The sequence below is a fragment of the Hyperolius riggenbachi genome, chromosome 4 (assembly GCF_040937935.1).
Source record: "Hyperolius riggenbachi isolate aHypRig1 chromosome 4, aHypRig1.pri, whole genome shotgun sequence".
NCBI lineage: Eukaryota > Metazoa > Chordata > Amphibia > Anura > Hyperoliidae > Hyperolius > Hyperolius riggenbachi.
Window position 1 is genome coordinate 421,903,549 of NC_090649.1, and position 144,179 is coordinate 422,047,727.

The following is a 144,179-nucleotide window of genomic DNA, read 5'->3' on the forward strand; positions in this document are numbered from 1 at the left end:
CTAGGGAAGCTATTAGAGCCTCTGTCTTAGCTTGGTTAATCATGTATGTGTTTCTTTGTTTCACCTTTGCATCTCGCAACCAGCTGTATCAGAACCCCACGGAGGAAAGCTTTAAAGGTATTCCAGACCAACACGTGATCATCGTCATTTCTATGTGAAAAAAGATCACACAACAACGCTCTGGCCAGGTATAACATCGGCCTTAAGGTTACATTAAGTTTGACACCAGTTCATGTCTGAAAATCACAAGTAAATGGGAAATTAGACTTGGATTTTTAAAACAAAAGTCATTGAGCTGCAGCTGATCTGATGTCAAATTCATGTTAAATCGATGCCAAACTGACGTCAAACTGACCCAGTGCTTGAAATGTTGATAATATCTGAACCTATGTTTTAATCAAAGCAAGACGTTACGGATTCCTGATGACTGGCTTCAGTTAGCGCTATCATACTGTATAGAGGCAATCAAACCAATGAGCTTGGTAGCTTTCTGTGTGGACATCCAGACAACACAATTTCTGAGCTATAAACTTCATTAAAGTATCCAAAGTCTGATTGAGCAATTACTTTACAGTATATTGCAAAGTGCAATATATTGCCGAAGCAAATTGTCTCCAGTAGGACTGAAAATACAGCCTACTGTGATAATTTTACTTTTGATTAAGATGCAGTAATGTGATTTCTTACAGAGTGAAGGGCTGGCTTAGCAGGCATGAAAGCCTGGTCCTTATCTTTCATACTTTAGAAATGAATTTAATTGAATTTTTGCACGATGTTGGAATAATGGGGGGGGGAAAAACGCCAAAATGTACAAAAATCATGTACCTGTTATTTACATCTTTCTAGCTATTCTCAAATTTGTGCAAAAATAAAATTGGTAGAGGTCTTCAGGAATTGAAAAAAATATTACCCATTTTTCATTGCCTTTAGAGGTGCAAAAGTCGATTCAAACAGATTCAACTAAGTAAAGGCATATTCTGTGGTGACAAGATGGTTAATGAGATGCAAATGTATTCCTTGCTAATTTAAAGGACCACCACAGTGAAAAAACTAAGCAGTTAAAGTCTGGCAGAACGAATCCATCTTCTCCACATGGGGATTCTCAGGGTTTTTTTTTTTTTTTCCTGAATGGCAGTTTAACTGCCAAAATAATAAGATGCCAGCCTGCCTACTTACTTATACACTATTTTGGCAGTTGGGCTTAGCAACTGCTGTTTAGGAAATGCTTTTGAAAACAAAGAAAACCCTGAGAATCCCCCATGAGGAAATGAACAAATTCAAAACCTGTCTTTTCTTTCAGAATTTAACTGCTTACTTTTTCGCTGTGATGGATTTTAAATCAAACCTTTAAAGTGACCGAGCACCATTTTTAGCACCCAGGGCATCTCAATAGCACATTTTGGGCTTGATTCACTATGCGGTGCTAACCTACTTAGCACGTCTAAAGTCTTTAGACGTGCTAACCAGGGTGCTAAGTAGGTTAGCATCGGATTTCTCAATCCGATCGCGCGCTACGTACCGCGCGCAAAGTATTGTGCGCGCAAAGTCCTATGCGCGCGCTAAGTCCCATAGGCTATAATGGGCACTTCGCGCGGAGCGCCCTGCGCTCTGTGCAGTGCGCGCGCAAAGTTTTGCGCGCCAAAAGCTCGTTTAGACGTGCTAAGGGGGTTTTCACAGGCGTGCTAACAGTTAGCACTGCTTTGTGAATCAAGCCCTAAAAATGCACACTAACAATGTGGATGATTACTATAAAAGTTTCACTACAGATTTATTGCAGGATTTGTATCAGCTGTAACAAAGAATTTTTTTTAAAGTTATTATTCAATTGTGTATCTTATACAGCTGAGAGGAAGTTCTGAGTTCAGGTCCGCTTTAAGAAACCGTAACCGGTCCTTTTCCTCTGCTTACAACTCTTTCACACAGTGGCTGTCCTTAGAAAGCTAGTTCTGGTTGTCTGTATCATGCATTTATTATATACACAGTATACAAATGCAAAGATCATATGGCAACTTTTTCCACCACATCATCTGTGTATGGATTTCTCCATTCAGCAATAATCCAGTTTGTAAGATTATAAAGCAATAAGTGCGCCTAAATGCAGAGGAGTAGCTAGGCTTTTCAGTGCCCGGGGACAAAGACAGCTTTTGCACTACCCCCCCCCCCCCCCCCCCCCCTCTGGACAAATTGGGCATTGCCATGCATCAGAGTGTGGGAGTGGTCATGGGTGGAGCCAAATGTACAAATGCTATTTAGATAGCCAGATGTACCCCCTACAGTTAGCCAGATGTGCCTCCCTTATTCTGCTACTGTTAACACTTCTGCACTCCTCTGCAGAGGGAGGGGAGAAGCAGGGGCACTTTGGGCAACCAGCGAGCTGCCTCTCACTCACTTGGAGGTGCGGTGGTCATGCTCTGCACCCCCTTACAGTGCTGAGCCTGGGGACATGTGCCCCCCTTGCCCAGCCATAGCATTTGCCTAAATGTAGACTGTAAAATGTTTTTTCACTCAATCCCACACACAAAGAGTTAAAAATTGGAAATTTTACTCACCCAGTTCTAAAAAGTAGGTAACAAAGCAGCCTGGGGGTGGCTACGGCACTCCTGAGCAATGCGCATGCTTGAGAGGTGTCAGCACTGCTCCCCATTTCTTGGGGGTACAAGGAGGCCTACATGTGGTGGCCCTGTTGAGATGCAATGGATTTTGCGTGGGCCAACTCCTGCAGGGAATGCGGTGAGCTGGTTTTTGACCCTGCATATTCTGGCAACCAGATGCTACTACCATTTTAAATGAATCAGTAGACAATTAGACAGCCAGTATATATTCAGGTGAACTTGGTCAGAGCACACACATCTTTTTTTTTTTTTGTTTCTCTCGAATGCAGTTAACATCAAACTTATGTTGAGTATTTTCTGTCTTGCTGGGGGCTTTGCGGGTATTTTTTTGATAAAGTGTAAAAAATATCTCCTGGGAAAAAGTTAACTGAATGTAGCCCGATGTCTGATATTGCTATTCATGCAGTTTAGCTTGAAACTGGGCCAAACAAATTTCCTGTCATTTTGTGATTGGCCCAGTTTAAAGCCGCAGAAAAGTTTATTATCAGCATCTCATGGACCATCTCTTTTCTAGTTACCATCATAAAGGGCTGGTGTCTACGATAAATTATGAAATGGGCACAGTGCTTGCTGATAAAAAAAAAAGAGAGACGCAGAACTGAAATGAGAACATATGTCAAAAAGCGATGTTTTCATTGAAAAATAGATATATTGTACATCAGTGCCACATACTGTATTTTTTGGACTATACGACTCACTTTTTCTCCCCGCAAAGTTGTGGTGGGGAGTGGGCAGGGCCGGATTTGTACTCATTACCGCCCAAGGCCACTTCCTTCAGTATAGGTAGCGAGATGACCCCTTCCCTCTGGTATAGGTAGGCTAATGACCCCCCCACAGTATATGTAGTCAAATGACCCCTCCCCTTTCCCTCGAGTATAGGTAGCCAGATGACTCCCTTAATCCCTCCTCCCCGCCCCCTTCAGTATAGGTAGCCAGCTTGCCTTCACACTGCAGCAGCCATCAGTGTCTCTCATTTCTCAGTTCGTCTCCAGTGCAGAAGCTTCCTCTTCCTTTCCATCTCCATTACTGTCCATGTCCAAGTCCATTGCCACCGGCCACAATGCAAATGTACACAGAGAGCAAGGTGGCTACTGCACAGGCGGCTAGCAGCAGAGTACCGCAGTCAGGCACTCGCCTGATCTCCCTGCGTTGCAAGCTTGCAAATGCTGCATCAGTTTAGCCTGCTGCTTTGGTGCCCTTGCTACTGTGGTGCCCTAGGCCTTGGCCTAGGTTGCCTTGGCCTAAATCCGGCCCTGGGCGGAGTCACTGTGTCTAATAGTCCAAATGCAGGAAGTTCCTGACTTGCGAATGCCTGCCAATACGAACCTCCAACCCGCTGCGATGTCAAGGACTCCCTGTACTCTGCCCATGCACACACAGGGGGACAAATGGAGGACACAAAGGGGCATAAATGAGGAAACAAGGGGGACACAAAGGGGCATAAAGAAGGACACCAGGGGGAAACAGGGTGTCAGGACACAAGGGGGGCAGAGGAGGACACAGGTAGGCACAAGAGGTACAAGGGGGCATAATCCACAAGATGCCCCTTCACCATGGATGTCTCAGGTTTAGTATATATATATATATATATATATATATATATATATATATATATATATATATATATATATATATATTTCCCCTGGTTTTTGTCCTCTAAACTTAGGTGCGTCTTATGGTCAGGAGAATCTTATAGTCCGAAAAATACAGTAAGCCATCTTGAAATTTTATTTTATTAACGTTCGCATAGCCCTTCATTTTTAGCGCATGAGTGAAACATTTGCATCAATTTTAAAGGAGTTGTCAGGGGAAATAAAGTAAAATGAATGGTACTTATCGGGGGCTTCCTCCAGCCCCAAGCTCCCAGGACCTCCCTCGCTGCAGCTCTGCCCGCAGCCATTTGCCGGAGCTCCGACCCAGTCCCCGGCGATGACGTCAGAGTGACCTGGAGGTCGCTCTGTACTGCGCTTGCGCGAACGGCACTGTCAATCACCGCCACGTGGGCTGGAGCGGACTGCGCAGGTGCAGAACTACTGCGCCTGCGCAGTCCGCTCCGGCCCACGTGGTGGTGATTGACAGCGCCGATCGTGCAGGCGAAGTACAGAGCGACCTCCAGGTTGCTCTGACATCATCGCCGGGGACCGGGTCAGAGCTCCAGCAAAAGGCTGCGGGCGCAGAACTACTACTGCGTCTGCGCAGTCCACTCCGGCCCACGTGGCGGTGATTGACAGCTCCGATCGCGCAGGCGCAGTACACAGCGACCTCCAGGTCGCTCTAACATCATCGCCGGGGACCGGGTCGGAGCTCCGGCAAACGGCTGCGGGCAGAGCTGCGGCGAGGGAGGTCCTGGGAGCTTGGGGCTGGAGGAAGCCCCCGGTAAGTACCATTCATTTTACTTTATTTCCCCTGACAAGTGTAAAGCGCTGTTTGTATTGCACATCTGAACTTTTTTTTGCAACTAATATATTTAAAATACCAGGCTGGCTGGCCAAGTCCTGTAACTTCATTTTAGTTGAGATGACAGAGCAATCCCTTTGGAGAGACACTGTTCAACCACCCCCCAACTCATTATCATCCACATGAGATAAGAAGCACTTGAAAGTGGGCAGAAGTCAGCATTTCCATATGTGCTGGGATCACCTGGCCACCACAACCTCCTCCCACTTCTGAGAGTTTAACTCTTTGTGACCAGAACTGCACCACTACAGCTCAGCAGAGTCTTATCTCCCTACCTGTGTTCAGTGTTTAAAAAAGCATTTAAACCCTTCCACACCATCGACAGTGTTTTCATAAAAGGGTTAAATAAAAGCAGTGAGGTATGGTATATTACTGTTGGCAGGGCAAGATGATGGGAGGCAAACACAGAGTTTATAAACTCACTGATGAGCTCACGGAAAGGGTTACATGCTTATCACGCAGTGAGCCAGAAGAACAATAGCTGCACTGCTGGCCACAAAGATGTAATTTTCTTTAGCACAGGCGGTGCTAACAGGAGGTGGGCAGGGTCAGGTGATCTGTTCTTTGCTGGAAAGTGACTCCCACTCTGCTGGCAAGAAGGAACTGCAGGAGCCAGCCACCAGGTATTAATTATATTTCAAAAAAGATAAAGAGCAATACAGCTGGTTGGGTGCTTGGCCACTGTGTAGGTTAAATGCCACACTTTGGGGTCAATTCACAAAGCATTACTGCATGCAGTAAAGCAGAAAACAACAGATTTTACCAAACATTTTGTGAAATGTAAATTTATAAATGTTGTTCTTGCATGGAAAACTAAAATTACTGACTAGTGAGGAAAATTACTGCGTTGTGAGGTAAATACCTCATAAATTATTATTATTATTTAGTATTTATATAGCGCCGACATGTTACGCAGCGCTGTACAGTGTGTATATATATATCTTGGCACTAACTGTCCCTCAAAGGAGCTCACAATCTAATCCCTACCATTGCCATATGTCTATATTATGTAGTGTAAGTACTGTAGTCTAGGGCCAATTTTAGGGGGAGCCAATTAACTTATCCGTATGTTTTTGGAGTGTGGGAGGAAACCGGAGTGCCCGGAGGAAACCCACGCAGACACAGAGAGAACATACAAACTCTTTGCAGATAGTGCCCTGGCTGGGATTCGAACCAGGGACCCAGCGCTGCAAGGCGAGAGAGCTAACCACTACGCCACCGTGCTGCCCACTACGCCACCGTGCTGCCCAATGTTGATTCAAAAGGAAAACATGGTAAAACAAGTGAGATTTTTTGTTATTTCAAGTTACAGAAGGGTGTTGAGGAAAAGATAGAAGCAGAAAAAAAGGGTAGAAAAAAACAGAGGAAAGCTTATTAAAACTAGTTAGGAAAGTAAGGAAGTTAAGGAAAAACTTTTTTTTCTCATTTCAGGTGTTGTAAAACACAAATCCACATTATTATTGTGTAGTAATTAAAAATCCTATATAATTATCTCCCTGTCCTGCATTCCCGTGTCCCTATATCATTGCATCATGCCTGGTGCGCATGCGCGGTACGTGGAAAGACTTTGAAAGGGGGACAGACGTGCGCAATCGTGTGAGCACATGCAAGTCTGCACACGCGGGGGTTGTGACTGTGCATGAGCGGGCCGCGAACGCTCATAGGTCATGTACGTGCGCACGCAGCATATGCGTCCTTTCTTTAATAAGATGTTGTTTTGAGCAGGTAAACATTTTACGTTAGTTTTACACAGCTTAGTCTTGCTCTTTACTTGTTACTATAAAAAAATTATTTCTGTATCACATATTTCTCCCATTTTTTTCTGTAATATTGCTGCAATAACCATTCAAATACTAAAGTCAATAAATGATTCTTAGAATACTTAATGAAATACCGCATGAGGTAAAAATCTTATTACCGCATGTCTGAAAGTCTTTATACTTTCACCACTTCATCAAGAGACTGCATCACAATGTCCCTACATAATGCATTGTTTTGTTCCCACTGCATTACCTCTATTATGGTGTCCTTACAATGGGTTTCTCTTTTAGGGTCCCTAATAAAGTGCCCCCCATTATAGTGCCTTCATAATCAGTGGTTTTCCATTTCCATCGATAGCAACAGCTATACTGCCCTTTCTAGTGGGGAGTGAATTTGGGCATTTTCATTTTGCCACAATTTTTATGGAAAATATTAATACTTTTGGTCAAATTAAAATATTTGTAAAAATATAACTATGCTATTACATTGTTATTGCTCATTACATTGTTATTATTTTATACTTTTTGGATGCCTCCACTCAGTAGTTTATCTCTTTTACAACTCTGTTGGGAGGTTATTTGTTATTTTATCGCTTTTGTTGTTTTACTGCAAAAGCATAATTGGAAGAGCAACCATTTGAGTTCTACTCCGAGTTTTTCTCCGAAGGCTTGAGTTAATGGTTGCATCCTTTAAAACCCAACTTGTGAGTGCATTCTTATTACTTACACACAATTTGATGTACAGATATAATAATAATATTTTATAACGCTTTTCTCCTTCACTCAAGGGACTCAAGGCGCTATGACCCTGCACTATGCAGTCTCAAAGGCTCGGGAAGAGAGGTGGGTTTTTAGCCTTTTCTTAAAGCAGTCCAGAGAAGGGGCCTCTCGCACTGACTATAGAAGTGAGTTCCATAGAGTAGGGGCTGCATAGGAAAAGGCCAAAGCACCAAATGTTTTAGGTGGATCCTGGGAATTACCAGATTAATCTGATTGGCAGAGCAGGGCCGGTTTAAGCAACAATGGGGCCCCAGGGCAAAATAAACCTGGGGGCCCCCCCCAACATATACCCCGGAACAAAAATCGGCATTAGGGGACCTTTTTTGCAGCTGGTATAGTCAGGGTGTGAAGTCCCAATCGGTCGGAGCTCCACATTCTGGCTATCTCAGCCTGCATGGGGGACAAGGGGTTAAAAAGTTTCAGGAGGGGGAAACCCCACATAATTTTTTTTTTTAAATTCCCACGCTCTAAACATAAAAAAAAATTGGAAAAATAGAAAAAAAAGCCAGGATTCTTCATGCAGCCAAAGCGCTGCGGCTGCGTATGGACCCCCTGGAAACCCTGTCAGGAAATTTATTGCGCTTTCGTTTGATGCATGTAAAATTACACTACCGTTAGGTTTGCTACTAAAAGTGACATTTACCGCATTTAAAAGTATACTTTTTTCCTTCGAAACTTTAAAATCGATTTTCTCAAAAACTATAAGGTCTTTTTGAAAAATTGTTTTTTCCTCCTATTCCTAATGATCTCCTTAACATATCCTGCAAATCAAGGGTTTCTAGCATTTAAGGTGGATTTGCTATCAACCATTAAAGTCGGCAGGTTTTTAAATGTGTATTTTTTTTCCTTTGAAACTTTAAAATCGATTTTCTCAAAAACTATAAGCCCGATTTGAAAAAAATGTTTTTCCTCTTGTAGCCACTGGGGGCCCCTACAAGCTCTGGGGCCCTGGGGCAGCTGCCTCCTCTGCCTCTATGGTAGCGCCGGCCCTGTGGCAGAGTGGAGGGTGCGTGGAGGGGCATATAGCTACAACAGATCTGCTATGTACTTGGGTCCCATGTGGTTTAGAACCTTGAATGTCAGCAGGAAGATCTTAAAATGGGTTCTCAATTTTACTGGCAACCAGTAAAGAGTTTGCAGTACTGGGGAGATGTGTGAGCTGCAGGGGGTATTAGCTAGGAGTTTGGCTGCTGCATTCTGTACTAGTTGTAAGGAATGCAGAATCTTATCCAGGGATCCGACGAACAAAGCATTGCAGTAGTCCAGGGGGGAGGATATAAATGCATGAACTAGCACAGGTAGGTCTCCAGCTGGGATAAGGTTTCTCATATGGAAAAATTAGGATTTGACAACAGCTGATACCTGCTGCTTGAGTGTTAGCTTTCCATCCAGAATCACCACAATGTTTTATACTGTACGGTATCTCCCTTAATTAATTAAATCCCTTAATTGTTTAAAGTGGGAAGAGTTTTGGACTTTAGTCATAATGTGTGGACCACCTACCACCAACTCTACCAAATAGAGTTTAGCCTCAACCAGCTGGTGTTCATCCAGTTTTGCAATTCCACTAGACAGGCATTTATGGATGTTGATGGGTCTTGTGTGCCAGGTGTGAATAGGGTTGCCAGGTCAGCTGATGGAGAAAACCGGACAGGGGGTGGAGTTAGGGGTGGAGTTAGGGGCGGAGTCAGAAGCACACTTTTATGTAGAGTGGGGCTAAGCAATGGGCTTTTTCAAAAAAAATTTATAGTATTTATATCGCACTGACATCTTCTGCAGCACATTACAGAGTACATAGCCATGTCACTAACTGTCCTCACCAGTAGTACTGGTCCAGTGCACATAAGAGACAGTTTTTCACCAGTAACTGCACATAAGAGACAGCTTTTCACCAGTAAATGCACATAATAAGAGACAGCTTTTCCCCAGTAAATGCACAAGAGACAGCTTTTCACCAGTAAATGCACATAATAAGACACAGCTTTTCACCAGTAAATGCACATAATAAGAGACAGCTTTTCACCAGTAAATGCACAAAAGAGACAGCTTTTCACCACTAAATGCACATAATGACAAACAGCCAGTGTTCCCAGTATATGTAGCCAGGGATATATGTGCCCAGTATATGTAGCCAGGGGGTATATATGTCCCAGTATATGTAGGCAGGGGTGTAAATGTCCCAGTATACGTAGGCAGGGGTATATATGTCCCAGTATATGTAGCCAGGGGGTATATGTGCCCAGAATAGGTAGCCAGGGGGTATATATGCCCAGAATAGGTAGCCAGGAGCTATATGTGCCCAGAATAGGTAGCCAGGGGCTATATGTGCCCAGAATAGGTAGCCAGGGGCTATATGTGCCCAGAATAGGTAGCCAGGGGCTATATGTGCCCAGAATAGGTAGCCAGGGGCTATATGTGCCCAGAATAGGTAGCCAGGGGCTATATGTGCCCGGAATAGGTAGCCAGGGGCTATATGTGCCCAGAATAGGTAGCCAGGGGCTATATGTGCCCGGAATAGGTAGCCAGGGGCTATATGTGCCCAGAATAGGTAGCCAGGGGGTATATGTGCCCGGAATAGGTAGCCAGGGGCTATATGTGCCCAGAATAGGTTAGGTAGCCAGGTGCCCCCCCCCCGCAGGAGGAGAACAGTGCAGCAGAGAGAGAGCTGGGAGAAGCGGTGGAGAAGGGGGGCAATCTCCCCCCCCCCTTCCCTCACCTTAGGGTGCTCTCTCTCCCCCGCTGTCTCCTCCAATATGATGTGCAGGCTGGCGGGTGGCTGCGGGCGGAACTTACCTCTGTGTCGCAGGCGCCGGAAGTTCGGGTCCCGCAGCCGCTGAGATTCGACTCAAAAAAGATCCGGATCAAAGATTCGAATCATTCATGAGCCGGACAACACTATTCAGACTGATTAGTGTTGTCCGGCTCATGAATGATTCGGATCTTTGATCCGGATCTTTTTTGAGTCGAATCTCAGCGGCTGCGGGACCCGAACTTCCGGCGCTGGAGCGACACAGAGGTAAGTTCCGCCTGCAGCCACTCGCCAGCCTGCACATCATCCTGGAGGAGACAGCGGGGGAGAGAGAGCACCCTAAGGTGAGAGAAGGGGGGGGGGAGATTGCCCCCCTTCTCCACCGCTGCTCCCAGCTCTCTCTCTGCTGCGCTGTTCTCCTCCTGCGCTGCGGGGGGGGGGGTCTCTAAACCGGACAACTTAATTGTCCGGTTTAGCATGCCTTTTTGCACCGGACACAGCGCACAAAAACCGGACTGTCCGGTGTAAAACCGGACACCTGGCAACCCTAGGTGTGAAGGACAGATACAGCTGTGTAATAATGGTATCCGAGGCTATGGTTCTGGACTATTTTCCCCACTGGGAGCATGTAGACTGCAAAGAGTAATGGTGCCAGCACAGAACCCTGTGGCACTCCATAAGCAAGTGGCACTGGATTAGAGTAGTGGGTGCCCAGACACACTTGCTATATCCTGCAAAGACTACTGGCCCCTGCTCTTAGTTTTTTTCTCAGATCTCGATGTTCTGTGAAAATCATCTGGTTCCTATCTCTCAAATAAAAAAACATGTCCAGGTCATTTCAGAATATCTATATAGAATGTGCAATATTTTATCCCGTATAACACTTCCATCGCTTTACTCACACATAGGTGCATTCATTTATAACTGGGATAATTGCATTTCATGAAATCACTTTTCAGAAGGCATAAAGCATTTATCTGTGTCTATATCTAGTTTTAAAAATAAAATAAAACTATATATATATATATATATATATATATATATATATATGTATATATATATATATATATATATATTAGGATGCGAAAGTTTGGGCAACCTTGTTAATCGTTATGATTTTCCTGTATAAACCGTTGGTTGTTACAATAAAAAATGTCACTTAAATATATCATATAGGAGACACACACAGTGATATTTGAAAAGTAAAATTAAGTTTATTGGATTTACAGAAAGTGCACAATAATTGTTTAAATAAAATTAGGCAGGTGCATCAATTTGGGCACTGTTGTCATTTAATTGATTCCAAAATCTTAAGATTATTATCACTAATTATTGGCACTCAAATTGGCTTGGTAAGCTCAGTGACCCCTGACCTACATACACAGGTGAATCCAATTATGAGAAAGAGTATTTAAGGGGGGCGGGTCAATTGTAAGTTTATCTCCTCTTTTAATTTTCTCTAAAGAGTAGCAACACGGGGGTCTCAAAACAACTCGCAAATGACCTGAAGACAAAGATTGTTCACCATCATGGTTTAGGGTAAGGATACAGAAAGCTGTATCAGAGATTTCACAGTTAGGAACATCTTGAGGAAATGGAAGACCACAGGCTCAGTTCAAGTTAAGGCTCGAAGAAGCTGACCAAGAAAGATCTCGGATAAAAAGAAGCGACGACTGGTGAGAACAGTCAGAGTCAACCCAGAGACCAGCACTAAAGACCTACAACATCATCTTGCTACAGATGAAGTCACTGTGCATCATTTAACCATTCGGCGCACTTAACACAAGGAGATGCTGTATGTGAGAGTGATGCAGAGGAAGCCTTTTTCCGCCCACAGCACAAACAGAGCCACTTGAGGTATGCTAAAGCACATTTGGACAAGCCAGCTTCATTTTGGAATAAGGTGCTGTGGACTGATGAAAATAAAATTGAGTTATTTAAGCATAACAAGGGGCGTTATGCATGGAGGAAAAAGAACACAGCATTCCAAGAAAAACACCTGCTACCTATAGTAAAATATGGTGGTGGTTGCATCATGCTGTGGGGCTGTGTGACCAGTGCAGGGACTGGAAATCTTGTCAAAGTTGAGGGACACGTGGATTCCACTCAGTATCAGCAGATTCTGGAGACCAATGTCCAGGAATTAGTTACAAAGCTGAAACTGCACCGGGGCTGGATCTTTCAACAAGACAACGACCCTGAACACTGCTCAAAATCCACTAAGGCATTCATGCAGAGGAACAAGTACAAAGTTCTGGAATGGCTATCTCAGTCTCCAGACCTGAATATAATTGAAAATCTGTGGTGTGAGTTAAAGGGAGCTGTCCATGCTCGGAAGCCATCAAATCTGAATGAACTAGAGATATTTTGCAAAAAAGAATGGTCCAAAATACCTTCAGCCAGAATCCAGACTCTCATTGGAACCTACAGGAAGCGTTTAGAGGCTGTAATTTCTGCAAAAGGAGGATCTACTAAATATTGATTTAATTTCTTTTTTGTGGTGCCCAAATGTATGTACCTGCCTAATTTTGTTTAAACAATTATTGCACACTTTCTGTAAATCCAATAAACTTCATTTCACTTCTTAAATATCACTGTATGTGTCTTCTATATGATATATTTAACTCACATTTTTTTATCGTAACAACCAACAAATTATACAGTAAAATCATATTGATTAACAAGGTTGCCCAAACTTTCGCATCCCACTACATACTCACCTAAAGGATTATTAGGAACACCATACTAATATCGTGTTTGACCCCCTTTTGCCTTCAGAACTGTCTTAATTCTATGTGGCATTGATTCAACAAGGTGCTGAAAGCATTCTATCGAAATGTTGGCCTATATTGATAGGATAGCAACTTGCAGTTGATGGAGATTTGTGGGGTACACATCCAGGGCACGGAGCTCCCGTTCCATCACATCCCAAAGATTCTCTATTGGGTTGAGATCTGGTGACTGTGAGGGGCATTTTACAGTGAACTCATTGTCATGTTCAAGAAAACAATTTAATCTCCTTTGCGGTAACCCCGTGCTGGACACGGGGTAAGCCGCCGCGGAGGATTCCTCAGGACCTGCTGGGCCGATTTGCATCATTTTTTTTTCAAACACGCAGCTAGCACTTTGCTAGCTGCGTGTTTGGTCTGATCGCCACCGCCTGCCGCCGATGCGCCGCTACCCGCCGCGATACAGGGCCCCCCTTCCCCCGCATACCCCTTGCGCAGCGTGGACAATCGCTGCCAGGCTGCGCTATGGGGTGGATCGAGACTCCGTGACGTCACGACGTCGATGACGTCACTCCGTTCGTCGCCATGGCGACGGGGGAAGCCCTCAAGGAAATCCCGTTCAGAACGGGATTTCTTTATGGGCAAGCGGAGCCGGCGGTGATCGGACAATACGAGGGGACGCCGCGGCGAGCTAGCTACATTCTAAAAAATGTTTTTAAAAAGAGGCAGAGGGAGGAGGGGGGGGATTAGGTTTTTTGAGTACTGATGGTGCAGATAAGCCTGCCTCTGTGTAATGTCTACAAACAACATGGCTGCTGTCATTGTATCACAGAAAGAAATAATCATTTTCTATTAAAGCTGTTTGCAGCTAAATTTGCTGTGTAAACTATCTAAACTTTAGATAAGATATTTAGTTACTTGTTATAGTTAGTTTTTCATCTCGGATCCACTTTAAGGGCTGGGATTCTGTTAGATTCTCCAGAATGTTAATGTCCCCATCTTTACTGTTGATGCCAACAATAGATAATCCCTTGTTTCCTCCAGGGGTGAATCATCCTGTTGCCTTCCGCTGGTGGAGAGATCATAAACTGGAGCAGCTCAGATCTCTAACTGGGGTCTCTGGGGTTCACACTTGGAAACATCTGACATTTTTTTTTTCAAAATTTCTGATTTTGAAAGATCTCGTTATTTCCAGTTACAACATTGGTTGAGACATTTTTTTTTACAGAATCAACCTGATTTTCCTTTGGAGCTGTCTATGTTTGACTTTAAAGGCATGAGAGGAGGCTGTCACGGCCATTCATATTTTTATTGAAAAGTATAAAGTGCTCATACAGTTGCTTGATCGCAGAAAGCTATAAGCAGCTATGTGGGCGCCAGGTTGAGAGATCCCCGCAAACGTCCGTTTCACGACACTGTCGCTTGTTCACAAGAATTGGATTGGCACAAATATGAACTCTTGAATCAATGAAAAATAATTCCAAAGCTATCCTTCAATATAGCTATTGTAGAGTCTGCATTTAAAGTATTGTTAAGGTGGTACTGGGTACCTGCAGGAATAGATCATTTAACAGGAATGAGATTTGGGCTGTACTTCAAAGGCTGTGGGCCGCTGGCCCCGTTCACACTGCACGCGTTTCCAGACGCGTTTTGGAAACGCGTGCAGGTGGCCGACACGCACGACATCAGACATTGCATAGAGTGCAATGTCTGATGTTCACACTGCATGCGTTCCGGACCTGTGCGGTCTGGAAACGCATGCTGCACGCATTTTTGTAAAAACGCATGGCTGTCCCATTCACTTTTCAGTGATGGGATCAGCCACGCAACGCATACGAACGCGGATGGCGTGCGTTCGTACGCGTTGCGTTCCGCATGCGTTGCGGTCTGCGTTCTGCAGTCTGAACGGGGCCTAAAGGAGATGTTACATATTTTTTGGACTCGCCCCATGCTTTCGAGATTTTGGACTGAAATATTTAGATTGCTTCACACCTTATTCCAAAAGTCTGTGCCTTGTGATCCAGTTTGGCCTGTTACAGTTCCCAATTGAAAGGGTTACTAAATATCAGAAAACTTTGGCAATTTTTTTTGTAGCTGCTAAACAGACCATTGCGAAAGCTTGAAGATCTTAGTTTATATCTTTTGATGAAGTAAAAGCCAGTTACAACTTTCATGATTCAGGAGAGAATGGCGGAAACCTTGGAAGATCATTCAGCCATAGTTGCTGAAATACGGGATCCATGGCAGCAGTTGATGAGTTAGGGGTGGGGGAGGAGGGAGTGGGGTCAGTTGGAATGGGCTTCATTTTGCATTTTTTGTTTTAGTCGTTTTTTTAAAAAATCTTTTTACGATGGTATGTGTATAAGTATAAATATCTGGTTATGAATATTACATTTATAGTAACCATTATATGTTATGCTCACTATAAAACTAGCCATGAAACGAGGACTGATGCTGATGGTAGAGCATGTCATGTTATACCTTATATGGCTATTGTTTTTGTGATAGAAAAGAGTATATATACCAACATACACAGTTTATAACTTGAACTGTAATTTGTGTTTTATATTTATACTCCTAAAACCAAATTTTCAATACAAAAATTTGAAATAAAAAAAAAAAGAAATACATGGTAGTCTGATGTACCGTTTCATCCATTTGCAGTGCAAATATGATGGTGTATGCCAAAAATATGAAACAAAGGGCTATTTCAAAATGCACCAGGTGCTGTGGTTGGATGATCATAATATATATATATATATATATATATATATATATATTATAGCTACCACTGAGGATTTACACAACATAAACATGGTGTACCTATTGACCCTTTTTATCTTTCCTCTCAGAAGCCATTAACTGACAGAAAAGTTTTATGCCTGTAATTACTTATCGGCGAGGGTTATGCTATAGTCTGACCCAGTTCAGACCTGGACAGACACGGTCACTTGCATACCTATTATCTCTTTCAGGCAGAGAAAGAAATAAAAGATCAAAGCCTACTTATTTGTGTGCTCGGCACTGTACATACACATGTCTATCTCATCATGTCACATGTCCCCTTGATTGTCCTTTAACTTATAGAACATAATGTATTTATGCTCTAGAATTGCATGAATGGGTGCCATGAGAATTTGGGCACCAGGATTAGCCACAAGCTGGTAAATTACTGATATTCTACTATGAATCAGTGGATTATTCCGATAGTAAAACATTGGTAATTTGTACCAGTATTTCACTATAGTCCAACCTAAGCTTATTCTCATACAGAGTCCACCTTGAGAGGGATGGTTAGGTCTAAGCCTAACCATCCCCCTCCAATGCCTAGACCTACCCCCACTCCCCTCTGAAAACAAACTAAATCCCAGACTGAAGAGACTGCTGTTGCCTTATGATCTCATTTGCCTTGGAAGTCCTACTGCGGCAGGAGAAAGCACTGACTGGCATGCAGTTTTACCAACTGTCTCAGCAAATGTCATCTGTGAATCCCAAAAAATGGAACAAGTTTTGGGACTTCACTGAGAAAATGTCACCTCATGTCCTGTCTGTAGCACTTAAACCTGGTCCTGGTTTTTTTTGGAGACAGAACAGGAGTAACAGCAACAGCCCCTTGGTGATGGTTCTTATGTTACGCAATCTGCCCTGCTGGAAAGCTTGAGTCAATCTGTGCTACCAAATACCAAGCCTCAGTCACTAAGATTCTTCTTCTTCACCAAGAGACTTCTGGGCAGCTGCTTGGAAACCCATTATTGAACTTATTGTAAAGTCATAACTAGAGATGGTCAATGACATGCAAATAATTCCAGCAGGAGCACAAAAAGTTGTATGCAGTTCAAAAACAGGCCAATCAAATGCACTTACTGTACTCCAAGCTGCATACAATTTGCATGCTGGCTGGAATTGTTAACTTATTGACCATGTCTAGTCATATTACATAACACATCAGTTTCCATATATCTCTATAAGGGCCGATTCACACTTGAGCCAAAGCAAGGCAGATGCGTTTTGCATCCGCATGCAACATTTTCACCCGTTGCTCAGCAGGCTAGCCAGGCAACTGGTATTGCTTAAACGGAAATAAATATGGCAGCTTCCATAATACTCTTGCTTCAGTTGCTCTTTAAACTTTCGATCAGGATCGAACTAAAAAAAAAAAAAAAAGTTGTGGTCAACCACTAACCATGAGTTACATGGTTAGTGTAACACTAACCATGGTTAGTGTACACACACAGGCACTTGTGAGGGCTGCTCTCCATTTTATGCTCATCTAGGAGGGTAGGTGGCCAGGTCTCATGATGTCCAGGAGAGGAGTGGTGGATGTGTCAATCACCCATAGCCCCCCTCACTTTTACTGCCTATTGCAGGATGACGGCTACAGCCTTTGTTATGCTATGATGGTGCTTAGGGATGAGTTCGAGATTGGGATACCACTGGGGAGGGTTAATTTTATATTCATATGTGGTGTGTGTTTGTGTGTGGGGGGGGGGGTTATGCTGGAAGCATATATTTAAAGGGAACCTGAAGTGACAGTAAAACAGAGGCCATCATCTTCATTCTTTGGAAGCTTTCCTTGTATTGAAGGGCATCCAGGGCTATAATTAGTAGGTCATTCCCAACAGTGTTGATGCAGGGATTTTATCTGATAAGCATCTCAGGTTAGGAAGGAATTTTTTTTTTCCCTTTAAGGGTCAAGTTGTCCAAGCCTTGTAAGGGTGTTTCACCTTCCTCTGCCTCAACTGTGATATTTGAGTGTGCAGGCTGGTGTTGTACCATATTTTCTGGGTGAACTTTGTTCAACCCAACTATGAAATATACAATGGCAGCTACCCAAGTTCTGTGCTGATGCTCTGAGGTGAGAAAAATAATCTGAGGTGATACATATGGAGGCTGCTTTATTTATTTCCTTTTAAGCAATACTAGTTTCCTGGCAGTCCATGCTAATCCTCCTAGTCATAAGTGTCTGAATCACACACCTAAACAAGCATGCAGTTATTCCAGAAAGACTCGACTCAGACATCTGATCTGCGAGCTTGTTCAGGGTCCACGGCTAAAAGCATATAGGCAGACGATCGACCGGACCAGCTAGACAATGTGCATTGTTTAAAAGTAAATAAATAGGTCAGCCTCCAGATCTTTTGACCTCAAATTCCCTGGCCCAAAATAAGCATGCGGATCAGATGCTTTAGCTCTGGTCTGATTCTGCTGCCTCATTCCGGCTCATCTTAACTGGTGACCAGCAATGAGCAAGCAAATAAAATGCTCTTACATCACTGGAAGCAGAATGAGTCCAGGAAGGACTCAACTTGCAGAAGTCAAGAGTAATGTGGCAGCCAGGAAGTGAAAACCTCCATTTTTTTTCCCCAGCAAAATTGACCCTTGCCCATCCCCAATGAGCAACATGATAGCTGCAGAAACACAATCCAAACCATAAAGGCAAGGACTGCTGCAGTCATGCATAATGCATTGTATAATGACTGATAGATTAAGAACAGGCTGAGTATTAGTAAGCAGGAATGGCTACCCCAGGGATTACAAATAGACCCTCCTCCGTGGGGACACTGACCAGGTCACTAAAGTTAGCTAATGACCAGATAATTTTAGTAACTATATTATACTGTATAGATATATTTAAGGCATTTAATTATACATAATTCATATACTGGCGTATAAGCCTAAATTTTTCAGCACAAAAATGTGCTAAAAAGTTACCCCTTCGGCCTATATGCGAGTCAGTGGAGCAGAACAGATAGTGGAGCAGGTTTTATTACTGGCTCCCTGCTGTGTCCGTGCCCCCCATCCACTGTAACGTGGTGTAGAGTGCGCTGCTCAGGACTACCTGTGTCCCCTGGCTTGTGGAGCACAGCGTGCAAGCAATGTGTCAGGGATGCAATGATCGGGAATTCTTCCTGTGTGGCAATTGCTGTGTCTCATATGTACGACACCTTCTAGTGGCATCTTGAGACAACTGTTTCATCATTGGGGCCAATCTGGCTATTGAGGCAAGGGCTATATGCGAGTCAATCACTTTTTCCTGGTTTCTGAGGGAAAAGTGGGTACCTGGACTTATTTATGTGGCTGGGTTTATATGAGAGTATATACAGTATATGAAAGTCTAAATAAATACAACTTTGAAGGCTACTGGAGATTTAAAATGTTGGCTTTTTATCTAAAGCAAACCTAATGTTAATATTAACTGGAGATACAATATTATTTATAGTGCTAAAAATGACTTTCCTGGAATCCCAGACTTATTTTGGTTTAAAAGGCAGAAAAAAAAAGGGCCCTTAGCCACTTCCAGACTTTGATGATTGAAATCTATGCCATTTTGATCCCCTTACCACTGCCAGGGTGTAGATTTCAATCAACCCACCACACATTCCCGACGATCGCATCGCTCTCTCCTGACCACAGACCATTCACCTTGCCATCTATATGATGGCAGACCTGTGTGAGCAGGTCATGAGCCGCTCTCATTGGCTCCTTGATCCAGTCATCGCTGTAAACTAATCCCATTGGCTTACATTGATGGACAGCATCAGGAGCCAATAAAAGCAGCTTCTGACCTGTTCACATAGTTCTGCCATCATAGCAACGGCAAAAAGAGGCCTGCAGGGATGGAGTAGTGGCGAGACCGGTGGGCATGTGTGGTGATTTGTCATGAGGTGACGTTCCTAAGTACAAGCAGTCTCTGGTCCTTGAGGGAGCAGATACTGCTGGTACAGAAGTGGTTAAAGTTTTGAATACCTCAGGTGAATGGTATTGCTTATTCAGCTCTCAAAGACATTACATACATATTATAGATTTGACATATTGAACTTTTCATCTTCTCCCTGCTCTCATAAGTGTTTTCTCAGCCACATAGGAGTTTTAAGACCTGTGATTACTTATATGCAAGAGTGACTTTCTGTTAGTTGGAAGCCGTTAGAACTGTGTCATTTAGATCCTTGGATTCTTAACCCTTACAGCGAGAGTATAGAAAAAAGAAAAAATACACGCTAGTTCTATTTAGGATCGGGACGGAACATAAACAAGATTATCTCATAACATTAACACTGGAAAAAATGTAATTTCAGGTATCCTTTAAACCATAAAACTAGTTTGCACATGAATGAGCAATCTCAAAAAGGAAAAAAAAACAAAAAAAAAAACGAAGAACAAGAGCTTGCTTTTATTATCTATTGAATTGGCCAACAAATGGTATCAATCCTTCCTCAAAGTTTTTGTTTTAACTGATGTCTAAATATAATATTCTTTTGCAGGTTTACAGATGAAAGCATTGTGCTATAAGTCAAGCCCCCGTGTTGGTTAGGGTTTCTATTTAATAAGAATAAACAAAGGTAAAAATATCACCTCTATTGTAAGAGTGAGCCTACTATGACAGTGCATCTGGATAAGATTGCCTTTTTAGAAGGTGTGGGGGAGGGGTGATGTGGTGAATTTCACAATTTGCTCAGCTTCACAAGCATAGAAGCTGGCTGATACTTGACTTGAAACATAACTGCTCAGCTGAAATCCACATCTACACTATTACTACTGAGAGGCAGTTTCAGCCATGCTTTCCAAAACCTGGGGTTTACAAAACCATGGAGGGGTTAAGACTATTACACAGCTGACACACACATTTGAAAAACAAAATATCTTTTGCTCGAACACTGTTTACATAGATTGCCTGACCAAATAGCTTAAAATTTTAGGCACCCCGACAGCGACACATTAAAAATGTTGCATAGCGGAACGTCCTACATTAAGAGGTCATTTGTCAATGTAATCCTGTTGTAATTTTATCTTTTTCAACCTCCGAGAGATAGAATTGCGAATAATAAAATAAAAAAAGGCTGAACAAAAACACTACCTCAAACTGCATTTTCTGCACATGCATGCTTATTTTTATTTTATATATTTCTTAATATTTCCAGCTGTTTTGTTGAAGTCTATTTGGCCTTTAAAACTCTTGTGTGCACATTTTATTCTTCATCGATCCAATTAAAGCATTTTTTGTTGAATGTTGAGAGGAACTGAGAAATCCAAACTATTGGTGCCCAACTCAGTTCTTGAGCGCCATCATCTTTCCCGCTGGCTGAAGATTTCTATAATAAGACGCTAATGAATTAAGGTTCGCGAAGCAAAACTTCTACCGCTGCCTGATAGGCTCTGGCCTTTAATAACCCCACATGGAACAGATCTGGAATGCACTGTGCTTTAATCTCAAACCTATTACTGACATAGGAAAACAAAGCCGAATCTAAGAATTTTAAATACACATACCGTATCTTTAACTGTATTAATGTTTTTCACTGACTTCAATCAACAGAAAAGATGATTATGCAAGTAATAGGACCTGAATATGCACCCACAATATGTTTTTTTTAATAACTATTAGCAAACATTTCAAACAAAAAACAAAAATACAAAGAAAACAAAAAAATATATTAGAAGCCATTGAAAACGAAAACTAAGCAAAACAAAAAAAAACACAGGACTGTTGTTGAGATCGCTTTATAAAAATTTCAGAAGAAATTAAAATACTACATACAATTGATGGCATTTATAATAAAGTAAGCATTACAGTTTCAAAATATTTGGACAGCAATCAATGCCCGTTGTAAAATACAAAAAGATTACGCTCCTGTACAAAACAAGGCTGCATGATCTGTGTCTGTCCTGAATAACTGTAAGTAAGGGATCTCCCCCGAGAATGGATGAAAGTAAAACTATCCTCGACTTAAAAAAGCTCACAAACCGCATGAGCCATTACAAATATTTTACAAACACCATTTTTCAGACATCAAATTAAGGACAACAAATATAATTTTACATACACAGAGGATTCCAAAAATTCATAAACCAAAAATTCTACAAGCACATGCAGGAAAAAAAAACATAAACCCAAAAAGTATACATTTACACAGCATATGCGTTGAATCCTTTGTTAATAAAAATTGTACTGGTTGGACTTAAATCACAGGTGGCTTTCAGCTGGAGTTTGGTTAAAAACGATGGATTCATTCATTTCCAGTTGTATCTTCCCGACTGGGATGGCGCTTGGTAATTCCTTCCCTGGCCGTAAGGCTGCAAAACACACAATATTAAGAGTTTATTTACTGGATTAGGATGTACAAAAGCTAACGGTCTTATTCAATCTAGTTGTAACCTGACAATGCTTTTACAACAAAAGTGACAAACATTGAACTAAACAGAAGTTTAAGTGCGCTCAGAACATCTCTAAGCGCGATCAAAAGAAGGAAGATTTGTCGAACAAGTCTGCATCATTGTGTTCCCGTAAACAAATCGCAGAAGATAAATACAGGGAGGAAAAAAAATGCTAAACAAGTTCCCTATTGTTGCGCGTTTACTCGAAGCCACACACATAGCCCTTTCTTAAACTAGTCGAGTTAATGGACCAGCACTCAAGAGTCGACAAATAAGATATAAGTGGTAACAGACGAAAACAGATAAAATACATAAACTAGGCAAGAGAAACAAAACAAGACCCTGGGTCTTTTTTACCTGTCTATTATAGGAAGAACTGTTTCGCTGATAGTAGTTACTTGGTCCTCCTTGTCCAGATTGCTGGTTCGAATAGGACTGCCCTGGATTCTGTCCATAATGTCTACACAACAACAAAAAACGGATGTCAAATGTACATAAATATAAAATTACATATTTTACATTAACATCTTAAATGGAAATAGTGTGAACTTTGGGAGTGTCGATTTTTTAAGAAAGCCAGAATAGAATGCAATCAGAAACATTACCCAAAAGTAGAAACCTAAACAAGACATTGTATTTAGATGGGCGCACACAACACGCACTAGATTTCTAAGCTAAGGTAGCTTATCCAAAGGGTAAACATAAGCAGCCCAGGAGAATGCTTTATTTTCTCAAAGTCCAGACCCTCTAAGGCTCCCTATTCTTTCAAGTTAATTGCAGATTGCAAATGAATTCTTACAGCAAGGAATTCTGAATCCAGGGTAGGGGCCTTGTCAGTTTTTTTTTTCCCATCCATTATTCCAAGCAATATGTCAGAAGGTCTGATCGGGGGAAAAACCTTTTCAAGTTCTATTCATGTGGTTTTCAATTGACCGCCGTGACCTAGCAACATCAGCACTAATTGGCAGAGACTGACATTTGGTATACAGTTTATATGGGAACACAAATTCAACATCTATTATGATCTAGATTAGCGGCCCATATTACTTGTAGCAGCAAATGTTTTAATTGACTCGAACCAATTCAGAAACTATCAGCAAACATGAGCCCACCACTACAAGGCTTCCTTACAGGTGTGAGTTCATGTACTTGCCGAATTGCCTGATGCCCAACTACCTAAAAACTAGACAGCAGAGAAGGAAGGAAGATCTTTTGGGCATATTTACGGCAAGTAGCAGTTAACTTGATGCTACCAGATTCTGGTGTACCAGCGCCATTGATATGAATTGCTGTACTTCCCATTTATGAGTCTTATTTTGCTATGTTCTAGAAAAATAAACATTCAATAATGATAAAGATATTAAAGTTGTCAAAAACAAAACATGACCGTTTACTTCTAACAACCAATCATGTACTCTTCTCTCCATGCTGGAATTTGACTGGTTGAGATAAACAGATTCATATAAGCATAAAGGGCCCCATCTTATAAGGTGACATCTTTGACATCTTTTCAAAACTATACACAAAGTGTTTAAAATACAACAGGTGCAAAAAGGTAGTTGCAAGAAAAAAAAAATTATAACTAGGAAAATTAGATCTGATATAATTTCATTATAAATGAAGCATTCATTCTAATTTACTCTCCCATGTATATTGGCAAGTGGGGAACGTCAGGAAGTTCTGAGTTTTGTCAGCGAACATATGTAGAACATCCCTCATTACTAAACCATGTCACATTCTTTCCATTGCTTGCTACTTATTAGTCTGTGGATTCCATAATCCTCCAGCAAGACCCTTCTGTTTTTAATTCAGTTCAGACTTAAGTAGTTAAAGAAACTGTTTTCAGTTGCAACTAATAACTACTGACCTACAGTGACACTGTCCTACAATAGGCTTGTCAGGCTTGAAAAAGTTCTACCAGCAAAGTTGATTAGGACTTCAAGAGGTTTGTAGCAAGAATCAATAGCGGGTCTGTGCTAACACACCAGCCACAGCACAGAGCCTATAGAGTGGAACCCCATTAGTTATGCCTCATTAGTTTCCACGGCAGGCCTAAACAGAAATTTGTTTAGCCCCTCCTGCAATCCCAATCCATGTTTGGTTTTTAGAAGTGTCAGGATCTAAGCTAGGCACTGAGAGCGCGACATCGGCATCAAACTACTGAGAGGCAATACGTGTCTCTAGAAAGCAGTTCAGGCATAAAACATTTTACACGTATAAATCTGTATCGGCTTACCTTTGCGGTGGTTGGCTGTAAAGAGGTGGTCGGTTAGACCAGGAGTTCTGCGCTCTGGGCACTACAATGGATTAAAGAGCCTTGTTAAAAAAACAATACTAAACAATCCTACTACAATATGTTTATTGCATATGGATAAGGAAAGGAAAAAAAACTGGTGTAGGAAATATGAAAACAAATCTTGCATTTCAAATTTTGATTTATAAACCATGACTCTTAAAGACCTGTCTTGATAGAAATATGGAGTCTGCCCTGATGGGCTCATCCTAAAACCACTTGTGCTCCAGCAGTCATGCAGATACTCGTAATAGTTGGAGTCTCTGGCCCATGATGAGTAAGCAGATCAGGTGTCCTGATTATTTACCGTAGCTGTATAGGTTCCATGCATGCTCGAAGTGTGTCACTTTCACAGCACTGAAGCCAAAACAGCAATACCTTAGCAAGCATCATTTCTTATGACAGCCTCAGTATTTATTTAATCGAAGGTGTTTTTATTAACCTCCTTGCCGGTCTAAAAAATCCGGCAAGGAGGCAGCGGCGCACATTTTTTTAATTTTTTTTTTTTTAAATCATGTAGCGAGCCAAGGGCTCGCTACATGATAGCCGCTAAGCGGCGGCATCCCCCCACCCACTCCGATCGCCTTCGGCGATCAGAGTATGCAGGGAATCCCGTTGAGAACGGGATTTCCTGCAGGGCTTCCCCGGTCGCCATGGCGACGGGGCGGGATGACGTCACCGACGTCATGGACGTCGGGACGTCATAGGGAATCCCGATCCGCCCCTCAACGCTGCCTGGCACTGATTGGCCAGGCAGCGCAGGGCTCTGGGGCGGGGGGGGAGCGACTCGGCGCGGCGGATTGCGGCGGATCGGCGGCGAGCGGCGGCGATCGGAAGTTACAAGCAGCTAGCAAAGTGCTAGCTGCTTGTAACAAAAAAAAAATTATGCAAATCGGCCCAGCGGGGCCTGAGATATCCTCCTGCGCAGGTTACCCCGAGCTGAGCTCGGGATAACCGGCAAGGAGGTTAAGAAAAAGCAAAAGGAATAGCACTGTATTCAATAAAGGATAAGTGCACTTCATAAAGTATTTATCCACAATGCCAGCCTCAGCCTCTCTTCCATGTAAAAACAAAGATTGGGAGCCCACAATGGTGTAGTATAGAATGGTGTAGTATATTAACATTAAAGCGGATCTCCGGACTAAATTAAAAATCCTGCATGCTCCCTTTAAAAAGAAAGTTCTAGTTACCTGTGCTGTCTTGTCCTGAGAAACCGCTCCCACAGACCCTACATCACCCGACGGGACAAGACAGCGCATGTAATTATAACTTTCTTTTAAGGGGAGGCTGCAGGACTTTTAATTTAGTCCGGAGAGCCGCTTTAAGATGAATGAGAACAAACTGGGTGTGAATAAATACAACGATGGGTTACCTCCAAGGCAACCACTGTATGGGGAAGGTGGGGAGATTAGACCTGCCCCCACTAAGATTAAGACGTCGCTCTCTGTAGATCAGAAAGTAGAGAGGAACACCCCTCCATCAGGGGTGGACAGCTTGTAGTTGAGAATGAAACAGAGGCGCCACAAAGAATAAAATACACTAAAAACTGTTTAAAAAATGGGAGGTAGTGGTGGAGTTATTTCCCCAATAAAGACTTGGAATTGTCTGTATTAGGAAAAAAAACTATTGTATACTCCACAAACCCCTCTAACATGCCTCAAAGCCCGTACCCCCCCCCCTCCCCGGTTGGCCTGGGTCGCGTATGCATAGTAGTCCACGAATGGCCAGGGCTGGGAGAGGCACACTGAAGCAGACCGGAGGACAGCAAGGGGGACTAGACTGCAGGGAACAGACTACAGGGGGTTGGACTAAAGGGGCTAGATAAAGCCCCTGGTAGGTAAAAAATTCCCTTGTTACCCCCTTATTCTTGCCTTTTTAAACTCCTTGTTCATGTGAAGGAGCATATTCAAAATCCCTCCATTTACAAATTGCAAAACAAATTATTCATATGCACTGAGAAACAAACCTGTTTATTACAGTATGTTAGGCAACATCTCTAAATAAGGAATACAAGTTCAACATCTGTAATTCACTCAGGTTTCAACTATTTTGGGGATTTGTTTAATAAAAGCTAAGTTTTAGTGTTTTTCTTTTTTTAGATGCCTCTTGCATGTTTTTTGTTAATCCTTTGCAGTTTACAATTGATACATTTTAACCCTAAAAGCAAGCATGCAAATCTGCTCCTTCCTCCAGAGGTTTCTGACGCATGCTTGTGTACCTTACAGTTTTGGCCTGTACCAATCAGGCAACAGGAATAATAATTCTAGCTTCTGAAGCTGCTCTTTCATTCAAATGTTATGTGCCTGGAGTGTTTGTGGTTTGTCTTTCTGAACATCACCTGTGTTTGAGGATAAAGCCCACATGAGCTAGTTTAAAATGGTGTTTCACTTCAGTGATAATGGCAGAAACTATACAAAGAGTATACAAATCTGTACAAAGAGTAGATTAAAACCCACATACTACATTGGTGTGGTAAAAATGGTCAGTGATTGGCCAATCATAATTGAAAGTGTGTACTAGGCTTCAGGGCTGCATAAACACCAAATTTTGATTGGCCAATCGCTGACCAATTTTAACACCTTCATGTAGCATGAGGACAACAGATTTTGAATACTATAAACCGATTGTGTAGGCAAGCTCTTAAGCCGCGCACACACACACGCAGTCTTTTAAGGTGCGCACACACACTACGGCAATCAACGGGTCCGTCAGACCCTCCCACTGGGCGGGTGTTTCAGCGACAGTAGAGCATGTGTACAGTCTGTCTGCAGACTGATAAGACTGTTTCTGAACGATCTTGTTTAACAAGAAAAGTTGTGCGAGCCTAAAAGACTGCTGTTGAGGGTGTGTATGGGGCTTTATAATACATGGAAGTGGTAAAATTGGCCAGTCATTGGCCAATGAAAATTGCATGTGTGCACCAGGCTTTAGTGACAAGACTACATACTCTGCAAAGTGCTGTGGAAGATGTCAGTGCACACCTTGACTTAGGCCCAGTGCACACAGAGGATCCGCCGGCCGCATCCGCCTGTTAATCCGCGTGGCTAATGTAATTGAATGGGATGGTGCACACCGGCGGTTTGAGGGTTTTTTGCAAACCGCAAACATGCCTCCAGCTGCACGTTTGCGGTTTGCAAAAAAACTCAAACCGCCGGTGTGCACCAGCCCATTCAATTACATTAGCCACGCGGATTAACAGGCGGATGCAGCCGGCGGATCGCATCCAAATCCGCTCGGTGTGCACTGTGCCTTTATCTCGTACTCCGCACCCAAAACCGCTAGAGTTTTGTGGATCTGCTAGTGGTTTTGATGTGCACTGGGCCTTAAAGTGGATCAGAGATTAACTTTTACTCATTGCATAATTGTGTTCCTTTCCTATTGTTTATAGGGCATTCCTCAAGCCAAATACTTTTTTGTTTTTGTTTTAATACTCTAATTCCCTATAAACTAAACAAGCCTCGCCCACTGGTTTTCAGAGAGCCAAGGCATTTTCAGACAGTAGCAAGGGCTCATGGGAGCTCAGTCTGAGCAGGAGGAGGGGGAGGTATTACTAGCCAGAGATTTCAGAGGCAGAAGGGAGGAGGAGGGGGGATTAGGTTTTTTCACAGGCTGAGTGCTCAAGATGCAGATAAGCTTGCATCTGTGTAATGTTTACAAACAACATGGCTGTTGTCATTGTATCACAGGAAGAAATAATCATATTCTATTGAAGCTGTTTGCAGCTAGATTTGCTGTGTAAACTACCTAAACTTTAGATAAGATATATAGACAAGTTACTTGTTATAGTTAGTTTTTCATCTCGGATCCGCTAAACATTACACACAGGCAAAGCTGATAGCATCTCCAGCTCTCTGCATGTGACAAATTTACTCTGCTCCCCTCCTCCCATCTGCCTCTGAAATCTCTGGCTAGTAACCACCTCCTCCTCCTGCTCAGACTGATCTCCCACAAGCCCTTGCTACAGTGCCAAGGCTCTCTGAAAAAGCTGTGGGTGAGGCTTGTTTAGTGCATAGCGAATGAAAGTATTAAAACAAAAAAGTATTGGGCTTGAGGAATGCCCTATAAAACTATATGAAAGGAACACAATTATGCAATGAGTAAAAGTTTATCTCGTATCCACTTTAACAGTTTGGAAGTGTCTCTTAAAGGGATACTGTAGGGGGGCCGGGAGAAAATGAGTTGAAGTTACCCGGGGCTTCTAATGGTCCCCCGCAGACATCTTGCGCCCGCGCAGCCACTCACCGATGCTCCGGTCCCGCCTCCAGGTCACTTCTGGAATTTCAGACTTTAAAGTCTGAAAACCACTGCGCCTGCGTTGCCATGTCCTCGATCCTGCTGATGTCACTAGGAGTGTATAGCATAAGTCCAGTATGGTCTGTGCCTGCGCAGTACACTCCTGGTGACATCAGCGGGAGCGAGGACACGGCAACGCAGGCGCAGCGGTTTTCAAAGTCTGAAATTCTAGAAGTGAACTGGAGGCGGGGCCGGAGCATCGGTGAGTGGCTGCGCGGGCGCAGGATGTCTGCGGGGGACCGTTAGAAGCCCCAGGTAACTTCAACTCATTTTCCCCCAACCCCCCTACAGTATCCCTTTAAAGGTGCCCATAGACTCGTCAGATTGGCAGCAGATAGATAAGAAATGCATCTGATGATCTATCTGATGCGTTTTTAGAACATTTTTTACCACGATAGAATTCCAATAGATTTCAGTTTGAAATCTATTGAAATTCGATCTGATGGCATTTTTTTGCCATCAGATTTCCATTAAGGCCAATGCAAACTGATAAGCAATCTCATCAGATCGACCTAAATTTTCCACCCTGCCAGTTCGATGGAAATCCTTCGAAATCGATCGAAAGCGGCCATCGATCGGTCGATTGGCCAACCGATTTTCAATCGATCAATCGATCGGGATCGATCGGTCGGCCAGAAAATCGGCTGAGTGTATGGGCCCCTTTAGTAATCCGTTTAATCAACAGATAGACAGTCTGTAGTGATAGTGAAGTATAGAACAGAAATCTGAGAAAAATATTTACTCAAGGTGGCCATACACTCGTTAGATTAGCAGCAGATAGATCATCAGATAGAGCTCTGATCTATCTGATGTGTTTAGGAATTTTTTTTTTTTTTTTTACTAGGAACAGATTTCCAATAGATTTCAATATGAAATCTATTTAAAATCGATCTGATGGCATTTTTTTGCCATCAGATTTCGATTAGGTCCAATGGAAAATAAGCCATCAACAGATCGACCTAGATTTTCCAGCATGTCAGATCGATTGAAATCGATCGAAATCTGCCGCAAAATCGATTAATCGATTTGAGATCGGACTACCTTATGTCTATGGGTACTAGGAGATGTTGACAGATCACCATGCTTAGTGGTAACTTAACGGATACCTGAAGCGAAAGGGATATGGAGGCTTCCATATTTATTTCCTTTAAAGCAATACCAATTGCATGGCTATCCTGCTGATCCTCTGCCTCTAATATTTTTAGCCATAGCCCCTGAAAAAGCATGATCAGGCGTTTGACATTGTCAGATCTTACAAGATTAGCTGCATTGGTTGTTTCTGTGATTTAGACACTACTGCAGCCAATAGTCCAGCAGGGCTGCCAGGCAACTGGAATTGTTTAAAATGAAATAAATGTGGCAGCCTCCATATACTTCTTGCTTCATGCTCCCTATTAAAGTGTACCAGAGCTCACTAAAAGCAAAAGATTTATATATACCTGGGGCTTCCTCCAGCCCCATATCCGCTCAGATCGCTCCCATGCTGCAGCTCCAGTACCGGGTCCCCGCACTTCCGTCAGTCGGAGCCAGTCTGCGTAAGAGAAATGCACCCTCTACGTATCTCTCCAGTAACTGCTAGAGAGACACGCATAGGGCGCACTTCTCTAACACCAGACTGGCTCCGACTGACAGTAGTGCGGGGACCCGGTACGGGAGCTGCAGACACAAGAACAAGGTATGCATAGATCTTTCACTTTTAGTAAGCTCTGGTTTCCTTGAAAGTAAATTTGAAGCCAATTCCTCCCCCCCCCCCCCCCCCCCACACAAAAAAAAAAAAAAAAACACCCAAACAAAACCGTCAGATACTTACCTAAGAAGAGGGAAGGCTCTGGGTCCTAAATGAGCTTTCCCGTTCCTCTCACGGTCCCCGCATTCCAGCACTGGATACCCGGTTCAAACTTCCCACTGTGGGAGCCTAAGAGATCCCCAAAGACTGGTTGCACTAGCAGAACGGAGTGGCCCACTGAAGACTATTGGAGCAGCGGCAGAGAGCAGTCTCCGACCAATCGGTTGGAGACTGCTAACGGGAGAGACAGCACAGGAACGACGGGACCAGGCAAGGAACGGGAATGCTCTATATGACCCAGAGCCTTCCCTCTCCTTAGGCCAGTATCAGTTTTTGTTCTTTAAATTGGCTTCAGACTCCCTTTAAAGAGAACCTAAACTATAAGCATTATACTGTACATGATCCTTATTATGAATACCAATTGTATATAATTCCAGAGTATATTAAGACGTTGATGTACACAGTATTCTCCCATTTTATCTAGGAATACCATCTGTGTGAAGTACTCAGCTTTTTTCCAAGATATACTGGGAGGTCGAGGTTGGAGAGCCTCGCTGATGTAAATCTCTCTGAATTCGTCTTAAGATCATGCTGGAGATAATAAGGCAAAAGAAAAAACTTACTTCCACAGTGAGAGAGTTATCTTATCTCTTCATTCCTTACGTTACCTCCTCTGTAGTTAGTTAATTTACCTCCTCTGTAGTTATTTTCACACGCAGTTAATTAACAGCCTGTCTGACTCTGGAGTTATTTTAAGGATTAAAGAGTTAACTTAACCTCCTCAGCGGTATGGGCGACTCTACACGTCCATCACCGCCGGAGGTCGCCGCTCAGGCCCTGCTGGGCCGATTTGAGCGAAATAAAAAGCAGCACACGCAGCCGGCACTTTGCCAGCCGCGTGTGCTGCCTGATCGCCGCCGCTCTGCGGCAATCCGCCGCGAGCAGCGGCGAAAGAGGCCCCCCCCCCAGCCGACCGAGCCCTGCGCAGCCGGAACAAAAGTTCCGGCCAGCGCTAAGGGCTGGATCGGAGGCGGCTGACGTCAGGACGTCGGCTGACGTCCATGACGTCACTCCGCTCGTCGCTATGGCGACGATGTAAGCAAAACAAGGAAGGCTGCTCATTGCGGCCTTCCTTGTTTATTCTGGGCGCCGGAGGCGATCGGAAGAACGCCTCCGGAGCGCCCTCTAGTGGGCTTTCATGCAGCCAACTTTCAGTTGGCTGCATGAAACAGTTTTTTTTTAATTAAAAAAATCCCTCCCGCAGCCGCCCTGGCGATCTTAATAGACCGCCAGGGAGGTTAAAGACAGAAGAGTTAACTTTAGGTTTGCCTGAGGTAAAATGGTTCCGGAATACTACATGCCTTATCACCATGGTAACAACTCTAGAAGAGTTATTAAAGACAGGAGATAAGCTTAGTGAATTGAGGCCAATATCTAGCTGGCATAATCACAAGATCAGGAAGTACTACTGTTTTTAGCAGGGATGAGCGAGAAGTCTCCAACCATGCATGGTGTTCAGGATGTGTAAACAGGGGATATCTCATCTAGGCTGTTCCCCAACACCCTTCATGCAGCTTTTCGTCTTCTGACACTTCCGCCGTCACAGCGGAAATTCCAGTTTAATAGGCAGAAGTGTCAGAAGATGAAGAGTAGCATGCATAAGAAGACAGGCGACGAACTAAGCTAGTTAATTCCTACTTACACAACCTGAGCACCCATTCCCCCCAACCAGGGTCTGGGATGACTTAGCTTCTCACAAAATCTCTTGCTTATCCCTAGTTTTTAGTTCTTTTTCTTACGTTTAAAGCAGAAGGCAGCACAGTGGCTAGCCCTCTAGCCTTACGGTGTTCAAATTCTCCCTAGTAATCGGCACTAGATTATGATAGACATAGGACTATGATAGAGATTAGAACAACACTGAGGGACAGTTAGTGACACGACTATATACCGTATTTTTTGGTCTATAAGATGGTCTTGACCATAAGACGCACCTAGGTTTAGAGGACAAAAAAAAACACAGGAGAAAAAAAATGTATATACTAAACCTGGTGCATCCATGCTGAAGGGTCATCTTGTGGATTATGCCCCCTTTGTACTTCATGCCCTCTTGTACCTCATGTCTCCCGTGTCCTCCTGTCCCCTTTGTGTCCTCATGTGTCCGTCTCTGTCCTTGTGTCCTCCTCTATGCCCCTTTGTGTCCCCTGTGTCCTCCGTTTATCCCCCTGTGTCCTCTACATGGGCACAGTACAGGGAGTCCCCAACATTGTGGCGGGTTGGAGGTTCATATTGGCAGGCGCTGACAAGACAGGAACTCCCTGCATTTGGACTATAAGGCGCAGTTGACTTTTTCCCCCACTTTTGGGGGAGAAAAAGTGAGTCATTGTCCAAAAAATACAGTATATTCTGTACAAGCGATGCGGAAGGTGTCAGAGCTATATAAATACTAAATAATAAAAGTTGAGAGCATTCTCCTTGTAACCTGGATGTGTAGCTGTGCTATTGGCAACATTATGGGGCACTTTATAGCTAAAAAGTCTAGAAACTGTAAGTCCTTATGGCCACCAGCTTATGCCTGTACACCTGTCTGCACAATAGAGGTTGTCACCATATTTAGGCAGCTCTGGTACATGATGATGTCCACGATGAGAACATCTCAGCTCCTATTCGATCCAGAGGGAGAGGAGTGGTTGAAAAACTTAAATGAAACCCAAGGTGAGTGTGATACGGAGGCGGTCAGATTTATTTCCTTTTAAACAATCCAAGGTGCCCGACTGTCGCCCTGATCCTGTGTGTTTAATACCTTTAGCTATAGATCCAGAACAAGCATGTAGATCAGGTGCTCTGACTCAAGTCTGACTGGATTACCCACATGCTTGTTTCAGGGTTGTGACGCAGACAACACTCATTCCAGAAGATGAAAAGGACTGCCAAGCAACTGGAATTATTTAAACAGGAAATAAATGTGGCAGCCACCTCCATATCACTCTCACCCCGAGTTCACTTTAAATGAGCGGTGTTTTGTCATTGGTCTATTCTGATATTTGTATGGCACTTCTATATCTGTACACCTATGTTTGCATGTCACTTTTTTGGGTCATTGTAAACAGAGGTTAGGGTTGTGTGAAGTCCACACTGCATCCCTTCCTCCATTTTAATGGCTAGTTATGAGGGTCCCTTCCGACAGGATGACCTCTTTACGGTGGAAGGGTCTAGTATGAAATCCTTTGCATGCAAATTATTTAGGACGCAAACATCCTCCATTAGGTGCGTAGCACATGTCTCAGCTGTAACAAGCACAGTTGGGTCTTTAAAGCGGACCCAAAACCAAAATTTTTTTTAATTCAAAATATTTAGTTGCACCACTCTGACACATACAAAGATAAATAAACACTCCTTCAAGCCTATGAGCATTTCAGTTCTTGCTTTTCACCCTTCTCTTTGCATAACTAGGGTTATACAGGTGGCAGCCATTAGCAATTCCTCCTTTGCTGGACACCATCTACTCCACCAGTTTGCCTGATTTTATGCCGGCAATATGAAAGGAAGGGAGGGGTTTCTCCAATAAATGTAAAATATTTTATATTTGTCATCATGCAGCTGAAAAAAATCTGCTATTTATTATTATAATTTAGAAAATAGATTTTATATCTGAAATCTTGTATTTTTAGTTTAGGTCCACTTTAAGAAGCCTTGCAGCTCTATGCAAATATTGCCAGGTAGGTGCAACTTGGTTCAGATGCGCTGCCATTCCCGCTCTACTGCTTACTTTCTCCATATTGTACTTGTGTCCTCATGCAATTATATTTTTTGTTAAACATCTAAATAAGCTGTGTTTTCTGAAATTGGGAAACATCTCTTAGTAGAGAAAACAATTATATACATTTACATAGGCTTAATTATCATCTGCGACCGTTAAATGTGCCCCCATTTCATTTCCTGTGTTGATCAAAGAAAAATTGGCGGTAGTCAACATTAACCCCCACACCCCTGTAACAGAAAGTAAAACCTCCTAAAATATTAATATTCCATATAGCTAAAATTAAATTAAAAGCCTTCACTTTTCTATCAGATGTACAGCCTATTTGCGTGGGGGCGGGATGTCAAAGCCTCACAGTTTGTATCGGTATCACTGCCATACAGATACATGCAGGTTCGGTGAAGTGACCGGTGCACTTTAGAATAAATATTGAACACAGTAGTCATGCCCGCTTCCCATTAGTATTTTGTAATATTTGCCTCTACTACACATGGATCTTTATTTAGCTGTAGACAGCAACTGCTTATGGAAAGATCATTCCCATGAAAGGTAACAACCATAAGACTGACAAGGTCTTCGGCTTGACAGAAATTCTCAAATCACTGGTTCAGAGCAAATAGCAATATCTGTTTCAGATGCAGCCCCTCTTTAGAGTAGAAAGTGTGCGTGCTGAAGGACCACCCACTCTTTCCTTTGTCTCTGACAACGCTACATTAGTAACACAGCCACAACAAAACAGGCAATTAGATGGATGCTCCTCGTCTAAACAAGATTGGCCAGTGCACAGCATGAAAAGCTTCTAATCAATAGATGCTCATTCAGTACACAACACTCCACAAATTGTGTAGCTTGCAAATCTTTAGGCTCCAGTGAGATGATCATTGTTTGGCCAAAGCCCAATTATAAAAGCTCCTCTAAATAGCTTTGTTTTGTCTAATCGATAGCGTAATTTCGGACGTCTTTACTACAAAGTAATCCAAAAATATTACAGACGTCAAACAATATAGTAATGCTGAACAAGCCTACAGACATGAAGATGAAAAACAGGAAATAGAGTATACAAGAGAAAAGCAACCATGTAAATGAGAAGGGATGTGTCACCTGAAGAAATCAAATCCCGCTTGCAGATTCGGTTAAGCTCCTTATTGCATCTCCTATTATCCCTAATGTTTTCTCTTAAATTTAGACTTCTGTTTTCTTTCTTTTCAATTCAACTCACCATCAATTACCCAAAAGTTTTAAACACACATGTGTAAAAAGTACAAAAGAACGTACTTAGCACGAACACAAGGAATCCAGCGCAGGAGATTTGGGTGCAGCCGGCGCCACCATAGACCGTGATAGGAATTACAGCTATAGCGGCGCACACTGAGTAACTTCGGCGCAGTCAGAAGACGGAGCTGAAGTTTCTTTTAAAACACTGTAATTCGACCGCCAGCAATAGCTGGAAGCCGAATTACATTATTCCCCACCATCCACATGGACCTGGAGGGTGAATAGTAATTAACTCTACCGGGACTTGTTCAACAGCAGGATAAGCCATATACCGGCTGCATCCTACACCCAAGTCTCCCGGCACCGATTTCTCTCGTCTGCACTTGGCAGCATTACTGTTTATCACATGTTTCATTAAAGTCTGAAGTGGTGATAAAAACAAAACACAGATACTCACCTAAGGAGAGGGAAGGCTCTGGGTTCTATAGAGCACATGTGTCGAACTCCAGGCCTGGAGGGCCATATCCATGCCAGTGTTTAGGATGGACTGAGAAAGAAAGAAATGTGTTCTACCTGATGGATCACACCTTTCCTGATTCAGACCCATCAATTCATTTGAGCTGTATCAAAAATGTGTGAGGATCTCGGCCCTCGTAGAACCGGTTTGACATACCTTCTATAGAGCCTTCCCATTTTCCTCACTGACCTCTCGTTCCCCCGGAGGCTGCACCATTCAAATCTCCCACCTCGGGAGACTTTGGAAGTCTTCAAAAGCACTTGGGTTCCTGAAGATGAGCGGCTCTATACTGCACACGTGCTAGTGCCCAAGAAGGGGCGCTTGCACAGTACGGAGCAGCACGTCTTCGGAAGCCCAAGTGCTTCCAAAGACTCCTGAAGCCCACATATTGTGGAAGAGAGCAGTCTCCGGCCGCTAACAGGGGAGCTTGTGGGTTAACGCGGGGACCATGAGGAGACCGGAAGGATTCGCAGTGTTCCCCAACCCTGTCCTCAAGGCCCACCAACAGTGCATGTTTTGTGGGAATCTACACAGGTAGTTCATCTCTGCTGAGGCACCAATTACCTCGCCTGTGCAGGTTTTTGGTTTTCTGCAAAACATGCACTGTTGGTGGGCCTTGTGGACAGGGTTGGGGAACTGTGCTCTATAGGACCCAGAGCCTTTCCTCTCCTTAGGCGAGTATCTGTTTTTATTATCACTACACTCACTTTAAGAGGCCAGACATTTTAGTAAGCAAGTGCAGTGTTCTCCCCAGGCTGTTTTAGCCGGGTGCTGCACCCGGCTAGTTTTGGTGAGCACCCGGCTGACATCGGCTGACCTCCTCCTATTCTGTAAGCAGAGTTGCACACAGAAGCACCGGCCCTGCATTCTCTCATCTTGCCCCACCCGGCTACTATTTCATTGCACCCGGCTGGAAAAAAATTTCTGGGGAGAACGTGGAAGTGCATAACAAACCATTCACATTGTGCTGTGTGTCTACAATCAGGGCCTATGCTCTGATCTACTAATGAGGGGAACACAGTAAGTCCCCGATTAATGAATGACTCAAAAATATGAAATTTAATTCTGTGGGAAGTCAATTTTTTTTTTCAAAAATACCTATTTTTTGAGATAATGGATATAAAAAAATTCAAAAGAAAAAAAATGTTTTCTAAAACACTAAAATTACATTTTACTTGGGTACACTTTATTACAGAGCGAGTTTTGAGCTCTGCATATACATTGTGTCCGCACTCCCTTCTGTGAATGAGTGTGGCCGAACTGCGTAGAACACACCACACCCGTGCAGGCTCAAGGAGCCGCCCGGTTCACATTGGTAGTAAAAACCAGTCCGACTGCGGACCGTAACGGAACAGATCATAACGGATGAAAACGGATCCAATGTTAACCTATAGATCCGTTCACATTGGTCCATTCCGCACACTCCGCTGAATGGAACAGAAGTTTGGTATTGCAGCAAATTTTTCAGACTGCTGAGCCCAGTGGAACAGAAACAGATGCTGAAGCATTGCATTGGGGCAATGAGAATCGGATCCTCTAATCACACTGGCTAAAAAACAGACCGTTCTAGGCAGCAAAAATTCTACTTGGTTAAAGGTGATCAGAGATAAACTTTTACTAATTGCATAATTGTGTTTCTTTCATAAAATTTATAGGGCATTCCTCAAGCCAAATACTTTTTTTGTTTTGCTTTAATACTCTAATTCCCTATAAACTAAATAAGCCTCGTCCACAGCTCCTGTTGTGCCTTGGCACTGTAGCAAGGGCTTATGGGAGCTCAGTCTGGGCAGGAGGAGGTTACTAGCCATTGATTTCAGAGGCAGAGGAGAGGCGGAGAGGGGACTGAATTTACACACAGACAAGCTGATAGCATCTCCAGCCCTCAGCCTGTGACAATGTGACAAACAGAACATAGCTGCCTTCATTGTATCACAGGAATAAATCATAAACGGTTGAAGCTGTTTGCAGCTAGATTTGCTGTGTAAACCATCTAAACTTTAGATAAGATATATAGTCAAGTTACTTGTTATAGTTAGTTTTTCATCTCGGATTTGCTTTAATGAAGGTCTTGGGGGTCACTGAAAGGGTCAATGTGAACTGGCCATTTGCTTTTCCCGCCAAGCCAGAGTGGCTCCGTCCTACTCCACAGGTGTGAGGCTTCTAGTGCAGAGTGGCTGCACTTGTTCGTGGATGAGAGTGCAGTTGGGAACTTCCAGGGGGTCCACGTGCTGGATGGTGGTCACAAGGAGGACATGGGTAGTCTCTGGAGGATTCCGAGGCTTCCCTCTACAGGGGCAAGTATGTGACTCTTTTTAAAGTCACATGTTTTCAGAACTCTGCGTATTTTAAAGAGCACTGCAGCAAAATGTAACTTTACTAAGTTTAAAAACCATTGCCCTTCCCCTGCTGTTTCTAATTACTACTTATACTTAAATGAACATGACCCTGTATTACCGGATGAAGCATTAGGATGGTCTCAGACTTACAGCAAAGACAAAACACTTATATAGCGCTTTTCTCGTGGCGGACTCAAAGCGCCAGAGCTGCAGCCACTAGGGCGCGCTCTATAGGCAGTAGCAGTGTTAGGGAGACTTGCCCAAGGTCTCCTGCTGAATAGGTGCTGGCTTACTGAACAGGCAGAGACAAGATTCGAACCCTGGTCTCCCGTGTGAGGCAGAGCCCTTAACCATTACACTATCCAGCCACAGCAGGAGGTGGAGCTCTCCTAGATGCTGGAACTTCTAGCGTGATATGCATATAACGGCAGCTTTTGTTTGCTCACTTGCAGCTCAGAAGACGCAAGTCCCTGCAAAACAGCTGTCAGAGCCCCAGTTCCAGCGACACTTCAAAAATATTAATGTATAATATTTTTGCACTGACTGTACTTTATTGAATGTTGTTGCAACAAATGCTGGATTTATCTTTACAAGTACACTTTTCATTGCTGGATTCATTAAAAGCAATACAGTGCCAGATATGCTGTGCTGCATTTGTATGTCAACTCTTTACAGTACCACAGAAGATGGCACCATATAAATAAAAACAAATTCGTTTTGAGGTGAACTCAAGATAATTTAGGAGATAAAAATAATGGTGTATTGCCCAATGACTAGGTTTACAAGCTCAATATCAGCGACTGGCTGCACAAAAGACTGCATCACTTACCCAGCACTCATCATAACAGTGCTTACAGTTAGGAAGTATTCTGGTTAAGGTGCTCATACACTAGAATGAATAGGTGCAGATTCCACCAAGAGACAAATTTATCTCTAATCGAATCTGATTAGAGATAAATATGTCTCTAATCGAATCTGTCCATACACTACAGGCCGATTCCCGTCCAATTTCAGCATGAAATCATCCGGGAATCGGCTGAGCCGCCGCTGTCTGTCCCACCGCTGCCCCCAAAATGTATAAATGTATGTAATTTATGTAGTGCATTTATACATTACCTGTCCTGAAGCAGCTCGCCGGGTCCATCCGTCCAAAAATTTTCCAGCATGCGCGATCGACCGTGCGGCCAATTTCTGTCCCAAAATTGGTCGCTTTGACGGTCAGGCATGCACTTGGCAGCACCAATTTTCATCCAATTCGATTATAATAATCGAATTGGATGGTTGATTGGTTGTCTCCTAGTGTATGGCCCTCTTTAGAGTTGTAACGTAGTGCCTCCACTTTGTAAACAGAACAGCAGCTATTTACTTCTAGCAAAGCAACAAACGTCAGCAACGCTATTGCCCATCATCACTAACAATAGAAGCAAGACCTGTGTCTGCAATGTGACAGCAATGTATCAACAGAGAAATTCCCTGCCTCGGAATTGTTTTCTACAGTAATGGGAAGTATTGCGGCCATCATGTGAGAAGTATGAAAAGAGCTGTAAAATGTACCACACATACAAGATGTACATTCGGCCCAAAGTAAAATGCAGTATAAATCACTTGTTTCCTACGTAACTGCCAATGTCGCAGTATTATTAATCTGACTGCTCTCAGCCCCTTATCAACAGGTTTTGGGTTAGTCCACCTCCATATGAAAATAGCATGCGGCTACTTTTGTCAGATTTTTGTCTGATCTGTATGCTTGTTTAGGGTCTATGGCTAAAATATTAGAGGCAGATGATCAGCAGGACATCAAGGCAATGTATATGGTCTAAAAGAAAATAAATGTGGCAGCCTCCATACAGGTAGTCCCCGGTTAATGAACGAGATAGTGACTGTAGGTTCGTTCTTAACCTGAATCTGTTCTTATGTCAGATCATTGTGCCATCTCTGGCCCCTGTACCTCCTCTGTGCCCTCCTGTGCCTCCAAGTGTCCCCCTCTGTGTCACCTCTGCCCTTTGTACCTGTTTCTACACGTTTAAAAGCCATTTTTCTTTGATTTTTTTTAAAATAGATTTTCTCAAAACCTACAAGTCCAATTTTTTTTTTGACTTGTTCCCATGGAAACCGAGAATCCATGCCGTTTGTATCAGTGGGTCGTTCGTAAGTCGAGTGTTCGGAAGTCGGGGACTACCTGTATATCTTTCACCTTGGGTTATCTTTAATAGAACTCCCTGGCAAGGGCCTATACAAAGATGTCAGCCAGCTGGCCTCTTCGTTTGCACATGATAATTGCAAATGAACTGAGCAACTGATGTTCAATTGAGTGCTTTTGCAAATAAAAAAAAATCCTGAGAATCCACTCAGGATTTAGACTAGTCCATTTCCTTGTAAGAGGTCAGAGCTGTCAGAAGAACACTTACGGTCAGTGACAGCAACATAGGCAAAAAGTACATATACATTTCACAGGTTTTTTTGTTTGTTTGTCATAATGCCCTTTAAAGAGACACTGAAGCGAGAATAAATCTCGCTTCTTGTCTCATAGTTAGCAGGGGCATGTGTGCCCCTGCTAAAACGCCGCCATCCCGCGGCTAAACAAGGGTCCCTGAACCCCCAATCCCCCCCCCTCACCCCTGCAAAATCAACGACCAACTTGGTCGTAGATTTTTCTGCTCTTCAGGCAGGGCTAACGGCTGCAGCCCTGCCTCTCTCTCAGCGCCGTCTATCAGCGACGCATCGCCGCCTCTCCCCCGCCCCTCTCAGCGAAGGAAGACTGAGAGGGGCGGGGGAGAGGCGGAGATATGCGCTGACAGACGCGCAAGAGGCAGGGCTGCGGCGGTTAGTCCTGCCTCTATGCGGAAGAGGGGATGCGCTGTTCAGAGAAGATTTCGGGGGTAAGGGACCCCGTTTAGCCGCGGGATAGCGGCGGTTTAGCAGGGGCACACATGCCCCTGCTGACTATGAGGTCTGAAGCGAGATTTATTCTCGCTTCAGACTCTCTTTAAGGCTTAATTCACATTATTTACATTTGGAACAAGACCAAGCAAACACACTGCAATGGGCAAGCTACTTGCTAGACAAACTGCTGTGCGTTTTTGGATGACCTACATAAAAATAATCACACAGAGTGAAAGCCCACTCTAACTGCAGGTAAGGGGGATGGGACAACTAAATTTGTAAACACAGGATGTTAACCCTATAGCTACGTAAACACGCCTCATTTCTTCAAACTACGAGTCCTCAGACCTGACCACGGGGCAGACGTTCTGACAGTTTGCCCGTGTGTACAGTCTGTCGTCAGGCTGATGAGGCTGGTTTTGATTGATCCGCTCAGCAGATCAATCAAAACCAGCCTTATCAGCCCGACAACAGGCTGTACACACGGGGGAAACTGTCCTCAGAACAGCCGTCCCGCGGGCGGGTCTGATGACTCGTAGTTTCAAGAAATCAGGCGTGTGTACGCGCCTTATGTCTGGTTCCATGAAAGCAGGAAGTAGACACTGCTGGTTTATTGAAGGATTTGTATCAGCAGTAAAAAAAAAAAAAGGATATGTTTTTCTTTAAAGGTTATTATGCTGTTGCTTATCTTAAAGCAGAGAGGAAATTCTGAGTTCAGGTCTGATTTAACTACATAGATTAAAGTGGACCTGAACTCAGAACTTCCTCTCTGCTCTAAAAGATACGCAACAACATAACAACCTTTAAAGAAAAACATTTTTGTTACAGCTGATACAAGTCCTGCAATAAATCTGCAGTTTGTCTACTTCCTGCTTTCATGGAAGCAAGGGGCTAACAACCTGTGTTTTCAAGTTAGCTGCTCTGCCAAGGCAGACACTTGACACAGCTGAGAGATCAAATTAAAGTTGTGATTAGCCACAGATGAGGGGGAATTAAACTCTAAATATATACAGGGTGCATTTCTTGGTTTCTCTTCTGTCCTGTGCAAGAGTTCAGGTCCACTTTGAAAGTGGTGATGATGGGGAGGCCAAGCTATATTAAGGTAATGTTTTGCTGTAGGCACCTAGCTGTTTTACTATGTAGATTAAATAATAAAAAAAACATTTTAAACCGGTTACCTTATTGGGAAAAATACTTAGTTTTAGTTACCTAAACAACTACAAGTACAACTACTTATTCATTTCATCCCAACAATATCTCTTACAGAGATCGATTTCATTCTCATGCTGATCTCAACGCATGAATGCATCTGATGAAACTAAATGGCACTTCAAAATAAATACTGGATTTTTTTTTATTCCCTTTTGTTCGAATGGAGGGAGAGGGGTGGGGAGCTAGAGATTCATGGATTCGAAAGCTTGAATCGCAAACCTATAAACTAAAGGCTCCAAACAGCTACTTAAGAGAGTATTTACCTAATCAGCTCGGCAATCAAAGAGAAGACCTCATGTTTACTGATTGCACTAATCAAAAATCGCTCTCCAACTCAGCTAACTGACAAGTTTACAGACTGCGATGGAGCAAAGTCAGGAATCAGACGCTGGGGTTTGCATAAACTAAATCTGCCATTCAGCAAAAGTGCTGCCAGACTGTACTTGACTCGAGCAAGTTATCAGCATATAGCCAATTACTCATCAGCTGAAAATTGGTACATCAATGTCAAATCAAGGAAAAGCATGAAGGAACACCCACTGCAGGCACTTGAAAGAGGTGGCTGTTTGATTGACCGCATTGCCCTTCTTCCCAGTCTTGGCACTTTGTGCGCGCACTAGACACCGCTCCGGTAAATATACCGAATCCATTTTATGCTCCTTTCCTTCAAGGCACGGCTATTCTCCAATCTAGTTGTCATTCACCGCCCCCGCCGCAGCAAGGCAATTTCCATTAATATCTCCTTTCACATATAGGAATATGCTGACATGTTAGCTGGGAACTTTCTGCTTTCTTAAGAGGTTAAATGATATGACACCTGACTGCTGGCGGATTCTGCAACTCCCTGCAGAGGCAGATGGAGTGTTATAAATCATAGCCATGTATGGAAACACCAAGACACTGTATATCCCAGAACTGCTGGATATCCTAAGGCACGACTGTTCACTGCTGGAGTACTGGAGAGCTAGATGAGCAGCAAAGCAGCCACTGGGAAGGTTGAGGTTAAAAGATACCCGAACTGAAATGTGACATGATGAGATAGACTTGTGTATGTACAGTGCCTAGCACACAAATAACTATGCTGTGTTCCTTTTTTTCTTTCTCTGCTTGAAAGAGTTAAATATCAGGTATGCAAGTGGCTGACTCAGTCCTGACTCAGACAGGAAGTGACAATAGTGTGACCCTCACTGATAAGAAATTCCCCTTTTTTATCTCTTTCTTGCTCTCAGAAGCCATTTTCTGCTAGGAAAATGTTTTATAGTTGGAATTTCTTATCAGTGAGGGTCACACTGCAGTCACTTCCTGTCTGAGTCAGGACTGAGTCAGCCACTTACATACCTGATATTTAACGCTTTCAGACAGAAAAGAAAAAAAGGAACACAGCACAGTTATTTGTGTGCTAGGCACTGTACATACACATGTCTATCTCATTATGTCACATTTCAGTTCGGGTATCCTTTAAGGGGCAGGACTTGCTTTTGGAAAGCAGAAGCTGAATGTTTAGTCATTTTAAAAAGGACACACAGACTCACTAGAGATGGTTACTGAGATGCTAATTTTCTAAGGAAGATGCAAATTGTTACAATTTGTCTGCAGCTTGGAAGTAAGCCAATCAAATTCAGTTGCTGCCAATTTTGATGGGCCCAACTTCAAGCTGCATACAAATATAATTTTACAGAATAAGAAAGTAAAAATATTTTTAGTAAACTCTTCTCTTTACGGGGAACCTGAAGTGAGAGGGATATGGAGGATGCCATATTTATTTATTAAATTAACAATACCAGTTGCCTGACTGTCCTGAACAAGCATGCAGAGCAAGAGTTTCTGACAAAAATCTGACAAGATTAGCTGCATGATTGTTTCTGGTGTTACTCAGACACTACTGCAGCCAAAATAGATCAGCAGGCAGGCCTGCCATGCAACTGGTATTGTTTAAAAAGAAAATAAATATGGCAGCCTCTGTATACCTCTTGATTTAACCTTCCTGGCGGTAAGCCCGAGCTGAGCTTGGGCTATGCCACGCAGGAGGATTTCTCAGGCCCTGCTGGGCCGATTTGCATAATTTTTTTGTACACGCAGCTAGCACTTTGCTAGCTGCGTGTACTGCCCGATAGCCGCACCGCCCTCCCAGACCCCATGCGCTGCCTGGCCAATCAGTGTCAGGCAGCGCTGAGGGGTGGATCGGGACCCCCTTTGACATCACGGCGTTGATTACGTCATCCTGCCCGTCAAAATGGCGACGGGGGAAGCCCTAATGGAAATCCCGTTCAGAACAGGATTTCCGGATGGATGCCGCTGCACAGCAGCTGTCATGTAGCCAGCGCTAGGCTAGCTACATGATTTAAAAAAATAAAATAAAAAAGTGCTGCGCTGCCCCCTGGCGGTTTTAATTGACCGCCAGGAAGGTTAAAGAGTGTATACTTCTCGATTTAAAGAGAACCTTAACTGAGAGGGATATGGATATTTCCTTTTAAACAATACCAATTGCTTGTCAGTCCTGCTGATCTTTTTGGCTGCAGTAGTGGCTGCATCACACACCTGAAACAGGCATGCAGCTAATCCAATCTGACTTCAATCAGAGCACCTGATCTGCAGGCTTGTTGAGGGGCTGTGGCTAAAAGTTTAGAGAGACAGGATCAGCAGGAGCATCAGGCAACTGGTATTATTTTAAAAGGAAAAATGCAAATCTTCACAGTTTAGGTTCCTTTTATGTTTCTTTTAAGGATATCGTAGTTGGAGATGCACCACAGTGTCCCTTTAACATGAGTTACTTTCACAACGCTCCGGAGACTTATCTGATCTAATGCTAGGTACACCATTCAATTTTCTGGCAGATTTACCTGCCGGATCAATTATTTTCACCTGAATTTTGATAGATTTTTCGATCATTTTCATTCAATTCGATATAAATGGATCAAAAAACGATTAGAAAAAGATCATAAAATCGAAAAATTCAGATGGGACACGTTGGAAATAATCGATCTGGCAGGTGAATCTGACAGAAAATTGTGTGGTGTGTACCTAACATAAGAGACCTTCCTTTCATGTTCAGGAGAAAAAAAAAATTCTGGGAGATTTATGTGACACGCTGCACTGATCCTGAACAGCAGACTGCTTTTTTATGCTTCCATCACCATCTGTACGGTGACCTCGGAGGGAATAGTGATTCTTAACTCAGATGACACTACTCTGAGGCAGATATGATAACTATATGAGCAATAAGGAGTTGGTACACTTTTTTATTGTATTTGATTCTGCTTTAAAGAAATGTGATTTCAAGAGCAAAGACATTAGCCTGTGTTCTCATCAATCATTCAGTCGTGCAGAAGTAAAAGAAAACAAGTTTCTCAGCACGACTGGATGCTTGAAGTAAACACTTACACTTCACTGGACCTCTCTTAGCAAACCACCCCCAATGCGTTTTGCTGAAATCACTAATGATGTTTTTGGCAACGCAGACAATGTGATATTTGGCTTCGATATTAGCCAAAAGAGAAAACAGGAAAGAAAGAATATTCATTTCTTTAACCTTTTCCGGACCAGCATAGTTGAAATCTACATCATGCTTGTGGCTGTAAGCCTCAGACGGGACGTAGATTGTGCACTACGTGGTTCCCGCCACTATCGTGCAGACAGCTTAATCTCCTGGCATTAATCAGGAGCCGCACAGATTGGCTCCTGATCACGATGATCGCCGGTGATCACCTTCTGTGTTCTACCAACTATCGCAGCTCTTGACCGCCCCTTGGCATCCAGCCCCATACTGACTGAAGTACGGGTCCCAGCTTGATGATGTCATCAAGCTAAGACCCAATACTTGTGTCAGTACGGGGCTGGCTGTTGCGATACCGGTCACAGCTGCTCGGTGCAGGAGAGAGGAGTGAGGGAGTAATACTTACCCAGCCTTGCTTCCTGCAGCTGATCTCTGCAGGGTGGTGGTAGTGGTGGGGGGAATAGAAGGAGAATGCCACTAAACCACCAGGGGAATGTTTAGTGAAGGGGGGGCCACAAGATCACCAGGGATTATATAGTAAAGGAGGAGGGGGGGGGGGCACTAGTAACTGCTCTGGACCTTCAAGGGGCCAGAATGGTCAGTCCTGAAAGGGTTAATTTAAAATGTAGTTTTCCATACATCCATACCATCTAACTTTAATTTGCAGCAGTCAATTATGAATTATTGGAAAAGGAAGCAAAAGACAGGAGGAGCGCTCCGTAGTGTGATACCGTTTAATAAAATGAAAACTGCGCAATAAAAGATACACTTACTAGATGTGTATGAACAGTAGGCATTTAAAATGGTTAACTGACGAAGGCGTGGACACGCCGAAACGCGTCTTGACGTAACCTGCACACAGTCACCCCGAAGGGACACCTGTCATCCATTTACCATCTGGATCCTTGCTGCCGCTGGCCACTGCAGCTTCAGGTTTCGCTTCCAAGAGGGGATGTCCTTTTTATTCTGGGCTATATGCCAATTTTAAATGCCTACTGTTCATACACATCTAGTAAGTGTATCTTTTATTGCGCAGTTTTCATTTTATTAAACGGTATCACACTACGGAGCGCTCCTCCTGTCTTTTGCTTCCTTTTCCAGTAGTCCGCTCACAGCCGAGTGTTTGAGGAGCTGCCAGTGTGTGATCAGTCTGCGGTCCACTTTGACCTCTCACCTGCATTAGCGCAAGATTGCACATCTTTTGTTTTTCCTCATTGGCAATTATGAATTATTGCCCTTCAGAGACCCTTTGTTTGTATACAAAGTCTGGAATGGGGAGTGGGTTTGCTGAAAAGAGTTTTGGCTGTACGCTAGTAGAAAACTCTGAAATACACAACCTAGGTGATGGTTGCAAACCTTTCACATCTTAAAGGAATACTATCGATTCACATATTTTTCAATTGACACAGGAATTGTTTGGGAAGTGCTGCTAAGTACTGGTGTATACATTTTAGTAGCAACTTCTTTGTTTACTGTTAGCAAAATACATTCAAAGTTTACTGACGCCAAAACGGATGGCTGACTGAGCCATGAGGAGAGGGGAAATTCCACTCACACTTGATCAGTTAACTCTATGTGTAGCTCTGTGTGTGACAGAGAGAGACAGGACACAGGAGCTGCAGCTGTTGGGAGCTCTGTTTCTGACTGAAGTGTCTGAAGAGAGCAGAGGAAATGTAACTAATTCTCACAGCTTTTTCATATTGTTTTTGCTTCCAGAGTTTGATATGTTTGATATTTGCTTTCTGTAGTCTGATATGCAACTCTGGCTGTGCATTGAAGCAGACACCCCTTCTGCAATTGATTTGTCCCAATATAGCTAAATCCTACCCTCAATAAATTACAACCTTTGCCTCTGATATTTAACATGAAAAGTAGGAAAATGTTTACACAGCTACTTAAACATTATTTGTACACTGTCATTTTAGAACACTTGGGTATCGATGGTATTCCTTTAACAGCAGGCAGCTTGTAAACAAATAACCCATTTTTGTTCGTCACTTTGGCTCTCCAGCATTCTCTACAGTTCTCCAGCATAAGATAATCAAACCCACACTGTTAAGTGCAGACACACCTCTGAATGACATCACTGCTCAGACAGGAAGGAGTCAGAGCTAATAGATACCGCAGTCAGCCACCACTGCTCCCATGCAGTGGCTGGAAACAGAGTCAGAACAATGAGGAAAAGCCAGGTACACCAGTCACATGGGAGGAGGAAGCAAAGCCAAATACAGTACAATAAAGGTAATATCGTTGTTTGTAGCATTGCAATATTTAACCCAAATAAATCATATCCAAGCCCCAAAATATGCATTTTACATTTGATTTAAAGTGAATCTGAAGTGTAAAATAAACAGATATTTGTCTAAGGAGAGGGAAGGCTCTGGGGTCCTATTGAGCCTTCCTGTTCTACTCCCGTGTTCTCTGTGTCCTGCAGGCTCCTCCGTTGTATCTCCTGCCAGGGAGACATTGGCAATCTCCGGAAACACTCGGGCTTCCAAAGACTTGTGGCTCTGTACTGTGCGAGAGAGACGGCTCTCGCGCCTGCGCAGTATGGAGCAGCCAGTCTTTAGAAGCCAGAGTGCTTCAGAAGGTTGCCGAAGTCTCCCCAACCCAGAAGAGAGCAGTAACGACCCCTTCTGGTCATGGACTTCTAACTGGGGAGCCTGTGGTAGAACGCAGACACTGTGAGGAGAATGGGAAGACTAATTAGGACCCAGAGCCTTCTCTCTCCTTAGGTAAGTATCTGTTTTTAGTTTGTTTTCCACTTTAGACTTTCTTTAAAAAGGTGAGTAGCACCAATATTTCAAAATATTTCAGCACAAACCAAGCTACAATGCAACCTATGCTGATCAGTCCAAAACACAAGGCAGAAAGCAATGCACCAAATTGATTTCAATAGCCTGCCAAGGTAGGTAGCCAGATTCAAATGTAACGCATGCCCCCCCCCATTCGCATAGCAACAGTGGACACACATGTGCAGCCCGGATCAGAGATGTCACTAATCAATGTCCGATCAAAATTAGAGGAGTGGGATTGACCCTCATTTCCTTTCATGCAACAAGTCTTGTACTTGTGTTAGTAAAATTCAGGAGTGGTGGGAGTAATATTATATGAAAAAAAAAAAAAAAAACCTGCAGAGTTAAGGTGTCCATACATTATGCGACTTGGCAGCCACTCAACCATCTCTGATTAGATTATTATAATTGAACTGGATAAAAACCAGTGCCACCGAGAGCATGCCTTATCGACTAGGGAACCAAGTTCGGACCAAAATTGGCAGCATGTATCAATCGGAAATGCTGCAAGATGTAGGGCCGCATGCTCGATAAGGTGCATGGTGGTAACGGCTTGTGATAGCACGCCGAGTGCGATGGACCCCAGACCTGTCCCCCGGATGTAAAATGTGCCGTTCTATGCAGATTCAACGCTGCTCATTCATCAAATAGTTCATAATGTCGCTGACACGCCAGAGCGCTCTGCGTGGAGAGGCGGGGGGGATCTGGTGAGTGCTACCCCGGAGGGTTCAATTGTCTACTATTGGCTGTGATAAACATTACCTAAGGAATATCAAAAGCGCAATTGTACTATTTACGAGAAATTATACTTGCCAAGGTGTTGATGTTTTGGCTTCAGTGCTGTGAAAGTACACACTTGGAGCATTCATGCACCCAATAAAAGAGAAGTAATCAGAACACCCGCTTTGCTCAACCTGCTGAGCGGTCTGGACGAGCTCAGCTCGTCCAACACCGCCAGAGGCTGCCGCTCAGGCCCTGCTGGGCCGATTTTTGTCAAATAAAAAGCAGCACACGCAGCCGGCACTTTGCCAGCCGCGTGTGCTGCCTGATCGCCGCCGCTCTGCGGCGATCCGCCGCGAGCAGCGGCGAAAGAGGGTCCCCCCCGCCGCCTGAGCCCAGCGTAGCCGGAACAAAAAGTTCCGGCCAGCGCTAAGGGCTGGATCGGAGGCGGCTGACGTCAGGACGTCGGCTGACGTCACTCCGCTCGTCGCTATGGCGACGATATAAGCAAAACAAGGAAGGCCGCTCATTGCGGCCTTCCTTGTTTATTCTGGGCGCCGGAGGCGATCGGAAGATCGCCTCCGGAGCGCCCTCTAGTGGGCTTTCATGCAGCCAACTTTCAGTTGGCTGCATGAAATAGTTTTTTTTTTATTTAAAAAAAACCCTCCCGCAGCCACCCTGGCGATTTAATCAGAACGCCAGGGTGGTTAAAGAGACTCAGAGCTCTAAAAAAACAAAAATAAAAAAAGATTTATACATACCTGGGGCTTCCTCCAGCCCCATAAGCTCCGATTGCTCCCATGCCGCCGCCCTCCGTCTTCTGCGGCGCCGGTACCGGGTCCCCGCATTTCTGTCAGTCGCAGCCAGTCTACGCAGGAGAAGTGTGCTCTTTGCTAAGGCCCGGTTCACATTAGCGGTGGCTATCCGGAATCGCCGTGCCGGAGCTGCACCGCATGCAGAACGGACGAAACGGACGCACGGCATAGCAATGTAAGTCTATGCCACCGTTCACATGCGTCCGTTTCGTCCGGACCGGAGCCGGACCGGATCCGGACTCCGTTCCAACATGCGCTATTTTTTGGTCCGGCTCCTCCGGCAGCCGTATCCGGGGCGGAGCCGGACTGCACCATCCGGCCAATACAAATCAATGAGAACCGGATAGCGCACAACACACTGGCTAAAAATCCGGATGTTCTACCCCACTTCCTATGAGGATTGTTGCTGCGATATTGGATCGGGGACACATGGGCAAGCATTTTGGAGTGGAGCAGCATGAGCTGGAGATGTTGGCAGCATGTTGGAGGTGGAGGTGAGTGCTAAACAGCGGAGGGCCTGATTCCACAGGTCCCCCTTCTGCTGACCTCCCAGACTCCAACATTTTTTTTGTTTTTTACGTAACTTTTGCCAAACGGATCCGGATCGCATCCTGATGAACACCTGATGCAACCTGACCGGATCCGGATCGGATCCGGATCAGAACCGTACGGTTCCGATCCGGTCAGGTCATCCGGTCCGTTTGGCAGACAACCGCAAGTGTGAACGGGGCCTTATCTCTCCAGCAGCTGCTGGAGAGATACGTAGAGGGCGCACTTCTCTTACGTCAGACTGACGTAAGTGCGTGGACCCGGTACCAGCGCTGCAGAAGTCTGAGGGCGGCAGCATTGGAGCGATCGGAGCGTATGGGGCTGGAGGAAGCCCCAGGTATGTATAAATATTTTCTAGAGCTCTGGTACATTTTAAAGGTGGCCCATACATCAGGCCAATCAGCCATCCGATTCGATTATCAAAGTCAAATTAAAATCTGTGCTGCCAAGAGCATGCCTGATAGACGATGAAATCAATTTCGGGCAGAAATCGGTCACATGTATCAATCGGACATACTGCAAGATGTGGGCTGACATGTGACAGGGGCGGCGTCAATAGGCAGATTACCAAAAGATTTGATGCTGAAAATGATCGGTAATTGACCTGTGGTTTATGGCGTCCAACAGTTCCCTCTCCGATCAGAGAGAGATTTGCATCCCATAGCTCATATATAGTCTGATGTATGGGAACCTTTACAGTACTAAAATGAATAGAAACGCAAGGGAATTAGCCAGTGCTTCATCAATGCAAGGTCAGAAAGTAAGTAAGGATTAAAGAAAGCTGCCACTCACCAGTTTGGAATAAGGGTGCCTGGCGGTGGTTGGGCATGCGGTATGCATTCACAGGGTTATAGGCTCCAGGTGGTGGCGCATTGCTGTAAAGTCCATCTCTTGAATGTCCCGAGCCGTGTGGCAAGACGTGGCTAAAAAGTAGAGCAAAAGGTCAGTGCACTATAAGCATTACAAATCAAATCCCTGTCCTCAATCTTCCACTGTTCAAAAATTAAGGCAATTTTAAATTCTGCAAAAAGAGAATGTCAAGTGCTTTTCTGCTGTACCAAGAAGTTATTACAGGAGAACAGGCTTTCTTTGCCCACTATGGAAAGTGAATCTCTTCCTGTCTGGGCACAAATGCAGCAAGTAAACGGGACAATAATGGTGGTGGTCAAGCTTGGTGATCAGGCTCTAAAGGACAATTGAAGTGAGAACATCGAGGCTGCCATATTTATTTTCTTTTAAACAATACCAGTTGTCTGACAGCCCTGCTGATCTATTTGGCTAGTCACATCTGAACACCACCAGAAACAAGCATGCAGCTAATCTTATCAGATCTGGCAATGTCAGAAACACCTGATCTGCTGCATGCTTGCTCAGGATCTATGGCTAAAAGTATTAGAGGCAAAGGATCAGCAGGGTAGCCAGTCAACTAGTATTGCTTAAAAGAAAATAAATATGGCAACCTCCATATCACTTTCGCTTCAGTGGTCCTTTAAGAAACTAATTTTTAAAAGAATATGCACTTTATTGGACCCATTTGCTCACCAACATCAAAATTCTATAAAAGTATCCTCCACTTTAAATCACAGCAATTTGTTTTTAATGCCTTACCTCCATTTTTTTAAAGCGTACCTGAAGTGACATATGACATGATGGGATAAACATGGGTACATATAGTACCAAAACCTATTAAGAACCTGCCTGTGTTCATTTTTTTTTATTGCAGGGGTTAATAATCCCAGTACTTTACCTATGTACATGAGGCAGCTGAACTAAAGGCTGGTGGTACACATGCTAGGCCAGTCTTTCTCAACTTTCTTACCATGGAAGAACCCTTTAAAGGACAACTGAAGTAAGTGGTATATGGAGGCTGCCATATTTATTTCCTTTTAAGCAATACCAGTTACCGAAGTGAGTGGTAAATGGAGGCTGCCATATTTATTTCCTTTTAAGCAATACCAGTTACCTGGCTATCCTGCTGTTCCTTCCCCTCTAATATTTTTATTCAAAGACTCTGATCAAGCATGCAACAGATTGGGAGTTTGACATTTTTGTCAGATCTGACAAATTAGCCACATGCAGGGTGTAAAAATTGTGCACCCCCCGCGTAGCCAGGTATAGGTGCAAACAGTATAGGTTAGCCAGGTCTAGTTGCACTCAGTATAGGCCTCCCCAGTATAGGTAGCCAAGAATAGGTACCCCAGTATAGGTAGCCAGGCATAGGTGAGCCAGTATAGTTGCCCCCAGTATAGGTAGCTAGTATAGTTGCCCCCAGTATGTTAGATAGGCAGGCGCCTAATGGTATAAGTTAGATAGGTGGGTGCCTCTAATATAGGTAGCCAGAATAGTTGCCCACAGCATACTGTAGGTTAGATACGTGGCTCCAATATAGGTAGCCAGTATAGTTCTTACATGTATAGGCTAGCTAGGTAGGTAGGTGCCCCCAATACAGGTTAGATAAGTGGCCCCAGTATAGGTTAGATAGATACCTGCCCCCCAGTGTAGGTGAGGTAGGTAGGTGCCCTCCCATAATGGAGGGGGGAGCCGCAGCTGTGGGGAGGGCAGCCCGACCTCTCCCTCCCTTCCTCTCCCCGGGCTGCCCTCCATGCTCCCTCCTTGGACTGCAGAGTGAGAGTGCAGGGAAGCTCTGTATACAGCTACTCACCTCCGTCCCAGGCTCCAATTGCCGCACACTCGCCGCTGGTCTCCTCTCTGCATAGACGCTGATGCACACGCTGCTTCCTGTTAGGAAGCAGCGTGTGTATACCGGCTATGCAGAGAGACAACCAGCGGTGAGTGAGCGGCTATTGGAACCTGGGACGGAGGCGAGTAGCTGTATACAACGCTTTCCTGCGCGCTCACTCTGCAGTCTGAGGGGGGCATGGAGGGCAGCCCAGGCAGAGGAAGGGCTGCGCCCCCCCCCCCCGCAGCTGCGGCTCCCCCTTCCATTACAGTGCCCCCCCCACACACACACACACAAACACTCAGGGCGGCCGCAGAGTGTGTAGGAGCTATGAATGCTGAGATATTAAGTCTTTAATTTCAAATCAGAAATGAGCTGCATGTGATGTCATTACCCACAAGGCTGTGCATGGGCGAATTTTAATTGGGTCTACAAAGTGGGAGGGGTTTCACCTTTTCAGATGATTTCCATTCGCTCCAGGACTTCTCACTCTAAGACCTGGGGTTTCCCCGACAAACCTGCCATCAGCTTCAAACTGGGGGTGAGCTCTTTTCCAACTTATAGTTCCCCTTTAAGTTTGCAAAACGTTATCTAAAGCAAAATCTAGAACTTTTATTGTTGCTCAATGTAGAGAGAACCCGCTTGGCTCAGCTATTTCCACCGAAGCCCGACTAGAAAGCTTCTACTATGACTGCACTGAAGCCCTATAGATAAATATTGCCATGCACTGCTGAGCCAGTGCAGTGCATGTCTAAGGAATTTTCAGAGGAGCTAGCGCTGGATCCCTGAAGCTAAAGAGGATGGGTGAAGTCTCATTGGGATGCGAAGGCTTCCCCCTCCCGAGGTTAGTACCCCACACAGGAGATATTTTATTAAAGCGGATCAGAGATGAAAAACTATAACAAGTACCTTGTCTATATATCTTATCTAAAACGTTTAGATAGTTTACACAGCAAATCTAGCTGCAAACCGCTTCAATAGTTTATGATTTATTTCTGTGATACAATGAGAGCGGCCATGTTCTGTTTGTCACATTACACACAGGCAAGATCTGCATCTTCAGCCCTCAGCCTGTGAAAACTTCACTCCCCTCTTCCCCTCCCCTCTGCAATCTCTGGCTAGTAACCTCCTCCTCCTGTCCAGACTGAGCTCCCATAAGCCCTTGCTACTAAGGCTCAGAGTGCCAAGGCACTCTGCAGAAGCTGTGGGCGTGGCTTGTTTAGTTTGTAGGGAATTAAGAGTTTTAAAACAAAACAAAAAAAGTATTTGGCTTGAGGAATGCCCTATAAACTATACGAAAGGAACACAATTGTGCAATGAGTAAAAGTTTATCTCGGATCCACTTTAAGTTAGAGATGTACTTTAACGCAATGACCCATTCATTACACAGAGAAGAAATGTACAAAATGTACACCACTTCTGAGGGGAGGACACTTGCATCATATCTTTCTGTACAACTCCCAATCGCAACATCTTTCCTGGAATTTATTCCAGTACATTACTTGGTAAACTATAGGTTTATTTATTGGGAGTTAAATCTATAACCAAGACATTTACCCCAATGTCCTGAAGGCAGACTGATCCAAGTGGGCGGGCTTTCGGTCACGGTTGAAGCCCAGCTGTGGTCTCCATGGTCTGCCGTTGTTGTTGGTTCGCTCCCAGTCTCCAGGTTTTAAGGTTACAGCTGGTTTCCTAAAGAAACAGAGGAATTACTGTCAAAAAATATCCCATATGCATACTACATACTTTCCTTTGAGAGGCAAAATAACTCACTTTGCTCCTTGCAGGAGAACAGCTTTGAAGACATAGCCATCTTCAAATTGTGGATCTTTAAATTTCACACTAAAATAGACAATAAAATAGGTCAGAAAATGGTTTGGGCAGCAGGAGAAGAGGAGTATGAGAAACTAAGGATATTTTGTTACAAGGAAACAGTACGAAACTGAAGGGAAAAAAAATCACGGAAATGTTCACTGCATACCTGATAGAATAATTCTCATTCAAATTCCGTAGCAAAGGAACTGGTGATTCCACACTCCTAAAATTAAAACGTAGAACAATGAATATTTGTAAAAGTGGAGAGCAATTGAGACTTGCATAGGTAGAAATGACAAAGCTCCAAACACACGGGGAGGTGGGGGGAAAATCGGGGAATCTTTATTGCACAAGGGTTTGTGTAGCCGGGACATTACTGCTGACGCTGTACATATGCGTCGTCAGCCTCCTGGCTAGCAATGAGTCTGTCACCATGTGGGGGAGGAAGGAGGTAGAATGAGCGGCATGCATTGCAGCTGATTTCTGAGGACAGGGAGCCTTGAGAGAATAATGAGCTCATGCAGTTTGGGGGGTCTGGGATCACGTTGGGATACATCGTATGGACGCTGTACACACGCTGGTGTGACTCCCGATTTGCGACCATGGTGGTCATTAATGTCCGTTACACTTGATTTTTGCACCCTACTCTTAAATTGACTGAAGACGGTGCAACTAACCTCCCCATTCCATTCTGTCCTATAGTTCGAAGTGGGCAGGGCATATCTTTCTGGAATGGGGCACCTAGTAATTGAATGGACAGTGTCAGTATGCCCCCTATCCCAGAGGTGTGGCATCCAGACAAATCCACAGGAGCAAAGCGGTCCACTCAGGGAAGGGAGGGGATTTGGTGTGAGGAGAATAATCATCAGCATATGTAGAAAGCTTTGGGGTTCCTTTAGTGTTGGGTGGACTTCAAAGGATCTCCAAGCTTCATATCTGAAGCTCTCCAGATCTATGTAACTTATTAAAGGCCACAACAAAAAACAAAATAAGTGTAGTATCCTTACTTGTTAGGAAGAATGGCACCATCGTCTATTTCTAATTTTCCTTGAATTCCATGGCACAGTTCAGGAGGAATATCAGTTAGCTGCGGGGAAAAAAAAAAACTTCTACTGTAATTTACATATCAATACTTACAATTCATAAAGGTGACAACGAATTGATATAAAAAAGGGTCAGTACTGATCGGTGCACAGGTGCAGCCTACCACAGATGCGAAATGGATCTCTGGGCTGGAAAGGTTTGCTTCCAGAGTTAAAGGATACCACAACCAAATGGTTGTGGTAAAATTGATTGCTGCACTGTGTAGGGGGTGATGAGTGCATACCTGCATTCCCTCCCGCCCCCTCCGTCTGCCGCCGTTCATGCTCTATACACTCCGGTGTGCGGCGACTTGCTTGACCTCTGCCCCGGACATACTGCGCCCTGTGTGCGCAGTATGTCCTTCCCCCTTCGCTTCTGGCCGGCGCATAGTGCCAGGCTCAGAAGCACGCTGTCCCCTTTTTGCTGCGTGTGCGCTCCATTACACCGAGCGTCACATGCTAATCATGTGACGCTCGGTGTAATGGAGCGCACACGCAGCAAAAAGGGGACAGCGTGCTTCTGAGCCTGGCACTATGCGCCGGCCAGAAGCGAAGGGGGAAGGACATACTGCGCACACAGGGCGCAGTATGTCCGGGGCAGAGGTCAAGCAAGTCGCCGCACACCGGAGTGTATAGAGCATGAACGGCGGCAGACGGAGGGGTCGGGAGGAAATGCAGGTATGCACTCATCACCCCCTACACAGTGCAGCAATCAATTTTACCACAACCATTCGGTTGTGGTATCCTTTAATGCATACATTTTACACATAGGCCAAATCACAAATGGCCAGCCGGAGTGGACAGTGCAAAATTCGCTCAATTGGTCAGTTGAAGTGCTTATAGATGCGTTTCCATCATAGGATTCCATGGGAAACGCATCTGCTTATCTGGAAAAAGATAACAGATTGGAACATTGTGGTTTTGGCCGCATCGGTTGCAACAGATCCCTTGCTGAAGCAAGGATTTTTTTGTCAGGTTTTGACAAAAAAAAATGCAGGTTTTTAGCTCTAGTGTGACCAGACGAACACTGTAAATCCAGCGCTGGACACTTGGGCGCAGCAGCGCAGGAGACTTGGGCGCAGCCGGCGCCACCATAGGCTGTAATAGGAACTACGGCTATCGCAGGCACAGGGAGTAACTTCAGCGCCGTCAGAAGACGGATCTGAAGTTGCTTTTAAAACAATAATTCGGCTTCCAGCAATTGCTGGAAGCCAAATTATTTCATTCCCCCACTATCCATGTCGGCCTGGAGGGGGAATAGTAATTAACACGGCCCGGACTTGTGCGGCAGCAGAATCAGCCATATACTGGCTGTGTCCTGCGCCCAAGTCTCCGGCGCCGTTCTCTCGTACGCTGACCAGAGCCTAAATACCTTGTTTCCCCGAAAAAGAGACAGTGACAAATTAATTTTTGCTCGAAAACATGTTAGGGCTTATTTTCAGGGGATGTCGTATTTTGCGAGAAACACACTAAGGAACAACACATGGCTAATGGGAAAACTTATACAGCAGTATTTGTGCACAATATGTGAGTTTTATACAAAATCTGAATCTCACTTCACATTAACTGATAAAAGACAAATGATAGAGTACAATGGCAAAGTCACTGTACTGTTTGCTGAGGTTATGAATTCTACTCCCAGACTCACACTCTTATCTAACTCAGATCTATAGTAAGGAGAGGACAGGCACATGCTTTAGATTCCTGCCACTGCTGTATTGTCTGAGGCACAAGCTGAGCACAAGAGAGAGAGGACAGCTAGCATATACAGCTAAAGAAAGAGCACAATCACACCTCTTTCTCCATACTAACTCTGCTGAACCTAAGGTAGCAAAGTGGTGCTGGCAGAAACTCCCTCCACACAGTCTCCTCCTTCCTCACACACCGCAGCTCTTTCTCACCCCCTCCCACTGTCCCAGAGCAAATAAAAGAGATGACAGTAGCCAGCACATCTCGCTCACCAGGGGGGCTTGCAGAGGGGAGGGGAGAGAGTGACAGCAACACTGGTGGATGGGAAGGGACAGAGACAGGCCAGGCTGACATTGTCCAGGGATGAGTCCATCCACACACTACTTCCCTGGCTGCCTCTTCCTATTGCGCAGCTGTGTCCCTTCCTCTCTGCCACTAGGTCTTATTTTTAGGGTAGGGCTTACATTTCGAGCCGGCTTGAAATCTGAGCTAGATTTTACTTTCGGGGGAGGTTTTACTTTCAGGAAAACATGGTAACACGAATGACTGAAAATAAGCCCAACCAGTAAAAAAAATGAATAGAACAAATTTTGAAATCAAATTGATTCAAATAAAACTATTCAGCTTGATTCACACTATGCCTGAATGAAAATGCTTACAGTTTACTGGACATACAGTTTAGTCCAGTCTACATCCATCTGCATTTGCTTTGATTAGTAAATAGAACAATAAAAAATTACTGCAAAAGCCTCCTCTCTGCAATGCTCTCTGTGCTGCCACAAGTCATCACAGTTCTGTGGAAACTAAGGATAGTCACCGAGATGCAAAAAAAATAAAAAATAAGTTGATGTAAGATTATGCAAATTGTTTATGCAAATCTATGCAGCATGAAAATGGACCAATCAAATTTTACCTCAGCAAGATTTGATTGGTTCATTTTCAAGCTGCATATTTATTTATTTATTTATATTATTTATATTATTATTTATTTATGCATAAATTTGAATACAAATTTTTCATAATGCTGCACCAGCTCGAATTTATTTGCATCTTATAGATTATCCCCAGTGGAAATGCCTACTGTCCGTTTCCAATTATATGCTTGGCATCCGATCTGTTTTTGGTCAGGTTCAGAGAAATGCTGCAGGTCAGAACGAATTACATGGATTCTTTTAAAACGGACGTGTGAAAGGTTCCCTGACAATGGATCATGTTATTGCATGTCCATTTATCTAGCTCTCTCCAGTCTGGAAAACTGTACTTCCATCTGAAAAATGCCTTGTGAAGTTGTGCATGCCTATAGCCCTGCACCTCTTTATACAAACTCAAGAGCTCTGAGGCCTGAAACCCACTAGGAGCGCTTTGTGATTTAAAAAACTCTTGCTAATGTAATGCTATGGGTGTGATCCCATTTGAAAGATCTGATTTTATAAAAATCTCCCATAGCATTGCATTAGCAAGAGCCCTTTCAAATCACTAGCTCTTAGAAAAGGCTGCTAGTGGGTTTGAGCCCTAAAGCTTATTACTCCGTTATTCCCTGTCGAGCACTTACTTCCTTTGAACCACAAAGTCCCACCTCCTCCTACAGATACATGGTTATTACTGCAATGCTGGCATTCTGGTAAATGTACCCCTACATAAGACATCACATGGTCATGTCAAACCAACCCACCCATCAGTTGCAGGGGAAATAAAGTATGTTGTACTGCCAATCAAAGCACATTTGACCCCTGAAAAATATCCTGTCTAGCACTTTGCTTTTCTACATTGTTAATATTCATGGATCCTGGCACCCATTTAAATCTGCCTCCTTTAGTTTTGGTTTAGTTGGACTTTAAAAGTTCCTGGTGTCTAGTAACCTCCCTCCCTTATACAGTTTCCTGGTGTCCAGTGCCCCCTCCTTCCCTTATACAGTTCCTTGGTGTCTAGTGACCCCCTTCCCTACAGTTCCTTGGTGTCTAGTGATGACCCCCTCCCACCCCCTATACAGTTCCCTGGTGTCTAGTGCTTTCCCCCTCCCTCCCCCTGGCGATCTAGGGCAGGGGTAGGGAACCTATGACTCGTGAGCTAGATGTGGCTCTTTTGATGGCTACATCTTCTGCCTCAGACAAATCAGTAGGGGTTGATCACTAAACTACACTGCTCAGGCAGCGCAGCTTAGTGTGGCAGCGCAAGTAACATTTTCAAAGTAGGTATGCTACTTGGTACTACTTGCGCTCCCCCCAAAACTAACGGCCAATTGTCCCACCCTGGATCCTGTCAGGTCCAGTGACTTTGTAGGACAAGATCCCAGCACTTTGATTGGCCCAATAGGCTGTGGGGATCTCATCCTACAAAGTGAATTGACCCCTAAGTCAGCTAGGTAATTGTACAAGCGGTATTTCTCCTGTCTGGCTTTCGGGGGAAATTGCTGATGTTGCTGAAACCCAAGAGAAGCTGAAGACGTGTCTGACACTTCCGCTGCCTGGCGGATCAACTGTATACACATAACCATGGCAACAGGGACATGAGCCCTCTACTGCGCATGCACACTGTGCCAGTTTGAAACATTGTATGGCTCTCACAGAATTACATTTTAAAATGTGGCGTTTATGGCTCTCAGCCAAAAAGGTTCCTGACCCCTAATCTAGGGCTTTACTTCCAATATAGCTTCCCTGGTGGTCTAAAGAGGGTCAAACATAATGCAAAGTTAAGAAACCACTTGGAGGAAAAATTTGTTGGCTGGAGTTCGACATGTATGCATTACATTATATAAACATTTTAACTTTTTCAGCAGGTATTCCTTTGGGGTTCCAGATTCCAGCATACCTCTCTGCAGTTTGTCCTGTACAGCTCATGGACGAATTCCAGAAGTGGATGGTGCTTCCCAACAAAGAGATGATCTCCTCCAAGACTGTTTCTCCTCCCTAACAGAATGGAGGCAAAGAACATAGCTGAGCACAGAGGACTCCTTTTATGAAAAGTGCATCTTCAACGGCTACCATTAAGTTCATTAGAGGACAAACGCAACAAGCTAATTAATTCTGTATATGATTTGTGCAGTTATAAAGCAATTTAAAATCTTAATTACGCTGCTAAAGTTGCCACTTTTCCTAATGCTCTGCTAGTAGCATTTTTTTAAACAGATACTCAATTCAAAGGCTTTCTGCATTTAAGTCAGCTAAGAAACCTGTAAATAAAAGTAACAGGTTTTAATGCTGGGTGGTTCTATTTTACTCTGTACCCACCAAGGCTCCATTTTTGCATCAAGGATCATTCAATTTACAGCAATTAAATCATCTATGCACCAAAAGGTTACAGATTTGTTTAAAGGCAATCAATAGCAGCCATCCATTATATTGCGTTCATTTGCAGCCTAGCAGAGCATAAACGACAAGTACGCTAATGCTAAAAACCTTCATGATTACACAAATACGTGTGAATATCATAATCTTACTTTCATCAGGAGTGAGGTCAGGGTAAACCTCTTCCAAAGCAGCTCTTAGCCGGCGCTCATCAACAAATGGCAACAGAGCAACACCTGAAGGGGAGAGGAAGCAATCAATTAACTGGAGGAGGCCGGGAGCAACGTAAGGAGGCTGATGAGCCTGACATAGCACTAGATAACTTCACAAAGTCTGACGTCGATACATCAACTTTTCTTAACACTGCATTCTTCTAAGAATACAGCTACATGCAAATACAGCTACATGTACTGTAAGGCAGGTACATTTTAACGCATGCATAAAATCATTCAACAAGACATTGTGACTGTGCAGCCTATTAAAGTGGTATGAAACTCAGTATTTCCTCTTTGCTGTAAAAGATTTACAGCATTAAATCTACTACCCCCCCCCCCCCCCCCCCCAAAAAAAAAAAAAAAAAAAAATTGTAGCAGAACAGTATTCAAACAGTTAAACACAGCTCTTCAATGTTTACATTCCTTTGTTACAATTAGTATACATTACTAGCTATGCTAGGAACTTGCTCTGCAGCAGAAGCAAAGAGCTGAAAAGTGATCACTAGATTTTAATCTATAAATGCAGCAGCTTTGCAATAAAATGCAATGCCAGCTTTCAGAGCAGATAAACCACTTTTTATTGAACGTTATGTCAGAATTTTACCCCACTTTAAACCACTTTGTAGTAAAATGACCAAACAGATAACAAGCAGATTCTGCTATAAGCTACAGCATTTAGGACTCTTTTCCACAGGCACTTACAGGGTTAACAAACGAGATAGGGACTGTAGGTTTGTTCTTAACCTGAATCTGTTCTTAAGTCGGAACACTGTGCCATCTCTGTCCCCTGTACCTCCTCTGTGCCTCCAGTGCCCCCCTCTGTGTCACCTCTGCCCCCATACCTGCTTATACAAGTTTAAAAGGAATTTCTTCTTTTAATTTTTAATAATCAATTTTCTCAAAAACTACAAGTCCAATTTGAAAAATGTTTTGACTTGTTCCCACAGAATCCATGCCATTTACTGCCTATACTAATTAACTAGTAGTGCCTATCTATTTGGATGCCTCCATTTTCTATCCCCCATGCTGCACGTTAAAATTCCCGTGGTAATATCCTGTCTCCCCAGTAGCCACAATGCATGCAGAGAGATGTACTTAATTGATGTGGTTACATCTACCAGCCAGGAGATGTAATCACATCAATAGGAACTACATCTCCCAGCATGCATCATGGCTGTCGGGGACATAGGACAAAACTGTGGGAACCATCGGCTCTGCGGCACGGGTGAGAGAAAAATGAGGCGTCCATGTGGGGGAGAGGGGCTGCGGAGCAAATACCTGCTTCACTTATAAATACAGTAAACAACCTACTGTGTTATGTGGCTCAAAAAGACATTTATAAAGCAGCAGTTTATAATGATGGCATCGTTTTTAGGGATATTGTTTATAACAAACTGTATAGCATATTCCATTTGTCACACTTCCACTGGGTGCCTAGCAGCTAAACACTTCAGTTATACCACACAAACATGATTCCCTTGATCTTACCTTGCCAGGCATATTTTTTACCATTCAAGTCAAGTGCAAAGTCATCCGGGTAAAAGTCAATTATACTGGACTCCTAATAAAAAAAAAAAAAAAATTACCATTAAACTGAATTAATGCGATTATACTTGAACAAAAATATATGTGATTTGGGATATATTAAAAAGCTTACAAGATCAATAAACACACTTACAGGGTCAGACATGAGGCGCCTCCAGGTGGTAGGCAGGAAGTTGCCACTGGCAGCTGGAAATACACCCATCAGTTGCTCCAGGGGCTTGAACTAAAGGAAACATGAGATAACTTTATAGTCAGACTTGTGTTATTCAGCTTTCACCACAACTTGTGGCTCTCTAAGCCTGATGCAGCATAATTTTACGCCAAAAAATGCTTACCTGAGGAAAATGTATGCGTGCTCTAACACCAAGTTTTAACCCTAGCAAGTCTGGCTCTGCAAATCTGGCTCAATTGGCTATTCATGAGGCAATGCTCATGCAAATGTGCATTTGCTTTCGCACGCCAAACTATGCAGGGTGAAAAAATGAATACCACAAAGCGGTCGCCCTGCGGGAATTAGTTCATGCCACATTACCACTATCCAGGAGCGCCACGGGGAGACTTCCCAATGGAAGTCGGTGCGGATGGCCCTCCCCGGCGCTGGCCACGCTGGGGGGGGGGGGGGGGGGGGGAAGAAATAGTCTGCGCCACCCAGCCTCCCCCTCCGGGGTGTCGCTGTGGTCCCTAGGGAGCGAGAGAGCCTGGGGCCCTGCAGCCCCCCCCCCCCCGGTTGTATGGGGGCATTGGGAAGCCTCCCCGTGGAGCTCCTGGATAGTGCCATGTAGCATGAACTAATTCCCGCAGGGCAACCGCTTTGCGGTATTAGTTTTTGACCCTGCAAAGTTTGGCATGCGAAAGCAAATGCAATTTTGCATGAGCAATGCCTCATAAGCCAATTTAGCCAGATTTGCACAGCCAGACTTGTAAGGGTTAAGCTTGGTGTTGAGCGCGCATACATTTTCTTGTGGTTAGCATAAGATTTACGGCACCTGCCATTTTTGCTCGACACGATGGTGCGCACCCGAGAGGGGAGATTAAGCTATCATATGACAGCTGGCATCTCCCCTAAGTGATCAGGAGCCATCGCAATTGGCTCCTGATCACTACAATCACCGGCGGATTGTAGCGATCACTAAGAGCAGCGGCAGTCTGAGGGGGAAGAAGAGGATCCACTCACCTTTCTGACATTCCCCCGGCGATCATTACTCCCCTCCACTCTGGCCGGCATCCCCACTCGCTCTGCTGTAAGTGTTGGGTTCCGGCTTGATGAAGTCAAGCCGCGACCCGGAACTTAAAAGCAGTGCGAGTGAGGTTGCTGGCCAGAGCAGAGGGTGCAAGAGATGCTCATCGCTGGAGCCTGGGAGGTGAGTAATGGCTGCTGGCAATACGGGGGACACCTGGCCACACAGGGGACACCATGCCAAGCAATCTATAGTGGGGATCCGGCTGACTGAGACCCCTCCCGCATGTAAAATGGCCCGGTCCTTAAGGTGGGGGGGAGGAGGGGTGGGAATAGGCAGCCGGTCCCCCAAAGGGTTAAGAGATTATTATATTTATACACATACGCATACACCTAGTGATGATGGGCAGATTCGACCAAGAGACAAATTTCTCTCTGATTGTATCTGTATAGAAAGATCGATCAGCTGCCCATACACCACAGTCCGATTCCCAAACAATTTCAGCATGAATTCTCTTGGGAATCAGCCGGGTCTGCTGCTGCCCCCCAGTGTATAAAATGTGCTCGGCATGTGTGCATTTATACATTACCTGTCCTATGTTGCCCACCGGTCTACGGAATCCTGCTGATCCATTAGTGCTATACATGCCGGCTTTTAGAGCGCGTGTGACGTCACACATACGCCGGTGCGTATGGCACTAATGGAGCAGCACAGGATTCCGTAGACAGATTGGCACGGCACTATGGGCGACAGGACAGGTAATGTATAAATGTACACACAGGGGACACATTTATACACTAGGGGGGGACCGCACCAGGGGTTTCGTCGCATATTTCCATATTGCTTGCCGTTACCACCGCACACCCAATCAATCACCATGGTGCAACATCTTGCAGCATGTCCGATCCATACATGCGACCAATTTTGGACCAAAATTGGTTACATCGTCAATCAGGCATGCTTTTGGTGGCATATGATTCAATAATTATTGAATTGGATGGTCGATCGGCCACCAAATTGAGAGATATATGGTCACTAAGCTTTTGAAAGGAATTCCTACATCAGCATACGTCAAACCGACAATGGTTTGAGGGGCACGAAAATAAAAGAAACCACACAAAGCAATACAAGCAAGTCTCCAGCATATCTAAGGCACTTACTGGTTTTGTGTCCTTTTCAAATTCTTTAAAAAGTTCAGTAATATTTTCAAAGTCTGAAGCAAAGGGAGCATAGTGGAATGGGAAGAACCACTTCCAAGAAGCACAACCCTGCATCAAATGAATCACAGAAGTTAAAACAAAACCAAAACAAATGCACATAATTCATTTTACAACATAACTACGCTGTTGAGAAATTTTACTCAGAAATATATTTAAAGAGGAATATTTTGCTTTCCATTTCTACAACTCATGCACACCATCCCAGCTCTATACAGGATGAAATTGGTAATGGGTCTAGCAATGCTAGTCTATGAAGATCAATTCTGACGAACTGCTAAACACGCTTACAAAGAGTAATCAAGCATATATGCTAGCTACAATGGAACCCCAAATAATAGAGCTAGGAAGTTCTTAAATCTGGTACACACGAGACTATTGCTGCCCGTCAGGTCATGCTCTCCTCAAGATTGACAAGCCCAGCTCTCCTCTTAGGCATGCGCTGCTCTCAGATTGGTATGAAGTGCAGAGAAATATCTGGACATAGCAGTGTGCTCCCTTATGTACCATGTGTGGGGATGCAGGGCTGTGGAGTCGGTCCAAAAATCCACCGACTCCGACTCCTCTAATTTGCATATTACAATTTTGTTGATTAAAAGTATGTAACATGAAATTCGTCTCTTAACTGCCAACGCTTAGGAATTTTACAAGACAACTGAAGTGAGAAGGATATGTAGACTACTATATTTATTCCCTTTAGACTAAAACTAGTCCTTGGTAAGAGTACTTGTAAAAGGTACAAACCGGAACAAAGAACATCTATCAGGCCCTAGGCAATGTAAGTGTGGGTACATGTAAGAATGATGTGCAGGTACTCTGCAGGGGAATGAGGAGATTGTAAACAGACAACACCTCTGTGTTCAATGTGGACAGCATTCTCAGTGGATTCCTGCAGCTCTGTGGGGAGTGCATATGTAGAGTATAGTACTACTGTGTAACAAAGTAAACCTGAGACAGATGAAATTAAAGTTTTATACATACCTGGGGCTTCCTCCAGCCGCCTTCAGGATAATCAGTCCCTGTATGTCCTCCTCCACCACCTGGATCTTCTGCTATGAGTCCAGGTACTTGAGCCAGTCAGGCGTAGTGCGCATGCACACACTCCGCCGCCAGGAGCATACTACACCTGTGCAGCACTATTGCGCAGGTGCAGAATGTTCCTGGCTGTGGGAGCGGCATGCGGCCGGACAGCGCTGACTGGCTGAATTACCAGGACTCATAGCAGAAGATCCGGGTGGTGGAGGACAGCGAGGGACTGATTAGCCTGAAGGGGGCTGGAGGAAGCCCCAGGTATGTATAAAACTTTACTTTTCATCCGTTTCAGTTACCCTTTAATTTGTAGTCACCAAACCAAATTTTAATAACATATCACATTATTTGATTTCATCAGCAAAGGGAGTGCATACATTTGCATAAATCAGCATCAATGCAGAATTATTTCCATCTCGTTGACAATCTCTATTAGTGACACAGCTACACATCAGGCTTTATTCTTACAGCATAGATGTTATTTAGTATATATAAGAGATTCCTGTGTACACATCATATATACAGTCACAATCAGATATGTATATCTGACCTTAAAAATACGGGGACTGCTTTATTGAAGCAGCACAAGTAACTAATTTTGACTGGTTTATTTCATTTTTGTGGACTAAGCACAGCTATTACTGTATATATACTGTATATATACATTATTTTTAATGACTATTATCTGAGAAATAGAACATTTTATCATATTTTCTATTTTAATTACAGTTACAAATTCATTAGGAGTCGGTGCATTTTTTCCCGACTCCGACTCCAGGCACCCAAAATTGCCCGACTCCACGACTCCGACTCCACGACTCCGACTCCACAGCCCTGGATGTTACCAAGCCCTGGACTTGGGAGACGTGTGCTAAAGGGGAATAGTGAGAGGAGGGAGGTGCAGCCAACAGAGCTCAGTAAGACCGGCCTTATCACAAACACCTCAGCAATAGCACTTAGTTTCACAATCCCAAGTCATTTCCTGTATGTCCAGTCAGCATTCGTTGTTGCAAAATATACCTCGGAACACAAATAGGTGACAAAGTGTAGATGGTACGCATCAGACAATTACAAACTATGTGCCACTGAAAACTTAATACCATCCAGTGAAGGAGTTAAGGGGGCAACCGCCACCGTGGACTCTGGCACAAGGTGGATTGCCCCTTAAAGAGAACCTGTACTGAGTAAAAATATTTAAAATAAACACATGAGGTAACTTCAAATGAACATTACACAGTTACCTTGCCATCAGTTCCTCTCAGAAGCTCACCATTTTCTTCTGACAATTATCCCTTCCAGTTCTGACAATATTTTGTCAGATCTGAAATATATCAGTTGCTGTCAGTAAAATATCAGTTGCTGTCAGTTATAGCTGAGAGGAAAACTGATGTACCAGGTAATGTCAATGTTTCTCTATGGCTCAAGTGGGCAATGTTACAGTTTAACTGTGTGCTGACCAGAAAGCTGTTATGGGGTAATGGCCATTTTCAAAATGAGCGCATTGTGATTTGAAAAGCTCTTGCTAATGTAATGCTATGGGTGTGATTTCACTTGAGCGATGTGATTTTATTTAAAAAATCCCCCATAGCATTACATTAGCAAGAGCTTTTCAAATCACTAGCGCTTAGAAAGCGCTGCTAGTTGGTTTCAGGCCTGATGTTAAACTTAAAAGGACTTCTGTTGTGAAGTCACCAATCTATTTTTTTGTACTCACCTCGGGCTTCTTCCAGCCCCTAGCGGCCTCAGTCCCTCGCCACAGCCCTGGTCCTCCGCATTGTCCCGCTGGCGACCCATGCTGATCGCAACCCTACTAGCAGGTAAGGACTTCTGCGCCTGCATTCGTGCCTGTGCGTACTGTACTTGTGCAGTAGCTGTGCGCAGGCGCAGTACGTGCCAGATCTTGACCCGCCAACAGGGTTGTGCTCATGACGGGTGGCCAGCGGGACAGCGGAGGACAGGTGCTGTGGCAAGGGACTGAGGCGGCTGCAAGGGGCTGGAAGATGCCCCAGGTGAGTAAAAATGGATTTGTGACTTCACATCGGAAGTCCTTTAACCGAACATAAACCCAGTAGCGTTCGCTTAAGCCTTGTACACACGGGGAGGAAAAAAATAGCTACAAACGAACAATGCATCATTCAAATATAGTTAGAAAACGCATGCCACAAACAACTGTTTCCATGAACAACCAACGAACAATCGATCCATGATGGTGATTGGGCATTATCCATTGTCCGCAGTGTGTACAGCGCTACGCACGAAACCACGCGTCCGCAAAGCGTATGGCGACATATCTACACCTTGCATTGTTTATCAATGCTATTGTTTCATGATCATTTAGCAATCTGTGTTGCAGTCTTCTGCCGTTGTCCACAACAAATTGCTTCCAGATCTGTCGGAGAGATCATGACACCATCGTCCAGCCGTCATTTCACATGATTCCATTTCCCAGTGTGTACGGTATGTAGCTTTATCTTATTTTGGATGCCTACCATCTTTCTAAAGAGAAATCAATACACAGACCTGCCCAGCATGTAGATGTGCAGGAGACCTCCACCAACACCTCATCTAGGGGGAATACATTAACCGCAGTGGTGCAACTACAATTCATAATTCATGCCTTCCCTTATGTTCACACCCCTTCCCTTGCTCTCCTTCCCAAAAAACGCTTGATCTGAAGGATGGTCCCTTGTATCAGAAGGGAAGGTTAGTAGTCAGAGCCCCCTGCAATCACCTAGGGCTGCTCCCCTCTAGTTAGACCCCTGCATCAATGATAAGTGAGCAAAATCCAACTAAATGATCTTTGAATTAAACAGACGTCAGCCACAAGCATTCCAAGTGTCACCAGATCTCAGTCAGGAGACAACCAATGAATGTTTGTGGGTAGATTAACACCAACCTATTACTAATCAAAGCCGTAATACTGCAGACGTTGTGTTGTGGCTATTCGTAAACAATAGCGTCCTGCTCTCTTAACATATCTCATTAGAGGAACCAAATCAATAATGTAATACATTTATAGCTTTAAAGCCCTCTGCAAAGGAACAATTATAAGTACAGTTGTCCTTGAAGCATTTCCATCCCTGACAGCTCCGTTCTCTCCCAAGCAGAGCATTATTAGCATGCAGCTCTAGAAATGCTGTATATTTCTAACTAATCTCGTCTGTCTGATATTTCAATTATCAAGATTTTCATTAGACATTGTTCACTTCAATTACGCTGTAATTCCTGTAACACCATAATATGACAAGGAAAGCATTGAAGGTTCCTTTGACAGGCTGCCAACACTTATTAAATCATTTCATCTCTTTTCAGTGACATCTATTTACCCTGATGACATACTGGAAAGAGCTGATGAAAGCAGATTTATTAAAGCAAACAGCGGAAAACTGCATCCAACCAGAAATCTCCTTTCAAAATACTGAGGTGATTTTAAAGAGAAGGGTGCAGAAATGGGAGCAGTTGTAAAGACACTGGTCAGGGACTACCTCACTAGCCATGACCACAACTAGCCTGCAGTTTTCTCTAAGGGCTCTTTTACACTAGAGGCTGCGGTAGAAAAGGCTGAAAGTCAGCCTTTTGCTTAACGCCAATACATAGCGTTTTCAAACCCTTTTGAAAGAGTTTTACAGCCCATATGAAAATGTCCTTTTTTTTTTCTTCTATAAAAATAAGTGAACAAGATAGCTGTAAAACGCTTTGAAAAGGCTTTGAAAACGCTGAAGTTGGCGTTTTCCATTGACTATCATTGAAACGCCAACAGCCAACTTCGGCTGTTAACAGCCCTGAAAAAGCTCCTGGGAGCGTTGAAACGCAACGCTCCAAAACGCCGAGTTAGATGTGAAAGGTAAAATGAAAGTCTATGGACTTTCTTTTACCTAGCAAAACGCCAACTTCGGCCGTGGCGTTAAAACGCCTAAAAATCCATCTGGTGTGAAAGGGCCCTAAGTCCTCTTTCACATGGGCAGCTGCATGCGGTGCATCCACACCCTGTCAGCTGTCCCTGAGCATCTGCCGGCTGCTTCCAAGCACTCATCATGGGCAAAAAAGAGCAGTCTGTCACATGGAAGCACATCCGAACTGTGAGTGGATATGAACGCTGCCATTCGGCTTCAGTGGAAGGCAGATCGGAGGCTGAACTGCACAACTCAGTCATTTGTGTTATAGGACATCTGAGGTGAAAATAAACTGATGAGAAAAACAACTATCAATCCTCAGTCTTTTTTAGATATCCCACAGTTTTATTTTACATTTAAATTTAGTCTTAATGTTTTAACAGTTTCATTGTCTCTGCTCAACACCTTCACTGAAGTATGCCAGAGCTCAAATCTATGAATTATTGACCCTTTTTGTCTCTTTCCTGCTCTCAGAAGCCATTTACTGACAGGAAAAAGTGTTCCATGGCTATAATTACTCATCAGTGAGGGTTATGCTACAGTCTGACCTGGACAGAAACTGTCACTTGCATACCTGATGTTTAACTTTTTCAGGCAAAGAAAGAAAAAAAAGGAACAAAGCCTAGTTATGGGTGTGCTTGGCACTGTACATACACGTCTATCATCTTGTCACATGTCACCTTGGTTGTCCTTTAATCAGGTCTAAAATGTGGCCAAACCAATACATAAGTGGCCATAGACTATACAATTGTATTTGAAAAAGCAAATCAGAATTTTCACCACGGCCAATTGGGAAAGTTGATCAATTTGTTTCGACCGGGGAAGGGCAGACTTGCACTGAATTCTTCCATACAAATCTATTGATTTCCATTTTTTTATTTAAAATAAAGGGGAAAAAAGGTTTTGGTGAAACATGTATCTTATGTTCTGTCTGTGCCCTGCAGCCTAATAGTCCGAAAAGTGTAAGGTCTATAGAGCTAAGCATCACCTTCATAAAGCAAAACTAAAGTGAGGGGGAAATGTAGGCTGACAGGTTTATTTCCTTTTAAAAACTGCACATTGCCTGGCTGTCTTGTTGATCTCTGCCTCAAGTACTTTACGCCATAGACACTGAACAAGCATGCATATCAGGTGCTCTGATCCAAGTCTGACCAGATTAGCCACGTTTGTTTCAAATGTGTGATTCAGACACGACTGCAGTCAAAAGGGATCAACAGAACTGCCAGGCGACTGGTATAGTTTAAAGCAGACCCGAACTCTTGCACAGTACACAATGAAAAGTCTTCATTCCACATACAGTTTCAGAGAAATTCACTCCTCTGCGTTGTGTGTGTTTAGGGAGATTAGCCAGTTTAATTATCTCTTAGCAGCTGTGAATTAGAGCTGGGTGCCTTATGAGCCAACAATGAGGCTCAACCTTTTCTGCGCTCCCAGAATGTGAAAAGTTAAAACTCAAGTTTTTTTTAGGATTTCCATGAATTGCAATGAAGACCTTTTCCCTAAACATCATCATGCTGTGGCTTATCTTTTAGAGCAGAGAGTTTAGCTCCACTTTAAAGCGGACCTGAACTCAGAACTTCCTCTCTGCTCTAAAACAAACAGCATAATAACCTGGCTTCTTCCTCCTCTCCACGCGTGAACTGCAATATGACCCACAGCAGAGGGAGGGGAAAGAAGCAAGGAAGCCTGGACATGCGCAGAGGGGACTCGCAGGCTTCTTGGCTTCTTCCCCCTCCCTCTACCAAGCGTCATATTGCGGTTCACACGCAGAGAGGAGGAAGCAGTCAGGTTATTATGCTGTTGTGTATCTTTTAGAGCAGAGAGGAAGTTCCGAGTGAAGCATGTGCAGAGAGGACCCACAGGCTTCCTATTCCGGGTCACAGCACGACTATGCCAGAGTCACCGATCCAATGTAATTGATAGCAGCCAGTCTGGGAGCAGGAGCAATTAGATAAGGGGCCGGTGAGTGTCTCCAAATAGACATGGGTATGTTTATGCTGTATGCATACCCAACAGCGTCTGCTCAGGGTGCCTTGTTACAGCTGATACAAATCCTGCAATAAATCTGCACCGTTTCTATTTCCTGCTTTCATGGAAGCAGACATTTTGTTAACATCCGGTGCTTTCAAATGAGCTTATCTGCCATGGTAGTCAGCCGACACAGGGGAGAGATCAAATTACAACTTGTGATTAGTCACAGATGAGGGGGAATTACACAGGCTAAACTCTCTAAATACATACAGGGTGCATTACATTCTGTTTTCCTTCTGCGAGAGTTCTGGTCCACTGTAAAAGGAAATAAATATTTCCGCCATCACACTCCTCTCACTTCAGGCTCCCTTTAATAACTGCAGCTGACCTGCCTCAGGTGTCATGTCCAAATTTCTTAAAGGACTTACCTCTGTTGTCGCTACTTTTGACACCCAGGTGGCTACACTTGCGAACTTATGATCAGCTGAGGATCGGTTTACATCATAGACTGGTGAGATGTTTGACTAAGGGCCTATTTCCACTACATGCAGATTGGATGCAGAAAAACTGACTCCAATGAATGCCTATGGGTCTGTTTTCACTAATAGCGATTTTTCTGATGCAGATTTTCCCATAGGCATTCATTGGAGTCAGTTTTTCTGCATCCAATCTGCGTGCAGTGGAAATAGGCCCTAAGGCTCAATTCCCACTTATAATGGATCACATGCGGACAGTGGGAGTGGCCGGTGTACTGCCCATTCCGATGGTCTGGCTGGAGATTATCGTAAACTGCACAGAAGCTCGCTTACAGCAAAGTATCCCACATCTCTGTTGCAGAGTGAAAAGCTCCTGTTTATAAAATAAGTTTTGCAGTGAGTGGAGACTGGACAAAATAAAAAATGTCTGTCTGTGAACAGAGCCTCAGCACAATGGTCGGGGAAGCCTGCTCTTGCTCGTTTCTTATAAACCCACTAAACCAGCACCTTCTCTACAACACACTATAGGCATAATTAGTAAGTAAAGGCTCTACCTGGTAGTAGTAACGTAAAACCCAGCAGAGTCCCTCCACATATGACTGCACAACTTTACGGCGAAAAACCTCGTCAGTAGCTTCAACATCAAATTTGTTTCTATAATAGCGCTGCTTCCAGCCAGATTCCCAGAGCCTATAAAGAGAAGAGTAAAGGAGTTTTAATGCAGTATAAAGTTTCTTTTACCTGTATGTGCATCTGACAGTAAATCTGTCAGAAAATTGCATCGCGTGTACCTAGCATTAAGTCTCAGGTGCAGAAGAGGTTTACCTTCAACACACATGGCTGCAGCCTAGCACACTGCCATGAACCAGGAAGTACTCAGGAAAGCACTTGACGGTTACAAGCAGCTGCAGTCATTGGTGAGGAGAAAGTTCATGCTCACACATCTGCTCCAGCTTCAAGCACGCTGATGCCCATCTCGGTAATCCTGAGTTTAGGCAGTAGTGGGGGAGAGGTAAGATGCAGCAGTAGAAGGAGCAATAATGAGGTAAGGGTGGCCCTCATTTTTTTGGCAGTTTATAGGTGAGATTGGCCAGCTGGAGAACTGCCCAGATCATCCCTAATCTGTGTATCAGGATGGCAGATTTTAAAACCAGCTTGTTCAACCCTGTGACAGTCATGACCAGATTCATTTTGTCAATGGCAGACAAAGGGTTAAACCAACACTTGTCATAAGATTTGTGTATTTTAGCATAATTCTGAATTATCAGCATAACCGGTAATGAGTCTGCTTTCTTTTCCCCATCTACACGCTCCCGGCTATAGGCGGACAATACAGCAGAAATGCAATATTAACTCAAAACAGCCCGACAGGCTCACACTTCTGGCACCACCCTTATGTAAAAAGAGGATAAAGGGGAGGGGGATTAGTCCTAGACTTGTTGTACAGAGAAATACAAGATGCAATATTACAAGCCAGAATCAGGTACTTAAAGCGGAATATAACCCTGCATTTCAACTTTGCTCTAAAACATTATTTACAGTATATTATATGCAACCAGCATTTTTTTTACTAGACCAGCATTGGAAGGGTTACACAGGGCTTTAAAGTTCCTGGAGATTTCTGCAGACTCATCCGAAGCTGAAATAGATACATTTTGTTTACATAAATGTATCTAAGGCCTGGTGCACACCAAAACCCGCTAGCAGGTCCGCAAAATGCTAGCAGATTTGGAAACGCTTTTTCTTCTTTTTCTGTAGCGTTTCAGCTAGCGTTTTACGGTTTTGTCTAGCGGTTTTGGTGTAGTAGATTTCCTGTATTGTTACAGTAAAGCTGTTACTGAACAGCTACTGTAACAAAAAACGCCTGGCAAACCGCTCTGAAGTGCCGTTTTTCAGAGCGGTTTGCGTTTTTCCTATACTTAACATTGAGGCAGAAACGCATCCACAATCCAAAAAATGCCTCACCCAGGCATTTTTCGTTTCTGCAAAATGCCTCCCGCTCTGGTGTGCACCACCCCATTAAGATACATTGACCAAGCAGATCCGCAGCCGCAAGCGGATCTGAAAACGCCCAAAAAGCCGCTCGGTGTGCACCAGCCCTAAGTGTTGAATGTGACTCACTCTCTCTCACTGAGAAGGAGCTTGGAGGACAGCCAAAAAGTGTGTAACATTTATCAATAGATACATATAACTAAATAGAATGTAACAATCTGAACTTCTGCATATCTCTCCACGGAACTTTAAACCTCTGTGTTTAACCCTTCCAAATGCTGGTCTAGTAAAAAAAAATGCTTTTGCATATAATATGCTGTAAATAATATTTTAGAGCAAAGTTGAAATGCAGGGTTATATTCCGCTTTAACGTAGCTATATTTAACATTTAAAAATACATATCGTAACAAACAAATTCAGTTCACATGGTAACTTAATTTACACAAATACAACTATTTCTATCTTATTCCCAGCTGCACTAAAAACCTCACTGGTACTCTCTAAATGAGAGCTGCGATTTTCCAGGTAAAGGCACTATAGCCTCCTAGCGCCCTCTGCAGCTTTACTGCTGTGGCTGCCATACAAGAGGCCCCAGTGTCAGCCACAAGCAATGAAGAGGGTAACAGAAGCAGGGCTTTGGGTGGATCCACAACCGTATTGGGTAAAAATAGATGTTGCATTAGACATCCCTACCCTTTCCTTATTACGTGAAGACAAAAGTAGTGGCACTGAATCAAACAGTACCTTTATTGTGGTTCTACGGGTACAGACAGCATGGTATGCCGACAGCCGTTTTGCGGTTGCCCGCTACATCAGAAACTAAGCATACTTATTACACCAGCTATGGGTACGTTGCTTACCATGCAGCTGTAACAGCTTGCAGGGAGATCTGATAGGTCACAAGCATACGGGAAATTTGGGCACAAGGCAAAGCCGAAAAACCGCTCACATTACTCCTGCAAAAGTCCTGGCGGTGTTAATTAATATTCTCCCTCCAGGCTGCAATAGAGTCGGGAAAGATGTAATTTGGCCAGCTATTACTGGCGGCACAATTACTGTTTTTTATAGTAGTTTGGGCTCTTTTTGACAGTGCGCAAATTTCTGTCTGAGCACCGTTATAGCCTAAATCACACTATGTCGGCACACGGTGCGCTCAAATTTCCCTGCGCCTTTTGTGCCCAACTCGGGTCACAGTGCTTTCACTGGGAAAAACTAAAGCTCTCACAATTGGGAATGCCAGCAAGTTGTTTGGTGCAGCTGGGAAGGCAAAAAAGCATAGTAACTATATTGACACATCTTCCCATACAAATACAAAATTGCCCTTCACTGGACACCAAATCAAAACCGCCTGCAAAACAGAAAAATTCATATCAGCACGCCAGTCCGCCAAATAGCCTTTTTGTCTTGCCTAATTCATTCCAAAAATGATAGAGCTGCATCAAACACCAAGCATTTGTAATCCGCACAGTGCTAATGTATTCACTTATTTACTTTCGCTTTATTTGCATAAAAAAAGAAAGAAAGGGGGGAAAAAAATCAAATCACAAATGACCATGCAAATATAAGCAACATGTCCACAGAAGCCATGTGTTAGGTGTTAATGGGACACCTGCACAAATTATATTTCTGGAGTACGATTTTACACACTACAGATCAAAGTAGTGCAATTGGAATGCTAAACAGATGCCCCATTCAAATCTGCTAATGTGACACTCTTACAGCAAGGAAAAAAGTTGAAGGGTTAAATATTCGTGGGGAAAAACACTGGTATTCAGATCACATAATCAAATCAAAATCCATGAATGTGTAGCCAATGCAGTGTCTGGTCTCAAAGGGAAGAGTGGCTTGAAGAAAGACAGCCAGCTTGCATACTAATCTCCATACTTGGATTTAAACAGCTTTAGCTTACTCATCTCGCTGGAATTTACTGAATATTGCTACCCTCCATATTAATTACTGCCGGATAAAAAGATCACAGAAAATTATCCAAAGGCGCTGCTGCCATAAGCTAAATGGCATTCATTAGCAATTCCACCCAATTCAGCAATTTGCTAACAAAGTGCTATATACAAAATGGCTTCACCTGATATTATCTTCTGGCTCGGGCTCACTGTCACTGTCGTCCGCTTTCCTTTTTGTTCCTGTCTGGTTGCCATTGGAGTTCTAAAGAGGAGGGAGATTCAGTGATATCAAAACGCATTGTGTGAAGTAGAGAACTTGAGCAGAGGTGAACAAATCCTTAAACGCATTTTACACTGAAGACTGCTACAAAAGAGCGATCTGTTTCATTCCCAAGACTCTCAGCTCTCCAGGAAATTAAACATTAGAAACTTAACGTGTTTTCGGTTTGTCTGCAGAATACCATTAAAAAAATGGACTTTTAAGCATTAACGGAAGCCAACACTATAAAATGACTGCATTAGCTTTGTTTTCCTTTTGTGTTCTTATGCAATTGATTGCTTACATCACTAGAGGGAAACTCAGGTAAACGAATGCCTCATACACACGCTAGATGGTTCACAGCTGCCTGATGAGAATGTGTGCAAGGCGGGCTTTGGCCCTCCCTGACTGATTGCGGAGAGATACGGACTGACAGATTGTCTCAGCTGAGAGCAGGCCAACCCTATTATTCTACTACCGCTATTTCTCGCCCATAGTAACAGAACGTGTTGCTAGCCTGTAAGGCTAGCGACCCATCTGTACAGAACTCAGCCCCAAACTGTTCGCCAAAAGATTGTGTTCTGATCCCTGTGGGTGACAGTAATTGCGCGTGTGCATGCACCTTGAAGGGTCAAGAATCTAATTGACCGCACAGTCGATCGCACATGTTGGAAAATTTTGGGCCGAGGTTGGTTGGTCGGGTGCGCGACGGTAGAGTTGCGAACGAGCAACGAGACGATTAAACCCCCGCCGCAATGTATAAATGTATGCAGTGTGTAGTGCATTTATACATTACCTGTCCGGTGTCAGCCTCCGTGCGCATTCCGTCCATATCCAGGTTACGCAAACACGAAGGCACATAGCGGCTGACGTCAGACACTATGCGCCGCCATTGTATATGCGGCTGTTAACCGGCGAGATGGACGGACAACGTGCGGAAGCTGCTACAGGACAGGTAATGTATAAATGCACTACATTATATACATTTATACATTTTGGGGGCAGCGGCGGGGGGACAGCGGCTGCTCAGCCGATTCCCTGATGATTTCATGCTGAAATCGGACGGGAATCGGCCTGTAGTGTATGGGCAGATTCGATTAGAGACAAATTTATCTCTAATCAGATTCGATTAGAGATACATTTGTCTCTTGGTCGAATCTGCCCATAATCGTTTTAATGTATGGGCACCCTTACAACTGTGACATATCACGTCATTATGTCTGAGTACATTCTGTACAGCATTATGAACTGCTGTGGGTTTTATAGAACACTTGGTTACTTGAACGGAGAAGAGATTCATTAGGGACATCATATTTGGTGGGCAGCATAAACTTACAACAAGTAACCTAACGCACTAGATTTATGTTACATAAATCCAGAGAGCTGATAGTTACCATACTCCTCACAGACCACTACAATCTTTGGATTGGATTGGAGTTGTGGGAGGTAGGTTAAACAGATTTCCCTTTACCTATCCAAAGACTTTGGTTAGGTTCCTCATGAAAATATATGAATCCTTTCTTCATTCTTCTAATGACGTACATTAATATCTACCTCAGTTTTTTCTCATGAATGGAACCCATACTTCTCTGGAAGTCCTGGAGAGTTGTAAAAACTCTAATCTTTTTCCATACATGGCATCAATACCTTTTTAGCTTTGAAGGTCAAACTCACTGTCAGGACTTTAAAAAAACTTTTTTTTATCCAGCTCCCATACAGAGTAATGTTGACTTACTACATTCTATTGTTTTTTCTGAAGTGTTTGTCACAGCTAAGCTTTCTTCTCATCAGTTATAAGGGTGAATCGGGCTACTGTTGGATTTCATCCATGATTTATTTTCAACAATTGTAATTACAGTGAAAAGGAAAGTAGAAAAAGGAATCAGTCAACTAAATGTGAGTGAGTGAGTGAGTGTGTGTATTATATATATCTCTATCATTCACATACGTTTAGCTCATCCTGTTACACAGTGCTTCAGGTATCCTTTAACCCTCTGCTGCAAAGTAACCACAGACTCCTTTGGAAGACCACCTTTGTAGTCAACCACCCTAAAATTGCTAGCTGCTAATTAATACATTGCAAGTCATACCTGCTATGAGTCTCTGGGATTTTTAAAACTCAGTTGAAGAGTCATGCAGAAGCAGCTTTGTAACTCAAGAGTTCAGAACCATTGCAGAGAGAGAGGGGGGGAGAGAGAGAGAGCCCAGACACACCAAATAGCATTTTTCTGGTCGTTTTCGTTTTTTAAAAATGCTGCCATTGACATATTAAAATCAGGGTAAAACCTTGGCAATTTTGCAGCAGCAATTGTAATGTAAGTCAATGGAGGTGTTTTTTTTAGAAAATGACCGGTACAACGCTATTTGGTGTGTCATGGCCCAGCGAGAGAGAGAGAGAGAGAGAAAGAGAGAGAGAGAGAGATAAGGAATTTCCTGAACTGCCATTAGCTAGTATAGGTCTCTGAGTGTCCATAGCAATAGCCAGTGTGGACCCAGGACTGGGTATGGTCAATGAGATGCAATTAACAATTCATGCAGGATTATGTACGCAGCTTAAAAATGGACCAAGCAAATACCGCCTTGATGGGGGTGGTTGTATGGGAAGTGGTTAAAATTTACTGTATTAAGCAGAGTCATTGAGACACATGATTTGAGATCAATTCCTTCCAAAATGAAACACCAGGGCCTCGGCACATGGTAAACATAACCCAAGAGGGACTGGAATGATGCATAGGTGGTACCTGAACTTGTTTGTGTCTTTCCACTAAAAATACATTTAGACATTTTAATCTAACTATAAAATTACTTATAATGAAAAGACAAAACAAAAAAAAACTAAATTAGGTATTCTTATATTTAATTAAAAAACAGAAGGTAAAGTACAAAAACTATACAAAACTATGGTGTAGGCCTAACAACTATACCTCATTGACGACTTGAAAGCTTACCCACAAACAGGGGTAATTAGTGAACAGTCTTTCATAAATGGGCAGATGCAGCAACCATGACAATAAACTGCCTACAGGGGTCAGCTCTGCTGCCCTAGAACAATGTACCTGAAACACTCTTGCAATATGGAAACTAATGTGAAGTGTTTTACTAGTTTTGGTTGAATTATTTGAAGTAAAATTATTATTACAGATAATCATGCATGAGGGAAAAAAGTGGGATTCAATTAAAGAAACACGAAATCTTTACTGACAACAAAAATACAGCAAACAAGAGGGAACAGAAAGAGGAGTAAAAACTTACAGAGTTTTGCATCCGCATCTCAAAAGCTGCCTGCCTGGGGTTACTTATGGTTTGTGGAACAGACATGTTTCCACGACCCAAAGCACGAGGGGCAAACTGGCCTCCTGGAATGTAGGATGGGTTCTTCTCTGCCTAGAATAACAAAATTATACAAAAAGTATTTAAATTACGAAAGGAAAAACGGCTAGCAGTGTTTAAGCTCTTAACACACAACTGACCTTCATCCTCTTTCTTTTGTCCTTCTGTCGTCTCTTGAAGTTCTCCTAAAACATACATATGCAAGCTCGTCAACGCCATCTCACAGCAAAATCATGAATGGAAGACATGTTTCTCAATGTTTGTTCAAGAGCTCCACGCACTAGATTTACTCAGAACCACCACGCTTCCTTGACCAGCAAGGTCGGTGAATACCAGGATACAGAGACTCTCTGGCAAGACTGGAGAAGCTACAGGAAATGGCTCCTCACCAGGTACACTAGACATAATTTTAGGTTAAAAGTAAAAACAAGCATGTAGGAAGAGAAGAGGAAAACTTATCTCCATAGAAGCTCCCCCCAACCAATTTCTCTCTCCCAAATCCACTTGCCCCCGATCCGGCACGGATGTCCGCAGCCAGCATCTGTTTACGGATGTCCTTCCATGCTTTTTCTGGTCATCACAATCACGACTGGATAGAGACCCATTTATTTAAAGGCTCCCATAAAGAGGAGTACCAGAAGGGGTGGGATTGGTGGCCATGGTGGTTTTTAGTATTCTAGTAACTTTACCACCAAGATTGTGGTGCTGCGGAGGCTTGCAGATTCTCAGTAGGTGAAAATTAGCAGGAGGGGTGTACATATAATTAAGGCGCCAAGGAATTTGGGCTCAGGTAAAGCAAAAAAAAAAAAAACCTCACTCTGCTGCTGAAAAAGGCCAGGCGGCGTTAATAACTATTCCCCCTTTAGGCCGCCATGGACTCCGGGGTAAGACGTAATTTGGCAGCCAGCTATTGCTGGGGCACGAAATATGTTTTTATAGTAATTTGGGCTCAGTCTTTTGACGGCACCCAAATTACTGATTGAGCGCAGCTGTAGTGTCCTATGGCCGCGCCTGTTGCGCCAAAATTTTCAGCACCGATTTACAGTCTCACGGCAGGGAATCTTTATGGGGGGGCAGCATGTTTTCCACGCAGTATTATGACCAGAATTCGGCTTTAAAAGTTGTTAAAGCGGATCCGAGATGAAAAACCAAACTATAACAAGTAACTTGTCTATATATCTTATCTAAAGTTAAGATAGTTTACACAGCAAATCTAGCTGCAAACAACTTCAACAGTTTATGATTATTTATTCCTGTGATACAATGTGGGCAGCCATGTTCTGTCTGTCACATTACACACAGGCAAGCTGCTGTGCATCTCCAGCCCACAGCCTGTGAAAACGTAACTCCCCTCTGCCTCTGAAATCTCTGGCTAGTAACCTCCTCCTGCCCAGACTGAGCTCCCATAAGCCCTTGCTACATGGATCTGAGAGTGCCAAGGCACTGGAGAAGCTGTGGGCGAGGCTTGTTTAGTTTATAGGGAATTAGAGTATTAAAACAAAAAAAGATTTGGCTTGAGGAATGCCCTATAAACTATATGAAAGGAACACAATTATGCAATGAGTAAAAGTTTATCTCGGATCCACTTTAAGCTGATGCCAGCTGACAAATGCACTAACTCATGGATAAACACAAGCTTTGCCACTGAAGACTAGAAAATCATTTGTGTCTTGGATTAGGATTTAAAAAAAAAATATGCTGAAAATCCCATACATTTTTTTGTTTTGTACCCAATAGTCACCTTTTTCCTTTCTCAGCGCCATTGCAGGCTGGACATATAACAATAGAAAGAGTGGGGCCCCCTCTGGTTTCACACCAAACTATGCTTACACTGCTCGTTCAGCTTTTGTGTCCACTACGAGGGGTCACAGTGAACTGGACATGCTACACCTTCCTCCCATTTAGGAGGGGTCACATGACTTAAAAGCCACTGACAGAACCAGCCATTGTCCGGTTTACAGACTGCATACTAGTTGTAGGACAAAGGAGCTAACCCTATCGCGCTTTCCTGTCAGACTGTGAATTAGATGAAAAGACTTTTATAACAAATTATAAAAAGACTGGAGCACTGTTCTATTTTTCAAGCAAAGCTATCACGAAAGAGTTTCCCCTCAACAAAAGGCGTGTGTGTTCACACCGTACAGTCTGACGGCTGCAAAAGAAGCACATGAGGTCTGAAATATACACAATTATTTAGATGGCAAGGATTCTTGGACTTACATCATCTTCCTTACGTTTCTTGAAAATGCTATCTTCCACCTCGCCGACTGCAAGCATGATCATCTGCACTCTCTCCAGATTCACAAAGCCACTTTCTGTCAGGTAGCCCTACAAATTGGATGGAAAACAATGAGGGCATTTTTCAAAACACAAACTTTTTTTGTTTTACAAACAGCTGTAGTCGGGGATCTTTTAGAGGTATTAGTTGCACACTGCAGGGCAGCGGAACTGCAGTGAAGAACCAGATAGACTGCTAGGGGCTGAAAGAAGCCCCAGGTAAGTAAAGCTTAACTTTTCTCCTTCAGCTATAGTGGTCCACTTTACAACGCAGGGGCAGATGGTTTCCACCTGCGCAGTAGAGCGGACCCAATCTGGTTCGGCTATTTCCAGAAAAGCCAGATGAAATGCCACTAGTGCGCCTGCGCAGGAGCACTGACAAGTGGACTTTTGGGGAAGCCAAACCTGGATCCCCTCTACTGAGGACAAGGAAGCCTCTTTAGGATCCAGAGGCTACTCCCAAAGTAAGTATTCCCTAGGGGCACTTTTCTTCCCTTGAGGTACACTTTAAAGCAAGCGTCTCATATTTACATGTACCGTACATTCCAGATAAAGTTTAAATAGCAGACAAACAAGCCGATCTATCAAAACCAGCCTTATCAGCCTGCCGACAGACTACACCCAGGCAAACTGTCGTCAGAACTGCCGCCCCGCAGACAGGTCTGTCGACCCGCCATTTGCAGGAATCCGGCGTGTACCCGCCTTAATAGAAAGTCCCATTTGTCCTTACAGCAAACCTGAAGTGAAAATGAACCGATGAGCTAAACAATTGTATCTGGTCTAATAGTAAATAGGAAATTGCTAGAATACCATATTCTTTTTTTTTAAGTTGTATTGAAAGAATACAATGCAATAGAAATTTGTGGACAGCGTGGTACAATCAGACAAATTAGTTATATTACAATTAGCATATAACCATGTTTGGTTGCAGTTTTACTTATCAGTCTCGCCATATTCTTATTTTGGGTTTAAAGGTTAATCTTATCTGTTTTTCTCATACACCCATGCGTTTTATGATCACCAATTAGTTTTTAGTGACAAACTGCAGAGAAACTTTTTTTTTTTTTTTTTGATAACCCTTAAAGAGACTAACAAAATTTTCAGCCTCATTTCTTCTATCCTATAAGTTCCTATACCTGTTCTAATGTGGTCTGTCTTACTGCAGCCGTTCCTAGTTGCACAGTGGCTGTATTATCTCTGTTATATAATCTAATCTTCTTTCCTCTGACGGCTTGGTTGGGCTCAGGCACTCAGGCAGGAATGTGCTGTTCTGCTTGTGATAGGATAGAAGCTATACACACCCTCTCCACGCCCCCTGCAGGCTCTGTATGAGTCAGAGACTGAGCTCCTCTTAGCCTATCACAAGCTGGTTAGCAGCCATGTCTTTTGTTTGTAAACACTGCCTAAAACTGGCAATTACAAGCCAGGATCACAGCAGGGAGTGGCAGAAACAGCACATAGTGGCCTAGGAGAACATAATGAATAGAATGGTATGCTTTTTACTGTAAGAACTTAAGAGAACAGATTCTCTTTAACCACTTCAGGATTTGGTGTACGCTTAACTACGCCCCTGAATCCTGAAGTGGATTGCATGGTTCCATGTCAGTTCACGGAGCGTGTCTCCGTGAACACCCTGCGAGCCGCCGATCGCGGCTCGCAGGGTAAAATGTAAACACACGGGGAAGATGTTTCCCGGTGTTTACATATATACGGCGCTGCTGCACAGCAGCGCCGTAGAGGAGATCGGCGATCCCCGGCCTCTGATTGGCCGGGGACCGCCGGCACCTGATAGGCTGAAGCCTATCCTATCCGGCGCAGGACGGAATTCCGTCCTTGTCCGCTCACAGAGAGAGAGGGAGGGAAGGAGGCCAGGAAGCGCTGCGGAGGGGGGCTTTGAAGAGCCCCCCCCCCCCCGCAAGCGCAAGCAGCCGGCGGCGATCAGACCCTCCCAGCAGGACATCCCCCTAGTGGGGAAAAAAAAAGGGGGGGGGGCGGGGGGGGGGGGGGTTGTCTGATCGCCCTGGCTGCTAGCTGATCGGTGCTGCGGGCTGGAGAGCCCATGCAGCACCGATCAGCAAAACCACCCCCTTGTACAGAAGTGGTTAAAGTAAGAAAAAAACAACAAACAAGACTGGCTAGTTCTAAACAGGACTGGTACCATACATACACATTTATTCCCTCCTGTTACATGTCCCTTGAAGAAACAAGATAGATCGTACAAGGCAGGTAAACTACACAGGAGCTGATTTGTGAAAGTGTCATACCACTAAACATGAAAAAATGGCTTGGTACAGAGGTGATCATACTGGTGGTTAATTACACTGGCTATAGAAAGGAAATGAGGAGCCAAGATTTTAAAAAAAGGGTGGCTCTTGTTTTTAAAATGTATTTAGCAAGCAGATGTTCTAAAACAAGAATCTCCAAAGTAACTGTGTACCTCAGTTCTTCTATTAAGCACAAAACAGGGTCTGAAATGTAAAACTCACCCCGGTCTTATGGACCACATTCTTGTAAATGTTCACAAGTCGATCAATAGCTCCCTCCCTGTAATGGAATACAAAAAATATACATAAGCCACAAGATAAAGTATTTCAAGGAAAAAAATATATGATTAAATACAAACCTGATCTCTAACGAGGGTAAGTGAGGGAGAAAGTCATTTCCCACAAAGAAGCACATGAAGACCCAATCATCGATACTTCTTTCAAAATCAAACGGGAAAGGCAAGCTTGCCATGGTCAGCTCTCTCTCTAGGTACTGATAAAGAGACAGGATCTCAGGCTACAGCAATGTGAGACGTTACATTAACACACTGAAGAATGGAAGAGCAAATCAACACTACATACCTCACGCAATACATTGAGACGGATGAAAATAAACTCCTGCTCAGAACCAGGCGGAGGAGCGTCTGCAAACTGATCATGCTACAATAAAGACAAGAACATTATACATTTATTGTTAATGTAAGCAACTTCTGAAGTGGCAGAAAAAAAAAGTAGCTGAAGTACGTAAAACGGTAAAAAAAAAAAGAAAAAAAGGAGTTGTTGCCCATGACATCATTCAGATTGGATTAGATTTCATTGCTGGCCAACAATCCCCCTCTAATCATCTCCTGCACAAGCTTTCAGAAAAAAAAAAGCTTCTGAAGAAGAATAGTTTCTTTTACATAAATGTTTTTGAGGGCATAAAACCACCAGTATGTTACGCTTTGAGCCGATACACATGAACATGGTGAGCAGGGAGCAAAGTTAAGAATAGTTAGTGGACCTACAGGTTTATATAGATTGCAGGAATCCTAGGTAAGAAAAACTCACACTTGCCTAGTGAAAGTGCTGCTATAACATGGCTCCTCCCCCTGGTTCCCCGAGTCCAGGTACTGTCAAGGGTGGCCATACTCCATTTTAATAGGCTTTGGCATAATGTGTTTTTCTTCTTGGGCTATTTTTACACATACCACGTCGCGTAGCATCGCAGTACACTCCCCCATCACAATGGTCATTAGTCTCAATGAGACATGACATGCTACTTGTGTTCCGATACAGTGGTAGTAGTCACGGCAACGCACACTGCAGAGCGTTGCCGAGTGGCATAAGCTGTACCGTACGGCAGGCATATGCATTGGAATCTATGACACTGCAACAATCTAGATTGTTGTGGTGGCAGTGTGGCACGCATGCGACAATCGGACGGAAAACAGTGATGTACAGGCAGCTCGTCACTGATTGGGGGTGGAGCTATGCATATCTTGTTAGAGGACTCGGTCGCAGGATAACATGCAGCACTCTGCTGCAGGGTAATATACATGGGGAAATGTGAGTGGTGGGACTGTCCTGCCCCAGGCTCTCCCGATGCAGTACAATCACACCACACCATATGTGCAACTAGCCTGGTATGCGCAGAAAAAGAACTGTCACATGTAGCAGTCCGGCATAAGCGGTAGAGACACGCTGCTTGGCTACAACTGAGCTATGTTCACGTTTTGTATGGAGTGGGGACAAAAACTACAGTGAGGCGCATCTTGAAGTGGAGTTCATGGTCAGTGTAAGGAGAATAATGCTCCAGCTGCTCAGATGTCTGGTATGTTAGATCTTTAAACGACACCAAGGAGAAGCTGCACACAAAGTAGATTCTCTGCCTCCAGTGAGCTCCCTCTAGGGCACAGGTGTCAAACTCCAGTCTTCGAGGGCAATATCAATGCCAGTGTTTAGGATGGACTGAGAAATGTGTTTTACTTGATAAACCGCACCTTTCCTGATTTAGTCCAATCAAGCAGTTTGAACTGTGCCAATAATACGAGAGGACCTTAGTCCTTGAGGACTGGACTTCGACATCCCTGCTCTAGAGTGTGTATGGCTGTACTTTAGGTTTAACCACCTTAGGGGTTATCACAAGTCATGCTCTAAATGGAGAAACAAGCCAGGAGCGGTAACCCCGAGTGTGGCTTGTGGTAGCCGCCGGCAGCCTTGTACAGAGCATAGCATGCAGTGGGCGTTTTACCTCACCTCTTCCAGGATCCAGACGCCGGCAGCCATTCTCCTTCCTGTCCTCGGAGTCTCTGCATCCCTTGGGTGAGATCGCCGTTTGTTATGACGACAATCTCACTACAGGGTTACAACGCTATCCGGAGGACGGAGGAAGAACTGCAGAGCTGGATCCCAGGGAAGTGGATAAGTGTGATTTTTTTTGCTGGTTTTAGGGTCTAAAAGCATGCAAAAAAAAAATAATAAAATAAAAAAAAAATGCACCACTTTTAGACCCTAAAATCTTGAAAGAATCATACCGCCAGGGGGGTTTAAAAGTAAATCCAGCACAGAAAACCTGGTGTGAACCAGGGCATTCTATACTGACAGCAGGACACACAACGCACTTCAAGCTTCCTCACAGACGACGAAAGACTACACAGAGTCATGTAAAAATACTAATGTGATGCCAACCTGTCACAGGGATACTTTTCAAGTGACATAACATTGCAAGAGATTATTGAGGGCAGATGGTTTCCTGGAGCCTTACCTCGCCCTTCTTCTCACGGGGCAATCCCTGACACTCCTTCAACTCATGTCCAAACTGTGAGCACAGTGCGCAGGGTTTTGGCTGATTGGGCTTGAATTCCTCTCGGATGATAGTAAAGTTCACTTCATGGGTAGCCAGTCCTAACATAATGAGATCAGCTGGAACAAAAAAAAAAAGAAAAACTCTAATCACACTTGCTGCCACAAGCTAATGGTCGGTTCACAGGGCTGGCTGTCGGCGGCTCATTTTGCTGTGGCTCATTTCTGCTACAAAGCAGAAAAGCATTTGGCCTCGTTTCCCATCTATGTTTTGAGCCCTCAGGAGGATACTAGGGGGAACTGCAACTGCCGTTAGAAGCTATATGCAGCATCTCAGAAAATTCGATCAACAGCAGTGCTTGCGCAATCGATGGCAAACACACTGAGATGAATGCTCCCATTTCCTCAATGGAGAACGAGGTGGATCTCGGTGGTGAATGACGGGGATGGACGCCGGTGGTCTGAACCAAGCCTTAAGCCCCATACACACACTAGGTTAAAGTCGGCTGAGGCAGCGGATGACCACCTCTGGCGATAATTCCACGTGTGCACAGCAGCCACTGATTGGCCAGCAATTCACCAAACAGATCAATTCGGCCGATTGGCTTTATTCTCCTCACTCATCCCACATTGCAACAGAACGCATCATCAGCCTTCAGGCTGAAAACGCACCTGTATAGCCTCGGCCCTGAGATCCGAGGGATGGGGTCCGATCCCTGCCAGGCAACATCAATCTAGCGTGTGTACGGGCATTTACTTTGCATTGTCTGTTCACGGTACTAAATGAACATCATACAACCACGGCAGATGTGTAGGAGGATTTATATGTAATCTTTGAGCTGTAGGTTCCATTTTGTTTAGTTTGGCGAAAGTGACATGATTGGTGCAGCAGTTTAACAAAAGTTCCAGATTTGAGTATCTAACAATCGCCTTGCAACAATGTGACATTTTTCAAACATGTAAAGCCCTATTCACACTGATGATCGCAAAACACTAGCGATTATCGCTAGCATTTTGCCGCTGAGTATTTTTCGTGGTAAACGCAAAAAAATAAATCACTGTACATTGAGCGATTCTGATTCGCGGTTTAAACACATTCCGATCTCTCTAAATTTGCAAAAAAAATGCTGCATGTAGCATAGTTGCGTTTACCGCAAATCGCCGGTGATCCCAGCAGTGAGATCACTGTAATATGTCATTGTACTAGCGGTTTCCCGATCGCTGGCTATTGGCGATAAATGGCCACTAATCGCCTAAGTGTGATTGGGCCCTAAAAGGCAGTGTAGCATGTTTATCAGAAAAAAAAAGGCAAAAAAAAAAAAAAAAAAATCGAAAATAAAAAAACAAAAACAAAAAAAACCTGAGTTTTCAAATGTTTTCTCAACTAGAGTTATACAAAACAATTCAACACAACTGCCATTAAAAAGTTTGTGGCTCTATAAGTGGAAAAAAAAAAAAAAAAAAAAAAAAAAAAAAAAGGGAAACCGAAAAGAAAAACAGCCATTTATTCCAGGTTGGTATTGTGCAAGGCTGATATGCTGAGAATTGGGAATGGTCTGATCATTTCATTTGTGCAGCTGACCTATAAACTGCACGGAACACTGTAATTAATAAAAACAAGCATAAACCGCACAATGGAATTAGCCTAATCTCCGCATTATGCAGAAAGTCACAATCTAGTGCTTACCATCAGCTCCGCATAAGCAATGATGAGTGTTTGGGTCGTGATGAGGCTGGGCTGTTCACAGAAGAGAGAGAGAAAAGCTGGGTTATACAGGGGGAGATACCTAAGAGAATAATCACTCAGGCATGCAGCACATTATACCTCTCTGACGTCTGATGTAATCCATGATTTTGTGCTCCCCTTCACCTGGAGCACTGGCGTCTGATAAAATGACCTACACAGACAAATCAGCATAGTGTAAGGGAGGCGCAAGATTCTCACTTGTTTTATTTTAAAGACAAAAAAAAAGCAGAAAAAAAAAAAAAAAAAAAAAGCAGAAAAAAAAAAAAAGCAGTTCTATGCAAAAGAAAATCATACCATAAATGATCAATGCCACATGTGCTATGAAACTGGAGACTCAGCCAATTTTATTTAGAGATAAATATAAATAGGGTTCCTTTGTGACATGTTATGAAGGAGTTTCTGAGTGCTGCTGCACAGTCCTACAGCAGTGTCCTCACAAGAGAGCTCATTTGGGCGCCACCACAGGCCATAATGTGAATTATGGATATAGCAGGGCTCACTGACTTATTTGGGTGCCGCAATAGCCAGAGCCCAAATTACGTTTAAAAAAAATAAAATAACACAGGGTAAATTAGCACCCTGGCAATAGCTGCCAGAGTTATGCAGCCACAAAGTAGTCAGTAGGGGAATCAAACTGAGAATAGATAGAGCATGGTGATCAATCTTTTGGCTTCACCCTGTTCTCAAATTTAGTCATACCGTATTTACATATTACGCTTCTTCCCAGACTTGACTTCCCTGACCCCCAATCTGCTAAAACAGCTCTCTTTCTTATTGTCCACTCCCTTCCCCTCTCCAGAATACAGTACATAACGTATATACTCGAATACAAGTCAACCTCGTATATAAGTCGACTCCAATCAACTCTCTTAAAGAGACTCCGTAACAAAAATTGCATCCTGTTTTTTATCATCCTACAAGTTCCAAAAGCTATTCTAATGTGGTCTGGCTTACTGCAGCACTTTGTATTATCACAGTCTCTGTAATAAATCAATGTATCTTTCCCTTGTCAGACTTGTCAGCCTGTGTCTGGAAGGCTGCCAAGTTCTTTAGTGTTGTGGTTCTGCTATGCACTCCCCCCTCAGGGGGGAAAGAAACACACAAATGATCTCTTGAGATTCAAAAGGAAGGCTGTATACAGCCTGCTTGTGTATGGATGTATTTTCTATGTGTGGACATGCTGTACATCAACCTACTTCCTGTTTTGGTGGCCATTTTGTTTGTTTACAAACAAACTTTTTAAAACTGTTTTAACCACTTCTAATGCGGCGGGGAGCGGCGAAATTGTGACAGATGGTAATAGGAGATGTCCCCTAACGCACTGGTATGTTTACTTTTGTGCGATTTTAACAATACAGATTCTCTTTAAGCTGGAATTTTTTTCAGACCTGTGTTTTCTTGGCATTTCCTTTCCTCAAAGTATTACTTTCCACAGGGTAAATAGCTGCACATGGTAATGTCACTATTAGTACACACATAACTCCGTGTGCTCAGTGTTGCCCGTGACTCGTGCATAAGTTGACCCCTATACTTTTATGATGTGAATCAGACCTAAATTTCTAGACTTATACTCGAGTATATACAGTACAGTACTTCTCAGCAAAATCCCACAAGCTGATCAGTGCAGAGGTCAACAAAAACACCAATGAAAGATCATTGTAGTCAGCTAAAATCTGGCGTGTGAACACATATGTAGGGTTCACAGATACCAAATGACAGTGCCCCATAGGGATGGTCAATAGGCATGCAAATACAGAGATAATGCAGGATTATGCAAATTTATGCAAATTGAAAATGGACCAAATTCTACTTTGGCAGGATTCAATTGGTTCATTTCTAAGCTGTATAATTTTGCATAATTCTGCATCAACTTGGAATTTTTTGTATTTTATTGACCATCCATAGAGTCCTGCATCCATTAGTTCTTTTGAGATGAAGACTGCCTAGATCCCTAGGATTACGCAGTATACACACACTGGATGAAACTTGGGCGAGGCGGCGATAACGACCCCCTCTGCCGCGAATGTAGTAAATGTACAGTGGCCACCAATGTCAACCCCCCCCCCCCCCCCCCCCACGGTCCAGCAATTAGCCTAGTGGAGGAATTCGGGTAGGTGCCGGCCGAGCGTATTGTATTTTCTATTCACCCCATCCACTATAACACGATCCTCACGTGCTGCTTCATGAGCCCTCTTCTACCCCCCCCCCCCCCACCCACATAGCAACAGAACGGTTCAGTAGCCTGCAGGCTAGCAACATCTCTGCAGTCTTGGTCCTACAGGGTTGGCCAAGGCAAGGAGTCCCAATCCCTGCCAGGCAACATTCCTCATACGGCTTTAGAGCACCCAAGTTAAAGTGGATCCGAGATGAACTTTTACTCATTGCATAATTGTGTTCCTTTCATATAGTTTATAGGGCATTCCTCAAACCAATTTTTGTTTTTTTTGTTTTAATACTCTAATTCCCTATAAACTAAACAAGCCTCGCCCACAGCTTCTGCAAGGGCTTATGGGAGCTCAGTCTGGGCAGGAGGAGGAGGTTACTAGCCATTGATTTCAGAGGCAGAGGGGAGGAGGAGAGGGGACTGAATTTACACACAAACAAGCTGATAGCATCTCCAGCCCTCAGCCTGTGACAATGTGACAAACAGAACATGGCTGCCCTCATTGTATCACAGGAATAAATAATCAAACTGTTGAAGCTGTTTGCAGCTAGATTTGCTGTGTAAACTATCTAAACTTTAGATAAGATATATAGACAAGTTACTTCTTATAGTTATTTTTTCATCTTGGATCCACTTTAATGTCAATATGTGTGAAAAATTCACAGGGTCTAAACTTTGCAAAAGCAACTTTCACTATTGAAGTTGCAGAGTTAGCAACGAGGTAAATGATGCTCCATCTCTACAAATCCATTCATAATCCACAATCCATGAGAACGTGACACGCCAAAGGAGTACAAAGCCGAGTTACATCAAAAGGTGTAATGAGAGACACTTACTGTAAGGTTTTTCCAGCCAGGGTCATGGTTTAGACGATCTGCAACATAGTAGCGTAGGCATTTTGCCAGGTTGTCCATAAACTCCGTTCCCTGTCAATAGATAAATAGTGTTGCTACAAATAGTTTAAATACTTCACACTATGAAAGTTAGACCAGCCAGACGTTGTACTTACAGGTGTGATACAGTTGCTGTCAAATCGCTCCTTTATCTCTTCAGGAGGAAGGTGTCCACCTGACAAAACAAAGGGCAGCAACTCAAAAGGGGCAAATCAAAGCTTGGTTTAAATCTGCTAACATGATACAAATGTAAGGAACCCCTTACCATTAATGTCATAAGTGCGTCTCACTACAATGAGTGAGTGAGAGATCACTTGCACACCCTCTAGCACGCTCCACTCTAAACATGTATAGGGCAAATGCAGTGTTCTTCAAAGGTGAATTTTAAGTTGTATGAAACGAAAACATTAAACAGCATAAAACTAATAGTAGAGAGGATATAAATAGCTTCCAAAATCTCAGCGCAGTTTAAAGTTTAAGTTTCTTCTTCACTCAGGAGCTAACTGATAAGACTGCTGTACTAAAATTAACAGATTGTATTCACCTGTTTGTGCAGAGCAAAGCTTCGTACACGCGCTACATGAAAATTGCAAATAAATATGGCAGCCTCCATACATCCCTCTCTCAGGTCAGTGGTCCTTTAGGGGCAAGGCTAGTGTTAAGGCCCATACACACGCCGGATTTTTCCGGACGGGTCGATTGAACGTCCCGTCGTTCAGTCGTCCACACGCCAAATCGGCCGTGTGTACAGTCCGTCGTTCGGGTGCTAAGACTGATTTTGAGCGATCGCTCAAGACCGGTCTTATCACCCGAACGACGGACTGTACACATGCCCGATTTGGCGTGCGGATGACTGAACGACGGGACGTTCAAACGACCAGTCGTTCGGAAAAATCCGACGTGTGTATGGGCCTTTAGGCATCAGGTAAGATAAGGGGCTTGGGTAGGGATAAGCTGGTTGACAGGGGAAAAAAAAAGTAAGCAAAATTTACTGACACTCTACCAGCTTTTCCCAGTGCCAAATTAAAAGGAACCACAATTATATATACACAGAGCATGTACTCCACTTGCATGTCAAACTTGGAGAAGGACTTAGGAGTACTCATTGACAACAAGTTAAATAATCGTACTCAATGCCAAGCAGCTGCAGCTAAAGCTAACAAAATTTTGGGATGCATTAAAAGGGAAATAAAAACTCGAGATGCTAGCATAATATTGCCCCTGTTTAACTCTCTAGTAAGGCCACATCTGGAATATGGAATTCAGTTCTGGGCACCACATTACAAAAAAGATATTGCAGTTTTAGAGCAGGTGCAGAGACGAGCAACAAAATTGATGCGTGGGATGGAAGGTCTCACTTATCGAGAAAGGTTAGATAAACTGGGTTTATTTAGTCTAGAGAAAAGACGCCTTAGAGGGGATCTAATTAACATGTATAAATACATCAGAGGGCAATATAATACCTTGGCGGATGAGCTTTTTGTCCCTAGGCCTTCTCAAAGGACTAGAGGACATGATCTGCGCATGGAGGAAAAACGTTTTAGCCATTTATTTAGGAAAGGGTTCTTTACAGTAAGAGTGATTAAGATGTGGAATGCATTGCCACAGGAAGTCGTTATGGCAAACTCTATACCTGCATTTAAAGGGGGCTTAGATGCTTTCCTTGAGTTGAAAGACATCCATGGCTACAATTACTAGGTAATGCCTAATGATGTTGATCCAGGGATTTTATCTGATTGCCATCTGGAGTCGGGAAGGAATTTTTCCCTTTAGGGGCTAATTGGACCATGCCTTGTAAGGGTTTTTTCGCCTTCCTCTGGATCAACAGGGATATGTGAGGGAGCAGGCTGGTGTTGTACTTTATACTGGTTGAACTCGATGGACGTATGTCTTTTTTCAACCAAAATAACTATGTAACTATGTAATGTCAATGAGGTGGAGATGGAGTGTGCTGAAAGGACTACGTGTATTTGTTTTATTACTAAAACCATCTGGTCTCCAAACTAGGTTTTCAAAATGGGATTACAGACAGATAGAACGTATATTAGACGACTGTATGTACCTTTAGACAGAACTTCTTCCCGGATCCGGTTTTTCTCATCAGTGAGCTCCACGCCTTCTTTAGATGCTCTGAAACGTCTCGAACGCTGCTGATTCATTTTAGCTCTGGGTGCCTATGTGGTTGGTGCAAATATAAACAGACTTCAGCAGAATTCTAGCTACATGTTACTTTATGTGAACTATAAACCTACTGCATACAGTCCACCACAGTACAGTAATGCTACGGATACCTGAGCACAGATGGTGGCCACAGGTTGCAGGTAGGTACTGAGGGGAGTGTGCAAGGCAGTGATATTTCACTGCGATAACTTTGTTCATAACATCATGTGTAGTAAACATCATATTTCTATCTTTCTAGCACCTCATAGCTGAGTAACAACACAGTGAAGCTTCATTGCACATTTCCCTCAATAAACCTGTAGCTCTGGTACATTCAGTGCTATAACATATCTCACAGATCAAATCTGCCAGTGCTTGGTCAGTAGTAAGGCCCCCATAAGCTAATAAATATCTGGCAATCAGGTAAATAACCTAATTCTTCCAGATATCAATATTTTACCTGTTCTACCACTTTGCATTATTAGACAAGAATTCAGCAAAGATATGTCTAATTTCAAACGCACCAGTGTGGCCGCTAGCTTTATATTATATAGCTTGCAATATTACATAAACCACTTCCTGCAAAATGGACGTTTATAAATGTGCTGTTTGAGCACCTTTAGTACAAACAGGAGGTTTATAAAAGACCGGCTATTCCCCCAATACGCACGTGCCACAAGTGTGCTCATGCACACATTTGAACCCTACAAGCCGTGGCATGAAGTGGCCAAGGGTATATACACACAGTGCTACAACCTGGGCTCTAAAGACAAAGGTCACAATATACTAAGGGCAGTTAAGTCAGTAACATACCACCTTTGGTATTTGACACTTTTTTTTTTTCCAAATTCACTAAGTTTTCCAGATGCGGTAGACGTTTGGTAATACTCCACAAAAAATGCTTCAATTCACCAAGCACTGCTAGGTAAATCTTACCAGTTGTGGAGCAGGTCAGGCAGGAAGCTGTGAGTTTACACACAAGTATCTGCATAAGCCGTTACTTTTTCTATCCTGTGCATCCCTTTAGATGTGCATACATGCTAACTTGAAAGGAGCTCTTCTATGTATCAATATATAGATATGCACATCTAAAGGGATGCAGAAAAGCAATTTTAAATGGTTAATTTTCCTGGTCTGTCATGCTGAAGTCCCACCCATCTGTGCATCGAATCAAATGGCATGAGAAGCAGGGATGTGAGGCTCTCCCTATTGGCTGCCTGCTACATCTGCCAACTTTTACCTCATGGAGATTGTAAGTTACCAGCTGGTCAGATCTGGAGATAAACGAACGAACGCTTGATCTTGTTGTGACTGTCTAAAATATCTCATAGGATCTAATGCTGGCCATACACGGGTCGATGCGCCCTTATCAATCGAGCCGACGATGGCTCGATTAATCATTTCCGACAGGTCCGATGACCCGCTGGATCGATTCCCCGCTCGATCCCCGCGGGCGGACAATAGCGGGGAATCAAACGAAAGATAAGGAGCGTCCGCGGGGACGAGTGGGCATCGATCCGGCCGCCCGCGGGGACGAGCGGGCATCGATCCGGCCGCCCACGGGGACGAGCGGGCATCGATCCGGAGGCTCAACTCGTGTATGCCCAGCATTAGAGGCAGAGAGCACTCTTTAGTCTCTATAGCATGAGTTAAGAACCATCTGTGGGGATGTGTGGTTTTGAGGCCTAAATTAGTCACCCTGTCTACAGCCCCTTTCTGGTATTAATCCGGCTTTGGCAGAACTATCGGATTGCCCATCAAAACAGCACCACTCAGTGCAAGATGCCTCTTTCTCCATTAGCAACCCTTAGTGTAATCCTCTACCCCTATCAGCAGTGCCTAGCATGACTACCTCACCAGGTAACAACCAGCGTGCTCCACCTACTCTTCTCCCCAGCAAGCAGCACCCAGCATGATCCTCCCTGTCCATTCTCACCTAGTAGTAACAGATAACATCACCCATCGTGACCTTAATTTCCCTACCCGGCTACTTTTTCATGCCACCTGGCTGGAAACAAATTCTGGGGAGAACACTGAAGGCATACAAAATGCCTTGATAGCATAGGGGATAGGGGAGTGTAGGCGCCTCTAACTTACACTCTATCCCCTATGCTATCAAGGCATTTAGTATTGACCTGAGGAAGCGGGCCATGACCACAGAAAAAGCGCTGTCTGTTTTTGCAGTTGAACTGGTGTCTATATCTTCTGGAGTGGTAAGTGATTACCTGGTTTTTATTATTTTAATTTTAAAACACTAAAATAAAACACACATTGGGTGCCTCCATCCTACCCATTACCAGTCAGACCTCCTTTGGAGGTAATAGCTTTGCAGTTTTTCTGGAAAGTATATCATACTACAGGAGAGTGACCATCCAGTATCCAGCAGGACCGGGAGTACCGAGCAGGGATGGTTAATTCCCTGCAGGGCTATATGGTGGTTGCAGGAACTGCAACCCACCTTTGTGAGTATATATCTATATAATTGTATCCTCCCTATACCTGTCGGTACTGCACCACTGGGCTCCCGGTCTATCCTTACTTCTCACCCAAGTATTCTTGGAACCTACAAGAATCACCAAAGAAAACCCCCCTATAGCAAACAGCAAGACGGCAGTCTCCATAAAATGGGGACGCCATACAAATCGGGCACTGGCTTCACCTCCTTGCACAATCAAATACAATTATTGCTTTGCCCTATCATTTTCGATTGATAAACTGTCCACAATCACAGATTGGCTAGCAGAGGTAAAGCAAGCAATGCTAGATTTGATCAAGTGCAATGCTGAAGAACTACTGACCAATGGGTGGCCACTTCCATTCATGGGAGGAGACCTCAAATCCTAAAAGTGAAGCTATGCCAGTCTAATGTAAGAGAAAATAAAGCTGTGCTAAATAATATTAGCACTTACCACACCATCAATGGCCATGTAGAGCAATCTCCGGGGCCTCACAATGTTAAATAACCTATCAATGTACTCAAAAATGGCAACCATCATTTCATCTTCATTTTTGGGTGCTGGTCTGTAATTAAGACATAAGACATTTTAGTTACACAGAAGACTTCCAATGGTGATGTACAGTGAAATGCAATAATACTGCTTACTTGTCCTCTGGATGAGTACAAGGATGAATTATCCCATTCATATCCAAGTACAAGTTGTCAAATTCCACTTCATTAGGATTAGGTTTACTGGTGTCAACCGGAATCTTGATGCCATTGCAATCCTTAGGCTGAAACAAATCATGCAAGTCATTTAGAGAAGAGTTATGGGAAACTAAACCAATACAGTAACATTCTATCCAGGGCTGTAGAGTCGGTACAAAATAATCTGACTACTTAGTTTATGAAACCACCCACTCCAACTCTAGGTACCCAAAATTGCTCCGACTCCTTATGCTGGATACACACCATGCGTTTCCGCGTTCGATGCGTCCGTCGATACGCATCGATTCGATTATTTCCGACATGTCCGATTCAAGCTTCGATGGATCGTTAGGTCGATTTGCCATACTTTACATGGCAATCGACCTAAAAATCATCGAAATGCGTTCGGAAATGCTCGGAAATAATCGAATCCACGCGTATCGACGGACGCATTCGACGCGGAAACGCATGGTGTGTATCCAGCATTAGTCTAATTTTTACAAAGGCTATGGATTTGGTTGAAAAATCCTCCCGACTCCTCAGTTTATTGAAACCACTGACTCCAGGTACCCAAAATTGCTCCAACTTCACAGCCCTGATTCTATCGAAGATAGAGCTTAGAGTGGCCCTAAAGTAAAACTCAGTAATATAACAGTCAAGAGGAAGTCCTCCTATCCATACTGACTTTTACAACCCCTACTGGTGTAATAAAGTAATAGTTTCATTGATCAGGAAGATGATCTGCTCACCTCACTCTCAGAAAAAAATTGCTTTTCTAAATTCTACTCTAATCTCAGGACATACAATGAAAAATGGTTAACGAATTTGGTAATTATCTTCGGTTTACATTTCTTTTAATTATATGTTCAGTAACCTGGATTTGCCTAAAGGTGCGTACACACACTACCAGCGGAAACGACGGGTCCGCCAGACCATCCCGCTGGTCGGACGCGGCAACGACGGGTCCGCCGGGCCCTCTCGCTGGGTGGACTTTTAGCCGACTGTAGTGCATGTGTACGAGCTGTCGGCGGACTAATAAGGCTGTTTCTGAACGATCGGCTCAGTGGATCGTTCAGAAACAGCCTTATCAGCCCGCCAACAGCGCTTACGCACGCACTACTGTCGGCTAAAATTCCGCCCCGCGGACCAGTCGATGCCGCTGGTAGTGCGTGTGTACGCACCTTAAAGGACTTACGAGGCCAATACTTCAGAAAAAAAATAAAAAAAGTTATCCACCTGTGTCAGCTTGTCAGGCACGGAGGACGCCGTCCGCGCCCTCCGTGCCGTTCCGCCGGGTCCCCGCCGCTCCATAGCCCCCCGAACGGTCCCCGACCGCGCGGCCCGGGTCGGGCTCTCCAGCCTGTACTAAGATGGCGGCCGGAGCTGGCCGCGGCTGCGCAGTACGCATAGCCGTGGGTGCGGCTGCGCAGCTCTAAGGCCAACCCCCCGATCCACGCTATTGTTACTGACAAGCTGACACAGGTGGATAACTTTTTTTATTTTTTTTCTGAAGTATTGGCCTCGTAAGTCCTTTAAGAGGCTTCAAGGTAAACTTGACATTTCCTAAAGTGGATCCGAAGTGAACTTTTACTCATTGCAGAATTGTGTTCCTTTCAATTGTTTATAGGGCATTCCTCAAGCCAAATACTTTGTTTTAATACTCTAATTCCCTATAAACTAAACAAGCCTCACCCAAAGCTTCTCCAGAGAGCTTTGGCAGTAGCAAGGGCTCATGGGAGCTCAGTCTGGGCAGGAGGAGGTGTTGCTAGCCATTTATTTCAGAGGCAGAGTGAGGAGGGGGGTTATTTTTTTTCACAGGCTGGGTGCTCAGGATGCAGATAAGCCTGCCTCTGTGTAATGTTTACAAACATGACTGCTGTCATTGTATCACAGGAAGACAATCATATTCTATTAAATCTGTTTGCAGCTAGACTTGCTGTGTAAACTATCTAAACTTTAGATAAGATATATAGACAAGTTACTTGTTATAGTTTTTAATCTCGGATCTGCTTTAATCAAAAATAAGACTTTGTCCTCATGCTAGATAGTTCTCGGCCTATTATGCCTAGTACACGCCATACAATTTTGTTATAATTTCTGTAATTAGATTATTTTCTGTAAAGTACTGGTAGAGACTGGTCATTATCTCTGGTGCATTGTCTTCTGGTTATCTCCTACTGAGTAGAACAATGCTTAATTGCAAGGCAGATAGATGGTTAGATAGATAATTTCCAACATGTTGAACTTACCCGGGGTAATGGTCCCCTGCAGACGTCCTGTGCCCACGCAGCCACTCACCGATGCTCCGGTAGGGGGCTGGTAGAAGACCCAGGCAAGTGAAACTGATTTTTTATTCCTGGCTTAAGTGTCCCTTTATGCTGAGCATACACGAGTCGACCCGGCGGCTCAATTAGCCGCCAGATCGACTCCCGCCGCGCCCCCGCAGGCAGCCGGATCGATTCCCGCTTGTCCCAGCGGGCGCTCCTTATCTTCCGCTCGATTCCCCTCTATTGTCCGCCCGCGGGGATCGAACGGTGTATCGATCCGGCGGGTCATCGGACCTGTCGTAAATTATCAATTGAGCCATCAGCGGGTCGATTGATAAGGGCGCATCGGCCCGTGTATGCCCAACATTAAACCTCATACAAACGCTCAACAGAAGTCTACTTGACAAAAGTTGTCCAACTTCGAGTTGTTTGACAATTGTGCATTTAAAAAGACTTGTTGAGCGTATGTATGAGCCTTTAGATTTTTGCCTACGGCAACTCAGACGATAAAATTAAAGCGGAATATAACCCTGCATTTCAACTTTGCTCTAAAACATTATTTACAGTATATTATATGCAACCAGCATTTTTTTTTTTACTAGACCAGCATTGGAAGGGTTACACAGTGCTTTAAAGTTCCTGTAGATTTCTGCAGACGCATCTGAAGCTGACATAGACACATAAGTAAACAAAATGTATCTAAGTGTTGAATGTGACTCACTGTCTCTGACTGAGAAGGAGTTGAAGGACAGCCAAAGAGTGTGTAACATTTCTCAATAGATACATATAACTAAATAGAATGTAACAATCTGAACTTCTGCATATCTCTCCATGGAACTTTAAACCTCTGTGTTTAACCCTTCCAATGCTGGTCTAGTAAAAAAAAAAAAATGCTTTTTGCAAACAATATGCTGTAAATAATGTTTTAGAGCAAAGTTGAAATGCAGGGTTATATTCCGCTTTAAAGAGACTCTAACAATTTTTTCAGCCTTAGTTCTTCTATCCTATGAGTTCCTATGCCTGTTCTAATGTGCTGGGGCTTACTGCAGCTCTTCCTAATTACATTGTCTCTGTAATAAATCAATGTATCTTTCCTCTGTCCTGTTTGTCGGGCTAAGGCTTTGATTGTGTGGAATGTGCAGGGCTGCTTGTGATTGGTAGAAGCGATACACACCCTCTGCAGGCCCCCTGCATACTCACACACTATGCTTAGCTGAGCCTATTAGAAGCTGGTTAGTTTGTTTGTAAACATTGCCTAAAACTGTTAATTACAAGCCAGGATTGCAGCAGAAAGTGGCAGAAACAGCACAGAGGGGCACAGGAGAAAATAAGGAATAGAATGGTATGCTTTTTAGTGTAAGAATATTAGAGTACAGATTCACTTTAAGGCTAATTAGTTCAGCAGTGATAGGAACTTTGTGAACATCACTAATAGAACTCAAAGGCTTTGGAGCAGAGCAGATCATCCAAATCAGTGCTGTCCAAGTTCGCAGGCATGGAGGGTCAATTTTTTTCCAGGCCACATGGTGGAGGGCTGGCTAACATCCCCCCCCCCTCCGAAAAAAAAACCCAAAAAACTAGCAACTGTTTCCCAACAAAATGCACTCAGATTGGCTGCAGATGTCCCCACAAAACGCCTCAGATTGGCTGCAGATGTCCCCACAAAACGCACTCAGATCGGCTGCAGATTTCCCCACAGAATGCCCTGAGATTGGCTATCTCCAGCCCCCGTCCGCTCCCCTCGTTCCCCCGTGCTGCTGCTGCCGCCGCCTCACCTCTCAGATCAGACCGGGCAGGAGATAGGAAAGAACCAGTCACAATGGCGCACGGCAGCCGCGCGCCGAATTTAAAGGCAGGAGGTGACATCATTTAAAGTCCCCCATACGGCTGCTGTGCACCGGTGTGGCTGGTTCCTTCCTATCTCCTGCCCGCCACCGATCTGAGAGGTGAGGCGGCAGCAACAGGGAACAAGGGGAGGGGGGCTATAAATATTACATTATAGCCGAGGAATGGGGGAAACTTTAAAATTTTTTTTTAAAAATAAGTCCCCTCAGCTCTGGGGACTCGGGGGCTAACACTGCCACAGCAGGGGGGCCGCAGCAGAAGGCCTGGCGGGCCGGATGCGGGCCGCCAGTTGGACAGCACTGGTCCAAATGATGCTGCAATCAGGGAAGAAAAGTTAGCTATAGTCTACAGATGTACTTGGCTAACATGCTTCAATCCTTTCCTTATAGACAAAGTATATTATGTTTGCAGCCCTCAGCTGAAAACAGGAAACCAGTGAACACAAAGAAATTATGTTGCAATGTTATGCACTATTCACTCTCAATGAGAAACAATGCGTTTTTATTTATAAATACTGAAATAAACCGTAAAGATATTTACATAGTAGCATGTAAAATGTGCTAATAAAAAGAGTTGGCAATATCTAACGAAAAGTGGAGCAGCTGCCCAGATCACAGTCATGTATTGACTTCAGCAAGAGGGCCAATACGCAATTCTTCTAGGTGATATTTTAAAGCTTTTAAGCCCCCAGCAAGCAAGAAAATGCTCAAAATATTTTAATAGTACTCTAACCTAACTTTTGGTACTCTTTTTTTAATTGCAAAGTGCAATTAAAGTTATTTTAACCACCCTGGCGTTCTGATTAAATCGCCAGGGTGGCTGCGGGAGGGTTTTTTTTAAATAAAAAAAAAAAAAAAACTATTTCATGCAGCCAACTGAAAGTTGGCTGCATGAAAGCCCACTAGAGGGCGCTCCGGAGGCGTTCTTCCGATCGCCTCCGGCGCCCAGAATAAACAAGGAAGGCCGCAATTAGCGGCCTTCCTTGTTTTGCTTACATCGTCGCCATAGCGACGAGCGGAGTGACGTCATGGACGTCAGCCGACGTCCTGACGTCTGCCGCCTCCGATCCAGCCCTTAGCGCTGGCCGGAACTTTTTGTTCCGGCTACGCTGGGCTCAGGCGGCTGGGGGGACCCCCTTTCGCCGCTGCTCGTGGCGGATCGCCGCAGAGCGGCGGCGATCGGGCAGCACACGCGGCTGGCAAAGTGCCGGCTGCGTGTGCTGCTCTTTATTTCATGAAAATCGGCCCAGCAGGGCCTGAGCGGCAGCCTCCGGCGGTGATGGACGAGCTGAGCTCGTCCATACCGCCCAGCTGGTTAATAGAAGATGAAAAATGATCTCCTAGAAGAAAACTTTGGAGAAAAAGGTAAATTGAATAAGGGCCAAAGAGTGTAAAAAGAGTATAAATATAAAAATCTGAGCAGGGATGATAAAATGAGATACAAATCACTGAGTTGATGTTTGATCATGCAATTTTTAATTAGTTAAATGTACTGTACTCAGCTGGAAAACGGACCAATCTAATCCCTCCACGGCTTCATTCAATTTGTTCATTTTCAAGCTGCATACTTTTGCTAATGAATAAGACGGAAGGATTCTGCAGTACCACGTAGGCAAGTGTAGCTCTGTATCAAAGTTAACAAAAAAGGTAGCCACTGAAAGCCACTGTTAGGCTACTTGCACACTAAGACGTTGCGTTAGGTGCCACGTTAAGGTCGCATAACGTGCACCTAACGCGACGCCTGGTGCTCTTCGATGTGGACGTCAGAGTGAGCCGCGTTGTGCAGCTCACTCTGCGTTCGTGATGACGTGGTGCGTACTCTTGGACGCATGCGGCATCACGTGGTCCCGCCGGCCAATCGCCGCACAGAGCGGCCGCTCCAGGAAGTAAACACTGCACGTCACAATGTGCAGAGAATATTAATTACCCATGTGCCCGGCCGCTCTCCCCTCCTCCCCAACATGACTGAGCATGTGCAAACAGTCTAACGCGGCTTAGCTGCCTATAACGTACTGCATGCAGCACTTTCGGGAGAACGTGCAGCGTTACATGTAACGCAACGTGGGCTGTGTGAACAGCCCACTTGTGTTACATTGCTGTGCATTGGGGGAGCGTTACAGGCTGCACTAACGTGCGCCTGTAACGTCCCTGTGTGTGTAAGCAGCCTTAATGTAAAATTGGCCGATCTACACCGTACAAGCTTTAAATGGGGAGTCCATAGAGTTCTCAGGGTGGACACAAAACAAGCCAACAACTCCTAAAACATATTAACACACCCTGTACTACATCAGTATATAGAGTGAGGAAGTACCTGTAGATAATTTGCAGTAATATGACCATTGCAGCAGAGGCATGTCTCCTATTAGAGCCCAAGGTTAAGATTCCTGCCCCCCTCCAATATTCAATACTGTACCATAGCCACCACATAATTAATAAGCACTAAAACTTGCTCTTTTTTTTTTTAGGCCTGGTGCACACCAGAGGAGTTTTTCTGAGCGTTTTGAGTTTTTAAATCTGCTGCTAATGTTATCCTATGTGTCTGTGCACACTGGAGCAATGAGGTTTTGTATAAACCCCATAGCATTACATTGGGAAGAGCTTTTAGAGGTTTCAAAAGCTCTTCCCAATGTAAAATGCTATGGGTTTTTTTTACAAAACCTCATTGCTCCAGTGTGCACAGACACATAGGATAACACATTAGCAGCAGATTTAAAAACTCAAAACGCTCAGAAAAACTCCTCTGGTGTGCACCAGGCCTTATAGCAAAAGCTTTCTTGTCACATGACTCCTCATCTACCCATCCTTGTACCAATGGTTGGGCTGCATAATTAAAGAGTAACTGTAAGGCCCCGTTCACACTGCACGCGTTTCCAGCCGCGTTTTGGAAACGCGTGCAGGTGGCCGACACGCACGACATCAGACATTGCATAGAGTGAAATGTCTGATGTTCACACTGCATGCGTTCCGGACCTGTGCGGTCCGGGAACGCATGCTGCATGCATTTTTTGTAAAAACGCATGGCTGTCCCATTCACTTTTCAGTGATGGGATCAGCCACGCAACGCACACAAACGCGGATAGCGTGCGTTCGTACGCGTTGCAGTCCGCACGCGTTCCACACGCATGGCCATCCGCGTTTGTGATGTGAACGGGGCCTTAGAGAATTGATTTTGGATTTCATGCCTATTAGTAGTTATAAGAGTAAAAAAATATGCCATCTAGGCAATTACATTTCATGTCCCCAACCTCTTATCTTGTACGACTGCCGCAGAAGGGAAGTTGCAGTGCATGCCAATTCAGCCTGATTGGCTGAAGCCGCTATCCCTCCCATTTCCCCTCCCACTTCTCTGATTGGCTGCCCTGTTCTCTTTCACTTCACTATGGTGGTTGAAACTGCTAGTGCGCAGGGAGGGGGGCCAGCACCTGTCCTCTGTCACTGTCCTCGGCCCTCTCCTGCAGTGTGCTATGTCCACCCCTCTCCTCATTAGGTGCATTAAATAACTATTAGCCATACTCTGCCTGGAAAAAAACATATGTATAAGTAGATAATTACTTGCTCTGCTTACATAACACATGTATTGTACTGTCCACATTTTGATTTCAGTGATTTTTTTCAGAGAATTCTGTTGCTGGCAGGGGCCATCTTGGGTCTCATAGGCTAAAGCATTCCCCCCTCGGCATCCCCTCTTCTCCCTGCACTATTACAGAGCACAGCGGGGAGGAATTAAGGCAGCGCACACAGACTCACCTTCTCATGGTTCCAGGCGCTAGAGTTCCTGTCTATACTCTATGCACTACCGCCGGCAGTAGTGCAGAGAGTATAGACGGGAACTCCAGCGCCAGGAACCATGGGTAGGCGAGTCTGTGTGCACTGCCTTAATTCCTCCCAGCTGTGCTCTGTAATAGTGCAGGGAGAAGAGGGGATGCGGAGGGGGGAATGCTTTAGCCTATGAGACCCAAGATGGCCCCTGCCAGCAACAGAATTCTCTGAAAAAAAAAATTCACTGAAATCAAAATGTGGACAGTACAATACATGTGCTACGTAAGCAGAGCAAGTAATTATCTACTTATACATATGTTTTTTTCCAGGCAGAGTATGGCTAATAGTTCTTTAACCTTCCTGGCGGTTCTTTAATTCTGCCAAATAGGCAGAAATATATTTTTATTATTTTTTTTGTTTTGTTTTATGTAAAGCTACCAGAGTGGTAGCTACATGAAACACTAGAGCGCGCATGTGTCCCTCCAGTGCGATCGTCGCTGGCATCAATAGCAAACAGGGGAATGCGTATATAACGCGTTCCCCTGTTTGGCTTTTTCCTGTCGCCATGGCGACGATCAGAATGACGTCATGGACGTCAGACGCCTCCGATCCAGCCCATAGCGCTGCCTGGAAGTCATTGGTTCGGGCAGCGCAGGGCTCTGGCGGTGGGGGCCCTCTTCCGCCGCCGCGTGCGGATGATCGCCGCAGAGCGGCGGCGTTCAAGCTGGACGTGCGGCTAGCAAAGTGCTAGCTGCGCGTACAGCACTTTAAATGAAGCAAATCGCCCCACCAGGGGCTGAGATATCCTCTGATCAGAGAGGGATCGTATGGCTGACTTTACTGCAAACAGATTGTGAATCGATTTCACTAGGAAACAGATTCAAAATCTATGGAACTGCCGCTGCCCCCCCCCCCCCCCCGCATACATTACCTGATCCGGTTGAAGCGAGTCCCCAAGTCTCCGCTGTCTTCTCTGCTCTGGGCTCTGGCTGGCTTCACTTTACTTCCTGCCGGGGGAAGTTTAAACAGTAGAGGGCGCTCTAGTGTTTAATCTTCCTGTCAGGACAGGAAGTGAAGCCAGCCGGAGCCCCGGAGAAGGGACAGCGGAGAGAGCGGGGACATGCGCTGGAACAGGTAATGTATTACCGCTAGCGAACGGTCGTTGGACATTCAAACATTGCTATCGACGCACCCCCGACCCGCCGGCGATCGAGCGAAATCATCTGCACAGACGGATCGACGGAAACAATCGATTTCGGACGGAAATCGATCATTCGGTCAGCGTTTGCGAAACTATTTCACAGCAGATTTCGATCACAGTGGTCGAGTCTGCTGTATATCGGCGGGAAAATCATTAAGTGTATGGGCCCCTTAAAATAATCAGATTGTATGGTGTGTACTAGGCATTAGGCGTCGGAGTCAAAGCAATTTTAGGTACCTGAGTCGGTGGTTTCATAAAATGAGGAGTCGTACAATTTTTGTACCGACTGCACAGCCCTGGAAATTATATGGGATGAAATTTCTTCTGTCATATATTCCATGATAACCATACAGAAAACAATTCCATTGTCAATACAAACAGGCAAGCAAATGGTATGCTAGCAAGGCTGCATTTATATAATAGCATGTAAAAGATATCACTCCAAATAGTAAACAGGTGGTTGCAAGGGCAAATGTGTCTTTTCAGCAGCCTCAACCAATTATTTAGCACAGCCATATCCCAATCCCCAGTGGTACAGCTAAGGAGCTTTGTGCTCCAGTGCAAATTTTACACAGGACCCCCTAAGCATTCTATACATAACCATTCATATGGTGCAACAAAACCTGCCAAGGACATACACAGTATGAGACATCTAAGCAGAGGAGGGGAACAGTTTGATAGCCTCCCTGGCAGCACAATTATTTCCTGATTTTAGGGTCTAAAAGCAAAAAAAAATAAAAATAAAAAAAAAATTATAGTCCCTAAAAGCAGGAAAAAAAATAAAAAAAATCATGCAGCGCTGCAATTCTTACACCTGTTCTCAGAGTGGAGCTCTACCTCTATGGTGAGATTGCCGTCTCATAGGAAGTGGTGAAAATCTCAGAATTCAAAAGATAAACACAACACACAGACAAGGGTCTCTCACCTGAAAAGCTACCAAAATGCGATCACCAAGAAAAAAAATCCTCCTACCTAACACAGGAGATCGCAAAGGCCGCCAACAGGCCAGCCCAACTATTTCGCACAGTTGATAGACTATGTAACCCATCCTGTCTAAACCCTTCTATAACTACTTTGCTGACAAAGTATCCTCTATTCGGTCTCTCATTCAGTCCACAGCACCTAAGACTTAATCAACTCCTGGAAATAGTTGCAAAAAACAACCTAACACCCTGGACTGACTTCAAAAGTATTAGCGAGGAAAAGATCTCAGACATCTTCCGTCGCCTCCGCCAGACAACCTGCGACCTGGACCCTGGACCAACTTAACATATGCTGAAATGCCCTGACCTGCTTGGTCCAGCATGTCATAAAATAGTAAATTGCTCTCTGCAAGCAGGGAGGTTTCCTACCTCTCTAAAAGAAGGAATAATCAAGCCCCTTAAAAAAAACTTCCATGGATCCAGATGCTATGAGCAGCTACAGAGCGTACATTTGAAATCGGCGCCGGTAGACTTGGGCGCAGGATACAGCGTTATATAGCTGATCCTGCTTCTGCACAAGTCCGGGCCGATTTAATTACTATTCCCCCTCCAGGCCGACATGGATAGTGGGGGAATGAAATAATTCGGCTTCCAGCGATTGCTGGAGGCCGAATTATTATGTTTTTAAGCAACTTCGGCTCCGTCTTCTGACGGAGCCGACGTTACTCACTGAGCACTGCAATAGGAATGATTCCTATTGAAGTCTATGGAGGCGCCAGCTGCGCCCAAATCTAGCAGCGCTGAAAAGCACTGCTCCGGCTACAGACCTGTCTCCAACCTCCCCTTCTTAGGTAAAGTTATTGAAAAGGCTGTCTATCTACAACTTGAAACCAGGCTGTCAGTAAACAACATCCTGGACCCTCTACAATCTGGCTTTAAAGAGGAACTCCAGTGAAAATAATGTAGTAAAAAAAGTGCTTCATTTTTTACCATAATTATGTATTAATTATTTAGTCAGTGTTTGCTCATTGTAAAATCTTTCCTCTCCCAGATTCACATTCTGACATGTATTACATGGTGACATTTTTACTGTGGGCAGGTTACCATATTTTTCGTCGTATAAGACACTCCGGAATATAAGACGCACCCAGGTTTAGAGGGCAAAAACGGAAAAAATATATATATATATACTAAGCCTGGTGCATCCATGTTCCAGGAGCGTTTTGTACATGTGTTCTCTCCCAGATGGTGTCCTCCTGTGTATCCCATGTGCCCTCCTATGTCCCCCCATGTGTCCTTCTGTATCCCCATGTGTCCTCCTGTGCCCTCCATGTCTCCCCATGTGTCCTCATGTGTCCTCATGTATCCCCCATGTGTCCTCCTGTGCCCCCCATATGTCCTTATGTATCCACTATATGTCTTCCCGTGTCACCCATGGGCCATCCTGTGTATCCCCCCATGTGTCCTCCTGAGCCCTCCATGTCTCCCCATGTGTCCTCCTAAAGATAACAGCGCTACCCCCGCTAGCCTCCACTCCCTCCTCCTTGCGTCTCCGGCCCCCCCGTGTTGTAGCAGCGGCAGTCAGCAGCTTACCTTCCTAAGGTGCCCGCGTTGCTTAAACACCTCAGCGCAACCCCCGCTAACCTGCACTTCCTCCCCCATGTGTAGCTGGCCCCCCCGGGTGTTGGAGTCTATAGCGGTAGTCAGCAGCTTACCTCCGCGATGACTGCAGACTTTCGTCTCCCTGGCACTTCTCGCTCTAGTGATCGGCTTGAACTGATGACGCGCAGTTCAAGCCGATCACTAGAGCGAGAAGTGCCAGGGAGACGGAAGTCTGCAGTCATCGCGGGCACGTTAGGAAGGTGAGCTGCTGACTAACGCTATAGAGTCCAACACCCGGGGGGGGCAGCTACACACGGGGGACGGAGTGGAGGCTAGCGGGGGTAGCGCTGAGGTGTTTAATCAACGCGGGCACGTTAGGAAGGGCAGGAATCACAAGGGGGAGGAACAGAGCAGGCACACAAAGGCAGGGAATCCCCGACATGGCGGCGGTTCCAATCGGCGGGAGTTCCTAAGTCGGGGATTCCCTGCCTTTGCCATATAAGACGCAGACGAAAAAGTGCGTCTTATATGGCGAAAAATACGGTATGTAGCTGCTCCTAGCTGTTTTGGCTGTTAGAGACAGCTGTAAACAGCTGATTCCTGCCTGTGAACCTTGTTACATTGTAACAAACTGCCAAAAGTACCGCGGTACTCAGAGCTTCTTGTGGGAGGGGTTTCAGCACAAAATCAGTCATACAGTGCCCCCTGATGGTCTGTTTGTAAAAATCATATTTCTCATGTAAAAGGGGGTATCAGCTACTGATTGGGTTAAAGTTCAATTCTAGGTTGGAGTTTCTCTTTAAGAAACACCACAGCTGTGAAACAGCCCTCATTAAAGTCTGCAACGATCTGCTCATGGCAAGGGACAGAGGGGAATGCTCCATCCTAATCCTGTTGGATCTCTCATTTGATACAGTTGACCACGACATCCTGCTTAACAGACTGCAGGAGTACTGTGGCATCAGTGGATCAGTCCTTCAGTGGTTCAGATCATTCCTGACTGACAGAACACAGAGTATCCCTACGTCCTATAATGTCCAAATTTGCACCTCTACAATTCGGAGTGCCACAAGGATCAATCCTATCCCCTCTGCTGTTTGCAATCTAAATGTTGCCACTCTATACACTTATCCAACGTCATGGCCTGACGTACCACTGCTACGCCGATGGCACACAGCTATACCTGTCCTTCAAACCTGGTGGAACAGACCCTACTCCAAAAATAAACTCTTGCTTAGCTGAGCTACAGGCATGGATGAATGATAACTGGTTGAAACTGAATGCTGACAAAACTGAGGTCCTGTTTGTCCAAAGCCAGCACTCGCCATCAAAACCGCTCTATCCTAAAGCAACACCAATCAGGATTGGGAATTCAGACAAACAGCTCCAACCTTGTGCGCAGCCTTGGCGTACTAATCGATGGGGAATTGTGTTTCAGAAACCAAATTTCATCTGTAGTTAAATCTTCCTACTTTCATCTGAAGAACATTGCAAAGATTAAACATCTGATTCCCCCAGAGAATCTTCCAACCCTAGTCCACGCCTTCATCACATCACGGCTGGACTACTGCAATGCCCTTTATGCTGGCCTCCACAAAACGGACCTGCGTCGCCTGCAATTAGTGCAGAATGCTTCTGCCAGATTGCTAACAAACCAGCCTCGCCACTGTCACATTACACCGATCCTTCGCTCACTGCACTGGCTACCAGTAGAATGGAGAATACTCTTCAAGATTGGACTGCTGACATTCAAATCCCTGCACAATCTGGGCCCCGGATACATGAAGGACTTGCTGAAGCTGCACCACACCTCTCACAACCTCAGATCAGCAAGTTCTATAAAAACTTGGTCACTCCCAGAGTGCACCTCTAAAAATCTGGAGATAGAGCTAATACTTTGGTTTATTTTATTTATTTACGTATTTATACAGCGCCGACATCTTCCGCAGCGCTGTACAGAGTATATTGTCTTGTCACTAAATGTCCCTCAGAGGAGCTCACATACCATAGTCATACAGTGGAGGAAATAATTATTTGACCCCTCACTGATTTTGTAAGTTTGTCCAATGACAAAGAAATGAAGTCTCAGAACAGTATCATTTCAATGGTGGGTTTATTTTAACAGTGGCAGATAGCACATCAAAAGGAAAATCGAAAAAATAACCTGAAATAAAAGATAGCAACTGATTTGCATTTCATTAAGTGAAATAAGTTTTTGAACCCTCTAACAATAAAAGACTTAATACTTAGTGGAAAAAACCCTTGTTTGCAAGCACAGAGGTCAAACGTTTCTTGTAATTGATGACCAAGTTTGCACACATTTTAGGAGGAATGTTGGTCCACTCCTCTTTGCAGATCATCTCTAAGGGCTGGTGCACACCGAGCGGCTTTTTGGGCGTTTTCAGATCCGCTTGCGGCTGCGGATCTGCTTGGTCAATGTATCTCAATGGGGTGGTGCACACCAGAGCGGCAGGCGTTTTGCAGAAACGAAAAATGCCTGGGTGAGGCATTTTTTGGATTGCGGATGCGTTTCTGCCTCAATGTTAAATATAGGAAAAACGCAAACCGCTCTGAAAAACGCCTGTTCAGAGCGGTTTTGCAGGCGTTTTTGTTACAGAAGCTGTTCAGTAACAGCTTTACTGTAACAATATATGAAATCTACTATACTGAAAACCGCAGCAGCAATCCGCAAAACGCCTCATAAAAATAAAAAAAAGCGTTTAAAAATCTGCTAGCATTTTGCGGATCTGCTAGCGGGTTTTGGTGTGCACCAGCCCTAAATCCCTAAGGTTTCGAGGCTGTCTCTGTGCAACTCTGAGCTTGAGCTCCCTCCATAGGTTTTCTATTGGATTAAGGTCCGGAGACTGACTAGGCCACTCCATGACCTTAATGTGCTTCTTCTTGAGCCACTCCTTTGTTGCCTTTGCTGTATGTTTTGGGTCATTGTCGTGCTGGAACACCTATCCACGACCCATTTTCAGTTTCCTGGCAGAGGGAAGGAGGTTGTCGTTCAGGATTTCACGATACATGGCTCCGTCCATTTTCCCGTTAATGCAATTAAGTTTTCCTGTGCCCTTAGCAGAAAAACACCCCCAAAGCAAAATGTTTCCACCCCCATGCTTGACGGTGGGGACGGTGTTTTGGGGGTCATAGGCAGCATTTTTCTTCCTCCAAACACAGCGAGTTGAGTTAATGCCAAAGAGCTCTATTTTGGTCTCATCAGACCACAGCACCTTCTCCCAGTCACTCACAGAATCATTCAGGTGTTCATGTGTTCATTGGCAAAATTGACGGGCCTGCACATGTGCCTTCTTGAGCAGGGGGACCTTGCGAGCCCTGCAGGATTTTAATCCATTGCGGTGTAATGTGTTTCCAATGGTTTTCTTGGTGACTGTGGTCCCTGCTAATTTGAGGTCATTCACTAACTCCTCCCGTGTAGTTCTAGGATGCTTTTTCACCTTTCTCAGAACCATTGACACCCCACGAGGTGAGATCTTGCATGGAGCCCCAGAGCGAGGTCAATTGATGGTCATTTTGTGCTCCTTCCATTTTTGAACAATCGCACCAACAGTTGTCACCTTCTCTCCTAGCTTCTTGCTAATGGTTTTGTAGCCCATTCCAGCCTTGTGCAGGTCTACAATTTTGTCTCTGACATCCTTGGACAGCTCTTTGGTCTTTCCCATGTTGGAGAGTTTGGAGTCTGCTTGATTGATTGATTCTGTGGACAGGTGTCTTTTATACAAGTGACTAGTTAAGACAGGTGTCCTTAATGAGGGTGACTAATTGAGTAGAAGTGTCTAACCACTCTGTGGGAGCCAGAACTCTTAATGGTTGGTAGGTGTTCAAAAACTTATTTCACTCAATGAAATGCAAATCAGTTGCTATCTTTTATTTAAGGTTATTTTTTCGATTTTCCTTTTGATGTGCTATCTGCCACTGTTAAAATAAACCTACCATTGAAATTATACTGTTCTGAGACTGTTTCTTTGTCATTGGACAAACTTACAAAATCAGTGAGGGGTCAAATAATTATTTCCTCCACTGTATGTCTATGTATGTATCGTATCATGTAGTGCATGTATCATAGTCTAGGGCCAATTTAGGGGGAAGCCAAATAACTTATCTGTATATTTTTGGGTTGTGGGAGGAAACTGGATTGCCCGGAGGAAACCGACAGACACGGGGAGAACATACAAACTCCTTGCAGATGTTGACCTGGCTGGGATCCGAACCGGGGACCCAGCGCTGCAAGGCAAGAGCGCTAACCACTACGCCACCGTGCTCTGGTTGAGAGAGGGTCTCTAGTAGGCAACCTTTGTATCCCCTATTGATAAACCACTGCCATTCTGCCAATCCCATTCCAGATATGACCCAGACCTCCCTATACTCATGCCTATACCTGGCGCCAAGTGAATACGCCTTGTTGCTACTCTACCCATAACCCCCTTCCCCACTGATACCTAACAAAGCCAATGAGATTGCAAAAATTTTGATTTCATGCACATGTATGCATTATGGAATAGCACCAGCCTAAAGGGGCCCATACAACTAACGATTTTCCCGCCGATATACAGCAGATTCGATCACTGTGACGCTGACAGAACGATCGATTTCCGCCCAAAATCAATCGTTCCCATCGATCCGTCCGTGCGGAAGATTTTGCTCGATCGCCGGCAGGTCGGGAGTGCGTCGATAGCGGCGTTCGAATGCCCGACGACTGATGCTAGCAGCAATACATTACATGCTCCGCCGGCGTGAGTCCCCTGGTCTCCGGCTAGCTTCACTTCCTGTCCCGGCAGGAAGTTTAAACAGTAGACCGCCCTCTACTGTTTAAACTTCCCTGAACAGGAAGTGAAGCTAGCCGGAACACGGAGCCCAGCGGATTCGCGTTGCCTGGATCGGCAACTCGAAGATGCATGAAAGAAACATCAACTTGCCATTATTAGCATCTCATTGACCCTCTCAAATATCGAATGTTTGAAGGCTGAACAAATCTCAGGAGCCAGGTAGCCAAGGCTCTTGAACAATTACAGCTGCATCTAACTTTTGAGTACTAATTTCTTTTTAGTGGGCTCACTTTTGCAAATACCCTGCTGGCTCCTGGATTAGACAGACTAGCTCCTCAGTTCCATACTAATTTATCCACCTCTGCCCTAACATACTTGCTGATCTAGCATTAAAGGTGACCATACACTGGTCGATGTGCCATTAGATCGACCAGCTGACAGATCCCTATCTGATCGAATCTGATCAGAGAGGGATCGTATGGCCACCTTTACTGCAAACAGATTGTGAATCGATTTCAGCCTGAAACCGATTCACCATCTGCTGAGCTGTTCTGCCGCCTGTCCCCCAACCCCCGTATACATTACCTGAGGCTGGCTCCCGGGCGTCTTCTCCGCGCTTCACCGCACCGCTGTTCTTGCTCCATCCCGGCGCTTCCTGTGTTACTCCGTGACCAGGAAGTTCAAATAGAGCGCCCTCTATTTCAACTTCCTGGTCACCGGAGTGACACAGGAAGTATAGCATACACTGGGACATGCGGAAATGCGGTGCAGCGAGGAGAAGAGGACCCCGGAGCCAGCTTCAGGTAATGTATACATGCGTCGCATCGGGCCCGAATCGTACGCCGCAAGCGACGCGCTCCTACCGCCGGGCGATCGAGGGTAATTTCCCGCACGGCGCGATCGACGGACCGATCCGATTTCGGGAGGAAATCGGATCGGCGGGTGCGTTTAGCGCAAGCGATTGGCAGCAGATTCGATCCCAGGATCGAATCTGCTGTCGAAACGGACGGGAATCGGCCCAGTGTATGGGGGCCTTAACCCTACCCTCATGAGTACCTTCCCTTATCTACCTACCTGCGCTCAACCTAAACTTTCAACCTCCCTTATACCCAGTTCTATCCCCCTACTTTCCAATGCATAATGGTATGCCATTCTGTGCCGTTACCAGATACTGTATACACTAGAGCATAAACCAAATTTTTTTGCTTTTAAAATGGCCACCAGAGCAAAATCTTGGTTTATACTTGGATCATACTGATGCTGCAAGTAGCTACAGATGGTCTGTACGGACCTCCTCCTATATATCATACCTCATGCTCCCCCCACCCATAATGTACCTGGTGTCTAGTGGTACCCCCACCCTCTCCAGTAGCATTCCCTGGTGTCTAATCACTCGCCCTCCCTCCACCTGTCCCATTACAGAGTACACGCAGCAGAGGATAAGGCAGTGCATCTCCCCTGATCCTGGGTCGCTCTGGACACACAACTTCGTGTTTTCTTTTGCATTCTCCCTCTAGTGCTGATTAGTCTGCAGCTTATGAGTATCTAAGGTGTATACAGGCGATTACACAAGGTGAAACATTCATGGTGACAAGCACTGCTCTGCATCTAGCCTACTTTTGAGGATATTCCAAATGCATGCCGCTAAACAAGCCTAGTTTTCCTAGTGGCCATTATACCTTGGATCGGCTCACATGGTTGGCTGCTGGTGGCTTGTTTTGCCATGGCCAAACTTCTTTTGCTACCACGCAAAAAGACGCTCAACATCGTTTGCCGTTGTCACGTTTGGAGCTCAAGGGGGATACCATAATTGCAAACAACAACAGTACTTGACTAAACGACAATTAAAGCGAATGAAACCCAGCATTTCTTCTTTGCTCTAAAAGATTATTTACAGCATATTATATACTACCACCATTTTTTTTTTTACTAGAACAGCGTTTAATTTGTTAAACAGGACTTACAAGTTCCCTGCAGAAAAAGCTGGACACATCCAAACTGGAGATAATGTTCTCGTGTTTACATTCCTCACTTGTAACAAATAATTAAATACTTCTCTGACTGTGCAGACACTGCTAAACAAAGTCAGACACTCAGAAAGCATTTCTGCTTATATTACAAGATTAATAAACCAGTTATGAATAAAATGCAAAGGCAGCTCTCAGAGAAAAAAAAAGTAATTTGGAAACTTGTAATTTCTAAATAAATGATATTTATGCACAAAAGCAAATATGATAACCATATGGCATATAAAAAGTAGGAAACGTTTCTATTGAATATTATGTCAGGGTTTTACACCACTCTAACGTGAGATGAATACTCCCATTCATCTCAAAATGCAATGTTGCGGATACCAAGTGGTAAATACCACAGGGTGGACACCGGCAGCAGTCTGTATGAACAACCTAACACCCCTAGTAACGCATACCATGAAGAAAAATATGTTTTATAATTCAAACCACACTGGTCCTTTCCCTGCATATTAAGATTTTAAAATTAGTAATATATCATGGGAAAGTTGAGTCAAACACATTTAGTAGATACATTTATATATTGTACTGAAAGAGGGACAAACGAGGAGGAAAGAGGGACAGGGCTCCCAAAGAGGAATTGTCCCTCCAAAAGAGGGACAGTTGGGAGATATGGTCAGCACCCCTAAATATGTTGGTGCTTTATAATTCAATAACAAAACTTTGTCTTATGTATTGTACTTCAGTTTGCAATGAATTAGTAATTTTATATAAAATGCAGTAAAGGCATTTAGAGGCAAGACTAAACTAGTTGGAGGCTCATAAACAGAAGAGCTGATTAAAGTAGAGGCATAGAAAAGTGACGCAAAAATACAGAAGACCAATTAAGCAATATACAAGGTTTATATAATAAGGCTTGTGACTCGTTTGCCAGACAACAGCTCCATTTTGTTTCCCTTTACGTATCTCTCTGTAAGTCTTCCCCATTGCATATAGGCCCTCATATCACAGCAGCGGCCATGAGCCCGGGATACCGTGGCCGCATGGCCCCCTCTCTCGCCCGCCCGGCGCTCTGCACTCACCTTCTCCTCCACGCAGTGCACGACGATAGACGGGTACTTGCGGCTCAGCCAGCGAAAGAAGGCAGGGACTCCCATGCTGTGTCCCGGTAATGTGAATAAGATAAGGCCGCAGCGTACGTAGTATCAGCAGTTCAGCACTAAAGACACCGGAAGCGACTGTGTAAAACTTCGCGAGAAATTCTAAAATCCCGGTATGTTGATGAACAAAGGAAAAGCCGGAGCCGGAAGCTGCGGGCTCCATATTGAATAAGGGCAACATTCCAATTGAATTGCTTTTTTTCTGCATAGACGTCCTCTGGTTGTGTCTTTGAAGCGTACAGCCATGTAAACACAGTGGCTCTTTTACCAAAGCAATCATTAATGCTTGTTTTGGGTGATAGTTTACCATGTGTTCTGATTACTGTTATTATTTATTATTATATGCCATGGAACACTAGTACACATGGTAAACCAACACCCACACTTCAACATCATCTCTTTCTTCTTCAGCAATCCACCATTTAGAAAAATCCTTGTCTCTAGAGTCAGATCACTTTCCATTTCACTCTCAGTTTATTCTTTATTTGGTTTCTACACAATCCTAGTATTCAAAATCGGTTGGCAGGTATGCTACCTGGAAGTGCTAATATTGGCTAGTTATGGGCCAATCAAAATTGAAGATGTGTACCAGGCTTTAGTGGAAAGCAGGGTGCCCATGAAGGTACAATCCCATGGCTGAACGATCATTTCTTGATCAGTCATGCCCATTAAAGTATGTTATATGTGTCCTTAGGGTAAGTGTGCAGATTCTTACTGTGCCTCCTGTGTGCCCTCGGTTTAGCTGTAAAAATGCCTTGTTTCATCCGGTAAGTCGGCGAGGTTGGTGCCCTTTGACCCAGACAAAGCTTTGTCACCGCGGTCCCTGATTGTCTCCTTCTATGTGCGAGCTGCTCACACTGGAAATGTGGTCACAAGGCTGCTGACCTGACATACTGTGAAAGTCCTGAACCAATTAAAATAATTTAAAGTGAACCTGAGACGAGAGTAAATAAACTTTTTTACATACCTGGGGCTTTCTGCAGTCCATTCCGCACAGATAGCTCCCTCGCCACGGTCAGTGGCGTAGCTACAAACCTCTGGGCCCCGATGCGGAATCTGGATGTGGGCCCCCCCCCCGGCAACAACAGCCCCCCCTCCCCCGGCAACACCCGACGGATGCACACACATATCAAAATCCCTATAGCCAGCTATAGGTACCCCCAGTATAGGAAGTCAGGCATAGGTAAGCCAGTATAGTTGCCCCCGGTATAGGTGAGATAGGCAGGCGCCGCCGGTATAAGTTAGATAGATAGGTGCCCCCAGTACAGGTTAGCTAGGTGGGTGCCTCTAATATAGGTAGCCAGAATAGTTGCCCCCAGCGTAGGTTAGATAGGTAGGTGCCCCCAGCGTAGGTTAGATAGGTAGGTGCCCCCAGTATAGGTTAGTTAGGTAGGTGCCTCCAATATAGGTAGCCAGTTTAGTTGCCACCTGTATAGGCTAGCTAGGTGCCCCCAATACAGGTTAGATAAGTAAGTGCCCCCAGTATAGGTTAGATAGGTAGGTGCCCCCAGTATAAATTAGATTAGGTCGGTGCCCCCCAGTATAGGTTAGATTAGGTAGGTGCCCCCCAGTATAGGTTACATTAGGTAGCTGCCCCCCAGGATAGATTAGGTAGCTGCCCCCAGGATAGATTAGGTAGGTACCCCCCAGTATAGGTTAGATTAGGTAGCTGCCCCCCAGGATAGATTAGGTAGCTTCCCCCCAGGATAGATTAGGTAGCTGCCCCCCAGAATAGATTAGGTAGCTGCCCCCCAGGATTAGGTTAGATTAGGTAGCTGCCCCCCAGGATAGATTAGGTAGCTGCCCCCAGGATAGATTAGGTAGGTGCCCCCCAGTATAGGTTAGATTAGGTAGCTGCCCCCCAGGATAGATTAGGTAGCTGCCCCCCCAGGATAGATTAGGTAGCTGCCCCCCCAGGATAGATTAGGTAGCTGCCCCCCAGGATTAGGTTAGATTAGGTAGCTGCCCCCCAGGATAGATTAGGTAGGTGCCCCCCAGTATAGGTTAGATTAGGTAGGTGCCCCCCAGGATAGATTAGGTAGCTGCCCCCCAGGATAGGGCAGGTAGGTAGGTGCCCCGTCCCCATAATGGAGGGGGGGGGGGCCGCGGGGAGGGCAGCCCGACCTCTCCCTCCCTTCCTCTCCCCGGGGCCCCCCCCTCAGATGCAGAGTGAGCGGCTCATGGAAGCGCTGTAGGCAGAACTCACCTCCGTCCCTGGTTCCAATCGCCGCTGATCTCCTCTCTGGCTGGCTCTGCATAGATGCTTACACACGCAGCTTCCTGTTTAGCCGGAAGCTGCGTGTGTAACAGCATCTATGCAGAGCCAGCCAGAGAGGAGATCAGTGGCGAGTGGAACGCAGGGAGGTGAGTTCTGCCTACAGCGCTTCCGTGAGCCGCTCACTCTGCATCTGAGGGGGGGGGGGCCCCGGGGAGAGGAAGGAAGGGAGAGGTCGGGCTGCCCTCCCCGCGGCTGCGGCTCCCCCTACCAGCGCGCACGGGCCGCATGGCCCTCCAAACGGAGATGGGCCCCCCGGGCCCCTCCCCCGCCTCCTCAGGAGCCGGGCCCGGTCGCCAAGGCGACCGCTGCGACCACGGGCCCTACGCCCTTGGCCACGGTCCAAAGCCTCCTAGATCTTCCGTTAGCAGCCCTGTTCTCTATGACCAGTCAGGCGTACTGCGCATGCGCAGCCCAGCCGCATGCGTCCACCCCATACTACTGCACAGGCGCAGAACTCTCCCAGCCACGGGAGTGAGATGAGGGAGAGCGCTTGGCTGACTGGCCCGCGGAGAACAGGGCTCCTGCTGGACCTAGGAGGCTTTGGACCAGGGCAAGGGAGTGATCTGAGCGGAGGGGGCCGGAGAAAGCCCCAGGTATGTATAAAACTTTTATTTCTCCTCATCTCAGGAACACTTTAAAATAAACACATATTTCTGCAAATGAATATTACATACTTACCTCTTTTCAGAGACCTACCATTTTCTTATAACAGCGATTCCTTCCAGTTCTGACAAGATCTTGTCAGACTTGTCTCTCAGGAAACTGATAGCCTTAGGCTCCCTGCACAATCCGTTTTCCGATTCCGTTTCCGATTCCATTTCCGATTTTCAATTCCGATTTTCCCTGAATATATTTAACAGAAAAACGGATCAAAAAACGCAGCATGCAGTAAAGATTAAAAATCGGAATCGGATGTAAAAACAGATTAAAGCGGAATCGGAAATGTATGCAGTGTGCAAGAGGCCTTAAACCTGGTACACACATTCATTTTCGATTGGACAATCACAGGCCAATTTTACCCGAAACTATGCAAGGAGTGCAAGGACTTTTGGGAGCACCATAGGCTGTAATGTGAATAGCGGGCGCTCAGACAGTAATTTGGGTGCTGTCAAAAGCCGGAGCCCAAATTACTTTAAAGTGTAACGGTCGGGCATAAAATAAAAAATCAATTCTTTATTTTTGTCTGGTAAACAAGTAATAAGGATGCTAATCAAGCAATCCAAAAGTTAATATCTCTATTACTTTTCTTGTTGATAAATGATCATTCCCCAGTTTACCTGACTCTTATTTGGTACACACAAAATTTGGTACACAAAAAGGAAGTTGCAGGTCATGCTGGGTTGTCATTTTTTGCTTCATTAGTTAAAGGGACTCCGAGCAGTGCAGAAACTATGGAAAGATGCATATCATTTTAAAGCTTTCTTTCTCCTCTTTCCAATGATATATAAACCGCCGCCCTACACCTTTTAGTTTTCGCTATTTTCGCGATTGAAATTTCCATAGTTATATTGTATTCCACAGGGCGACACTTTCCCCAGTGTCAGCAGCTCCATTCAGCAAAATGAAGCTGCTGACTTTAGGAAAAAGTCGCCCTGTGTAATACAAGGTAACTATGGGAAGATGGATATCATTTTAAAGCTCACTTTCTCCTCTTTCTGGCGACACCTAAATCGTCGCCCTACGCCTTTTAGTTTTCTCTTTTTTTGCGATTGAAATCGCGGCCGCGGGAATTTCAATCGCGAAAATAGCGAAAACTAAAAGGCGTAGGGCGGCGGTTTATATAGCATTGGAAAGAGGAGAAAGAGAGCTTTAAAATGATATGCATCTTTCCATAGTTTCTGCACTGCTCGGAGTCCCTTTAAGTCTGAGGGTAAATAAAGAAGCAAAAAAAGACAACCCAGCATGCCCTGCAACTTCCTTTGTGCGGCAACGTACCAAATAATGTTGCAACGGGAAACACAATTGTAAGAAAACGCGGAAGAGCTGCCGCCATGAGCCAGCGGCAGGCGGCTCTTTCCGCGCACGGTGTTTCTACACACGGAGAGGCAGCCGCCTTCTCTCAGCATGAGGCGGCTGTCTCCATGCAAGGACCCATGGAGCGCGGAGAAACCGCCACGTTGGACGCGGCGGTTAGCGCGCATACCCCCGCTGCAGGGACACCGCAGAGCGGGGCTGCTGTGGCTGGGACTTGTAGTCCCTCTGGTGTTAGAGTGACGCGCGCGCACTCAAGCAGAAGATTTATGGCACCCAGGAAGGAGTCAGCTGACCAGGCTGGTCAGCTGACTCTAGCTCCACTCGTCATTGGTCCAGCACTTAGGGAGGTGCTGGGGGGGACACCTGGGTATATATACTACTACCTGGTCATTCCTTTGGTGTCTGGCGTTGCGATCACATACGTGGGAGCACCCAGATCCGTAGTCAGATCCGCAAGTGTGCCGGGACCAGCTGGAGCTGTAATCCTACACTTAGCTAGATTTGTTGATAGCTAAAGTACTAGTTTGACTGTGATTATCTGTTATGACCTATTTGCCTGCCTGACCATCCACCTGAAACTCTGATCTTGTACCTCGATATTTCTGATACTCTGTTGTCGAACCCCGCCTGTACTTAGACTCCGCCTCTGCCTTCTGATCTTGTACCTCGATATTTCTGATACTCTGTTGCCGAACCCTGCTTGTATTTTGACTCCGCCTCTGCCTCCTGATCTTGTACTTTATCTGTCCGTGTGTGTACGACCTGGCTTGTCCGACCTCGAGAACCGACCTCACTATTGGAGGCGATTCCCCGTCCTGTCAGTGGCACCTCCTCCTGAGTGTCACTTTCAGACAATCCTTCCTACAGTCAGTCTGACTCCTCCCGTCTTGGAGAGCTCAGGTCTGCAGAAGGAATCTGCGTAGTACTTCTGTCTGCGCTGAAGCTCGTCCTCAAAGTGTTACTGTTACACCAAAACACTACACTCTACTCAGGTGAACAGAGGTTAGCTAGTATATCGGATTATCGGTGATACTGCAGATCACTTATAATCTGGTATACGTCTGTATTCCCCGTGATACTGCAGATCACCGGTAATCAGACCTCTCTGTGCTTCACCGATCGTTACAGAACGCCAGACCAAAAAACAGATGGAATCACGCGCTGATCCTCTGACTGTGCTTGCCACTTCGGTGGACAGTATCCATCAAGCACTGGGCCAGCACAAAGCCTTAATCGATGCCCTATCAGGCTCTGTGCGAACCCTCCAGACGTCAGTTGATTCAGTGCGATCCCCTCCTAGTGATGACATACGTATGCCTGTACCTGATAAATTTTCCGGCCACAAGTCTGACTTCCGGAATTTCAAGAGTAGAGTTTTATCGTATTTCGAGTTGAGACCCCGATCCTCGGGGACTGAGACCCAACGGGTCACCTTTATTAAAACTTTGCTGACTGGTGACTCCCAGTCCTGGGCATACAACCTGCCCCCTACCGATACAGCTCTGACCTCGGTAGAGGAATTCTTTAAGGCCATGGCCGTAATTTACGACGACCCTGACCTTGCGGCGTCCTCTGAGCGGAAGCTCAAACTTTTGCGGCAAGGCAGAGGCTCGGTCGAGGATTATGCGGCAGAATTCCGTAGGTGGTCAGTCACCGCCAGATTCGACAACTTTGCCCTGATGGATTACTTCCTGTCTGGGTTGTCGGAGGAGGTCTCCGACCTAATGTTAACCGTACCCGAGCCCAAGACAGTAGATGAGGCCATATCATCAGCCATTCGAGTTGATCGTAGGCTACGCCATCAAAGGCTGACTAGGGGCAGTCACCGTGTCAGGGTGACATCTTACGCGGCACCGTCCGCTACACCCCTAGTAGCACCATCTCCGCCTGTCTCACCCTCTCCGGCCTTGCCTCCGCCCGAACCAATGCAGATTGGTCGATCGAAACTGACCCAGGTGGAGCGAAGGCGGAGAATGACGGAACAGCTGTGCCTGTACTGTGCAGCAGCAGGGCATAGGCTGCGAAATTGCCCTAACAGGGCGGGAAACGAGTTTGCCTAGGAGTAGTGGGGGGTGACACCCTGGGCACACAATTTTCACCCCTTAAAGAAAGAAAATTGCTTCTCCCTTGTACTGTTACATGGGATGATAAGTCTGTAGCCACTGAAGCTTTTATTGACTCCGGCTCAGCGGCTAATTTTATGAACTTCGAGTTTGCTCAGGAGTTGGGTCTACCACTCCCTCCCGTGAGACCTCCCATTCAGGTCACGGCAGTGGACGATTCCCCTCTGCAACGGAATCATGCCCTGTCACAGACTCCGCTGGTGAAGCTCACTGTAGGGGTATTGCATGGGGAACAGTTACAATTTTTTGTCTTACATATGTCAACCTCCACTATTATCCTAGGCATGCCGTGGTTACAAATCCATTCACCGCAAATAGATTGGGCCACGGGTCAGTTAACCACCTGGTCACCTCATTGTTTTCAACAGTGTTTGGGGAAGTTAACATTGGGGCAAACCAGAGTTCAGGTGGGAGGTGTACCAGACCAGTGTTCCTTTAAGATGCTTGATGATTGGTGCAGCGATCCATGGACACGTAATTTAGTCTTTGGACTCTAAAAGGACTTTATAACATTGAATGTTTTTATATGCGAATTATTGTTTATATTGTACAAGTGAGCGCACAAAACATAGATTAAGGTATACGGTGTACCAGACCAGTATTCTGAATATTCTGATGTATTCTGCCCCAAAGCAGCCGATAAATTGCCTCCACATCGTCCTTTCGACTGCCCCATTGATCTCCGTTCTGGTTGTGTACCCCCCCGGGGTCATTTGTACAATTTGTCGGGCCCGAAAAATTGGCTATGCAGGAGTACATCAGGGAAAATCTGGCCAAGGGTTTCATTCGCCCGTCCCGGTCACCTGCTGGGGCAGGCTTCTTTTTTGTAAAAAAGAAAGACGGAGGCCTGCGGCCCTGCATTGATTACCGCGGTCTTAACAAGATTACAGTAAAGAATCGCTATCCGCTACCCTTGATAGACGATTTGTTCACACAGATCACTGACGCCAAGATCTTTTCTAAGCTGGATTTGCGGGGCGCGTACAACCTGGTACGCATAAGAAAGGGCGATGAGTGGAAAACGGCCTTTAATGCACCGGACGGGCATTACGAGTACCTGGTAATGCCCTTCGGGCTATGTAATGCCCCGGCCGTTTTCCAGGAACTCATCAACGAGGTCTTCAGAGAGGTGTTGGGGAAATTTGTTCTAGTCTACCTAGACGATATCCTTATCTTCTCCAACAACCTCTCTGAACATAGGACCCATGTGAGATTCGTTTTGAACAGACTAAGGCAGAACCTTCTCTACGCCAAGCTAGAAAAGTGTATTTTTAAGGTAACGTCTGTCGCTTTCCTGGGGTACATAATTTCCACCACGGGCCTGTCTATGGATCCTGCCAAGGTTTCCGCTGTTCTGGAGTGGCCTCAGCCGGTTGGGTTGAAGTCCCTTCAGCGGTTTCTTGGCTTCGCCAACTATTATAGGAGGTTCATAAAGGGGTACTCTACGGTCATTTCTCCCCTTACCAGTCTCACCAAGAAAGGGGCAGATACCACTCACTGGTCTCCTGAGGCGTTACAGGCTTTTGCCACCCTGAAGGGCCTATTTTGTTCTGCACCCATCCTCAGACATGTGGATACGTCTTTTCCGTTTATTGTTGAGGTGGATGCTTCGGAGGTCGGGGTGGGGGCTGTGCTGTCTCAGCGATCTGGCTTGCAGGGTAGAATGCACCCGTGTGCTTACTTCTCCCGTAGGTTCTCCCCTGCGGAGAGGAACTACGATATTGGCAACAGAGAGCTCCTAGCCATTAAATTAGCTTTCGAGGAATGGCGACATTGGTTAGAGGGAGCTGAGCATACGGTCACGGTCTACACTGACCACAAAAACTTAGAGTACATCGAGGGGGCTAAGAGGTTGAGTCCTCGTCAAGCTCGATGGTCGGTTTTTTTCTCTAGGTTCTCTTTCATTATTACGTACACCCCGGGTAGCAAGAATGTCAAGGCGGATGCTTTATCCAGGTGCTTCGAGTCAGAGACAGCACAGCCCTCCGTTCCAGAGACTATTATTCCCCAGAGGTTGGTACTGGCCGCAACCGAGACTTGGGAGGATTGGAAGGAGACTTTAATTCCTTTTCAACAGGACATCCCGGAAGGGAAGCCCGCAGGGGTTTTGTTTGTCCCGTTACCATTCCGTCTCCAGGTCTTGGAGATGGTCCACTCTCATAAGAATGCGGGACATCCTGGGGCGTCTAGAACGCAGGATCTCGTGGCCAGGTGTGCGTGGTGGCCCTCGCTAGCAGCTGACTGCAAAGAGTTTGTCAGGGAATGTGTGGTGTGCGCAAAAAGCAAGCCCTCCCGCCTGGCATCTGTAGGTACACTGCAGCCTTTGCCCACCCCGAGTAAACCATGGACCCACTTGTCCATGGATTTTGTGGGTGAGCTTCCTAGGTCTGAAGGCATGTCGGTCATCTGGGTAGTAGTCGACCGTTTCAGTAAAATGGCCCATTTCGTGCCCCTAAAGGGACTCCCCTCGGCCCAGGAACTGGATGATTTATTTATCACCCATGTCTTCCAACTGCATGGCATTCCTGAAGACATAGTATCCGATCGGGGAGTCCAGTTTGTTTCAAAATTTTGATAGGGCATTCTGTCACCAAATGGGCATGAAACTGTCATTTTCCTCGGGCTACCACCCAGCAATTTTTGAGATGTTACGTTGCCGAGGCGCAGAGTGATTGGGTTAAATTTTTACCTTATGCAGAATTTGCCCACAACAACTTAAAGAGTTCTTCCTCAGGGTTCTGTCCATTTCAGATAGTAACCGGTAAACTACCTAAATTCTCTTCGTTGCCAATTGCGTCCACTCCATTTCCAGCCTTGGAGGGTTGGCAAAGGTCATTTAAGGACATGTGGTGGACCATTAAGAATAATCTGGTAAAAGCATTTCAGAGTCAGAAAGGTCAGGCTGACAAAAGACGCTCGTTAGAGTGGAGGTTTCAACCAGGAGATTTGGTTTGGGTGTCAACCCGCCACTTGACCTTGAGACAGCTTTCAGCCAAGTTAGGGCCCAGATTCGTGGGTCCATTCCGGGTAGCAAGAAAAATCAACAATGTCACATATGTCATTGATCTTCCTGCTAGCATGCGTGGTGTGAGGTCCTTCCATGTATCCCTACTTAAACCTGCAGTTCATGTGGGTCTCACTCCCCCTCCTCCTGTAATAATTGATGATCAACCAGAATATGAAGTCGAGAAGATTTTAGATTCTCGGGTGGTACAAAATTCTACACAGTATCTGGTACATTGGAAAGGGTATGGCATTGAAGAGAGGCAATGGGTACCGGGGAACCGTATGCATGCGGATGAGTTAGTGAGGGAGTTTCATGCTTTACATCCAGAAAAGCCCGGAAGGAGCTGTCCGGAGTCCACTCCTCAGGGTGGGGGTACTGTAACAAACGCGGAAGAGCCGCCGCCATGAGCCAGCGGCAGGCGACTCTTTCCGCGCACGGTGTTTCCACACACGGAGAGGCAGCCGCCTCCTCTCAGCATGAGGCGGCTGTCTCCGTGCAAGGACCCATGGAGCGCGGAGAAACCGCCGTGTTGGACGCAGCGGTTAGCGCGCATACCCCCACTGCGGAGACACCGCAGAGCGGGGCTGCTGTGGCTGGGACTCGTAGTCCCTCTGGTGTTAGAGTGACGCGCGCGCGCACTCAAGCAGAAGATTTATGGCACCCAGGAAGGAGTCAGCTGACCAGGCTGGTCAGCTGACTCTAGCTCCACTCGTCATTGGTCCAGCACTTAGGGAGGTGCTGGGGGGGACACCTGGGTATATATACTACTACCTGGTCATTCCTTTGGTGTCTGGCGTTGCGATCACATACGTGGGAGCACCCAGATCCGTAGTCAGATCCGCAAGTGTGCCGGGACCAGCTGGAGCTGTAATCCTACACTTAGCTAGATTTGTTGATAGCTAAAGTACTAGTTTGACTGTGATTATCTGTTATGACCTATTTGCCTGCCTGACCATCCACCTGAAACTCTGATCTTGTACCTCGATATTTCTGATACTCTGTTGTCGAACCCCGCCTGTACTTAGACTCCGCCTCTGCCTTCTGATCTTGTACCTCGATATTTCTGATACTCTGTTGCCGAACCCTGCTTGTATTTTGACTCCGCCTCTGCCTCCTGATCTTGTACTTTATCTGTCCGTGTGTGTACGACCTGGCTTGTCCGACCTCGAGAACCGACCTCACTATTGGAGGCGATTCCCCGTCCTGTCAGTGGCACCTCCTCCTGAGTGTCACTTTCAGACAATCCTTCCTACTGTCAGTCTGACTCCTCCCGTCTTGGAGAGCTCAGGTCTGCAGAAGGAATCTGCGTAGTACTTCTGTCTGCGCTGAGGCTCGTCCTCAAAGTGTTACTGTTACACCAAAACACTACACTCTACTCAGGTGAACAGAGGTTAGCTAGTATATCGGATTATCGGTGATACTGCAGATCACTTATAATCTGGTATACGTCTGTATTCCCCGTGATACTGCAGATCACCGGTAATCAGACCTCTCTGTGCTTCACCGATCGTTACAACAATCCTTTCATTTTAAATGACAGTCACTGTCATTTCCTGTTGGCTGGAACACAACTTGTGCTGCGTTCTAACCAGACAGGAAAATGGGGACATTATGTGTCCAAAAAGAATATTACAATTAAAAAATGAGATATACATTTCCTATCCCTATAACAAGCCCATTAATTAATTATGCTCCCTCCCTGCCCCCACATAACAAAATTGTAAAAAAAAATGAAAGTGACGGAATTTAAAAGAAAATACAATAAATGGTTACGTTATGGGCTTAGCTTTTAAAATATGTATTCTATGAAGGTGTATTATTGTAATCTTTTGCAAATAAGGGCTTACATTATTGTTAAAGTACCCAAAATCACATCATGGAAAAAATACACCTTTATTTCCAAATAGAATATTGTCGCCATTCCATACATTGTACTAGGGACATCATTTAAATGGCGTAATAACTGGGACAAATGGGCAAATAAAAAGAGTGGGTTTTAATTACAGTAGCATGTTTTATTTTAAAACTCTGTTAGCTGAAAACTAACAAATAATATTTTTTTTCCTTCTTATTCACTTTAAAATGCATGTAAAATAAAATAATTCTTAGCAAAAAGGTCCGCCCAAAGAAAGCCTAATTTGTGGTGAAAAAAAAAACAATGTATAGATTATTTCAGTGTTATAAGTAGTGATAAAGTTATTGGCGAATGATTGGAGGCAGCGCTGAAATGTGAAAACTGCTTTGGAGTTTAAGGGGTAAAACCCTTAGAGGTGAAGTGGTTAAGGGCTTGTTCAAACTATGAGAGTTTTCAATTTTTTTAAAGCACTGGCCATTTTAGAAATCGCTCTAAAATCGCTTGTCCAATGATTTCCTATGAGAGTGTTCACATGTGAGTATTTTGATTTTATTGAAATCGCAAATGCGCTGCATGTACCATTTTCTGAATGTTTTTGCTCAATGGAAGGTATAGGGAAATCGCAAACCTCTTGAAAAAGCGCTTTTAATTGCGAATTCCCGAGCACTTTTAAGAATAAATACATTGGGGTTGATTCACTATAACAAATAGTGTGGGTTATCAGAGTTAACATGCCTTATCAGAGTAGGCTGCCTGTCAAGTTTCCTGTCAAGTGACAGGCAGCCTGTTGGGCAAATCAAAGTGTGGAGATAATGTCCTTTAAAGTGATTGGACCCGCAGGGGCTCAGGGCAGGACGAGTGGAGCTCTCGTCATTGCCAATTAGCAGGCATAAGTTCGAAACGCTCGCTATGCTACGCTGATCAGATGCGCTAACTCTGATAAGGCATGTTAAGTCTGATAAAGCACGTTAACTCTGAATCAACCCCATTGTATTTATTCATTTCCGGGTCAAAGAGATCACTTCCTGACTAACGTCAGGAAGTGAAAATCTTAATCGCTCAGCAAAAGTGCTTAGAAAAGTGCTTACAAAAGCACTTTGCTAAGCGTAAAGTGCAGGGAAAAGTTCTTTGAAAAGCACTCTATAAATTGCTCTGCGCATGTGATTGCGCTGGCAATTTATAATGTGAACAAGGCCTAAGGCCTCTTTTACACTTTATGAGGCGCTCTTGGTGTGAAACAGCCCATAGGGAATCATGGACATTACCTTGCACATCAGTTGTCCTTTCAGTTATTAAGTAACTGATGTAATGTAAAAGGAGCCTTAGGGCCCTTTTACACTATATCAGTTGCTGTCAGTTATAACTGAAAGGACAAATGATGTGCACGGTAATGATTCCAAATGGCTCAGTTCACATTATACACATTTTAACCACTTCAGGACCACAGGCTTTACCCCCCCCCCCCCCCCCCCTAAAGACCAGGCTATTTTTCACAAAAATGGCCACTGCAGCTTTAAGGCCAAGCTGCAGGGCCACACGACACATAACACAAGTGATCCCCCCCCTCTTTTCTCCCCACCAACAGAGCTCTCTGTTGGTGGGGTCTGATCGCCCCCAGGTTTGTTTGTTTTGTTTTTTATCAATATTTATAGTCTCTTTTTTTATTAAATTTTTTTTTTAATGATTGAAATTACCCTCCCTCCCCCCCCCCATCATAGCGATCGGCTGTGATAGGTTTCAGCCTATCAAAGCGGATGGCTTCTGAGTCCCCCTGGGGACAGCCGTGTCACACGGCTGTCCCCTGTACAGCGCTGCTGTAGATCGCAGCGCTAATCATGTTAATTAGACGGCAGTTTCGCCGTCTAACAGTCTTCCGAGCGGCGATCGCCGCTTGGAGACTGAAGGCGGAGCTCAGCTCCGCCCACCGAGCAGAAGGTGCGCGTGCAGCCTGCGCGTGATCTCCTGCAAAACAGAGCCCCAGGACGGTCCGCGGTCGGCAAGTAGTTAACTGAACGCTTTTTCAAAATGCGCTGCTATTCAAAGTGTTTCAGCATATAGGGCTTGATTCACTAAGACATATAGTGTGCCTTATCAGAGATAAGGGGCCTTATCAGAGTTAAGGGGCCTTAGCAGTGTAGCTATGAACATATGTGTAACAAACTTATCTGGTGTTGTCTCTGGAGGCTGCTCTGACAATGTTGAGCAGCTGCAAGAAGCTTCCTCTTCCTCTTTGTTCAGATGCATTCCCGGCTTCCCTGTAGATGTGAGTCAGCGTGTTGTTTCTGGCAGTCTCCCTAGGAGGACGCGCGCAGCTCAGAGCTGCCTTTATATGTTAAGGAGGCGTGTCTGAGATGTGTCAGCTGATTCCTGCAGTCTGCTGACACTTGCTGCAGGGATGTTGCTGATTGGTTCGATTTTCCTGCGGGCTTGGTCTGTGATCTATTCCTTCTATATAAGCCCAGGGCATTCAGTTACTCGCTGTCCGTTATAGCTATCAGTTCGTTGAGCGCTGGACCTTGCCTTGCTATTGTGACTAAATCAGCTAGTTTTCAGAGCTTTATATATATATGCAGACACTGCCAATATATATGTACTCTAGTTAGACCAGTCTTGTATATTGTATATTGTATATTCTCCTGATTGTTTTCCTGTGTATGACCCAGCGTGCCACTCACTTTGTTTAGTCTCATCCTTCCTGGACTGCAGACATCTGATACTCGGTTTAGACCTCGGCCTGTTTACGACTCTGATTTTGTCTGACTCCTGGTACCTCTGTTTCTGATACGTGTATGACCTTTGGCTATCCTCGACCTCTCGATTTCTGTGTGTCTGCTAGTGTCTAGTGCCCAGGCATTACAATATGCCTGCTAATCGGCAATGACGAGAGCTCCACTCGTGCTGCCCTGAGCCCATGCGGGTCCAGTCACTTTAAAGGACATTATCCCCGCACTTTGATTGGCCCAATAGGCTGCCTGTCACTTGACATGCACAAACAACCTCAAGAATCAGAATTCCCACTCTAAAGTCATAATTGATGAAATAAAAATTAATAACTGCTTCACTGTTCAGAATCAGCAACTCTTTATTGTATCAAATGTGCATGATCAAAAACAATGTTAAAAACAAGGCATGGTCTCAAGACATCCATAAGTCTGTATACGGACTACTAATAAATAGGCAAGGCTCTTTAGTTCCTATTATGAAGATTATTATACAACATAATAATAAAATATGCAGAATGTCTAGTAATAATAATAATAATGTCTGGATACTGTCAAAAGTCGCTGCTTTATTTCATCTTGCAAGTATACACTATGACATGTTGCATGTGAGACCAGTAGAAGGAGATGGGGTGCAAAGGGGAAGACAGGATAGGCACAACAGCCGTTTTGCATTCAACAACGCTTGCTCACATGCTAGGTCTGGTCATGGGGGCGGTCAATGCGAGTTAGTGGTAAAAAAACCCTCTGACTCCGCCCCTAGGACCTCCGTGGTGCTCTAGAGTTGGGCCAAACATAATGCAAAGTGGGGAAACCACATGAGGGCCAAATTTAATGGCTCCGAGGGCCAGATTCGCCTTGCGGGCCAGAGTTTGACATGTATGGTTAGGGGAAAAAGGAGTTCCTGGGCCTGGAAGTCCTGGTGGAGAGACCTGAAGCAAGGACCCAATGAAAGTAGATTGAGGTAGCGGTTGCCAGGGTGGGAGGGATCATTTGCTATACTCACGGCCCTGGATCGCAGTCTGGTTGAGTAAAAGAGGCTAAGAGATGGGAAGAGGGTCCCTATAGTCTTTGCAACTTTGATGACTCTCTGTAGCTAGTAATTGTCACTCACAGAGGCGCCCGCATACCAAACAATGATAGATGAGCATAGTATTGACTCGATAGAGGCAGAGTAGAAGCAGGTCAGAAGGGCTTTACCATGCTGATAGACATGAGGAAAAGGGGCACCCAGAAATATATAAAATAATGAAAAAACATTTAAAAGAAGCAAGTATTGACTTACCTCAATAATGTAGACAACTTTATTGAGCACAATTAGACAACGTGTTTCTTAAGAGTAAATCTCGCTATATCAGGCCAATACAGTGCCTGGCTCCTAGCTCATTTCACTGCAGCCACAGGCACTGTATTGACCCAATGAAGCAAGATTTACTCTTATGAAACGCATCATCTGATTGAGCTCAATAAATTATTTTGCCCACATCGGTTGTCTACATTGAGGCAAACATACACTTGCCTCCTTTTAACAGTTTTTAATTATACTATATATTTTTAAAGAATAAATCATGTGTATGGCAGCCCCCAACCCCTCTTGACTGATCGCCCAATGATCCGCCTTGGCTGCTCCATCTGGCTGAGCTATGGCTGAAAGCTTTGTTCTTCCCACTTAAAGCGGACCCAAACCAAATGTTTTTAAATTCAAAATATTTAGTTGCACCACTCTGACACATACAAAGATAAATAAACACTCCTTTAAGCCTATGAGCATTTCAGTGTATGCTTTTCACCCTTCTCTTTTCATAACTAGTGTTATACAGGTGGCAGCCATTACTTCTGAGCTTAGTAGGAGGTTTTAGATCATGGGTGTTTTTGACATCAGCTACCCTCCCTCACAGGGGCATCGTCTATGTGAAATCTCACACAAGCTGAGATCACCTCCCGTGTGACCTCATCAGTAGCAGCCTGTGTTTTATTTTTGTTTTTTATCTCCTCCACCAGTTTGCCTGAAAAATCCCGGCAATTTGAAAGGAAGGGAGGGGTTCCTCCAATAAATGTAAAATATTTTATATTTGTCATCATGAAGCTGAAACAAGGCTGCTATTTATCACTATAATTTAGAAAATAGATTTTATTTCTGAAATCTTGTATTTTTAATTTGGGTCCACTTTAACCCGCTGCTGCATGACAGCACAAACATTCTGCTCCATTGTTCCTCCACCCCCCTGCCCCTGAATAGCAATAGTACATGTCATTAGCCTGCAGGCTAGTGATGCATCTGTCAGCCACAACCCTGCTATGTCACCCGAGGAATCAGGAACTGATCCCTGCCAGGAGCCATTGATTTTGCACATGTACATGCCCTCTTGAACGCTCAGCCAACGATCCGACTGAGCCCTTAGCTTGTGACTGAAGCAACGTTCCTGTTACTTGTACAACAAAAAGGATGGCTCGTAGCTAGTTGTGGGTAGTCTGCTCTAAGTGCTTATGAAGGCAGGACATGCTGTTATTTGGGCAGAAGGGTGTTGATATTGATTAGAGGGTGGTGGACTTTAGAACGATGTACCAAATGGGGCATCTATTGGCTGTTATGTACCCTGTGTTAGCAGGGACTCACAATCCGATCCCAACCATAGAACTATTTAGACAATACAATACAGAGGCACCAACAGAGTAAAAGTATCACGTTAAAAAGGTATAAAATGAGGGGCAAGGGTGGACTTACCTCCCCGAAGAAAAAACACAACTATTGTATAAGATCAAGAAAAACAGTGTTTATTCTTACTCCAAAAATAGTTTGCAACGCGTTTCACGGGTCTCAAGCCTGCTTCCTCAGGCAAAAATACACAAGGAGCAACTTTCAAGTTGTGCACGCTAGTGAAGCGCCTCTAGCAGGCATCCTTCTTTCTTGTTCTACGGAGAGCGACTTCTTAGCCTGAGTGGGGCAGGCCTAATCTCCCCTCTTGCTTTTTGAGTGGTTGCCTGGTCTTGGCAACCCATACTTGTGAGTATTATTCACTACATACCATATTTACATTGTATTTATCAATAATACACAATTGGGGGCTCTCGATTGTCTACCTTCTTGTTTTACATATCTACATAGACCTATGTCTATTGTAGTCTAGGGGCAATTGAGGGGAAAACCAATAAACTAATCATTAGATGCAGAACCTTCCAGATGATAGCCAGAATAGTCCATCCACAACCACTGTGTCAGACACTTAAAAAGACAAAAATAATTCCATAGGGTAGTATTGTAGGTACTAAAAAATCCCCATCACCAATTATACACCTGATTCCACTCCCCTTTTACAAGCACCAAGTGAGTGATAGGCACCCGCCCACTTAGCCCGCACTCACCCAGTTAACCTCTCCAACAAGAGGTATATAAGCGCTTAAGAGGGGTATACACCTGGTTCTGCAAGCAGTCTTGTCTTTAAAGGGGGGTCCGTTACAGACCTCAATCAGATCCAAGACACTGGAACTCAAACAGGTTGCATATAGTGAAGTACAGTTTAATATATCCAAAAGCAAGCGGTATTGCCCCAGAGGCAGAGCCTGGAGAGGCGCAAGGCATGGGAACTGTTTGTGGCAGCGCGGTTTGGCTTGCTTGACCGATCGAAGGTGGATGCATTGGGAGCGGTGTCCCGTGAACACCACTTGTGATATGCTGTTTGATCTTCGACTTTTGTAAGTGCAATACCACTTTCTTTTGGATATATTAAACTGTACTTCACTATATGCAACCTGTTTGAGTTCCAGTGTCTTGGATTTGATTGAGGTCTGTAACAGACCTCCCCATTAAAGACAAGACTGCTTGCAGAACCAGGTGTCTACCCCCCTTAAGCGCTTATATACCTCTTGTTGGAGAGGTTAACTGGGTGAGTGCGGGCTAAGTGGGGGGGTGCCTATTGCTCACTTGGTGCTGGTAAAAGGGGAGCGGAATCAGGTGTATAATTGGTGAAGGGGATTTTTGAGTACCTACAATACTACCCTATGGAATTATTTTTGTCTTTTTAAGTGTCTGACACAGTGGTCGTGGATGGACTATTCTGGCTATCATCTGGAAGGTTCTGCATCTAATGGGACTGTGAGCTTGTAGCGCGATTATACATATGACATTATTCTTTTATAAGTTTTAAGTGACTTTTTACTATTGCGCTCCACTATTATTTTAAGACTGGTGTGTCCTTCATGTTTTCCAAAGCGCAGTTTAATTTCCTACTAGTTTAACACAGAGAAGTTTATGTGATAGTATTAACTGGAGATCTCCATCTAGGGAATGCAAGAACAATGTGATTTTCTCCAGCTTCTCTACAGCCTGTTATCAACCAATCCATTTTTCACATAATCAATAACTTGAATGATGTCCAGCAGTGTCTTCTCTCTTCCCTTTCACAGCTTGCTAATGACACTTCTCTGGGAAGAAGCACTTGCAGCTGGGGATGATGGCCCTTGAACCTCCACAATGTCCTGTGAGTCCTGTCCTATTATTGGAGCAGCTTCCGGGCTGCCGTCCCTCACAGACACAGCCTGGGTGCCATCACTATTTTCCCCCTGCATACAGGTGAGGCTCGAAGAATTAGATTATCGGGCAAAAGTCCATTTATTTCAGTAGTTCAACTTAAAAGGTGAAACTAATATATGAAATAGACTCATTACATGCAAAGCAGTGAAAATGTTTAATATTGTATACTCAAAGGCTATCATTCATAAAAGGCTGTGCGGTAAAAAAATCTGGTCGGGAAAATACCGCATTCAGTATTTTAGACTTTTGTGTGCTAATTCATAAAATTTTTTACAGCTGTGATAGAAGTGCGGGTATTTACCGAAGTAAACTGGCAGTAACATCAGAAGAGTAGCTGCCTGTTGTTACATGTGTGTTTACATTGCTGTTCTTGCAGAGACATCATTACAATAAAAGAGGCATCCCAACTTCACTTTAGATGTGCATGTTTTGTTATACTGCCTCTGCTTGCCCTGAATCTACTCTGAATCTGTCTATTAGTCTTTCTTAAAGTGAACTTAAAGTTAGGAATAAAAAATGAGTTTAACTCACCTGGGGCTTCCCGCAGCCCCCTGAAGCTGATCGGTGCCCATGCTGACTCCATCAGATGTCCCTGGACCGGCCGGCGGCGACTTCCGGTTTCGCCGTCACCAGCCGACAGGCTGGGAACGCGAGTGATTCTTCGCGTTCCCAGCCAGAATAGCGCCCCCTATGCTGCTATTGCAGCCTCCCTATGCTGCAATACTATAGTACTTACACTACATAATGGCAATAGTAGGGATTAGATTGTGAGCTCCTTTGAGGGACAGTTAGTGACAAGATATATATATATATATATACACTGTACAGCGCTTCGTAATATATCGGCGCTATATAAATACTAAATAATAATAAAATAATAATAATAATGCGGGTGGGCGGAGAGCCGACAGTGAGATACAGATGTGACATCACATGGTTTGTGGGCGGGCGAGCAGAGAGAACAAAGTTTTCATCCATTGCTTGGACAAATTGATATGCCTAGTGGATTGCTGGGGCTGCTGTACATAGGTCAGATTATTGGCAGAGGCAATTGTTATTGGCTGCCTCAGCCGACTTTAATCTTGTCTGTGTATGGGCCTTTTGAGTTAAGAAACCTGGCTTACTAAAACATGGACAGATGAAGATTATCACTCCACTAAAACAATGAAGACCTTACATCCATGCACTGTTCCAATAGTGACATTGCTTTAGTGCCTAATAATGACACTGTCATTGTGCATTCCCATTATAATTAGAGATGGCCCTAACGGTTCGCCGGCGAACGGTTCCAGGCGAACTTTGGGTGGTTCGCCTTCGCTGGCGAAGGCGAACTTTCCCGGAAGTTCGATTCGCCCCATAATGCTCCATTAGGGTAAACTTTGACCCTCTACATCACAGTCAGCAGGCACATTGTAGCCAATCAGGCTACATTCAGTCCTGGAGCCACTCCCCTCCTTATATAAGGCAGGCTCCGCCGGCCATTACACTCACTTGTGTGCCTGCAATAGTGAGAGAAGGGCGAGCTGCTGCAGACTGTTTCTCCTAGGGAAAGATTAGTTAGGCTCTTGGCTTGTTAGCTTGCTCCTGGCTAAATCTTATTGCTATAATAGCACCCAGCAACAGCTCTTTTCAGAGCTAATCCTGTTCTTGTGGGGTTTTTTTCCTGTGTGTCACTGTGACACTTGTGTTGTACAGACAGCTTTTGTAATTCATACTGTGTGCCACTGCCAGCCCAGGCCAGTCACAATCAGACACCTGTGCACCTGTGTCAGCTGCCCATTGTGCAATACCCATTACTGCACTTGTGTTGCATGGACAGCTTTTGAAATAAGTATATATATATATATATATATATATATATATATATATATATACAGGATATTCTCAAAAAATTAGCATATTGTGATAAAGTTCATTATTTTCTGTAATGTACTGATAAACATTAGACTTTCATATATTTTAGATTCATTTTGAGATAGGAATTTTGAGTTTTCGTGAGCTGCATGCCAAAATCATCAATATTAAAACAATAAAAGGCTTGAACTACTTCAGTTGTGTGTAATGAATCTAAAATATATGAAACTTTATCACAATATGCTAATTTTTTGAGAAGATCCTGTATATATATATATATATATATATATATATATATATATATATATATATATATATATATATATACACATGCCTAGCTGTTGTGTTCAGTGAACCCACCTCATCACAGCATAGACCTAGCTGTTGTGTTCAGTGAACCCACCTCATCACAGCATAGACCTAACTGTTGTGCTCAGTGAACCCACCTCATCACAGCATAGACCTAGCTGTTGTGTTCAGTGAACCCACTTCATCACAGCATAGACCTAACTGTTGTGTTCAGTGAACCATCCTCTTCAGAGCATAGACCAAACTGATGTGTTCAGTGAACCCACCTCATCACAGCATAGACCTAACTGTTGTGTTCAGTGAAAGCACCTCATCACAGCATAGACCTAACTGTTGTGATCAGTGAACCCACCTCATCACAGCATAAACCTAACTGTTGTGTTCAGTGATCCCACCTCATCACAGCATCTACCTGACTGTTGTGTTCAGTGAACCCACCCAATCACAGCATAGACCTGACTGTTGTGTTCAGTGAACCCACCATCACAGCATATACCTAGCTGTTGTGTTCAGTGAAGCCACCATCACAGCATATACCTAGCTGTTGTGTTCAGTGAACCCACCTACCTACGTAAGTACACACAGTGTTATATACCACTCTGTGCATACCTGATAACTGCTGCACCTGTGTGACTGCACATTGTATTAGTCAAATCAGTGCATACCTTTCACTTCATCCCCCCCGATATGGACAAAACGGACAAAACAGGTAGAGGAAGAGGTAGAGGCAGACCCAGAGGAAGGCCACCTGGCAGGTCTGTGCAAGGTCGTGTTGATGTGATTTTGTGCGGCCCTGGCCCAAAGTACAGTGCTCAGAAGAAGGCACGTCCCATCACTTCCCAAGATTGTCAGGACGTGGTTGACTATTTAACACAGAACACCTCATCTCCCGCAGCCACCAGCACTACTACTAGCACCACATTCACTGCATTTGACACATCGCAGGAGTTATTTGGTGTGGAAATCACTGATTCACAGCCAATACTGCTACAACACATACATCTGAGTTAGGTGGCGATACTATGGACGTAACGTGTGAGGAGGGGGATGATGAAGTACCTGGTGTTGGTGCAGTTTTGGAGGTGTCTGAGGAAAGCGAATGATGATGATTATGATGACAATTATACGGATGCCACGTATGTCCCCAATAGAGGAGATGACCAGGGGGAGAGTTCAGAGGGGGAGTCAGAGAGGAGTAGGAGGAGACGAGTCCCTGAAAGAAGCAGAGGGAGCTCGTCCTCAGAAACAGCTGGTGGCAGTGTCCGGTGCCATGTATCGCCAGCTATGGACAGCCAGCAAACATGCCCTTCAACGTTGAAAGGAGTCGTATCTATTTAAGTTCATGTCAGATATCAGATGCTTTAGACTACTTCATTTCCTGGTGCCAGGACATAAAATGGTTAATCAGAACACACAGACACAGGAGATGTGAGCACAAATTATGCTGCTTTTTACTTCAGCTGCTTTCCTTATATCCTACTCAATACAGGGATTGCTCATGCGCAGTATATCATCATATGTCACCATAATTACAGAAAGTCATGTGATTTACGAGAATTAACACAGTTCAATGATCACGGGGAAAACATGTTATTTATGACTTTCCAGGTGTCCCCATTTGGGGCACTTATGGGTTTTGCCCAGCAAGAAGAATTTGGCTATTCTCTATTCCATGCAGCCAGCTCTTCCTGCACAGATGTGTGTGGGTGGCTGATTCTTCTATAGACACATTAATATCACATTGATCAGATACATGTATGCTTGTATATGAAATTGATCTATATACTAAACTATATACTAATATATATATATACATATATACCTACATATCCTTTCAGTCCCCCCTTTGGTTATTTCTTCCAAAGGAAGAAGATGACCATACTAAAGCCAATACCTAAAGCAGGCAGAGCTAGCATCATAGTGGGCAAAATTTTGGTCGAAGCCTCCTAATGGTCAAAACACGAATAGCTATTTGGTAAAGTATTTCTAACAAAGAAAATGATTAACCAACCTGTAACCTTAAACAACCAATTAAATAATGTTGGCCAATCTAATGGTCAAACACATCAGAAAAATCAGAAAAGAACCAAATCAGAAATTATTCAGGAAAAAAACCCAATAATTATTTTTCCTGATGCAGATCAGAACTAAGAACATTTCTCTTTCCTGATGTGATCTAGTAAAGATCTTATGCGGACTACATGTGAGGGTACACTCATGTGTTTAACTTAGCCTGCGCCAGGGATATTTCTCTTAGATCAATATAAGAAGCTTTCTTATCTCAGCACTTACTCCAAGAGAAACTTCCATCTGCTCTATTTTAGAAAAGGGCTTTTCTAAATACTAGGCCTTAGGTAGGCCAAGGTCAAAAATCCTTATGGTAGCAACTAACTCATGCATAAGGTGGCTATATTTGGGAGAGGGTGGTCTTGACTCTACAATTTAGTTCACAAACCCTTTGTGAGGCATGGCAGACCACTCCTCTTCCATCAGCCACTGTATTCCAAGCTATCTCTGCATCCTTTACTCAAAGTCACACACTCCTGTTAACCCAGGGGGTGGACACCAACCCAACTACACTCATACTCAGGTCTCAATGCCCAGAGTACAGAGGCTGAGATCAGAAAATACAGGAGTACTGCCAGAACTCACCAAACAATTCAAAAACGTAGCTACAGGCCTCAGTCCAGGACATATTTGTGAAAGGGAATACACAAATCACAGCAGGAGGCTAGGGAACAAGGCTGCATGAGACCATCAACATCTCTGGCCTTCCAATTATCCCATATTAAATATACCAATCCGGTTGCTCAAGGCAACTGTGTTGCTGTGAAATTGTAGTCCATCACACCAATCATACTGACCAAAGCCTGTTATGCTTGCTTCAGACAAAAAGATACAGCTCTGATTTAACAAGGGAAGGGAATGTTAACTAATTGACTTTTTACCACAGTAGTGGTAAATATCTATACAGACATACTACAAATCAAAGCAGAAAAAGATGTAACTAATAGCAACCGCTGCCAAAAATTCTCTTTCTAGGTCAGGACTAACAGGACAACTGTAATGATGGCTACCTTCAGATTTAACCATACTAGAAGGACTCTGCTAATCACACATATGGACACTCACCAACTATATTCACAATCAGGATAGGACACAACACAATAGCAACATGGACCCTTCACAAAACAATTATGGCCAGATTGAATCTACTGAAGACCAAGGTATCAGAGAATAGGAGACTTGTTCCCTGAAAATTGCCCACTGAGATCAGGCCTGCTGAATTATATGTGTAGTAACACATATGCGTATGTATGTATATATATATTTTACTGTCTGATAAATATACAATTTTATAGTTATCTGGGTTGAAGAAAGATGTGTGTACATAAAGTTTAACCAAAACAAAGCACCACACCGGCCCATTTCACTGCTGATCCAGAGGAAGGCAAAAACCCTTATAGGGCATAGTGTAATTAGCCCCAGAAAGGGAAAAATTCCTTCCCGACTCCAAAATGGCAATCAGAAAAAATCCCTGGATAATCAGCACTTGGCCTTATTTAGTAATTGAGATAAAAAATATCAGCTCATTACATATCAACCCATTATCTAACTTACAAAAAACCCTAATCCTAATCTTTTACTTAAAGAATGATATAGCAAAAATAAAGGCTTTTTACTATTCAGAAAGCATTAACCCATAATGTGACTTCCAACTAACTCCCATTCTATAATATCCTTAATATAATGACCCACCCCTCATAGCACTGAACCAATAGATCATGAAGTTATTTTTAGATAACCCAAGGTTTTCCCCATAGCTACTATTAATAGCTTTCCTACGAGCCCAATACACATAAGAATGTCCCACAATCCATACAATGTTCCTGGGTCTGAGATCCAGATCTTGTTCCATTCTTCAACAGATGACACAAGCAACCTTGAAACTTTTATCAGAGCACGCGTTACTGTCCACCTGATGAATAGTCTCTTTTTTCTTGGGATTCAGGACTTAGTCGAACTATTTCACCCGATACAGTGAATCCAGTAGGAAATCCTTCTGTAAAGATAGCCTCAGGATAGCCTCTGGTCAGACTCCCACTGGATGGATTACCTCCGGATGGACTCTGGTCTTATCCTCCTCAGGATAGATGTCTGGCAAGTTGTTTCTGAAAGAATAAAGAAAAATGTGCGAGCATCATGTTTTTCCCAAAAATCCAATAAATTCTTTATTTTTCCTAGCACTTGTAATACTAATATTATTCATACTCTCCACCATGAACTTCAAAACATACTTAGCGGATCTTTCTATGATCCTAACGGATCTCTCGCAATACCCCGTTCGCATGACGTCGTGTCGCTGTACCCGTGCGAGTGTGTGACTCCATACATGGCAGAGAGGATAAATTCCCAATGAATTTTTACACCATAATGAATTCCCATTTTTCATTCTTCCATTCCATTCTTCCATGTGTCAAATACAAATATAAGATATTGCCGTACCAATAGGCAATTCTTATCTAGATAAATTATAATTTATATATTTTTCAAATTTATCAACACTATTTTTATCAATAACTAATATTTATCAATAATTCTATCTATAATTCTCATCTCATGAGAACAAAACAAACTTTGTCTAGGGATTTTATCGTTCTACAACCTCACTAAACCCAAACTGTTTCTTAGAATTGAATAACTTTTTTCTTTCCTTTAACCTTACTAATAAAACAGATTATTATTTACAAAACAAACACAGACAAATAATCTAAAACATCTGAATCTTATCTGACATTATAAAAACCTTACAAAAATAAACTATAATAAACCCATTCAAAACCTAAGAAGAACTACACGTATCCAGAAATCCATACCATATGGTGCCCTGTTCATTTCCCAAATGAACTCTATTTTCTTGCCAAAAGAAAATAATTTATTGAAGTTGATCAGACTTCAAATTTGTTAGATTTTTCCCAAAAAATCTATATTTCCCTTAGACCTACTAAGAGAAGTGTAATAGACTTACCAAAAGTCTACCTTCTCCCTAATAATTTTTTTTTTTAAACTAAGGCCTTCTAAAAACCTTATTATCTATATAATTAAAATTATACTAAAAACACAAAAACCGGATTCGTTTTGGTATCAACAGAAATTTCACATAAATAATATAGACACCTCTCTCTTTAAAAATAAAATAAAAAGAGAAGTATAGTCATATTACTTACGTGAACTCTGAAGAAGACCATCCGCGGCGAGCCCTCAGCTGAAAGGAGTCGTATCTATTTAAGTTCATGTCAGATATCAGATGCTTTAGACTACTTCATTTCCTGGCGCCAGGACATAAAATGGTTAATCAGAACACACAGACACAGGAGATGTGAGCACAAAGTATGCTGCTTTTTACTTCAGCTGCTTTCCTTATATCCTACTCAATACAGGGTTTTGCTCATGCGCAGTATATCATCATATGTCACCATAATTACAGAAAGTAATGTGATTTACGAGAATTAACACAGTTCAATGATCACGGGGAAAACATGTTATTTATGACTTTCCAGGTGTCCCCATTTGGGGCACTTATGGGTTTTGCCCAGCAAGAAGAATTTGGCTATTCTCTATTCCATGCAGCCAGCTCTTCCTGCACAGATGTGTGTAGGTGGCTGATTCTTCTATAGACACATTAATATCACATTGATCAGATACATGTATGCTTGTATATGAAATTGATCTATATACTATACTATATACTAATATATATATATACATATATACCTACATATCCTTTCAAACGTCAGCTGCTGATGCCACCATAGTGCCATCACCCCAGGGGGGCTCAGCGGATTGGAAATTTTTTAATGAGTGTGCCTCAGATCGGAGCAAAGCCATCTGTTGTCATCTGTGCTGCCTCCAAAAATTGAGCCATGGAAAGGCCAACACTCACGTAGGGACAAGTGCCTTACGAAGGCACCTGAATAAAAGGCACAAACAGCAATGGGAAGAACTCCTGAGGAAAAGCAGCACCCAAAAGACAAGCCACCCTCCTCCTTCTCCTCTTCCTCCTTCAGGTGCAGCATCTTCAGCCGCTTTCTCCCTTGCACCTTCACAGCCACCCTCCTCC

The 144,179-nt window shown here is 44.3% G+C and overlaps 1 protein-coding gene across 1 annotated transcript; it reads right to left on the reverse strand.

Annotated features, from left to right (window-relative positions):
* Positions 1-21,570: 21,570 nt before the first annotated feature.
* Positions 21,571-117,491, reverse strand: XRN2 (5'-3' exoribonuclease 2). The gene is made up of 30 exons (XM_068232432.1): positions 117,330-117,491; positions 97,853-97,980; positions 97,659-97,770; positions 94,652-94,763; positions 92,706-92,764; positions 92,533-92,622; positions 89,611-89,683; positions 89,473-89,523; positions 87,748-87,905; positions 85,584-85,661; positions 85,361-85,494; positions 85,224-85,281; positions 82,681-82,788; positions 80,601-80,645; positions 80,383-80,514; positions 77,054-77,133; positions 73,533-73,668; positions 65,553-65,660; positions 63,348-63,437; positions 63,158-63,230; positions 61,607-61,690; positions 60,979-61,076; positions 56,407-56,486; positions 55,566-55,622; positions 55,358-55,426; positions 55,142-55,276; positions 51,697-51,827; positions 24,477-24,537; positions 22,598-22,700; positions 21,571-22,159 (listed from the first exon to the last, which is right to left on the reverse strand). Exons 1-30 carry the CDS (start codon positions 117,402-117,404, stop codon positions 22,097-22,099), a joined length of 2,781 nt encoding a protein of 926 aa, XP_068088533.1. The 5' UTR covers positions 117,405-117,491; the 3' UTR covers positions 21,571-22,096.
* Positions 117,492-144,179: the final 26,688 nt, after the last annotated feature.

Coding starts and splice junctions, on each gene's coding strand:
- XRN2 (XM_068232432.1), bottom strand. CDS start 117,404: ATGGGAGTCCCTGCCTTCTTTCGCTGGCTGAGCCGCAAGTACCCGTCT. Junction 87,906..89,472: donor TTGCTTATGCGGAGCTGATG/GTAAGCACTAGA, acceptor TTTTTGTTCCAG/CTGATCTCATTATGTTAGGA. Junction 85,282..85,360: donor TTACCCTCGTTAGAGATCAG/GTTTGTATTTAA, acceptor ATTCCATTACAG/GGAGGGAGCTATTGATCGAC.